At 44.9% G+C, this 144,179-nt stretch overlaps 1 protein-coding gene across 2 annotated transcripts; it reads left to right on the forward strand.

Moving 5' to 3' along the window:
• Nucleotides 1-4,698: 4,698 nt before the first annotated feature.
• Nucleotides 4,699-119,748, forward strand: LOC141086501 (ultra-long-chain fatty acid omega-hydroxylase-like). Of its 2 annotated transcripts, none has more exons than XM_073572618.1 (13): nt 4,699-4,828; nt 26,925-27,147; nt 31,588-31,732; nt 42,111-42,164; nt 79,810-79,937; nt 95,893-96,014; nt 96,709-96,976; nt 97,793-97,859; nt 98,708-98,834; nt 112,116-112,249; nt 115,896-115,960; nt 116,175-116,257; nt 119,078-119,748. In XM_073572618.1, exons 2-13 carry the CDS (start codon nt 26,926-26,928, stop codon nt 119,247-119,249), a joined length of 1,587 nt encoding a protein of 528 aa, XP_073428719.1. In that variant the 5' UTR covers nt 4,699-4,828; nt 26,925; the 3' UTR covers nt 119,250-119,748. The 2 variants fall into 2 exon arrangements, with proteins under 2 accessions (XP_073428719.1, XP_073428728.1); XM_073572627.1 differs by lacking the exon at nt 31,588-31,732 and adding an exon at nt 39,196-39,340.
• The last annotated feature ends 24,431 nt before the right edge of the window (nt 119,749-144,179 follow it).

Consider the following 144,179-nt stretch of genomic DNA (forward strand, 5'->3'; position numbering starts at 1 on the left):
GCTGGAACAGTACAGCATCCAGGGCTTGCAATAGAGTGTAAATAGAGCTAAAAGGAACGCACTGGGCTCTAATAAAATGGTGCCTGGCCACACCTACAGCTGTGAATTGAGCTGCCCACAGAGGTGTGCCCAGTTCACAGCTGATGCTGCTGCAATGATACAGATAGGGTCGGCAGCCGACTCTTGTGTCTTATGTCCAGGGACTGCCGTAAATGAGCATGGAAAGTGTCGTTCAGCAACCAGCAAGGTAAGATGGCAGCCCCCAGTGGCTGCATTAATATAGTAAAAAAAAAAAAACATACACACCACTGAGTCAAGCTTAGGGGACAATATCTTTTTATACTATTTTCTTTTTTACATTAAATTATGAAAAAACACGGCACCTTCCCTTTAAGGACGAGTCACCTGGGTCAGCAACCACTAACCGAGTATTCGGAAGTATCACCGACACTAAATGCAGGTACTGCCAACATTAAATAGCCTTCCCAAAATCAAAGAGAGGCGGATTGAATTAACCCTGACCTGACCAGGATGGAGGCGGAACCATCCTGTCCAGAGTCATGACAATTTGCTTTGGTGGCCACCGGATATAAACTTTTTTATAGGATCTGTTGTGCAGTACCCTACAGCAGATGCTGTTCTGATGGGGAATTTGTAACTGATGTATACCACAGACCACATCAAAGTTGAGCAGAACTTTGATGTGTTACAAATCAGCTGTGAACAAGCCAAGTAAGGGTTTCAAACTCCCTGCTGGAACCAGCTTATTGATGGACTATAAGTTAACTCTGCAGACAGCATTGTGGAGTGAAACCAAGAACTTAATAAAACCCCCAAATTATTTTTATGCCACATGTGTCCATAGACTTTAGGTAGTGCCTCTATTACTCATATTGACCTTGCTGTTACTAATGACCTTAAAATTATGTTGTACTTAAGTATAGTAGCATCAACTTTTTAAGGGTATCTTATAGATGTAGGTACGTGTGCCGACTGGGGGGTGGTCCCTTTCGGCCGCGGAGCAGACTGGAGGCAGAGGCAGAAATCTGTTCAATCAGGTCCAAACTTTATTTGGTGTCCTCTTGACATCCACAGCAGACACGCCAGCTTCTGCTCCCAGGCCTGGGTACCTGTCACCTTCCTTCTGCGTCGATTAGCGAAGACCCTCTGGGTTCTTTCACCGTGGCTGCAGTTAGGCCCACGGCCACAGCGCTTCCACCTGCCTAAGTCTGCCTGCTGTACACATACTCACTCTTCGGTGTCCCAGCCTTCCGGTACCCAGACCTTCCGTCAGTCGCTGCCATCCCTTCCTGCAGCTGCCTCCTCAGGGCCACCCCCCTCTCCGAGTAACCGTCTCTGGCTCTCCTCTGTCCTTCCCGAGCTTCTCCTCTCTCTGCCCTCTCCTGTGCTCTTCTCTCTTCTTTCTTCCCCATGGGTGTCTCTCTGCCCTGCACCTGGGACTCTCTCTCTTATATCTCCTCTTTCTGGAAATCCCCTTCTCAGTCCTGTAGCTCCGCCCACCATGACTATGCAGTTTCCCCAGCTTAAGGCCTGCTGTTAAAGGGGTTGTCCGGGCTTTTCACATAATCTCAGTGCATATCTGGGCTGCAGAAAATGCTGACAATAAGTAATTTACCTTCTGTGGCCAGGTTGCAGAGTTTCCAAGATATCACTTTCTTGCTTCTAAGAAAAACGTCCAGGGGGGGTGTTCTGGCATTGAAATGAGAACTGGTCGTTTCCTTCTCAATAGTTTCACTTTCCATAGATCACTGTTCAGCGTGTGTCTGGGGGAGGAGCAGCTGGGTGGTTCTGCTCTCTGCACTGAGGCTGCTAGAGGGGGAGGATTTGATACTGTTTGAGGAGGGCTTGTTCATGTCGTCGAGGAGGGCCTGTTGCTATGGAGGGTGGAGTTGTTGTTATAGAGGGCATGTTTTTAGTAGAGTAGGAGGAAACGACCAGTTCTCATTTCAATGCCAGAACACCCCCCCTTGGACATTTTTCTTAGAAGCAAGAGATCATATCTTGGAAACCCTGCAAACTGGTGACAGAAGGTAAATTACTTATTGTCAGCATTCTGCAGCCCAGATATGCACTGAGATTATGTGAAAAGCCCGGACAACCCCTTTAAGTCCTTTTCTCACTGCTCTCTGTCTCAATCTTGTGGCCAAAACCCGGTACTATGTCATCCTGCACTAATTCCAGCTGTTAACCATATACATACAATAAAACATAGTGCACAACATCCTTTACATGTTCTTTCTATCTCAGACAGGTCCATAGGTCAGTCCACCCCCTACATAGACATCACAGTACATGCTGGCATAGTTCCCAACCATACCATACGGTATTCAGCAGGACTGTACCACCACTTGATTGATTTGTCCTGGCACCTCACCAACATCTTCATCTCTCCCTTATCTCCTCTGTTGCAAGGCTGCTTCTCTTTGTTGAGTCAATAAATTACATTTATTCACTTCTTCTGCCATGATGTTACTCCCAGGCTCAAACTCCCTTTTCTATGTTCACAGGAAGCCGCTTTATCTATGAGCTACAGCTCATAATGATAAATATGAGAGATTTTGGTAATCTTGAGATGTATCGCAGGCAGTGAACCCAGCAGCAGCTTATACAGTACATGTAAGGGTGAGCCATTTATATGGATACACCTAAATAAAATGTGAATGGTTGGTGATATCAATTTCCTGTTTGTGACACATTAGTATATGGGAGGTAAAAACTTTTCAAGATGGATGGTGACCATGGTGGCCATTTTGAAGTCGGCCATTTTGGAGCCAACCATATTTTTCTAATGGAAAGAGGGTCATGTGACACATCAAACTTATTGAGAATTTCACAAGAAAAACAATGGTGTGCTTGGTTTTAACGTAACTTTATTCTTTCATGAGTTATTTACATGTTTATGACCACTTATAAAATGTGTTCAAAGTGCTGCCCATTGTGTTGGATTGTCAATGCAACCCTCTTCTCCCACTCTTGACAAACTGATAGCAACACCGCAGAAGAAATGCTAGTCTAAGGGGTCAGATTCCTTGTAGGAATGCTCGGACCAGGCATCCATAATGTGGTGGTGCACTCTCTTGCTGGGAAAACTCAGGGAACGTGCCATCTTCAGTGCATAAAGAGGGGAACACATCATCATGTAGCTATTTTAGATATCCAGTGGCACTGAGGTTTCCATTGATGAAGAATGGCCCCACTATCTTTGTACCCCACATACCACACCATACCATCAATTATGGGTGTCGGGTCCGAGCATTCCTACATGAACAGTTTCCTGGAAAGTGGATTGGTCATCGTGGGCCAGTTGAATGGCCACCAAGGTCTCCTGATCTGACCCCCTTAGACTTTTATCTTTGGGGTGATCTGAAGGCAATTGTCTATGCTGTGAAGATACGAAATGTGCAGCATCTGAAACAACGGATACTGGAAGCCTGTGCTAGATTTCTTCTGCAGTGTTGCTATCAGTGTGTCAAGAGTAGGAGAAGAGGGTTGCATAGACAATACAACACAATGGGCAGCACTTTGAACAGAGCACGCGGGACAGAGGTCAGACTGCAGCACTGTGCTCCCAGAGAGTGAGAACCTCCCATTCAGAGACAGAAGGACAAGGTGTACAGAGCGCCGTATGTGGGCATGTGGATCCAGTAGCCTCCGTGACTTCCCCCCTGATAGTGCAGAGACAGTGACCCGAGAGAGCAGTCTTGGAGACTGCAGTGACAATCTTGGGCCCCTGAGCATGGCAGAGAGACTTCCCAGTGTGCGCAGCATCATTTCAATGAAGAGACAGTCGGGGTATCATAGAGAGACTGAGAGCAGGGGAGACTAAGGGTCACAGCATCTCCCTGCTCCTGGCTTTAACCCCTGAGGTCGCAGCTTCATTTAGAAAAGAGACTCTAGAGACTGCAAGTGCCGCTGTTGTCGGTGCCAATGTGGGAGAAGTAGACTCCTTCAATAAAGCTTTCCCTGGTCTGATAAGTTGTATTATTCTGAGGTTAACCGTTTCAATGCCTGCATAACTGTTTTATTGCTTTCTACAGCTCCATTGTGCTGTTCTACTGTTTTATACTGTCACCTTTAACCCCCTACTGCTCCTCCCTGCGTGGAGAGAAAATCATTGTAAATAAACCTTTAACTCTTGGTCTGTCTCGGATCCGTGGCGACATCATCAGTTCCTGCAGTTTATTACAAGTGGCGTAGTTGGCAAGATGTCGCACAACGGCGCGGAGGGGACAGACCAAGCTGGTCCCAGGTCTAGCATCTCCCTGGGAGCCATGTTAAATAATCTACCTAAATTCTCTGGGAGCAATGCTATGTTGTAGAGTTGGACTACAAGGTACATCAGTGTCTTCAGTGCACGGCTGTAGCATTCTGTACTGAACGCTGCGTGAGCATGCTGCATCACAGGAATAATTAAAAGGACAAGGCAGGAAAAACGTGGCAGCCGGCCCAAGCACTGTGGCCCCCGGGAATCTGGCTGGGGGACCCGCAGAAAAGAACACCCATCGACAGAGCAGCCTGGAAATTAGCAACTACTGTACATGCCTGTTAGTTTTTTAGGCACCTGGTAAAAAATATAAAATAGTCATGGATAACGCCTCTTAGATTTTTATTATCAGACATGTAGTTCTAGTATTTCACCACTAGGTGGAGACATTATACAGGGAACAGGTGTCAGACCGTTGCACTACTGCAGCTACTTGCAGGTTTGATATGAGCATGCCCAGAGCGAATTGTGACTCCAGGAAGTGTAAGAAGTTCCTGATGAAGTTTGGACCGCAGAACTGACTGATATTCCGCCCAGTGACAGGTAATGGCTGCATCTCTTCTTAGAAATGTCAGGTCTGCACTATTTGCTGTAATAATGGAGGAGCAGTAGAAGCTGCTGTAGGGTATCTGTGTCTGCTAATGGTGTCTCTGGCTGCAGTGCAACTACAAATCTCAGAATTCCCTCACAGTCCTCAGGTTTCATGTGTTCTAGGGTGTTCTTGTCATAGATTGAGATAAGGAGGAGACTTATTAGTAATGTAGTGAATTTACATGGAAATCAAGTCACGGCTAACAATGCGACGCATTATTGATGGTCGGTGCAGCATCAATGTTGTAACATAATGGACCCTAATCTGTTGGCACAAATCTAAACCTATTCAGACAGACTCATGGGTTGTGGCTGTCGAACAGCCATGAGACATGCAGCCGCGGGGACTGGAACATGTTACCCGAGCACGCCAAAGTCACTCCGAGAGCGCCTGAGCACGCTCCGACAGGGCCCCCAGCGTGCTCCGATAACACCTTACCCCAGCGTGCTCCGATAACACCTTACCCCAGCGTGCTCCGATAACACCTTACCCCAGCGTGCTCCGATAACACCTTACCCCAGCGTGCTCTGATGGCCCCCAGCACACTCCGATAACACCTTACCCCAGCGTGCTCTGATGGCCCCAGCACACTCCGATAACACCTTACCCCAGCGTGCTCTGATGGCCCCCAGCACACTCCGATAACACCTTACCCCAGCGTGCTCTGATGGCCCCAGCACACTCCGATAACACCTTACCCCAGCGTGCTCTGATGGCCCTCAGCACACTCCGATAACACCTTACCCCAGCGTGCTCTGATGGCCCCAGCACACTCCGATAACACCTTACCCCAGCGTGCTCTGATGGCCCCAGCACACTCCGATAACACCTTACCCCAGCGTGCTCTAATGGCCCTCAGCACACTCCGATAACACCTTACCCCAGCGTGCTCTAATGGCCCCAGCACACTCCGATAACACCTTACCCCAGCGTGCTCTGATGGCCCTCAGCACACTCCGATAACACCTTACCCCAGCGTGCTCTGATGGCCCCAGCACACTCCGATAACACCTTACCCCCAGCGTGCTCTGATGGCCCTCAGCACACTCCGATAACACCTTACCCCAGCGTGCTCTGATGGCCCCAGCACACTCCGATAACACCTTACCCCCAGCGTGCTCTGATGGCCCCAGCACACTCCGATAACACCTTACCCCAGCGTGCTCTGATGGCCCTCAGCACACTCCGATAACACCTTACCCCCAGCGTGCTCTGATGGCCCCAGCACACTCCGATAACACCTTACCCCAGCGTGCTCTGATGGCCCCAGCACACTCCGATAACACCTTACCCCAGCGTGCTCTGATGGCCCTCAGCACACTCCGATAACACCTTACCCCAGCGTGCTCTGATGGCCCCAGCACACTCCGATAACACCTTACCCCAGCGTGCTCTGATGGCCCTCAGCACACTCCGATAACACCTTACCCCAGCGTGCTCTGATGGCCCTCAGCACACTCCGATAACACCTTACCCCAGCGTGCTCTGATGGCCCTCAGCACACTCCGATAACACCTTACCCCAGCGTGCTCTGATGGCCCCAGCACACTCCGATAACACCTTACCCCAGCGTGCTCTAATGGCCCCAGCACACTCCGATAACACCTTACCCCAGCGTGCTCTAATGGCCCCAGCACACTCCGATAACACCTTACCCCAGCGTGCTCTGATGGCCCTCAGCACACTCCGATAACACCTTACCCCAGCGTGCTCTGATGGCCCCCAGCACACTCCGATAACACCTTACCCCAGCGTGCTCTGATGGCCCTCAGCACACTCCGATAACACCTTACCCCAGCGTGCTCTGATGGCCCTCAGCACACTCCGATAACACCTTACCCCAGCGTGCTCTGATGGCCCTCAGCACACTCCGATAACACCTTACCCCAGCGTGCTCTGATGGCCCCCAGCACACTCCGATAACACCTTACCCCAGCGTGCTCTGATGGCCCCAGCACACTCCGATAACACCTTACCCCAGCGTGCTCTGATGGCCCTCAGCACACTCCGATAACACCTTACCCCAGCGTGCTCTGATGGCCCCAGCACACTCCGATAACACCTTACCCCAGCGTGCTCTGATGGCCCCCAGCACACTCCGATAACACCTTACCCCAGCGAGCTCTGATGGCCCCAGCACACTCCGATAACACCTTACCCCAGCGTGCTCTGATGGCCCCCAGCACACTCCGATAACACCTTACCCCAGCGTGCTCTGATGGCCCCAGCACACTCCGATAACACCTTACCCCAGCGTGCTCTGATGGCCCCAGCACACTCCGATAACACCTTACCCCAGCGTGCTCTGATGGCCCCCAGCACACTCCGATAACACCTTACCCCAGCGTGCTCTGATGGCCCCAGCACACTCCGATAACACCTTACCCCAGGGTGCTCTGATGGCCCCCAGCACACTCCGATAACACCTTACCCCAGCGTGCTCTGATGGCCCCCAGCACACTCCGATAACACCTTACCCCAGCGTGCTCTGATGGCCCCAGCACACTCCGATAACACCTTACCCCAGCGTGCTCTGATGGCCCCAGCACACTCCGATAACACCTTACCCCAGCGTGCTCTGATGGCCCCAGCACACTCCGATAACACCTTACCCCAGCGTGCTCTCATGGCCCCAGCACACTCCGATAACACCTTACCCCAGCGTGCTCTGATGGCCCCAGCACACTCCGATAACACCTTACCCCAGCGTGCTCTGATGGCCCCAGCACACTCCGATAACACCTTACCCCAGCGTGCTCTGATGGCCCCCAGCACACTCCGATAACACCTTACCCCAGCGTGCTCTGATGGCCCCCAGCACACTCCGATAACACCTTACCCCAGCGTGCTCTGATGGCCCCAGCACACTCCGATAACACCTTACCCCAGCATGCTCTGATGGCCCCAGCACACTCCGATAACACCTTACCCCAGCGTGCTCTGATGGCCCCAGCACACTCCGATAACACCTTACCCCAGCGTGCTCTAATGGCCCCAGCACACTCCGATAACACCTTACCCCAGCGTGCTCTGATGGCCCAAGCACACTCCGATAACACCTTACCCCAGCGTGCTCTGATGGCCCCAGCACACTCCGATAACACCTTACCCCAGCGTACTCTGATGGCCCCCAGCACGCTCCGACAGGGCCCCCAGCGTGCTCCGATAACACCTTACCCCAGCACACTCCGACGGCCCCCAGCACACTCTGACGGCCCCCAGCACACTCCGACGGCCCCCAGCGTGCTCCGATAACACCTTACCCCAGCACACTCCGACGGCCCCCAGCACACTCTGACGGCCCCCGGCCCCCAGCACACTCTGACGGCCCCCAGCACACTCCGACGGCCCCCAGCGTGCTCCGATAACACCTTACCCCAGCACGTTCGCTCATCACTATTGTTTTTACTGTCAAATATAACAAAGTCCAACAGAAAACTGGTACAAGTCCATGAGGTACGAAGATCCCTTTGTATAAGAGAGGGCAATTTGCCAGTCTTCCCGGGGGTTGTGTTGTATGTTTTGTAATATGTAAGGCCGATTCAAGATTCCACGTTGCTGTTTTCTACATTGGGCCCAGTTCATGCCTCATAAATGTTGTGGAAGACCCATGTTGGAAATGCGCTTTTAGTAATATTATGATAAAAGTGTGTTCTCCGTTGTAGCAGATGCCGACCATCACTCGGACACGCAGGGAGGTAATGAGGGAATTCATTCCGGATTTCTTTGTCGTGATGTTGATCAGTACTTATGTAAGGCAGGCCGCCGGTGACACCAGTCCAGAGGAGAGTGATATCAGTCACAGCATTGTGATTACTGCTTGGAGTCAGAGAGAGAATCATAGAATCGTAGCGTGAAGGTGCCTCCTGGGCCATCTGGTCCAACCCCCTGCTCAAAGCAGGATTCGCTAAATCATCCCAGACAGATATCTGTCCAGCCTCTGTTTGAAGACTTCCATTGAAGGAGAACTCACCAGTTCTCGTGGCAGCCTGTTCCACTCATTGATCACTCTAACTGTCAAAAAGTTTTTTCTAATATCTAATCTGTGTCTCCTCCCATTCAGTTTCATCCCATTGCTTCTAGTCTTTCCTTGTGCAAATGAGATGATCTACAATGTGACAGCCCTTGAGATATTTGTAGACAGCTATTTACACCATGTTCCAAATTATTATGCAAATGATATTTTTCTCTAATTTTCCTAAATGTTCGATGCAAATGATAGTCAGTCTAATAAAAGTCATCACCCGTTGGAGTATACATCGAATTTTATTGAAGAAACCCCCAATGATAACAGTATAATCTCCAAAATGAATAAAAACTCAAATTGCACTGTTCCAAATTATTAGGCACAGTAGAATTTCTAAACATTTGATCTGTTTTAAAGAACTGAAAATGCTCATTTGTGGAATTTGCAGCATTAGGTCATATTCACCGAACAAAAAACTATTTAACTCCAAAACAGCCTAAGGCCTCTTTCACACATCCGTCTGTCACCATCAGTCAAAATCCGCCGTTTTTTTTCCCATTGAGTTGCATTACCGGTCAGATCTTGACGGAAGGTCATCCGTTGGATCCGTTTTTATACTGATCTGCCAAAATTTTGGCGTCCGCTGACTTGCCCGGATGGACAATGAAACGTTTTTTTGGCCGGCTGGATCCGCATTTTACAGTGCGCATGCCCGGAGGAATTGACTCAGCTGGAAATTTAACCCTAAACTCAGTTCTCTCTCCCGTCAAAATAACGGTCCGGTGACACCCGTTTGTTTCAAACCGCCAACGGATCCATTTTCCGCCATTTTGGCGGATTTCGACTGAGCTAAAAAACGTATGTGTGAAACAGGCCTAAGGCTACTTTCACACATCAGGTTTTCGCCGTCAGGCGCGATCCGGCGTCGTGCCGGAACGCCGGATCCGGCAAATGTTTAGTAAAACCGGATGTGACGGATCCGGTTTTCTGCCGGATCCGTCTTTTTCTTGACAGACAAAACCGGATCCGTCTCATCCGGTTCATCCGTTTTTCTATCCGTTTTTCGACGGATTACGCCGGATCCGGTTTTTAAAATTGACCCTTGTGGCCTTCCGAACGGGATTGGCTACTGGAAAACTAGATATAGCGTGTTCCTACAGCCCTTCTTTGACAGGTTGTAGAGAAGAAAGTGCAGGTTGGAGAGAAGAGCAAGTTACTGGCGAAGATGGATGTTGTCATTGGAAATATTACCACTAGAAGTTCTGTGACGGTTTCAGGGACAATTTTCCACTATACTTTATGTCACCTCAAGGCAGAGTACACTGGGATGACAGAGTGTGAGAGATTTTTGCCCTAAACTTGTGTACCTTCTGGACCAACAGTATATACCTTTGCCAACCAAAGTTGGCTATCTTGTCATGGTCTTACTATTTTTACCTTTAGGCCACAGGTGTGTACCTGGTTGTGTTTTATGCAAAGTATTTCACCTTTTAACAAAAGTTGTGTACATTGGTAGGAAATCACCAACAATAAACACAACTTTTTAAGTGAAATACTTTGCTTCAAACACAACCAGGAACACAACTGTGGCAAAAAGCTAAAATTTACCCACAGTTATACCTGGTTTTGAATACCTTTTTACCTTTGAAATACCCTGTATTTAACCTTTTTTTAAAACATAGTTCGCCGCAGAAAGAAATGACAGACAACCATTGTGAAACGATAATTTAACTTTTATTTAAATTTTTTTTTTTTTTGTAAAATGTTTTTAAAGTGCAAAAAAACTTTTTTAGAAAGGTTTTAAACCCAATGGGCATTTTTATTACAAAAAACACACATTACAATTCTGTGTACTGTGGGGTGGAAATACTGCTGGAGGGGCTGCGGGACACTTCGACACTGGGTGTGTGGAGAGAGGACTGGGATCTTGGTGGGGAAGGAACAGTTAGAGGTGAAGGTGTGGAAAAAACTACAGAATGGGTGGACATGTGGGAAGCAGAAGAGGTGGTGGGTGGTGGAGTGGAGGGTTGGGCAGGGACTGTAGGAGCAGATGATGTTGATGGAAAGTTGTATGGGGAAGGAGTTTGGTACGGGGAAGGAGTTTGGTACGGGGAAGGAGTTTGGTACGGGGCAGGTTGCTGGAAGTGGGGAGATGACTGGTACTGGGGAGGTTGCTGGTACTGGGGAGGTTGCTGGTACTGGGGAGGTTGCTGGTACTGGGGAGGTTGCTGGTATGTAGTAGGAGGGGGAGGATGAAAAGTGGCTGGAGGGGGTGCAGATGTAATAGGAGGGGGAGGATGGAAAGTGGCTGGAGGGGGTGCAGGTGGAGGAACTACAGTGGTGGGAGGTGGAGGTTGGGAGGTAACCTGCTGTAGAGCACCGTGGCACGAATGCATTACATGCATCTGCTGGGCAGGAGAGAGCGTTTCCATGCGCTCCACAACAACCTGAAAAAGGTGTGGTTTGGCGAAGATCTTGCTTCTGAATGCATGGTTTGCAGAAGTGTCTTCACCTCCAGAATGCTGGAGTTGATCTGCTGAAAGCCTGCGGAGATTTGCTCTGACAAGACTTTGAGACAGTTCTGGAAAGATGCATTCAGATGCAATAACTCTTGCGCATAACTCTTTTCCTGACCCCTCTGCCGCTGTCGCCCAGTACCCGCAGGTGTACTAGAGGCGGCAGGGGCAGAAGGGTGGGGTAAAGGGAAAGCGATCTCCTCACCAGCAGCTTCATGTAATGTAGGCGGCCACGATGCTCCTGTGCTGGTGGATGGGACAGATGGGTCGAATGTGTGGGAAGGCAGGGAAGGTGCAGATGTACCGGGGCGGTCGAAGTGTCCCTCGGTGCCGGTCTCCTCAGGGATCGCCTCAGAAGGGTCCAATCGTGCAGGCTCCCGAGTGCTGCTCACCGTGCTGTGGAATAAAGAGAAAAAAAAACAATTAAAATACTGACATGGTATGGCCCTGGCTGAAAAAAAAAAGTTACATCTAACATTTTTTTCACATGTGGTGTGTAATATTTACCTTCTGGTGAGCATTGTTTCCCGGAGGAACGACAGGGCTTGTGCGTACTTGTACTTGCTCCTGCGTCCTCCAGATCCACTCGGGGCCCGCATCTCTTTATTGAACTCCTTCTTGAAACGATCCCTCACAGACTGCCACCGATTCACAATTCTGTTCCCTGAAACGAGAAAGGAGTGGTTAGTATACAACATCAGTGTTTCACAAACTCCAGTCCTCATGGTCCCCAGGGGTCATGTTTTCAGGATTTCAATAGTAAATAGAAATCCTGAACACATGATCCGTGGGGACCACGAGGACTGGAGTTCGGGAAACACTGGTTTACATCAAGCAACCGTTACTGTATATACTTACGCTCTTTAATCTGGTCCCGAGCTTCGAGGTCCTCCCAGCGGCCCACAAGGAGAGAACAGATTTCCTCCCAGAGTCGTCGGGTAATGATCAGGTCAGCGTGGCGGCGGTCAGCCATATTCCAGAGCGGCTCCCTTTCTCTGACGAGATCGATGAGGCGGTCCACATCAATCCCTCCATCCTCACCGTCAGAGTCGGGAGCACGCTGTGAAGGCTGTTAAAGAAAAAGACAAAAATAACATAATTAGCCTCCACAAAAGAAATGAAATAAAAAGTGGAAAAAAACAAAGCAAAAATATTTATACTTACACGCTGGTGACCGCCGCGTTGCTGTCGCCGACGACCCTGGGAGGCACTGCGAGGACCTCTTGGCCGAGCACCAGATTGGGAAGACTAGAGAAGAAAACAAAAAATGTTATGAGTTTGGATGTAGGCATTTGTTTGCTGTGTGTGGTCTGCAGAACATTGTTTTCTATGTGTTGTGTGTAGTGTGATGTTGTGTTTCTGCGTTTGATGCAAAAAACTTACGAATTGTGAGCCCACTCCAAGCGTCTGTCCACCCCTTCCTTCTTCTTCTGGGAGCTCCTCTTCATCTTGTGATTCCTGTTTTGAAATAAAAGGCAATGAATAGACATATATTACAGAGATGATGGATTTTGGAAATAAAAACTTACCGTCAAACGCTGACGATGCGAGGGAGGGCTCCCAGAAGAAGATGTGCTGTCCTGTTGATGGCCAGACTCCATGGCTGTGGGTATTGCTGCTGCCAGTGATGCCATTTCTGCTGCTGCTGCTGCATCTCTTTGGCGGCTGTTGAATAAAGAGAAACAAAGGGCCAATGAATATCTTGATATTCCATGGCCCTAGTTTGGAGGAATGGGGGATTTGATAATTACCGTCTCTCATCTGCTTCTGGACTCCCCTCCCGTTCAGCATGCTGCTCCATTTGGGGTGGTGCTGATGGTGCTGCTGCTGCATCTCTTTGGCGGCTGTTGAATAAAGAGAAACAAAGGGCCAATGAATATCTTGATATTCCATGGCCCTAGTTTGGAGGAATGGGGGATTTGATAATTACCGTCTCTCATCTGCTGCTGGCCTCCCCTCCTCAGCATGTTCTATTTGCTGCTCCATTTGGGGTGGTGGTGGTGCTGATGGTGCTGCAGTGGTCTCCTGCCTTCTCCTGCTTCGCTTGGTTGCTTTCTTGGGTGGCATGTTGGGTGTGGCTGTGGGTCCCACTGTCTTGCTTTTATATATGTCTTGTGGGCAGAGCTACTGAGCATGCTCAGACCAAAAAACCGGATCCGGCCGCCGGATCCGGCGAAAGCGCATTGCGGCGCTCATAGGCTTTCATTGTGTGAAAAAGCCGGACGCGCCGGATCCGGCGTGTCCGGCTTTTTCGCCGGAGACAAAAAACGTTACAGTAGACGTTTTTTCCAGACGCCGGATCGCGACACATTGCGACACATTGCCGGATCCGGCGAAAACCGGATGAAACGCATGGCCATCCGGCGCGATCCGGCGCAAATGCAAGTCAATGGGGGTGAAACCGGATCCGGCATTGCATTTCGCCGGATCCGGTTTCTGTCAAAAGCGCCGGATCGCGCCTGACGGCGAAAACCTGATGTGTGAAAGAGGCCTAACAGGCCAGGTTACATGTTAACATAGGAACCCTTCTTTGATATCACCTTCACAATTCTTTTGGGTGAGTTCTATAGGCTGAATGCTATTGTCCAGGGGTCAGAGGCAATTTGGGCTATGCCCTATTAACTATGTTCTTGCCAGATTCATTTTTTATCTCCTGCTGTTCAGGTGTGAATGTTATCATGCAATATGTCTAGCAGTGTTTTTCTATATGATATTATGCATGAACTCTGTGTATTAAGAGATTTTGTAGCCAGTGGAGACTTTCTTGAATATTATATTCTTGATTTTGGATCAATAATGTATGTTCTTGTGGACGTTTTTGAATGTTTTTAAACGTGTTTTTTCTGGTCTGAAAATAAAAACTTTGGTATTTTTTTCATATTTTGTGGTGATCCTTAGTCTATGCAAGTACTTTCTCTTTTGTGGTTTCAATGATTTTTCATGCAAATGAGTAATCCTACTCCTATCATGTGTTGATGGTGCCCACTTGATTTTGGCTATTACCTTCACAATTCTTGTATCCATTGAACTTGTGAGTTTTTGGAGAGTTTCTGCTTCTATTTCTTTGCATGAAGTCAGAATAGCCTCCCAGAGTTGCTGTTTTGATGTGAACTGCCTTCCACCATCATAGATCTTTTGCTTGATGATACTCCAAAGGTTCTCTATAGGGTTGAGTTCAGGGGAAGATGGTGGCTGCACCATGAGTTTCTCTCCTTTTATGCCCATAGCAGTCAATGACTCGGAGGGATTCTTTGCAGCATGAGATGGTGCATTGTCATGCATGAAGATGATTTTGGTCCTGAAGGCACGTTTCTGTTTTTTATACCATGGAAGAAAGTTGTCAGTCATAAATTCTATATACTTTGCAGAGGTCATTTTAACACCTTCAGGAACCTTAAAGGGCCTTACCAGCTTTTTCCCCATGATTCCAGCCCCAAACATGACTCCTCGACCTCCAGCATCGCTCGCAGCATTTAGGGAATAAGCTCCATCTCCCATTCCATTGGCGCATCCGCAAAATCATCGCAAGGGCCGATTGTTGCCATGGTGTAAGGGGGGGTGCCTGCATGCCGGGTCCGGAACTAGAGAGGCTGCATCCTCTGTTCCCGTGGGGAAGCTTTAGTGAGGCAGACCTTCCCCTGCTGCCTGGTGGAAGCCCTAGCGAGACGGAGCTTCCTGCTATGAGAAGGGGGCGGAGGGTGAGAGGAGAAAAGTGTGCACAGCAGTGGGGGGATAAGAGCAGAAAGCGCGCACTGGACAGTTTGGCGCCGACGAAGTGCAGAGCGGTGAGTGGCGCTCCCTGGTTCCCCTTCCCTCACCACCGAATATAGGCGCTGTGACAGGCCATGTAGAGGACGCCCCCTTTGCCCGCAGAGGGATCGCAGCAGAGCAGAGCCGTGCTGCTGCAGATCAGAAGGGCAGGGACTGCTGTGCTGAGGAGACTGTGGGTCCAGCAGTGACAGCAGCCAGGGAGAAGAGTGCTTTGTCCAGGGAGTGCCAGCATCGTGCAAGCCAGCGTCCACCATCGCTCGCCGCCAGCAGCGACAACCAGAGAGGGAGAGGCACATGCTGGAGTATCAGACTGGATATAAGACAGCAGACGCCCTATCCTGGTACTGGTGATTCAGTCTGCTTCTCAGGTCTTGGACTTCAGCTCTCTTCCAGTCTTCTCAAGTTAAGTTTGTTTTTTGCTAATGTTCACACTTGCGCTTGTTGGTCAATTCAGTTTCTTGTGTGGTCAGCTTGCCCCTGCTGTGGCCATGCTGAATTTCCACTCCTATTTATCTGTATTTGCCAATTTGCCTTTTTGTCCCTTATTAGATTGGCCTCTTTTTGCTCTGTTTCAGAATATTTCAGAGTGCTGATATAGTGGGAGAAGTCTAGTGACTTCAGGGTTAATTTTGCTATCAGACGTGTTGGACATTATTTTGGTAGGGTTTTTTGGCAGATTGCAGACAGTGGCTTTCCTTTCCTATCCTTTCTAGTTAGTCGGGCCCCATCGTTTGCTCAGCCTAGTTTATTTTCTCTTGAACATTCGTTTGCTCTTGTTTTACCCCTTCCTTTCCTTCCGTTACAACATTGCTCTATGCAGGGCCGGCTCCAGGTTTTTGAGGGCCCCGGGCGAAAGAGTCTCAGTAGGCCCCCCCCTTAACACATACCACGATTCATGCTGTGTGACATCCGTGGTGACGGCCAAAAACGGACTTGTCTCCGTGTAGCTCACACGGACACGCATGGGATCCACACGGACACTCGCTCTGTGGCAAAACAAGTTCATGTGAAGGAGGCTACAGATTAGTAGTGTACGCATGAAAGAAAGAAGAGAGAGAGAAGAGAAAGAGTGTCCGCGGGAAAAGTAAGCTCCCAGCTGGGGCAGTCTCTCTCTCAAAATTGGGACTGTCTCTCTGGATCCGGGACTGTTGGGACTTGGGAGGTATAAATGCTCCCCACCATACACCTCGTACACGCACGGTTCCGCTTTGTATGCCTCGTACACACACGGCTCTGCACCGTACACCCCCGGCTCTGCTCCGCTCCATAAACACACGGCTCAGCTCCGTACACACAGGGCTCTGTACCGTACACCTCACACACACGGCTCCGCTCCGCACACCAAGTACACATGCGGCTCCGTACACCTCGCGTACACACACGGCTCCTCTCCGCACACTTCGCGTACACACACGGCTCCGCTCCGCACACTTCGCGTACACACACGGCTCCGCTCCGCACACTTCGCGTACACACACGGCTCCGCTCCGCACACTTCGCGTACACACACGGCTCCGCTCCGCACACCTCGCGTACACACACGGCTCCGCTCCGCACACCTCGCGTACACACACGGCTCCGCTCCGCACACCTCGCGTACACACACGGCTCCGCTCCGCACACCTCGCGTACACACACGGCTCCGGTCCGCACACCTCGCGTACACACACGGCTCCGCTCCGCACACCTCGCGTACACACACGGCTCCGCTCCGCACACCTCGCGTACACACACGGCTCCGCTCCGCACACCTCGCGTACACACACGGCTCCGCTCCGCACACCTCGCGTACACACACGGCTCCGCTCCGCACACCTCGCGTACACACACGGCTCCGCTCCGTACACCTCGTGTACACACACGGCTCCGCTCCGTACACCTTGTAAACCCCTCCTGACCCGAAACATAAGTACACACACGGCTCTGCTACATCCACCTTGTTAGGCTAGTTTCACACTAGCGCATCTTCCACATGGCGCCGCTAAGCCCCGCCCCATCCGGTCATCTCCTCCTACTATCGCACCCCGCTGCATGCGATCTGCGTACCCTATCTTTAGAATAGGGTGCGCAGACCGTGCGCTAGTAGGATTTTTGCGTGCGCTGCGCACTTTTGAAGGTGTGCCGAACGCACCATGTTGCAATCCTACTAGCACCGTGCGCTGCGTGGAAGATACGCTAGTGTGAAACTAGACAAAACCCCTCCTGACCCCACACATAAGTACACACACGGCTCTACTTCCACCTTGTAAATCCCTCCTGACCCCATACATAAGTACACACACGGCTGTGCTACATCCACCTTGTAAACCCCTCCTGACCCCACACAAGTACACACACGGCTGTGCTACATCCACCTTGTAAACCCCTCCTGACCCCACACAAGTACACACACGGCTGTGCTACATCCACCTTGTAAACCCCTCCTGACCCCACACAATTACACACATGGCTCTGCAACATCCACCTTATAAACCCCTCCTGACCCGACTGTCCCAAACAAACTTTACCTCATCCAGACAGTCCAGACCAGCACCATAATGACGAGCGACCAGCACAGCAGAGTCCTACAGCCACCCTGATCATGTGACCCCTGAATCCTCCCCTCCTGTGACCTCATCACAGGTCCTGTGACCTCATCACAGGTCATGTGCCCTCATCATAGGTCCTGTGCCGGCGCCGCACACAAGATTGCTGCCGAAGGAAGGATGATCATTGCTGTCTGTAAGGGACTGCGTGGGTCACTCGCGGAGGGCGCAGGATGGGGTCAGTACATGGGGGGCGTGGCGGCGGCCAGCGGGTATCCCAGACTGCATGAGTGGGTCCTCCCGTCTCGTCAGGGCCCCAGCAATTGCCCGGGTGCTGATGCCGGCCCTGGCTCCATACCATACCCCCATAACCACTTTCTCCCTGAGAGGAATATAAATCTGTTAATAAATCTGTTAACCCTTGATCTGCCTCCTGCCCGTCACTGCATCCTGCGTTCCTGCGATTTCTACAATAGCAACCTGAGGTCAGCCAGTTACGGCAAGCCTGTTAGACCATGCTCTCAGCATAGTTCAAGAGGCTTCTGTCAGTGCAGGACTGGTAGGTATAATTTTTATACTTATGTAAAAAAAAAGTACACTTATTTTGTATGGCTGCATCCGTAACGACCCTACCCCTTCAGTGAACACCGTAAAAAAAAAACTATGATTTTTCATCATACATTCAAACAAAAAGTGGAATAAAATGCAATAAATAAGTCAAATAGAAATAAAATTGGTATAGCTGAAAATGAAAAAATAAGCCACCATACAGTCGAAAAATAAAAATGCTATAGTTCTCAAAGCTTTTATTGTGTAAAAACTGCAAAACATGAATTATATACATGTGGTATAAATCACTGCAGTCGTACTGATCCGAAAATAAAGATGCCTTATCGCTTTTACCATATGGTGAACATCATAAAACAAAAAACAATTCCTGAATTGCTGTTTTTTTGTTCTGCCTCCCAAAAATTGGAATAGAAAGCGATGACAAAATAAAATAAAAACATCAACTCATCCCGCAAAAGACAAGCCCTCACATTACTGTCTGCAGAAATATACCAAAATTATAGCTCTCAAAATATACCGATACAAAAACTTGATTTTGCAAAAAAAGCAATTTTTTTTGTAGCTTGTGATAGCAGCCAAACATTTAAAAAAAAAAAAAAAACTTTATAAATCTGTTATCGCTGAAATCGCACCGACTCGAAGAATAGCCATCTAATAGCTTATACTACTGCACGAGGAACAACGTAAAAATTAAATAAAACCAATGTTAGGCGTCGAGTTTCCCCCACTGCACAGAGGGAATCTCAAGCCATGTCCTCTGCGGTCTCCCATTCCTCTGCGGCTGCAGAGATTCCTGCTAAGCGTCTTGCCCAGGCTAATGCTAGGCATCTGGTTGCTCCTTCAGGCTCTGCTTTAACACCATGCTTAAGTCAGCAGCAAGCAGACACTCCAGGGACTAAGTCCTGTATTTTGCCTACTGAGCATGCCCGTAGGACGACCTGTCATTGGAGGTCAGAGGTCACATGCGCAGGTCCCGTTCGCAATTATATATATCTTCTCCTTTTGTTGGCACCGCAGCCGCGGCGCCGAGCGCTGATGGTCTAGAGGAGCTCTAGTCCAGTGCCTCTGGGACAGAGCCCTGTGACCTCTAATTAGCGCTCACTCAGCCAAGCTCTGTGAATTCAACAGGCTTCGCCGTTTGTTTTAGCGGCTCTGTGGAGCAACAGAGTTCGTTTCCATTCACACTGGGTGAAGTTATCCCACGTGTGAGCAAGCGTTCACCCACTATCTAGGAACCGCCATTACTCAGCAGCAGGTTCCATCACTGCACGGTGGACCCCGGGCTGCGAGCGCACCTCATATCTCCTTTTTATATTATTTGGTGCGTTCCGCAGGCCCTAACAACCAATTATTCACATGTTGTTGATTTGTTCATGCTGCCTCCCAAAGATCGCAGTAATGCTCGGTGCACATTTATGCTACGCTGAGTGCTTAAACCGGGGTTTTTGTGTAAATCTCTTAAACACATGATTCAGACTCAGTGGAAGGTTCTCTATAAGGCCAGAGTCACACTACCGTAGAATACGGGCGAGTGCTATGAGAGAAAACTTTGCAATACACTCGGCTCAGTTTTAATCTATGGGGCCAGCTCACACCATCGTCTATTTTCTCAGCCATATTCAGTGTGCATGTAAAATCGCAGCATGCTGCAATTGTCACCGAGACTCGGCCGAGATTCGCCAATGCAAGCCTATGGGTGCGAGAAAAAAAAAAAAAAAATCGCACAGCACTCGGACCATGTGAGTTCTGTCCGATTTTTACGCACCTGTGTCCTTTAACCTGAAACATGATGGAAGACCTAAGCAGTTTGCGTTCATCCCTAAAAGCAGATATGAAACAGATGGTGGGGGACCGAAGAAAAGAAGTGAGAAGCCTCGGGGAGCGCACGACCCATTTAGAAGGGAAAATGGCTGAATTTGCAGTATCTCACAATGCATTAATAGATGCCTTTCAAGAACAAAAAGTTGTCAGAACAATTCAGAAGTAAACTGTGGGATCAAGAAGACAGATCCTGCAGAAATAATGTGCGCCTACGTGGAATCGCGGAATCTGTTAAAAATTCTGATCTTGGAAATTTTTTTCCACTAAATGCTCCAAACCATTCTCCTAGATGCGGTGGATTCAAGTTTATTGGTGGACCACATACACAAGGTCCCTAAGCCCAGGTTTAAATCTTAAAATCAATTCTTTTATTCATTGGATTACACCCTGGAGATTTTTTTTTCCTCTTCCATTTTTCATTGTGAGCCACACCTCTGATCAAGGCGGCTCTGTGCGTGCTCAATCAGAGAAACCTGCAGAAGACTGGTGAGCTGACTATTTTCCTTTTCCCCTTTACCCATGCTATTCATTTTCCCTGCAATGTCATTCTTGGGAGTACACCAATTCTCTTAAGTCTGCGGGTACAGATCCTAAATCTACCCACCGGTGGATCCATATGGAAAGTCACTAGTTAAGGGGCAGTCAACTAGGTTGCTAATGGAGGCAGAATATATATGTAGGAGTTCTCGCACATACATCCTTCCAAGCATAAACAACTCATTGAAGGTCTGGAAAGATCTGGTATCACAATGCATTGACTTGATCATTCGGTTCTCTTACTTATCACGTTGGGCTGATCATGGAATTCCCAACTTGCAATCAGTTACTATGGGAAGAGAACTCTGAACCTTTGAAGACCTATCAGAATCATTTAATCTTCCTCAACATTTCTATTTCCAGTATTCAATTACGAAGTCTTCTAGTCTCCTGCCCCAAGATCTTGACGTAAAGCCCGCCTTCTGATATCCTACTTTTCATTTTGAGGAAAAAAGGATGCCAGAAATGTATTACAATTGCCTACAACACATTATGCTCCCTGCCGGACCAGACCAAACTTCATTACATGTCTAGATGGGAGAAAGACTTGGGTTTGTCATTTTCACATGAACAATGGCAATTAGCAAATAACATGGTCTACTAAATCCTCAGCCTGCATAAACCATTTAGAGAAAAATATCCATCTCAGATGGTACTTGGCTCCCAAGCGCATTGCTCACATGTTCCCCACATGTTCTCAACTTTGTTGAAGGGGCTGCGGAGAGGTGGGATCACTCTTACATGTGTGGTGGTCCTGTCCATTAGCATTGCAATATTGAGAAAAAAAATCTTTGATGCCATTTCATGCTGCACTGAAACTCATACTCCCCCCCCCCCCCCCAAAAAAAAACCTCAGCCCTAGCTTTGTTAGACATCGGAGTCACGGACCTCCTCTGCAGCACAAGATGGGTTTGTTCACTAATATTAACGGCAGCCAGACAGCGTTTTAGCCTTAAAATGGAAATCCACGTCCCTGCCATCAATGGAGGAAATGTGGGCAAAGGTAGACTCATATTTCATACGAAGGTTTGCTAGCTCCAGACTGCCAATGTGCTGATTAAAAACCAACAAAGGTTGGGTCCTTGGCAAGCTATCAGACAGACATTATAGCTTAAACCACATCTGTTATGAATGGGTCACCGAGGAGAAAAAAGCAAAACAAGCTAAGTAAAGTCACAGAAAACCAGAGAGGTTGGTAACTATGCAGATTGCAAATCCCTGATCTTACCACACAACTAGCAGTAGCTGTGGAGCATGCCTACGATGTTCCTAGACGCCTCGTCACGGCCGGAGGACTAAATAAGCCTAAAGCAAGAAAAGGGAAAACTAACTGCCCCTGAGCAGACCCCAAAGGAATAGATAGCCCCCACACATGTATTGACGGTAAAACAAGATAAAGGCACAAACACAGGCAGGAAAATAGGTTGAGCAAATGATGGGGCCCAAACTAACTAGACAGGAAAGGAAAGACACTGTCTGCAACCTGCAAAAAACCCTACAAAAATCACGTCCAACACTTCTGATCGCAAAATTAACCTGAAGTCACTAGACTTCTCCCACTATATCAGCACTCTGAAATATTCTGAGACAGAGCAAAAAGAGACCGAACTAGTAAGGGACAAAAAGCCAATTGGCAAAGTACTGATAAATAAGTGGAAATTCAGCACAGCCCCCAGCAGGGGCTGGCTGACCACACCAATAAACTGAATAGACCAACAAAATCAAGTGTGAACATTAGCAGAAAAACTTAGCTTTAGATGACTGGAACAGAGCTGAAAACCAAGAGCTGACAAGCCAGAAGGAATCACCAGCAACTGAATAGGGCGTCGGCTGTCATAAATCCAATCTGAGACTCCTGAGATCCAATCGTCATTCTCAGGTGGCAGATCTCCACCGATCAAATCAGCCTCTCTACCTCCTGTTACCACCAGAGGGAGTCTGGAAGGAGAACTCACAACTGGTGAACCAGAGAATGAACTCACAACACACATCTAATCACTAGCCATCTGACCTAAACACTAATCCAATGCTTAGAGATCATGACTGTTTCATATGCAACCTTAAACACAATACCTCTTACTTATTGTATTACACTGCATTTGAAACTAAATAATTACCGCATGATCAAAATCACTTTAATGTTTCATGGACCAATGTATACCTTTTCCTCCTCCCCCCCCCCCTTAGTTCATATGATCCCTATTTTATGTAATTCAGTTTTCCTTGGTTTTTCCTTTTTTTCTAGGAACCAAGTCATATGTGATTTACCTATTACCGATTCTATTATCTCTGCGCTGACTCTATGACTTGTATCGGTTTAAAACTTAATAAAAATGTATTGGTTAAAAAAAGAAGGCATGTGCCGCGTACAGTAAAATCACACTGACAGGTTAGAATAGAATAAATATATACACGTAGAATACATACATATATAGATGTCAGTGACACACATTTATGTATTTATATTGCATAGATAGAAGAAAAGCTGACAGAAGAGATGGATTACACTGGGTGCAGAATTATTAGGCAAGTTGTATTTGAGAGGATTCTTTTTATTATTGAATAACAACTATGTTCTCAAACAACCTAAAAGACTCATAGATATCAAAGCTTAATATTTTTGGAAGTTGGAGTGAGTTTTTTTTAGATTTGGCTACCTTAGGAGGATATCTGTTTGTGCAGGTAACTATTACAGTGCAGAATTATTAGACAACTTAAAAAAACCAAATATATACCCATCTCACGTGTTTATTTTCATCAGGTAAACCAATAGAGCAACACAAAATTTAGAAATAAACATTTCTGACATTCAAAAGCAAAACAAAAAAAACAATGACAAATATAGCCACCTTTATTTACGATGACACTCAAAAGCCTTCCATCCATAGATTCTGTCAGTTGATTGATCTGTTTACAATCAACATTGCGTGCCGCAGCCACCACAGCCTCCCAGACACTGTTCGGAGAGGTGTACTGTTTTCCCTCCCTGTAGATCTCACATTTTATGAGGGACCACAGGTTCTCTATGTGGTTCAGATCAGGTGAACAAGAGGGCCATGTCATTTTTTTCTTCTTTTAGACCTTTACTGGCCAGCCACGCTGTGGAGTATTTGGATGCATGTGATAGAGCATTGTCCTGCATGAATATCATGTTTTTCTTGAACGATACCGACTTTTTCCTGTACCACTGCTTGAAGAAGGTGTCTTCCATAAACTACTAGTAGTTCTGGGAGTTGAGCTTCACGCCATCTTCAACTCGAAAAGGTCCCACAAGTTCATCTTTGATGATACCAGCCCATACCAGTACCCCACATCCAACTTGCTGGCGTCTGAGTCGGAGTGGAGCTCTCTGCCCTTTACTGATCCAGCCTCGGGCCCATCCATCTGGCCAATCAAGAGTCGCTCTCATTTCATCAGTCGGCCCAGTCTTGACGTTTTATCTTATATTTCTTGTTCAAAGGTGGTCGCTTTTCAGCCTTCCTTACCTTGGCCATGTCCCTGAGTATGGCACACCTTCAGCTTTTTGATACTCCAGTAACGTTGTAGCTCTGAAATATGGCAAAACTGGTGGCAAATGGCATCTTGGCAGCTTCGCGCTTGATTTTCCTCAATTCATGGGCAGTTATTTTGCACCTTTTTTTATCACCACACTTCTTGCGACCCTGTTGGATATTTGCCATGAAACGCTTGATTGTGCGGTGATCACGCTTCAAAAGTTTGGCAATTTCAAGACTGCTGCGTCCCTCTGCAAGACATGTCACAATTTTTGACTTTTCAGAGTCCGTCAAATCTCTCTTCTGACCCATTTTGCCAAAGGAAAGGAAGTTGCCTAATAATTAAGCACATCTTATATAGGGTTTTGATGTCATTAGACCACACCCCTCCTCATTACAGAGATGCAAATCACCTGATTTACAGAATTGGCAGTTGGCTTTCAAGCCTATACAGCTTGGAGTAGGACAACATGTATAAAAAGGATGATGTGATCAAAATACTCATTTGCCTAATAATTCTGCACCCAGTGTACATACAGTAAATACAAATAGAATAGGTAGATATATAGATGTCTATGACAAATACAATTAGTACAGTGTATGTGCAGCTATTTAATTAATAAAAGATTATTTTTCCAAAAATATGGCGTGGGCTCCTGCGCAGTTTTCGTAACCAGTAGAGGGAAAGCGTGGGAAAATTTCCCACGGCGCTCGCACCAACATCACATGGGTGAAGTGAGTTTACTGGCCCTGAACTCGCAGGACCTGTCTGACTGTACCACGATCAGGAGAACTTTCTCATGCACGCGGTGCCCTCAGACAGGGAATAGCAGTTCACAGGCAGACACTGAGCACACGGTGCTCAGTGTCTTCTGGTTGACAGGCTGCATGGTCGCATTATGTAACCATGCAGCCTGCCCTCTAGATGTCGCAGAGCTAGACCCGTCGTGGGACAAATGGATTAAAAGCATCTCTGTAGAATGGTGAGGAATATTGTTGTTTGTTTTTTACCTCTTTTGCAGATGATGAGGGGATCAGGGGAATAGGCGAGGTCGTAAGTATGGTTTAATTAAGATTATTAAAGGAGCTTGTGTTTTTCTTTGAATTAAAGGACATTTTTCTGGGTGTCTGTGTTTTCTTACACTGTGACTATGGGGTTAGTAATAGGGGCGTATTATTGATGCCTCTCCATTACTAACCTCGGGGCTTGATGTCACCTGACAATACAAAGGTGACATCAACCCCCCCAACTATCACTCCACTTGCCACCACTACAGGGCAAGTGTGGAGATTGAGGCTTAATGTTAGCATTAGAGGCGCGCCTTTTATGGGGTGGCTGAGAGCTGATGTTTTTAGCCAGTAGCCATGGCCCTTTCCTAGGCTATTAATATCTCGCAGCTGGTCTGCATTGCCTTTGCTGGTTATTGATTATAGGGGGGACCACACGTCATTTTGTTTGGGGGGTCCTCCATTTTAATAGCCAGTAAAGGCTAATTATACAGCTGTGAGCTGATATTAATAGCCAGGGAAGCTCCATGGGTACTGCCCCCTTTCCAGGCTATAAACATCAGCCGTCGCTTTCCCTCTGCTGGTTACAGGAGCCCACGCCATTTTTTTCCGAAAAATAATCTTTACATCTGTTAAATCCCGCTGTCAGTCTCCGACAGTGGCATTTAAAGTGCATGGGCAGGGGGCCGCGCAATTCTAACCCCTCATCAGCACGCCCGTGATGCGATTGTGTGATGCAGATAGGGGTCAGCTGAAGATCCCTATGTCTGTCATCACAGGCCGCCGTGGCTGGTATTTATAGGAGACTGTAATTTCTGCTATATACAGTAATGCTGAGGCATCACTGTCTATAGCACAAGAGATCAGGGAATCACAGCTTCAAGTCCTGTAAGGGGACTAACAAATACAATGAAAAGGGGAAAAAAAGGATTAAAAACATGGGGAAAAAAATCAAAAGTTAAAATCTCCTTTTTTTTCCCTCAGTTGTGACTTGGTAGGTGCACTGAATATAGGACTGTGTTTTTCAATACGGTGGCTAGCATTTATTTGCAGCAGGCAACTATTGGCACCTTTTTTATGCACTTTTCCTGCATATTTTGCACACAAAATCAATTTTATTGCATTAAGCACTGTATTTTTCTGAGGTATAGGTGACTGGAATTTATATGAAATAAGTGAATGCTCATTCTGAGTGGCACTATACACCATTTTCTCAGTGGATTTTTGTGCATTTAATAAAAGGCTGTGCTTTTTTCAATAGGGTGGCTAGCATTTTATATGCAACAGACAATTATAGGCACCTCCTTGCATGTAGCACTTTTTTCATTGTGAATTTTGCTCTTAATCTGTCTATTACATCAAGCATTTTATTATAATTTTTGCTATCTATCAAACAATAAGTTTTTGATTACATGAGTTTTATGGTGTTTTCCTGCCATATTTTCTGATATGGTTCCTGGTCTGTGTATTATCATGGCATTTTGTGCATATGCCCTTGTTTATTTTATGTATTGAGTAAATAATAAATTTAAGAAATTTTATGATCATGCTTTTTGCCTCATTTTCTGCCATTTACTAATGGTAGTTATGGCTTATGAACAAGCAAAATTTAATTTATTTTACAAATATCTGTTTTTTTTTTTTTTTTTTCAACACTTGCATAAAACACAAACTGCATGTTTGGTATCGCTGTAATCGTACTTCCCTGGAGAATCATATTACCAGGTCATTTTAATGGTAGAATGAACGCTGTAAATAAAAAACAGAACAGAAAGTTCTGCATGCTGCGCTTGTTATTATTTTGTAATAATTTTTTTGTTCTCATTTTCCGCAATCAGGATGCTGCCCATAGTGGATCATCTGCTGGATGTGCTAAATCTAGAGCACACACCCTTCAGGATTTATACCGTCGCTGCTTTACTTCTGTTCTTTGCTGGCCTCATTGCTCGAACTCTCCTAAAAGTGTCTCTTTACATCTGGGCGTATTCAACCAATGCCAAAAAACTCAGCTGTTTTCCAGAGCCTCCAAGGGGCAGCTGGATTTTTGGACACCTCGGAATGGTATGTTAAATAAATCTAAATTGTATCGCACATTTCCAAAGTATGTATGTATGTATCCAAAATATGGTTACCAACTTGTCAGACTGGTTGACCATTCAGCTAAAAGTCATGGACAGGCAAGTGTTTTTCAGTCATAGTTGAAAATGAATAATGAAAGATAAATCCGATACCTGATGTGTCTATAGCTCAAATACTAATAGGGCCACTAAAGGGAACCCATCACCAGGTTTTTCCCATATAAAGTAGAGCCAGAAACTGTTCACCCTTATAGACAGCATTCTAGAATGCTGTCTATATGTCCTCATTCCGCTCTCCATTCCGTCTGGTCCATTGGGTGTCGCTGATCTTGATCCGGTGCTTCCTCTGTTCTTGCAATTGTAGTCCAACTTCTTGCATCATGTGGATGACACAGCCTGTGTTATCCACACAATGTCCTCCATCATGCTCCTGTGTAGACGTACTTCTCTTCGTCCAATTGAGAGCAGAAGAAAGTGCTGTAATGCGCATGCGTGGGAAAAGGCCAAAGAGCTCCGACGCATGCGCACTACAATACTTTGCTCTGCCCTCAGCAGAGCAGAGGGAAGTACGCCTGCACAGAAGCACTATGGGTGACACTAGGTGAGATGACGTAGGACGCATCATCCACACATAGCAAGATGAGAGGAGATGCTAGATCAAGACCAGCGACGCCCATCGGACCAGACCATCCCGTAGGTGAGTATGATAAAAGCTTTTTTTGTGTTATGCAGAACTCATTAGCGACATATATAGTGAATTCTAGAATGCTGTCACATAGGACTTACTGGTGCTGGCCCTACTCTGTATGGGAAAAACTTGGTGACAGGTTCCCTTTGAGCTACTGCATCCTCCCTTGCCCAGGAGATGTGGTATGGTTAGACACGGCCATTACACAGTACACAGCAATAAAGTTTGTTTGTCATATCAATCAACCATATAAAAATGGTTGATGTACTATCTATAATAGAGTATGCCATGGTTGCAGCCAATGGGCTGTGGCCGTCATGTGACATTTATGTCAGGAGACCAGTGACAGAGAAAATAAATGTTAGTGCTGTTATAATGCCCCATGAATCACAAGTCTGTGGGTCTTATTAAATCCACCAGCAACCCCGACCGAGATTTTTTGACGTTTGCCGATGTCACATGTTGGTAACTCTTTTTACGAACCTTCTATGTCTGCTATTAACCTTCCTGCCAGCTGTCATTCTACATTGGAATAACAAGCAAATCTTGTTGATACTGTGTTGTATTGTCTAATAACATGGCTCATTACATTCTCAGTTTAGACAATAGAAACTTTTAACAGATAAAGATAAAATGGCGAATGCAATTTAGAAGCCATATTTGCTACACATTTGTGCATGCATTAATGTGCTAATACTGCATCGCTTCCTAAATAATAACTTGCATGTTCTTAAGATTGTCTATATCCTCTCTCAGCAAAATCAGTTCTCAAGCTCTGTACTGACGAGGGGCAATACCCCGGAACACATGTCTGCAATTAGGACAAAAGCCAAGTCAGAATCTCAAGTCACATTTCAATGCTCATTAAAGGGAATCTGTCACCTCATTTATGGCCTATGAGATGTGGCCACCACCATCAGGGGCTTATCTACAGCATTCTGTAATGCTGTAAATAAGCCCCCAATGTAACCTGAAAGATAAGAAAAAAGAGTTAGATTATACTCACCGGAGGGTTCGGTCCGGTCCGATGGGTGTCGCCGTCCGGTCTGGCGTCTCCTATCTTCTAGCGATGACGTTCTCCTTCTTACTTCTGCCACGGCTCCTGCGCAGGCGTACAGTACTTTATCTGCCCTATTGAGGGCAGAGCAGAGTACTGCAGTGCACAGGCACCGGGAAAGGTCAGTGAGGTCCGGCACCTGCGCACTGCACTACTTTACTCTGCCCTCAACAGGGCAGATAAAGTACGCCTGCGCAGGAGCCGCGGCAGAAGTAAGAAGGAGGATGTCATCGCTAGAAGATGGGAGGTGCCGGACCAGACCGCGACACCCACCACACCCTTCGGTGAGTACGATCTAACTTGTTTTTTTTATCTTTCAGGTTACATCGGGGGCTTATCTACAGCATTACAGAATGCTGTAGATAAGCCCCTGATGGCGGTGGCCGCACCTCATAGGTCAAAAATGAGGTGAGAGATTCCCTTTAAATGGTTAGTAGTGACTTGTAGGATTGCTGCTTCAAGCAGGTGGTGCTATAGAGTTCAAGTTCTTTTGCTCTCTGAAGAGTCAATTTGCATAGTTCTTCAAAGTATTTTATTTGTTAGTCATAACTTGCACTTTAGACCTGCTCTTATTGCAAAGTAGAATAGAAACTTACAGGGATGCTCAGCCATTTTATTGGGTTTTAAGTAGAATGAATGGGAGGTTTACTAATAAAAATGCTCCAAATGTCTTTCTCATGTGCCTCATATATTAAGATTTTTGTTACCCCTAGAAGGCACGATTATAAGGCGTCTAGAATAGGGATAAGGCTAAGAGTGTTTGTAAAACATTCCAAATTTAGTAAAAGTGTGTTCTATTTTTTTTTGTAAAAAAGTAGTCAAAAATTAAAGCATATAAAATATCATGCAAACTTAGACTTGACAAAAGAATAAAAATGAATGATAAAAATGCCGCAGATTTATCATCCAGCTTGAGCCATTGTGATAAATTTGGAGCATTTTCAGACTAATTTCCATTTACACTGACTAGCTATTACACTATTGTAATTTTGCTCCTGTTTGTATAGGATAGACAGACTTGCATGTACACTTGAAGCCATACACATTAGATCACAGTTTAGCTTTTCAGCTGACTGTCATCTCTAACTGCCTCATACACAAGAAGATTCAGCTCAGCCTGTACTCTCTATGGGGAGTACAAAATGAGTTGAACGATGATCCTGGCATCGCCTTATCTGCCCTCAGAACATTCGAGACTGATTTCTAAGTTCCCAATTATTATGAATCTGCTGGTGGACAATCAGTAGGAGCCCATCTACACTAGGTGGTCGGCTGATCTATCCAAAATCAACGAGGTTGGACAACTTTCATGTATAGTGACATTAACAGCTCATCTGTTCCCTTTGCTACACAAGGATCTCAATACAGATCATATGTAATGTACTTTGAAGTTAGTGGCCCCAAATGTCAAAGACTGGCCTTTTGTATAACAGCCCTGATGGGGAAGGAAAGGTGCAGGAATAAGCTGCACCAAATTCACTACGAGGCGCATGCCACTTAATGAATTTGGTTTATCTTATTAGTGGCGTGCAACTTGTGAGAAATGATACTCCAGTCGGGGACTGGAGTAATATTTCTGTTGAAAATAATGCTGTCGCTTTGGGTGAATTTCAAGGCCAGGCATTAACTATGCCCCGGCTCCTACAGAGCATCACCCATTTTGGCGGAGTTGCCGAAACCTATGTTAAAAATCAAAGTGTTTTACGCCTTTTTATTTACGTAAACACTTTGATGAATCACGGCCATTACGTCAGATCCTGATTATTTCTCTCTGTCATCCATGTGGCCACAGTATAGCATATCTCAGTGAGGTGTCGGCCCCATAATCATGTATTATTACAAAGAGAATGCAAAATCAAAATATGAATACAGATTAGAAAAAAATAGAGAATATATCTGGCTAAATGATTCTTAAAAGTAAAATATATGTAATACATTCCACTTAAATACACATGTGGCACCCAGGCTTGGACTGGCCAACAGGCAAAAAGGGCAATTACCAATTGACCCCCCCACCACCCTATATCAGCAGAAGTTAGCACAATACACTTGATTCTTTATGTACAGGCAGAAGTGTTCATCCAGTGTACTGTGTAGAAGTAGAGATAAATTTGGGAAAGAGGATATTGTAATATTTCCATGAAGCTGAACATTGGGCCCCAGAGTTAGTGTTATTGGTGGGCCCTTGGCACCGCCATCCAACGCTGATGGAACCTCCTAGATACGATGGTACAATAAGCAAAATAAATGTAAATCCATTTAGATGGGGAAGTAATCAGTCAGGAATGGAAGTCCTACGAATGCTCATTCACTATTGGCCCATCTGAACAGGCCGGCAATAACAAGGAAAAATGCTCATTCATTGGGTTTGATCATTTTTAAGCCTGCTTAAAAATCATTATTAGCAGCAACACCTAATCCTGTGTAAACAGGTGATATTGCTGATATTCTATTCTCACAGATTATAAAATGAAGCTTGCGTCGGCTCGTCTGAATAGGCCATAACGTGGAATTTGCTTTACTGCAGCATCCAATGGGCTGTTCTTGCTTTGGAGCTATAAAAGATTTGCACTTTGTCGTTGCTCCTTTTTAATGCTTTTATTGTGCTTCAGTCCTCCTAACCACTTTCTGCCTCTTGCTGCAGCTTAACTTTGCATTGTGCCTATCATTACTTGTAGTTTTTACCTAATGAAGAGGGACTGCAGGAAGTCAGCAAGCAAGTCAGCAAATGTACCCACTATATCAAGACTTGGATGGGACCAGCCATCCCTGTAGTATCATTGATTCATCCGGAAACCCTCAAACCTGTTGTTGCTGCATCAGGTATAGTACTTGGGATCTTCATTGAAACATTCAGTCTTTTCTAGTGGTGAGACAAAAACTTTGATCAATTTAGTTCTCCTATTTGGGTTGAAAATAATTTGCAAATTCTCTAAAATTACCTATCTGAACTACGTTATGTAATGTTAAAGTGATTCTGGTGTGGCGATCTAATCTAGATAATACCAATAGATTTGTAAGGCACAGGAACAGCCATTGAGCGTTTCAGGAACTCTGGGATAGGAGTGCAGACCAAGGATGACCATGGAGTCAGGAAGTTCAACTCAAGGGCAACCTTACTGGACAGACAGAAGAAGAATAACACTGTTATCTGTAATCTGTGGTTGCAGGACCGGAGCCCTGAGAACTGAAGCCTACCTCCTGAAACCTTCAGCTCCTCTTTTGATTAGCCAGCCTGACACATCATTGTTGTAGTATCACACACAAGAAGAGGCCAAAGAAGAGCTGCAGATGCCAGGTGGTAGGAGGCGGTTCTCAGGGCTTTTGTCCGTCAACCGGATATTACTAATATGGCCGCAGGACTGTGCCGCTGGACCAATACTACTGTCAAACAGGGCTGTGGAGTCGGTAAGCCACAGTTGCGACTCCGACTCCTGGATTTTATCAGGCTCCGACTCCGACTCCGGCTCCGACTCCGACTCCTTCATAAATGGCCAATTCATAACAACAAATTTACTGTTGTAAAATATTAAACATCGTGCTTATTCAGTTTCTCACCATCATATAAGTAATCAGACCACTTAGAGCAAAAACTACATTTATTAGAATACAATTAGAATATAGCAAATAACTTTTATAAACTTTTCTAAACTGTAAGTAAATATGCAATAAACACTTTTATGCAGTTAATAAGAAGAAATCTATAAATTTGTCCTCAGAAAAAGTATTGTCTGTCAGATCCTCCTTCATGGATGCCCTCAAATCTGATCTAATTATTTTGAGAGCAGATAACAACCTCTCTACACTAACTTGTGTTGGTGGCAAAGCAGGAACCACACGGGCAACATCTCTGACATTGTCAGGATACAGAGGAATCGCTTGTTGCACTGTTATTTTTGATGAACGGTCAAATTTCTCAATTTCTTTTAGTGCACATGAAAAATTCTGCTGAAATGTACTGGCTGTGTTCCTTGATGGGGATGACTCTTCTATGCGGGAACGCTTTGCACGGTCCTTGTGATCCAAATATTTTTCGAAATTAAATTCTTCATCAGTTGATGATGAGGGTGAAGATGTGGCAGGACGACCAAATTCTTCTTGTTCCTCCTGATTGTTCTGCAACCCTTTCATCCTTACTGCTATTTCAAACAGAGCTTCTTTTCCTTTACTTAGCTGTTGATCATCTAGAAGAATCCGATGCATTGGGTCTACATAAACAGCTGCCAAAAGAATGTTATTTTGTAATAGTAGCTCCTCTCTCCGTTTCATTGATGTAGCAATGCCACTTGCAATTAACCCTCCTCTTTGGGACAGGCGAAACATCAGGTTCTTCCACTCCTTTAAGAAAATACCTGGAGTTAAGTCCTCTGCTTGTAATTTTTTAGTCACTGTAAATGGGTGCTCTAGCAATTTTTCCAGCTCAGTCACCTGATTCCACTGAGTTTCATTTAGCGTCAGTTGAGGGTTAGCCATGTCTACAAGAAAGGTTTTCCGTTCAACCAAGCGCTGAATCATTAAGTAAGTACTGCCCCATCGTGTGGCTTGATCAATAATTGCCCCTTTTCCAGCACGTCTCTTCAAAATTGAGTCAACTTTAGGGGTTTTGGCAACAGTAGCCAATTTTCTCACCTTGCTGACACAGTTTCAACAAGATCATCTAAACTATCATGTTGCTGTTCATCTGAAGCAACTTCAGTTTGCTCCTCAGTTACAATACTGTGTTCCTCTATTTCAAACATTTCTGTGTCTGTGGACCCAGAATGTTCTTCTAGCTGCTGGTCACCATCATTACTCTCATTCATTAGCTTAATAGTACTTATTATATTTGAAGCATTGTCAGTTACGACAGAAAGAACTTGCTCTTTTTTAAGTTCATAGTCTTGCAGAACCTTTTCCACCAAGACCTGGAGAAACTCACTGGTGTGATGAGCTTTGGTGTCTTTTACTGCCAATGTCTTGGTAACTATTTCATTTTTGTCACAAACAAATCGGACATTGATGGCAAAATAGTTCACTCTGTGACGTGTGCAGGCATCCGTTTTAAGAAACAGAAAGCGTCCCTTGAGAGTTTTTTTAAGTTCTTCCTTTTGTTTAAAAGCTTCTTCGATTACTAATTTTCTAATACTCTCTCTCTCCAGAGAAACACCAAGCTTGCGGGCCATTTCCCCATTCAGACACATAAAAGCTGGTCGTGAAAATAATGAAATAGGCACACTATCCTTTACAACAAGCTCTATGATCTGTTTTTTAAATGTATCTACTGTCATTGTCACAGTAACTTTGTCACTGACAAAATATCTTGCAACTGATGGCTGCAAAGTTCTCTGCTCCTTTGTTTGGCTGGAAGAGCTGGGCACTGGTTCATTGGTTTGGATGCAGTCTTTCTCATCCACTGCTTTCAGTACTTCTGGATGAAAGCGCTGTAAATGTCTCTTTAGATTAGAAGCTCTGGTAGGAGCATTTTTATCTTTGCCTGAATATGCACTCATCTTGGCTTCACAGCATTTGTTTTCGTCTGGATCATTTGTCATACACTGACAGACATAATGTTTTCTATCTTGAGTGATGGTGAAATGTTCAAATACAGCTGATTTAATGTGACGCTTCTTTGACATTCTCAGGTTTTTAATTCTGCATTCACAATCCAAATGACAATTGTTTTTCCTAAAAACAATTGTACAAAATTATTGCCAGGTCGTACAACTGATATAGTGGTCAGTAATACTGTTATTATTCCTCATGTACTCACAGTTAACTGATGCAAAGTTTGTTGAAAGGATAATACTTCTTACAGTCTTCCTCTTCTGAGTAGCAGGCAGCTGTGAGATGCTTGGAAGACGCACACCTAGTATGATCTAGTCTAGAGGAGGAGCTTTACTACTAAGAATTTGCAACACATTTTCAGTTTCATACATTGTAAGTAGGGGGGTTGGGGCAGCATGAGGTTAACCAAGTATAAGATTAGATAAGGGCAGTGGAGAACAGTGACACACAAGAAGTAAGAAATGTCTCTATCTCCAGCAGAACTGCTTATCACTGTTGTTCATAGTTTGATAGAACATATATATTTGAGTAACATTTATAAAATTCATATGAAAGTTCAATTATGAAATATTAACATTTTTTTTTAAAGCTGGAGTCGGAGTCGGTGTTGGTACATTTCTACCGACTCCGACCAAAACTAACTCCGACTCCACGACTCCGACTCCACAGCCCTGCTGTCAAAGCCTCTTCCAATTACTAGTTACTCAAAACCACAGCTCGTGTACATACCTGAAGATCACCCCTGTTTTATACAGAAGGAATGTAGAGGCTGTGGAGAGACAATGTAAAAAAAAAAAAAGCACATCATGGTATGCAATACTTTTGTAGCATGGTGGTACTAATCAGTTTCATGCACAGCACCATTTACAAAATGTAGCATACTTAGTCCCCAAACTATATTATCCGTAACCAGTTACTTATTACAACCCTATAACTGAAATATAACCCATAAATCACATAACTGGGTAGCAAACCCCTCAAACTGAAAGGATGGAAGCTGCTCCTGCAGTAAAGTAGTAAAAGCAGGGTTTTCGTTCTTTTCAAAACTTTGTAGCTGGGAGAGTCTGACTTAGTTTCTAAGTATGGGGGATATGCAAGAGAAATCTTGAAGACAGTTGTGTAAGAATCAGACAAGTGAAGAGCAAATAAAGAGGTCCTAAGAACTGAAAACTATGGGCCTGATTCATCAAGAATGACGTTCATCACCGGTCTTGATAAGATCATCATGAGTAAGTCTGTTTAGTTGAAACGCGTAGATCGTTCCTACTGGTGTGCTCGGAGTTTGCTATGCACATATTTTTTTAAAGCACATATATATTTTCAAGTTGTCCAATAAAATTTTGTAAAGCTGCAGCTGCCTTTGTCCTGAGCTGGATCAGTTTTTTTTTTTCCCTTTTCCTATTTGATGTGGATGCTCACCACAATCCGTGCTGGGCGTTGGCAGGCTGGGGGATTTAACTACAGACCGGTAAGCTGACTACCCTTTTTTTTGGTCTTGATAAGATGGTGTACGCCTCTTCCTGAATATGGAGTACCGAACGAGTGACGTACACCTCATCAAAAATCCTACTCCAGTCACTGCTGAAGTAGGATTTGTGGTGTAGTTACCGCCATCATTTGTCATGAACTTGACGTGCGTTTATTGCCATGTCCCTGTCCCGCCCCAGCTCGGCCCTCTATATCGGAGCTGGGCAAAAATGGTTAAATTGCACCCAAATTATCAGACTTTTCACCGTTTATGCCAGAATACTGGACTAAAAGCTTTGATGAATTGGGTTATGCGTGCAACTATGTATCAAAAGATTAAGTCAACCAAAAGACAGATTTAATCAACCAAGGTATCATTGTAATCAGTATAACGATACAGATCTGACACTGTCTGTAGGTTACTGTACACAATCCTGCTGACAGGTTCCCTTTAATTTTGATTTATATTGATCATTTTTGTGCTTTATTGTTCTCAACGCATTCCACGGTCATGAAAAAAAGATTTGCAGCTGGAATATTTCATTCACTGATATTTTATTTTTTTGAGCAGTGTATTTGAGTGGAATTGAATTCTATTCAAAGTTTTTAAAAATCTGCACTCTGCCAAATGCAGATTTTTGTAATTTGCTTCCTCATGGATTCAGAAAAATGGAGGCTGTTGGCCATGTCCTGTTCTCGGCACATCTTCTTATTGCCGCCTCAGAGTCCCTTATGCTAGGGCGGAACTTCTGGATCTGACAAGCCCGAGGCCATTTCTGCACATGTGCACACGCCATGATGTAAACCGGAGAGGTGAGTACAAGGATTTTTTTTTTTTTTTTTTTTTTTACAGCTTATGTTTATTATGCTCTGACATCTAGAGGTCTTGATGCTTCAGCAGATGGCAGATTTTCAGCAGTTTATTATGATGTGGTTTGTAGTCTGCCAAAAAATGAGTTGAGTAAGGTCGAAGGGAAGTTCAATATACATATATTTCGTGAGATTATTCAATATCTGAACAATGAGGATGAGTCAAGGTAAGGTGTTAAGGATTAGTGCATTGGTTGGATATTTAAAAGAAGGGAAGATGCCAGTGGTTTGTTGGAGGGATGGGTCAAGGCTGGATTAATACATGTGTAATTTAGGGTATGAGTTAAAGTGAAGGACACAAGTGGTATAGGGCAATTTGGATAGCAGGGTGGAGATCTTTTAATGGGGCAGAAATTTTAGTAGAGGGGCAGAGTGGACTATGTTTTTCTCTGATGTTGTCACTCTTGTGTTTGATATACTCCACATGGCAAAGTTCTACACTGGGATGAGAGATGTGGTAGGGGGCACAGGGAGATGGAGAAAGAGGTGTTAAGGGGTAACTATTATTTAGAGTTGTGGGACAGGGAGGTATGACAGCAGTAAAGTAGAATGGACTGTCATGGTCGAGACCCTCATCTATTCTACAAAGTATGGAGCAGCTACAAAGAGTGCCTGTCACTCAGCGTATTCATGCAATACACTTGCAACACAGTGTTGTACCGTAATTCTTCATCTGCTTTGTGCTAGTGATGCCGGAAATTAGTCACTTTCAGAGTTCCTCAATAGATTACAACATGCACTTTTTCCCTGATTCATCAAGACCAGCGTTTTCTACACTGGTAATGGAGCGTGAGGTTCTTATTTCATTAAGAGGCACATGCCTATTAAAAGTCATGCATAACACAGGGGTGTGCGCCTCTCTATGTACCTCATCACTAATCTTACTCCAGTCAGGGACAGGAGTAAGATATATGATGTAAAGTACACCTTCATTCATCATGAATTTGACAAGCCGAATTCGACACGCTCCTGTCAGGTCCAAGCTCTGCCCACTTTGTCAGAACTGAGCAAAAATGGCGTAAAAATGCTAAAAGTTGCATATTGTTTGCACAGCCTCATGCTGTGCAAAAATTTTGCAACTTTTTAACCTCTTAGTGACGGGACCAATTTTTTAAATTCTGACCAATATCACTTTATGGTGATAACTCTGGAACGCTTCAACAAATCCCATTGATTTTGAGATTGTTTTTTCGTGGCACATTATAATTTACGATATCGGTAAATTTAGGTTGATATGTTTTTGTGTTTATTTATAGAAAATATCAGAAACTTGACAAAAATGTAAACAAAATTGCAATTTTCAAACTTTGAGTGATTATCTTTTTAATCCAGACAGTCATACCACACAAAAACATTAATAAATAACATTTTCCACACGTCTACCTTACAGCAGCACCATTTGTAAAATGTTATTTTAGTTTGTTAGCTTTTTAAGAGGTTTAAAAATGTAGCAGCAATTTTTCATTTTTTCAAGGAAATTTACAAAATGTATCTTTTTGAGGGACCTATCCAGGTTAGAAGTGACTTTGGGGGTGCTATATATTGGAAAACCCCCAAAAGTGATACCATTTTAAAAAGAGCACCCCCTGACATATTGAAAACTTCTGTCAAATACTTTATTAACCCTTCAGGTGATTTTTAGGAACTAATGCAAAGTGGTATAGCAGGAATGAAGAAGTGTTTGTTTACCACCTAAATGTCGCTAACCTCTTAACTGACCGCTATATCCGAGAGACTCTGAAGCCTCTATTTGGCCATGAACTGCTATGGCAAACATCAGGACCACACAATCATGGTCTCGGTGTGCCAATTAGATTAAAGAGGAAGCCCCCACTATATATTAACCATTTATTTGATGTAGTCACTTTTGACAGCAGAATCTAAGGGGTTAAACAGATATGGACGGTGACAACACTGATCGTTTGTGATACAGCAAGTTGTCAGCTATAATGTACAGCCGACAGCTGCTGGATTGTCACCTGTGAGGGGGTGATATTCTCTTATATCTCAGGTCACTAAAAAGATGTATTGGCTGTCATGAAGGGGTTAAAGCCTTTTACCCCAGTTTTCTACTTTAACAGCTATGATGACTCAAACTTTAATAGCCACATAAACATATTAAGCTGTTGAGTTTGGCTCAGGGGACCTTGCACGTCAGACGTTTGGAACTGGGCTATATTTTTTTTATCTTGGTAATCTGAACTATAAAATGTGATTAGCTTTGCCACCCTGCCTCTGGAGTTCTATCCAGGGACTATGTGAACTGGAGTCTCAACAGTTAGTACAATTTTTTTTTTTTTTTAGTTTTCTTTCTTTGTGAACTTAGGGCCATATAAGAAATCCCATATCTGTACATCTTAATTCCTTGCTGCCAACTATCTGACTGTCACTTCCCATCACTCCAGATTAGGAATACAGAAGAAGGACTGCTGGTGGTGAACGAGTTGGTCAAGCAATACATCTATGGCTGCTCCTGGTGGTTTAGCCTTTATTATCCCATCGTAAGGCTTTTCCATCCTAATTATACTAAGCCTGTGTTTCAGGTTCCAGGTAGTCTATCCTCTCTGACGTTACTGTCCTCAGCTTCAAAAATGTGCATGCTTTGCTTTCTGCCTGCTGATAAAAAAAAAAAAAAAAGAGAAGCAACATTTCCACAATTAAAATGGGTAATGAAACGCCATGTTACAAAGGTTTTTGCCAGTATTCAAAAGGTGGGGTACATTTAAGAAATAGTCCATGTGACACATGACATATAGCATTGCTAAAAACTTAAAACTGTTCACACCAGAATTTTTATGCATATGCACATGCTGAATTTGTCTATAGACTCAATGAAAAAAGAGTGGGGTGTTTATCATCCTTTGTACACCTGCAAAAGGCCATGACTCTTTTTGCTTAAAAGTACGTGGAACTTAATGTAGAAAACATGACCTAGCATTTTCCAACAGATTCAGTATAACTTACACCAGGAAGTGGCATAGCTCATAAGAAATGTATTCTAGTCGATGACTGGAGTCCATTTCCTGACTCTGGTGCTGGAGGATCTGGCAGACTTTTAATTTAAGGGGTTGGCCAGTCTGGTGGTAAACGTCTTCGGTCATTCTATGTGACGGCAGAATTCTGAATCCCTTCATCTTGCTCGACTGTTCAACAGTAATTTTGACCAGGGGTGCCCAAACTTTCATTGCCACTGTACATAAGTTTCCTATGTTAAAGAACTGCTATTTAGTCTTTACCATTTTTAATAACTGCTGCGGTATGAAAACAGATGGCACACGGATCACAAATGATAAAGAAAAAATCATCTGAAATTTCTGGTTGAAACTCAGACATTTTTTTTTTTACGCTTGTGTGAATTTAGCCAGACATTGGGCAACCACAAAATGACTTTTATTTTGCAATAATTGAGTAGATGTTACCCAAAGGCAGCATGCAACCCACAAAGTCTTGTGTTAGGAGCAGTCGCACTGCCAAGTCTGCAGGTCCGCTCCAGTTTGTACAGTAGGAGGCAGGTCCGTTGTATGGTATCACAATTCTGTTAGAGCTCTGTGAATTTTATAAAACCGCAGGGCGATGAACCATGGCTATACTGACCCGTGGCATCGGAGGGCAGGTGAATGTGCTTTGGCTATGTTCGTTTGCAGTGTTGTGCTGTGATTCAGGAGAATAAACTGTCAGTGACAAACGACCAGTTCAGTTGTCATTGTTTTATGGTGTTGTGCATTTTGTTATATTTGTGTTTTTGCTGCTACGTCTCTGACCGCCACCACATGTATTAAATATGTTCTATTAAAGAGGTTGTCCACTACTACAAAAACTCCTTCTCATTCCTCACGTTTGGCCCCGTTAAAATGAAACTATCTATACTCGCATCCGGTGCCGACGCCGTTCCAGCAATGTCGGCATTCCAGTTCCCAGGGCACACGATAGGTTATGTCACATGAACCCTGCCTCAATCGGCGCCGGCTACGCTGTCCCTGCCTTCAAACGTATTGAACATCAACAAGAAGTAAAGGCTGCGGCTGCTCTCTTGACTTCCTCTTGATGTTTGATTTGTCGGAAGGCAGGGACAGTGACGCCAGCGGTGATTGGGCGCAGGGTTCATGTGACATAACAACCTCTCGTGTGTCCCGGGAACTGGAATGCCGACATTGCTGGAACAGCGTCGGGCCAGGAGGAGAGTATAGATGGTTTCATTGTAACGGGGCCAAACGTGAGGAATGAGAAGGGGTTGTCCAAATAGTGGATAACCCCTTTAATGCCTATACCTTGTATTGCTCTTTGTGCACAGTGAAATACAAAATAACAAAGCCTCATTTACATTTTTCATGTATCAACTGGTCCTCCCTATACAAAGCAGTGAATTGGTCCTCATATAATACTCTCTTATAATTGTCTTGTCTTATCTACACACACAAGGTGGTCATTCTTTTTGAGAATGCTTAAACTATAGCAGGGGTGCACAAACTGCTGCCCACAATGCCATTTTGTATGGCTCACAGACATCTCTGACTGGTTTGGGGTTCAGTAACTGTCATAAACTAATGGGATAGCTATTTTCTGAAATAAATAGTGCAAGGGAGGACTGCTATCTGTCTACAATAGTGGACATTGTACAAATGGAACCCCCACTTATTAGATTATAGCATACAGTTAGGTCCATATATATTTGGACAGAGACAAAATTTTTCTAATTTTGATTCTAGACATTAACACAATGAATTTTAAACAAAACAATTCAGATGCAGTTGAAGTTCAGACTTTCAGCTTTCATTTGAGGGTATCCACATTCAAATTGGATGAAGGGGGGCGTTTCAGCTCCTTAACATGTGCCACCCTGTTTTTAAAGGGATCAAAAGTAATTGGCCAATTGACTCCAAGGCTATTTCATGGACAGGTGTGGGCAATCCCTTCGTTATGTCAAAAAAAAAAATGTTGTCTCTGTCCAAATATATATGGACCTAACTGTATATAGTACTATTGATATACACTTTGGATCAAAATACCCCTTCAAATTTTATACGGTGTCGTACAATCACACAATTTGTCACTCGGACAAAAAAGGTTGCGCAGCTCTGATCTATCGGGAATCTGACATGTATTGCAGTCTACACACATAAAAGAAGTAAAAATGTACATTTATACATGGTTACTGACCTAAATAAAGGCATTACTTCTTCATGACACTAATTAAATAGGAACGTCAAACATGATACTACACTAACTATTCACATTTCTTGACCTTGGCATCCTTTACATAAACTGCAACACTTTTTTTTTCTATTTTTCTAACGATCACTATTATTTTTTTTGTTCACAGCTGCCATTGCACCAAAAGATGAATTATTTTATGGCTTTCTAAAACCTTGGTTGGGTAAGTTATGTTCCTTTTTTTTTTTCATATGTATTGACGTGTTAGGATAGGATATGATTTGTGTGTACATGACTAATATCGCTATTTCTACATCTGACATCTTTAAGTGGCTTGTGTCTTTTTTTTTTTTATAGGCACAATTTCTGATTGTAAATTCTCCATGACCTTAGCATCAAAGTGATAAGATTAGCTGCCATGATGTCTACACTGCTTACATAGAAAATAAGAGATCAAGCTCCTCTATTTCTCTGTAGAAGCATGCACATTATAAAGCAATACCGAGCAGTGTAACTGTGATCCCATCTCTAGTGTGAAGTACAATACTCGCCTCAAGCAGTAGTCCTATTTCTGTGTTTCCACCTCCTGAAGCATGTCCCTCTTTAGAAATACATGCAGCCGCACACTTCGGTCCTGAGTGGCGGTGGCATTGCCGGGTATTGAAACGCGAGACTCATGCTGGCCTAATTCAGAGAGTGCGATCAGTGCAGGAAAAATAAGTCATTGAAAAGAGGACAAAAAAGCCATTTGTCTCTTAAAGAATATATCTTTTCATTGCTTGCATTGCACTATTGATTCATTTTTGAAAATAGAAATGTCTTTTAAGGTTAATTACTCTCATTCATAAAATGTGTGTGATGACTTGATTATAAAGATGCAGATTGTCTCTTCAGAGCGGAAGAGGACTAGAACTCTAGTGCCACCTATAGGAAGTAGCAATCCTAAAAGTCAATATCTACTCTGTAATAATCCTTGTTACACGACTTGGGATAAATGCCAAAAGCTAAGTAACAATTTGCAGACACTGTTTCGGTGTACTGCCCCTCGTCAGTGGAAAGTGTGAAATCTGGTTTGGCTGGGTGAGAGGTGTCTGACCGGGATCCAAGGAGTAACGTTTCTCCTTGTTGAGAGTGACATGTCAAGCCTGACATGCCAAGATGAGGAGACTTTAAGTCCAACAAAGATCGAACAGTGTCAACTATAAACTTTTATTCTTCTGGGATTTTTAATAGGTCATAACAATATTCTCTTGAAAAGATACAGAAAAATAATGTGTTATAAATAAATTCCTATATACATTTCATTTGAAAATCACACTAGTTTTGTCAAAGGAGGTAGTCACTTTAGTACATTATTGTTCACCGTCTTGTTACACTAAAGGTAAGTTCACACAAGCGTATAAAAAAAATAATGAGTTTTATCCAGAAAACTCGGACTTTTTTTACCCTCACTTTTCATCCATGTGCAGTCCGTATGCAATCCGTTTTTTTTTTTTTTTAAAGCAGCAATTATTAATCATTTACGAGACCATTTACAGTTTCCTATGTTAAAAAAATTGCAGTGACTGCAGATTCGCACATCTTTACTGCCCCATGGAATAACATTGGTCCTAGTACTGTCTGTGTCCAGTCTGGTTTTTTTTTACAGACAGCACTTGGGCCGAAAATACAGTTGTGTGAAAGAGCCATAACAGAAACCTGGACCTATAATGTTAATAGGGCAGGTGCCTGTGAGCATGCGCAGGAGAGGTCTTTGTAGGCTGGTTTTACACTTGCCGTGTTTTTTGCGGGTCGTATGGCCGTGATTTTTGCGATATCCCGCAAAACGGGCTGTAAAAAACCTTCATAGATTGCTGTTTTTCCCTGTTATAACAAATAGCAAGGAAAAAAATGGCAATCCGCAAATACGGTGTACCGCAAAAACAAGCAAACGTTTTTGCAGTACCATTGAAACGCACTGTGGCTGTGTCCGTAAACCGTGAAAAATATCGAGCAAGCTCGATATTTTTTCACAGACGCAAATACGGCCCTCATGGCCACATGGAGCACGGCACTCCTACTAATTTTTGCGGGCCGATTTTGCAGCCCCATAGAAGTCTATTGGGATTGCAACAAAAGGCCAGCAAAAATACGGCAAGTGTAAAACTATCCTAAGTGGAGCAAGACGGCAGCCAATTTAATGCACTACAGTGACAACATAAGTGTGATTTGCTAATCAGTTATTTAGCAATTTATTTCTAATGACGTTTTCTTAGTTTTCTTGTTTTTTGCATTCCCTTTAAGTTTAGCAGGCTAAGCAGTGGCCACATGTAAGAGAAAACCTGCTAGAGACGTGGTCATGCTAGTGCTTGACTTTATCCATCAATGTCTCTATCAGGTTTATAGATACTTGGATACAAAAATATGATTGAATAGTGTAGACCACCTAATATGAAAAAAAATGCGAAGATTCACATTAAAAAGATAAAATCTTGTAGCACTCATCAGTAGTGTGCACTTTGTCAGGCATGTATATGTCATGGCATCGATGCATGTGTCTTATAGGGAATCTGTCAGCAGGTTTTTACTACCTCATCTGAGATCTTAGTAGCCAAGTCTGAGTCACAGAGGCTTCTCGATTGGAGAGAGACAAAGTGGCCAGAAAAAGCGCACACAAGGAATTATTATTAAGAAATAATGAATGCAATTTTTATTAATATACGCAAAATTGCAAAAAGTGACAGAATAATATAAAACAAATGCCTCTAATGTGAGGGACGCTGATGGATAGGGATCCCGTTAGACATTCATTAAAGGCAAGTGTTGCATGTTGGCTGCTAAGGAATAAATTCCTTGTTGCTAAATATAAATGATGAGCCTAGATATAAATGTCATATACTGTTTTCCCAAAGATAGAGCAACTTAAAAAGAGTATACAACTTTGTGTATAAAGTGTTACTGTATAAGAGGGAAATATCTAATAAAAAAATTCCCCATGAAGAAGTGTGGACGAAATGCACATCGGTGTGGAGGGACGTGGCACGGACCCCTCATTCGTAGGAAGTCTCATTGCATGGGCTTTTTGCCTGCATATAATATAATATATGGAGGTGTTTGGCTGTTGTATATATTGGGAAAGATGGCAGTCTCCATCTATTGTTGGAACGGAGTTCAATTGTATCATTCTATTTTATTCAGGAAGTCCATACACTGAATCTAGGATGCTGACTGCCACACAGCCCCAATCTTTTTTTATTAGCTACTAGCTGAAGAGCCCGGTGCTGCCCGGGCATAGTAGCTAACTACGGTTAGTTATAACAAATTATAATGATTTTATCAATATATATAAAGCTGAGTATAGCCCCGCCCATTCTGCATAGCCACATTCACTATAATAACCCACATCATCCCGTCAGCCAGAGCCACTGGACTACTACCACTAATATTCCACATCATCCCGTCAGCCAGAGCCACTGGACTACTACCACTAATATTCCACATCATCCCATCAGCCAGAGCCACCAGACTACTACCCCTAATATCCCACATCATCCCGTCAGCCAGAGCCACTGGACTACTACCACTAATATCCCACATCATCCCGTCAGCCAGAGCCACCAGCCTACTACCCCTAATATCCCACATCATCCCATCAGCCAGAGCCACCAGACTACTACCCCTAATATCCCACATCATCCCGTCAGCCAGAACCACTGGACTACTACCACTAATATCCCACATCATCCCGTCAGCCAGAGCCACCAGACTACTACCCCTAATATCCCACATCATCCCGTCAGCCAGAGCCACTGGACTACTACCACTAATATCCCACATCATCACGTCAGCCAGAGCCACCAGACTACTCCCCCTAATATCCCACATCATCCCGTCAGCCAGAGCCACCGGACTAATATCCCACATCATCCCGTCAGTCAGAGCCACCGGACTACTACCCCTAATATCCCACATCATCCCGTCAGCCAGAACCACTGGACTACTACCACTAATATCCCACATCATCCCGTCAGCCAGAGCCACCAGACTACTACCCCTAATATCCCACATCATCCCGTCAGCCAGAGCCACTGGACTACTACCACTAATATCCCACATCATCACGTCAGCCAGAGCCACCAGACTACTCCCCCTAATATCCCACATCATCCCGTCAGCCAGAGCCACCGGACTAATATCCCACATCATCCCGTCAGTCAGAGCCACCGGACTACTACCCCTAATATCCCACATCATCACGTCAGCCAGAGCTACCGGACTACTACTCATAATATCCCACATCATCCCATCAGCCAGAGCCACTGGACTACTACCCCTAATATCCCACATCATCCCATCAGCCAGAGCCACTGGACTACTCCCCCTAATATCCCACATCTTCCTGTCAGCCAGAGCCACTGAACTACTACTCCTAAGGCCTCTTTCACACTTCCGTTTTTGACCATCAGTCAAAATCCGCCAGGTTTTGAAAAAAACGGATCTGCCATTTTTTTTTTTGCGGATCCGTTTTTTTCCCCATTGACTTGCATTACTGGCGGATCTTGACGGATGGCCATCCGTTGGATCCGTTTTTGTGAGGATCCGCCAAAATTGTTGCGTCCGCCGGCATGCCTGGACGGACCTTGCAACGTTTTTTTTGTTGTTGGATCCGCATTTACCATTGCGCATGCCCGGAGAAAGGAAGTCAGGGAGAAAATTAACCCTGAAATCCTGTCTGGCGGACGAAAAAAATTCTCTCTCTCTCTTTTTCATTCTGCGGATCCGCACAAGATGGATCCTGTGGCATCCATTCACATCAGTTAGAAACGGATCCACTTTTCCGCCTTTTTGGCGGATTTTAACTGACACAAAAAACTGAAGTGTGAAAGAGGCCTAATATCCCACATCATCCCATCAGCCAGAGCCACCGGACAACTACCACTAATATCCCACATCATCCCCTCAGCCTGGAGTCAGAACCACAGCGCTGAGTGGAACGGTCCTAACTTCCATAGTGGGGATCCCTTTAAGGTAGGCCTGGCGTCAGAACCAGAGTGCAGAGTGGATTTGCCCTGCCTTCCATACCAATTATCCCTTTAATAGAAGCCTGGGATGAGAATCAGAGCGCCGAGGGATTTGCCCTAACTTCCATGCAGGAGATCCCTTTTAGGCTAGTTTCACATTAGCGCTTTTGAGCGCAGCGACGGCCCGTGCACGGCCGCCGCTAAGCCCCGCCCCCTGCCGTGCCTCTGCCGGTAGCTCCGCCTACCGGAGCATGACGCTGCATGCGTCCCCTATCTTTATCACTGGGGGCGCAGGCCGTGCGCAGTATGCGTTTGGCGGCGCATGCGTCCATTTCACGGTGCGCCGACCAGCGCCAAACGCAACCTGCTGCAGTTTGGTTGCATTCGGCACACCGTGAAAAGGACACATGCGCCGCCAAACGCATACTGCGCATGGCCTGCACCCCCAGTGATAAAGATAGGGGACGCATGCAGCGTCATGCGCCGGTAGGCGGAGCTACCGGCGGAGGCGCGGCAGGGGGCAGAGCTTAGCGGCGGCCGTGCGCGGGCCGTCGCTGCGCTCAAAAGCACTAATGTGAAACTAGCCTTAGAGAGCCTGAGGTCAGTACCAGAGCATTTGAAGGCAATTGCCCTGACTTCCATACTGGGGATTCCTTTAAGAGAGGCCTGGGGTCAGAACCAAAGCGCTGGATGGATTTGCCCTGACTTCCATACTGGAGATCCCTTTAAGAAGGGCCTGTGGTCAGTACCAAAGAGCAGAGTGGATTTGCCCTAAATTCCATACCAATGATCCCTTTAAGGGACCCTGGGGTCAGAACCACAGAGCTGAGTGGAACGGTCCTAACTTCCATACCGGGGATTCCTTTAAGGCTGGGGTCACACTAACCGACGCAAAATACGGTCAGTATTTTACATGCGTAATACGGATGAATGACCCCTAAACAGTGCTCCGTATGTCATCCGTAAGCAAGGTGTGGTCGCGTATTTTGCGCATGTAGCATCCGTATGTAATCCGTATGGCATCCGTATGGTGAGATTTTCTCGCAGGCTTGCAAAATGGACATATAATGGAGCCCTATGACAGGGTTTCTAACAGAAGCCAAAAGAATAGATATAGACACATAGAATGCATAATATATATATATATATATATATACACACACACACACACACACACACACACACACACACATATATGTATATATCTATTCTTTCGTTTCTTTATTAAACCTGTCAGTGTGAGTTTACTGTATAGCGCACTGAATTGCCGGCTTTGCTGAAAGACACCTGGTGCGTATTTCTCGCAAGTCACATGTGTGGTCCGTGTGTAATCCGTATTTTTTGAGCACCCATAGACTTGCATTGGCGTATTACGGCCGTAGTACGCTGACAATCGCAGCATGCTGTGATTGGCATGGACCGTAGAATACAGATGAGAAATATACGGCTGGTGCGAGGGACCCCATAGAGAATCATTGGTCCGTGTGTAATGCGTGCTTTTAGCGCCTCTCACTCATCCGTATTCCTCGCCAGTGTGACCCCGGCCTAAGAGGGAAGATGTGCCTATAGGATAAAGGATGTGTGATGGGGATATGGGCACAGGAGGGGGGGATTCATTTCTGTCATGTGCTCTCTGCTCCTTTCAGGGGCCAGACAATGGCTGGGAGCTTATGTTCCCCGGGGATGCTAGATTTCTCCCACCATGTCAGTGTCTGCTGAGGTGTTGTCAAGTGGGAAAACTGTTGCTCATAGCAACCAATCACAGCTCATCTTCTTTTGAACAGCTCTGGTGAAATGAAAGATGCTTCGTGATTGGTTAGTGATAAACACACACATATATATATATATATATACAGTGGGGAAAAAAAGTATTTAGTCAGTCAGCAATAGTGCAAGTTCCACCACTTAAAAAGATGAGAGGCGTCTGTAATTTACATCATAGGTAGACCTCAACTATGGGAGACAAACTGAGAAAAAAAAAATCCAGAAAATCACATTGTCTGGTTTTTTTTCATTTTATTTGCATATTATGGTGGAAAATAAGTATTTGGTCAGAAACAAAATTTCATCTCAATACTTTGTGATATATCCTTTGTTGGCAATGACAGAGGTCAAACGTTTTCTGTAAGTCTTCACAAGGTTGCCACACACTGTTGTTGGTATGTTGGCCCATTCCTCCATGCAGATCTCCTCTAGAGCAGTGATGTTTTTGGCTTTTCGCTTGGCAACACGGACTTTCAACTCCCTCCAAAGGTTTTCTATAGGGTTGAGATCTGGAGACTGGCTAGGCCACTCCAGGACCTTGAAATGCTTCTTACGAAGCCACTTCTTCGTTGCCCTGGCGGTGTGCTTTGGATCATTGTCATGTTGAAAGACCCAGCCACGTTTCATCTTCAATGCCCTTGCTGATGGAAGGAGGTTTGCACTCAAAATCTCACGATACATGGCCCCATTCATTCTTTCATGTACCCGGATCAGTCGTCCTGGCCCCTTTGCAGAGAAACAGCCCCAAAGCATGATGTTTCCACCACCATGCTTTACAGTAGGTATGGTGTTTGATGGATGCAACTCAGTATTCTTTTTCCTCCAAACACGACAAGTTGTGTTTCTACCAAACAGTTCCAGTTTGGTTTCATCAGACCATAGGACATTCTCCCAAAACTCCTCTGGATCATCCAAATGCTCTCTAGCAAACTTCAGACGGGCCCGGACATGTACAGGCTTAAGCAGTGGGACACGTCTGGCACTGCAGGATCTGAGTCCATGGTGGCGTAGTGTGTTACTTATGGTAGGCCTTGTTACATTGGTCCCAGCTCTCTGCAGTTCATTCACTAGGTCCCCCCGCGTGGTTCTGGGATTTTTGCTCACCGTTCTTGTGATCATTCTGACCCCACGGGGTGGGATTTTGCGTGGAGCACCAGATCGAGGGAGATTATCAGTGGTCTTGTATGTCTTCCATTTTCTAATTATTGCTCCCACAGTTGATTTCTTCACTCCAAGCTGGTTGGCTATTGCAGATTCAGTCTTCCCAGCCTGGTGCAGGGCTACAATTTTGTTTCTGGTGTCCTTTGACAGCTCTTTGGTCTTCACCATAGTGGAGTTTGGAGTCAGACTGTTTGAGGGTGTGCACAGGTGTCTTTTTATACTGATAACAAGTTTAAACAGGTGCCATTACTACAGGTAATGAGTGGAGGAAAGAGGAGACTCTTAAAGAAGAAGTTACAGGTCTGTGAGAGCCAGAAATCTTGATTGCTTGTTTCTGACCAAATACTTATTTTCCACCATAATATGCAAATAAAATGAAAAAAAAAACAGACAATGTGATTTTCAGGATTTTTTTTTCTCAGTTTGTCTCCCATATTTGAGGTCTACCTATGATGTAAATTACAGACGCCTCTCATCTTTTTAAGTGGTGGAACTTGCACTATTGCTGACTGACTAAATACTTTTTTTCCCCACTGTGTGTGTGTATATATATATATATATATAGAGAGAGAGAGAGATATTTCCCTCTTACAGTGATTGCGGATGCCGTGACGCGTATGGAGAGTCACCAAGGTTCCAAAACAGCACCCACAAGTGTAGAAAAGACACCTATCGAAAAATTCCTCTAGGGGTATACCGCAGTGCGCAGGTGCCGGGAAAGGTCAGAGAGGCCCAGCGCCTGCGCATTGCCGAACTTGGCTCTGCCCTCAACAGGGCAGATCAGTACACCTGCGCAGGAGCCACGACACAAAGCAGCGAAGATGACGACATCGCATGAAGGTGGGAGGCGCCGGACCTGCGACACCCATTGGACCGAATCGCCCCCGGGTGAAGTATAATAAAACATGTTTTTCTTATCTTTCAGGTTAGATCGGGGACTTGTAGATAAGCCCCGAAAGGCAGTGGCCGCAGCTTATAGCTAAAAGGCGAGGTGACAGGTTCCCTTTAACCCCTTAACGACCAGGGGTATTTTTGGTTTTACATTTTCATTTTTCCCTCCCCTTCTTTCCAGAGCCATAACTTTTTTATTTTTCCGTTTATATGGCCATGTGAGGGCTTATTTTTTGCGGGACGAGTTGTACTTTTAAATGACATCATTGGTTTTACCATATCGTGTACTCGAAAACGGGAAAAAAATTCCAAGTGCGGTGAAATTGCAAAAAAAGTGTAATCCCACACTTGTTTTTTGCTTGGCTTTTTTGTTAGGTTCACTAGATGCTAAATCTGACCTGCCATTATGATTCTCCAGGTCATTATGAGTTCATAGACACCAAACATGTCTATGTCCTCTTTTATCTAAGTGGTGAAAAAAAATTCCAAAGTTTGCTAAAAAAAAAAAAAAAAAAAAAAAAATTTGCGCAATTTTCCGAGACCCGTAGCGTCTCCATTTTTCATGATCTGGGGTCGGGTGAGGGCTTATTTTTTCCGTGCCGGACTGACGTTTTTAATGATACCACTTTTTAGCAGATACGTTCTTTTGATCGCCAGTTATTGCATTTTAATGCAATGTCTTGGTGACCAAAAAAACGTAATTCTGGCGTTTTGAATTTTTTTCTCACTACGCCGTTTAGCGATCGGGTTAATGCTTTTTTTTTTTATTGATCGGGCGATTCTGAACGCGGCAATACCTAATATGTGTATGTGGGATTTTTTTTTACTGTTTTATTTTGATTGGGGCGAAAGGGGGGTGATTTGAACTTAGGTTTTTTTAATTTTTTTTTATTTTTAAACATTTTTTTTCTTTACTTTTGGCATGCTTCAATAGCCTCCATAGGAGGCTAGAAGCTTGCGCAACCCGATCGGCTCTGCTACATATGGGCGATGAGCAGATCGCCTATATGTAGCAGATTTACTGCTGTACTTTCAGCGCCGACCACCGGGTGGCGCTGAAAGCCATATGCCTGGAACAACCATAGAGGTCTCATAGAGACCTCTGGTTGTCCAGGCAACTTGACGCCGACCCCCGATCACGTGACGGGGGTCAGCGATGAGGTCATTTCCGGCCCGGCGACCGGAAATGCTATTTAAATGCCCGCTGTCAGCTTTGACAGCGGCATTTAACTAGTTAATAGGCGCGGGCGGACGGCGATTCTGCTCGCGCCTATTGCGGGCACATGTCAGCTGTTCATAACAGCTGACATGTCCCGGCTTTGATGCGGGCTCAGCGCCGGAGCCCTCATCAAAGCAGGGGAAATGTCTGATGATGGACTGTGTCCGTCATTGGACATTAAGGCGTTAAAACCCATGGGTATTTCACAGAATTGTATAACATTGGGCTGTGAAAATGAAAAGTTATATTTTTTCCTCTAAAATGTTGTTTTAGCTTTAATTTTTTAATTTTCAAAAGGGCATATGTGGTCAAAACCTACTTTTTAGGCACACTGCAAAGCTGAGAAGAGAAGGAGTGCCATATCGGAGTGCAGATTTGCCTGCAATGATTTGCGCATCCATGTCTATTTTTACATCAGCGGGAAGCCAGCTGTCAATCAGGTGCTGCTGTAGCAATGTGACCTCAGCGGACGCCGCTCAATCGCTGGCAGGAATGGTCTTTGACCGTTCTGTGTCGGCAGAGATCGGCGTCGGACACAACAGACTGTTTTTAGACCCCTAGTAAAATAAAAAAATAGTCCCGGATAATGTTTTTAATAATTGATCAGTGAAAAACAGATGGAACACTGACGTTAAAGGATGACTTTAATTTTTCATCCACGTTTAGCAGATCACTATTGACTTTAATGGACAAGTTTTTGACACATGGAATCTGATTTAAAATTGGTCTGTGTATGAATCAGAGAAGCTATGGGGCTGTGTGATGTCCTTTTTGAAAATAGACAGCACACGGATGTGTGAACGTAGCCATAATGTTGAATGTCAAGAATTAAGAGCCATGATGCCCTTCTTTTGAAAGGGAGAGGAATTAGAAAGTAGAATGTTAAAGTTCGCTCACAAGAGTGTATAAATCAGACAAGTGCACTAGATTGATAAGAAAAAGGGGATTGCACTTGGCCCAATGTTATTCAATGAGGCAGTGCAGAGCCGCGTTTTTTTTAACTCTGCTCTATTTGGTGTGAAGAAAGAATTGCAGCATGCAGGGGCATGGTTCTGAAATCAGAACAGTGCAAGAAAAAAACCGGATGCCATGCAGACCATCAGTAAATCATCTGATTTTTATGGATACATTACTACAAGTATTCTGTAACATGGGAAACTGTAAATGGTCCTGTGAAAGATTAATAACTGCTGAGTAAAAAAAGCAAATTATACAGTATATGGACAGCACTCGGATGACAAGTGAGAAAAAAAAAATTGTCCTACTTTTCCAGATGAGAATGTGACCCCATCCTTAGGCTACTGTCATGGGAAGCCTAGGTAACTTTAGGCTGAAACCCCGGGGCCCCTGCGGTGTCCCTCAGACTAGGGGAAACCCTGTCTGTCCCTCAACCCAGGGTTTACACTGAAGGTGTGCCTGCCTGGGCCTCCACCCTGTCCTTGTCTCCTGTCCAGCCCTAAGCTGAACCCACCACCCTCCACCCAGTGAGGAGACCAAACACCAGACCCCACAAATAAGTATGGACAGGGATAAAGGAAACGCACCACACCATGTACACACAAGAGAAAACAATAATGTGCAAGGGCAACCAAAAAATACAACACAGGGAGGCAAAATGGCAACAACGGAATATACTACACCAGAAACAGTATGCTCCTTAGACCACCACTCCAGACCGGTATCGCTAGCACAAGGCAAGAGCTATAGTCGGCAACGCCCATAGTCACGCAGGACAATTTAAAGACAGAGGGCGTGGCTAAGCCCTCAGCCAGAATGACAACCTGGTTAACCCAATCCAAGCCGGATCAGAAGACCAACCAGTGCCGCTGAGAACCAAGTGGTAGGATGGGGTATTACCGTTGTCTGCCGGACACCGTGGTGCGAACAGTGTCCGACATGACAGCTACTTTCACACATCCATCTTTTTGAATCCGGCACGATGCAGCGAAAAGTGTGAAAACCGGATACGGAATTGGATCCGGTTTTGTCACATAGAAAGTAATGATCGCCGGCATCGTGCCGGATGTACATGCGGCGTCCCCAGTTCTTTCCGGATACAGCAAAAATGCGCTGTCCGGCAAGCGCAGAGTCTCTCTCTCTGTCTCTCTCCATACCTTTCTTTGTCTGACTCGCTCGTCCCCCCGCTCTCTCCAGATGGCTCTCATCGCTGCGGCTCCCGTCTCTACAGCTGGCTCTAGTCGCCCGGTGCTGCGGCTCCTTTAAATTTTATCTAGGCCGCATCCGGCGACGCATCTGGTGTCACTGCTACAGGCCAGTTCCGGCGGCACGGCTTTTCCCCTCACGCCGCCGGAACCCTGAAACCGGATGTGTGAAAGAGGCCTTAGAGTGAGGCTATCCTTGAAAGACATTAGATTGCGAGTCTCGCTAATATCCTCATCTAGCATTGACCAAGAGACCGGCTATATTGAGATTAGTACTAACCCTCAAAAAAATGGAAAACCATTCTATTTCTCACTTCTGTATAGCCCAATCAATTCCATAGGTGAGGAGGAGAGTTTAAGTTTTTATATTTAATGTAGAGGACTGCAGCCATTGATGTTTTTCAAGTAGAGGAGCTGTGAGAAAAAACCCTGATTACAGATTCCTTTTCGATGTAATCTGACAGCAGCATAATGTAATAACTAAGATCCTGATTCCAGCAATGTGTCACTTAGTTTACTGAGTGCAGCAGTTGTGACAGAATCCGTTATCTCTAATGCAGATCTAGCAGAGCTCAGTCTGCTGAGCCCTGTTTAACACCCCCACCCCCCCCCCACCGAGTTTCAGCTTTCTCTGTACATTGAATATTAACAGACAGCTGCTAATCATTGGTAGTGGGAGTGTGTGGTTGGACCAGCAAGCACGAGGCAGCTAGTCAGACAGTGATAACCTTCTGCTAATTAAAAGCTCAATTTATTGAAACGGAAACCCACAGCCTAGTGAGCCAAACATCACAGTAATCAGGGTCTCCGCTCCTACATCATGCTGCTCTCAGCATATATAGCAAAAACCTGCTGATAGATTTGAGCTCGCTCTTTTCAAATTGATGTGTGCCTGATGAAACACACACACATGCGATTTGGCCATTGCCTTGCCTACTCTAATCTCTCATGAAAGCACCATGCTTTGGATGAAATAAAGATTAATTTGCACTACTGATCAGTGCCACAAACTTTTACCTCTCAGTAAGAGATGTCTATGACGGCAAGACTTGTCACGTGCATTTCTTGCGAGAAACGGGTTTGTTCGTTTTTAGGATCCCTCATACAGTTACCACTGTGGTTCTCTCAGTCTATGACTACCTGATCCAAACACGTCTATATTTTTTTTCTTGAAGTATTTCCTAGTTTTGCTGTCCTGATGTTGGTTAGTCATGCTTTTTTGATAAAAGATTGCTCCCATTTTTGCCACAACCATTTGCTCGAATGTCACCCAGTGAAGGGTTCTCCTGGGTTCCCAACTCTGTATTCCTGCAGGTGATCGTGTGCCTAGGTTGCTGATAATGGTACCTGTTTTGGCTGTGTAACTACAGTAAGTTGGCTCAGTGTGTACAGTAGGTGTTTGAGCAGCATTTTTTCGTTGAAGTGTATACAGCACTTGTCTTGCGGTGCCATAATTATCTACTGTAATCAGTGGTAAATGCTGAGTCATTGTGTTTAAAAGGTATGACTTTCCATTTGTTGACTCCCTCGCTGGACTCTGCTCTTAGTATGTGATATGTTTGCCTATTGTCATGATACCAGTGCTGGGTGACCGGCACTTCTGGGGCTAATGTTCTGATCGCAGTGCAGACTCTCACCTGCACACCTGGGACCTATTATGGTGGCCTCTCATTGGTTCTGGGGAGGCTTCTTATAGCCTCAGGACGCTCCCATCCCCCGTCAGTTATACTTTCGCCCTTGGCATTGTGTGGTGACCCTTGAGTGTGTTAGTGCTGTGTTCTGGTTGCTTGATTCTCTGTGTATGACTCGGTCTGTTCTCTGGATATTGCTTTGGATTCTGCTTGGTACCTTCTATGTCCGTTTCGTTTTTGATCTCTGCTTGGCCCTGACTGTCCGTTCTGTCTCATCCCTGGTACTGTACTGATATCTTGTGTATGACCTTTGGCTTTGTCTGACCTCCCGTCTGTTTATCCCTCCTGTACCTCGCTTGACTGTATTGTGCGTGACCTCTGCTTTGCCTGACTCTGAGTGTTCTTCCTCCTCTGAAAGCAGGATGCTAAGCCCCGCCCCCTTGCAGTCACATGACCGTTCACATGACTGTAGGTCCTGTGCCTGCTTTCTAAACTTCTACATTCAGGTCCCGTGCATCTTTATTGTCCGGCTGCTCTTGTCCCCAGGGGTCCCTACGGTGCGGGTGAGTCCCTGCTTAGCGGAGGTTGTACGCCGGCGATGTCAGGACCCTGACATTATAACTGACCATTAAGTTTTTTGGGGTTTTTTTTATGCAGAGAGTTATGGATCCCATACAGTCTCTGGCTGACCGGATGAAAAGTCTGAGTCAGATGTTTCAGGGTTTATCTCTGGAGCAGCAAGCTCTGGCTCGTTCTCAGCAGCAGGTTTCTGAGACAGTGCGGGGGGCTTTAGCTGCTGGGTCTCTGGGGGCTGGGTCGAGTGATGTTGTTTTGGTGTCCCCAGAACCACCTGTTATACTGCCTGACTTTTTTTTCTGGAAATAAAAAGGAGTTCAGGGTCTTCATGGAGGGGTGCAAACTTTTTTTGAGTTTGAGACCACGTTCCTCTGGGGACGAAAGTCAGAAGGTTGGGGTCATTATGTCTCTATTAAGAGGGTCCCCACAAGCTTGGGCTTTCTCCCTTTCTCCCACTGCCCCTGAGAGAGTGTCTGTGAATGCATTTTTTGAGGCCCTCGGGCACATTTATGATGAGCCTGACCGAGTGCGATTGGCAGAGGACATGGTGATGAGTGTCTGTCAGGGGAAACACTCAGCTGAGTGGTTTTGTACTGAATTCCGCCATTGGGCCACAGAGGTCTCTTGGAACGACACCGCACTCCGAGGACTCTTTTGCAGAGGCTTGTCCGAGCGGCTGCAGGATGCCTTGGCGTTACATCCCCCACCTAACTCTCTCGAGGACGCCATGACCCAGGCCGTCCGGATGGACCGCAGGCTGCGGGCCAGAGGGGTGATGCAGGTGGAAACTCCATTGTTCCCCAGTGGAAAAGAGACTGCCCCTGAGCTCATGGATGTAGGCGCCCTCTCCCTGAAGGATACGGAGAGGAAACGCCGGAAGGACAAGCAGTTATGCTTTTACTGCGGTAAAACGGGACATTGGAAAAGGGAGTGTCCTGATTGCGCGTCTTCAAACCCGGTCGGCGGGAAACGACTAGGTCTGGGTAGTCAACGGGGAGACTACTCAGACCCTCAGGTACCCTTTTCCTCGTTTTCTAAAGTGTTACTGCCTGTGGAACTGTTTGTGGACGGTAGTTCTTTTTCCTCTACAGCCTTCGTGGACTGCGGGTCATCGATTAATCTCATTGACTCTCATATGGTCACACACTGCAAGATAGGGACAGTTAGGCTCAAGGTTCCGATCAAGGTGATGGCCATTGACTCCTCTCCCCTCACTAAGGAGGGAATTCGCTTTATGTCTGACTTGTTTTCGCTCAGAGTGGGCGCTGCTCATGTGGAAAACCTAAGTTGTTTTGTGCTGGACAATCTACCTGCAAGGTTGGTGTTGAGCATGCACTGGTTACAACGCCATAACCCAGTTATTAACTGGAAAACGGGGGAGATTGTTCAATGGGGATTGAATGATTTTGAGTTATGTGATAAATCCGCACTGCTGGTTGAACCTGTTTAAATCTGTGTCTGTATCATCTGTCGAGCTGGAAGGTATTCCGGAATGCCTGAAGGACTTCAAAGATGTATTCTCCGAAAGCGAGGCTGAGACGTTACCGCCACATAGACCCTTTGACTGCGCTATTGAGCTGGTCCCAGGGGCTAAATTACCTAAAGCCCGGTCCTGAGCGCTTGGCTATAAAGGAGTACATTGCTAAAAGTCTGCGCAAAGGACACACACGTCCTTCAGTCTCACCTCTGGCGGCAGGTTTCTTTTTTGTAAAGAAAAAAGATGGCGGGTTACTTCCCTGTCTCGACTTCCGGGAGCTTTATCAGATTACTGTACGGAATACGTACCCCCTTCCGTTGATTCCCGATTTATGTAACCAACTATCAGGGGCAAAGTGGTTTTATAAACTGGATCTTCGGGGGGCATATAATTTGATAATGGTCCGAGAGGGGGATGAATGGAAAACTACTTTCCTCACGACCGAGGGACTATTTGAAAATTTAGTCATGCCGTTTGGTCTTACCAACGCCCCCGCCATATTTCAGAATTTCATCAACGTGGTGTTCTCGGATCTCATTGGTCGTTTTGTCGTTATCTATTTAGATGATATTTTGATATACTCCCCCGACAAGCATTCTCATTTGGAACATGTACGAACTGTTCTCCAAAGACTGAGAGAAAATCATCTGTATGCCAAATTGGAGAAATGTGTATTCTGTGTGCATTGTCTTTTTTGGGATTAATTGTATCCGGTGAGGGTTTTCGCATGGACCCCAAGAAGGTGCAGTCCATTGCGGATTGGGTGCAACCCCGAGATCTTAAGGGTCTTCAGTGCTTCTTGGGGTTCGCCAATTATTACCGCAAATTTATCCGGGGGTTTTCGCAAGTGGTCAAACCTCTCACGGATCTAACATGCAAAGGTGCGGATGTGAGAAATTGGTCCTCACTCGCAAAAGAGGCCTTTGCGACGCTGAAAAAATGTTTTATGTCTGCTCCGGTCTTGATACAGCCAGATCCTTCCAAGCCATTCGTGGTGGAGGTGGACACCTCCGAGGTGGGGGAGGTGTTGTCCCAAGGGCCTGCCACTCTAACCAAACTCAGGCCTTGTGCCTTCTTTTCCAGGAAGTTCTCTGCTGCTGAAAGAAATTATGATGTAGGCAATAGAGAGCTTCTTGCGGTTAAGTTGGCGTTTGAGGAATGGAGACACTTTTTGGAGGGGGCCAGTCACCCGGTTACTGTGATCACTGATCACAAAAATTTGTCTTACATCGAGTCTGCTAAAAGATTAACGCCCAGACAGGCCCGTTGGTCACTTTTTTTTTCTCGTTTCCAGTTTACTATTACATTCCTTCCAGGGTCAAAGAATGTCAAGGCTGACGCCTTATCTCGTAGTTTTCACCCTGTGTCTGTCCCTGAGCCACCGTCCTCCATTCTGCACCCTGGGGTGGTGTTAGCAGGGATCTCATCTGAATTGGAACGGGAAATTGAGGGGGCCCAGTCGCTGGCTCCTGCGGCCAAGCCAGGGGGCAAGTTGTTTGTCCCAGAGCAACTTCACCTTAAACTCTTGCAAGAGTTCCACGAATCCAAGTTGTGTGCTCACCCTGGTATATCAGCCACGCGACTGGCAGTGGCTAGGATCTTCTGGTGGCCTACTCTGGGTTCTGATATAAAGAAATTCATTTCTGGTTTTGGGGTCTGCGCTCGTTCTAAAAGCTCCCATAGCCGGCCAGCGGGGGAGCTGATGCCCTTGGAAGTTCCCGAAAGACCGTGGACCCATCTGTCCATGGATTTTATTACCAATCTTCCCTCTTCCAGGGGTAATACGGTGGTATGGGTAGTGTTGGACAGATTTTCTAAGCAGGCTCATTTTGTACCCCTGTCCGCATTACCTTCTCCTGAGATCTTATACAGATTGTTTGTGCAGCATGTGGTCCGCTTGCATGGGGTACCCCTGAATGTGGTGTCTGATCATGGTGTGCAGTTTGTGGCTAAATTTTGGCGTGCTTTCTGCAAAAAATTAGGGATATCTCTGTTCTTTTCGTCTGCATACCATCCTGAGAGTAATAGTCAGACAGAACGCACTAATCAGTCTCTGGAACAGATCCTCAGATGTCTGACTTCTGCTAGACAGAATGACTGGTGTGATATACTGCCGTTGGCTGAATTTGCCTTCAATAGTCGGGTGAGTCAATCCACTGGTATGTCCCCTTTCTTGATCAACTATGGGTTCAGTCATTTTGGTGAGTTTTCTCGTCTGGATTCGGGGTGCCCCGGGGCTGAGGACTCTGTTCAGCGGTTAAAAGATACATGGGCAGAAGTCCAGCGGCGTATATCTAGGTCTCAAGGCAGGTATAAGTTTTTCGCGGACAGGAAACGAACACCTGGTCCCATGTTTCAGGTGGGAGAGAAAGTTTGGCTCTCCACGCGAAACATTAAGTTAAAGATTCCGTCAGCCAAGTTGGGCCCCAAATTCATTGGCCCGTACAAGATTGTGGAAAAAGTCAACCCAGTAGCGTACAGGCTGTGCCTTCCACCCTCTTTCAAGATCCCTAACGTCTTCCATAGATCTCTACTGAAGCCGTTTGAAGCAGTCCGGGGAGAATCCGAGTCCGCTGCTCCCCCGGTTTCGGTTGAGGGACATGTGGAATATGAGATTGGTCACATTGTAGATTCTAGGTTGGTACGGCGTCAGTACAGTACCTAGTTCATTGGAAGGGGTATGGGCCGGAGGACAGGTCCTAGGTGCCGGCCCGGTTGATGCATGCGGATCGTCTGGTTCGGGCTCTCTATGCTAGGTACCCGGGCAAGCCTGGGGGTCCAGAGGCCCCCCGTTGAGAGGGGGATACTGTCATGATACCAGTGCTGGGTGACCGGCACTTCTGGGGTTAATGTTCTGATCGCAGTGTAGACTCTCACCTGCACACCTGGGACCTATTATGGTGGCCTCTCATTGGTTCTGGGGAGGCTTCTTATAGCCTCAGGACGCTCCCATCCCCATCAGTTATACTTTCGCCCTTGGCATTGTGTGGTGACCCCTGAGTGTGTTTGTGCTGTGTTCTGGTTGCTTGATTCTCTGTGTATGACTCGGTCTGTTCACTGGATATTGTTTTGGATTCTGCTTGGTACCTTCTATGTCCGTTTGGTTTTTGATCTCTGCTTGGCCCTGACTGTCCGTTCTGTCTCATCCCTGGTACTATATTGATATCTTGTGTATGACCTTTGGCTTTGTCTGACCTCCCGTCTGTTTATCCCTCCTGTACCTCGCTTGCCTGTATTGTGCTTGACCTCTGCTTTGCCCGACTCTGAGTTTTCTTCTTCCTCTGAAAGCAGGATGCTAATCCCCGCCCCCTTGCAGTCACATGACCATTCACATGACCGTAGGTCCTGTGCCTGCTTTCTAAACTTCTACATTCAGGTCCCGTGCATCTTTATTGTCCGGCTGTTCTTGTCCCCAGGGGTCCCTACGGTGCCGGTGAGTCCCTGCTTAGCGGAGGCTGTACGCCGGCGATGTCAGGACCCTGACACCTATGTTATCTATCTAGTGTTTAGAAATAAAATTGCTTTAAAGAAGCATGCCTCCCATCAAAGTTTTTATCCTCTTAATATATTGCAATCATCATGTTATATACAGTCCTGCTCACTGTTATTGGCACCTCTGCTAATAAATCAGTGATTTTAGTTTATGGTGAGAGAGGGGGGGGGCAGGGCATTAAATCACTTTCTCCAAATTTTAATTGTAGCTAGCGTATGAATATTTTTGCAGTCAGACGGTATTGGGTCGCTAGCGTGGCCCAGTAAGACAGATCTTAGAGGGGATGAAGACGTTGATTCTTCTATTCTAAGCCATTGCTTGTCCATTGATCCCCTGATCCAATCTACTGTTCTAGCTAGGTGTGCAGCCTGATAGTATTTTACAGTGTCCAGCGCCCCCATCCCGCCCATATCCTTCGGAATAGTGAGCGTTTTAGTATTTATACGGGGTTTGCATTGTTGCCATAAATTTTTGAAAAATAGGGAGTGTATTTTCGTCAGAAATGACATGGGAATTTGAATTGGAAGCATATTAAAAATGTAAATAAATTTTGGCAGAATTAGGCTTTTTAAGATATTTTTCCTTCCTATCCAAAATAAAAATGTATCTTTCCATGAGCGAATGCAAGCGTTAAGTCTAATGGGATTTGGATGTTTCGCCCCCAGCAAGTTCGCCCCCGGGTACATTTCGCCCCCGCATATTTCGTCCCCAGCATTTGGCCTCCAGGATGTTTCGCCCCCGCACATTTCACCCCTGCACATATCGCACCCAGCAATTCCTTAGCAGTTCGCCCCCAGATGTTTCGTGTTTCGCCCCCATCAGTTCACCCCCGGATGTTTTTCCCCGGCAGTTTGCCCCCCAGCAGTTCGCCCCCGGATGTTTCGCGCCTGGCTGTTTCGCCCCCAGCAGTTTGGCTCCGGATGTTTCACCTACAGCATTTTGTCCCTGGATGTGTCACCATCTGATGTTTTGCCCCTAGCATTTTGACCCCAGATGTTTCACCCTCAGCTTTTGGGGTCAACATGCAGGGGACTAAACATCTAGGGCTGAACATACCTGGGGATAAAATATACAGGACCCCAATTGCTGGGGATTCTTGTGGCTGCCTTTTCAGCAGCTCTACTGGCTGGCCTTAAAGGAGTATTATCACCCTAGAACACAAAAAAACTGACATACTTACCTGTCCCGGAGTGCAGTCTAGCGGTTCCCCGTGACGTCTTCGCCTGCTTCGGGCTGTCTTTTCATCTTGCCTGGATCACTGATCCATGAAGCATGATGAATGCCGCGGCAGTGAGGCCGAATGTCTCCTGGCCGCTCACTGACATGACGTCACTCCTGCCCCATTCATCAGTCAATCCAGGGGGCAGGATGCCTCTCCTGTCACCAAAACACTGCTGCGCATGTGCAGTGCCGCGATGAGATCAGGCAGAAGAAGAGGATGCTGGGAAGGAGAGGACTCGTGGTGGCCTCTGGATCCAGCATGGCGATCGCCAGCCCACACAGTCAGGAGAAGATCAGGCAAAGATGAGCAGAAGACCTCTAGGTAAGTACCAGGAGGGGAAGATCGGCAGCATGCTTACCGCAACATGATTGCTGAAAGCATGCTGCCTTATTTTGCTGTTTGGCATGAGAATACCCCTTTAAGGCTAGTTTCACACTTGCTTTTTTTTGCAGCGCGTTTTTCCCGCAAAAAAACGCATGAAAAAAACGCAGCGTTTTTATGCGTTTGTATGCGTTTTTAGTGCGTTTTTACCGCGTTTGCGTTTTTTTCCAACATTAGGTGGCCCCTCACACTAACCCAAACCATGACTTTACTAACCCTGACCCTAACCCTTAACCAAACCATACCCTGATCCTAACCCTGACCCTAACCCTTAACCAAACCATACCCTGATCCTAACCCTGACCCTAACCCTAACCCCCTTAACTAACCCTAAACCCCTAAATTCCATTGTCTAAACTAATGGTAAAAAAAAAAACGCATGTGCAAAAAAACGCATACATAAGCATGCCAATGCGCACATATGCTCACCATAGACTTATAATGGGTGTCTTGCTGTAAAAAAACGCATTGCGCGCGCATGCGTTTTTTTGAGGCAAGTCGGACGCCCAAAAAATGCAACAGGATGCATTTTGTGCGCCCGAGCGCATACCGCAAAAAAACGCATGCGCGGAAAAACACGTACAAACGCATGTGTATGCGCACATAAGCGCATCCCATGCAAAGTATAGGAAAAAAAACGCATGCGCTATTTAGCGCTAAAATACCGCGAAAAAAAACGCAAATGTGAAACCAGCCTAATGCAGGCTATGTATGGAAGCAGGGGAACTGTTGACTGACAACAGGATTAATCCCACCAACCATCTCTGCAGAACTGAGATATTGGCTTTGCTGAACTAAGGTGGTGGTTATCCAGCTTCTACAGAACCTCTTTATCAGGTCTTCAGAAGGGGGGTTTTGGGATTAGCCCTCACAGAACACTCTGCCAGTATACCAAAGAATGGAGCAGCAGATAAAAGTGGTATTCTCACTTCAGGATCCCTTTTTCCATTGATGCCCATTCTTCAGATTAGGCCAAGAATAGGGTCCAGTTGTATTCTGCATTAAACCAGCTGTTTATCAGCAGCTTTCAGCACCAACAACAAGGACAAGTGACTGGAAGCTGCAGCCATAGCTCTCCATGATTTCAGTGAGATCCAGGGAAGATGTGACAGTGCCTGGTAAAGAGCTGATCCACCGTGACATGCCTTATACAGGGGCATGCACTGCTCTGTGCAGAGAAATGCATGTTCTGGACGGGACTCGGTTGTGTGCATCCGGTCTTTCTGTAACAAACGGCCCTTTGGGGACAGCCATTAACTTGGTGTGGCCCTTGGTGAATATGAGTTTGACACCCCTGATCTAAGACAAGTGACCATCATTTTACTGTCATGTACTAGTGGTGTTACACTTAATGGCTTCTTTTTGTCATCCATTATATATCGTACTGTATCTAGTGATGAGCAAACCCGATCTGGACAGTTCAGGGTTCGTATCGAACATTGCCTACTCGGGTTCAACCACACTGACCCCAAACAGGCAATGTTCGGAGTTTGCTCATCAGAAAATAAAAATCGCTCCTCTCCCCTTTGCTGAGGTCCCGACCTATGTGGAGAGTCTTCTTGACCAAGGGAATCCCTAGCTAGGAATTCTGAAAAGTATTCCCTCGGGTACGATGACATATTCACACAATGTGGAAGTGCATGGAAGAGGACTGAAGAGGACCCTCCGCGTCTGCCGGTACCTCAGCAAAGGGGTAATTAACAATATATATATTTTCTTTTTACTATCTGGTCAGTGATGAGGATGTGGTGGACAGATTCTCCACTCCTCTGAGTCTCCATACCATTGAGTTCAATGGAGATGATAGTTTGGAGGTGCTGAACCCTAACCTAGATTTTCTTGTGTGTTTGGGACGGAACTGCCCGAACTGAACTTCGGCAGGTTCACTTCTCACTAATCTTATTTTGGGTCTAAGATGTATAAATGTGATCAAGTTATGATTTTTTTAATTCCAAAACTTTACATAGTTATTAAGGTTGAAGGGAGACTTTAAGTCCATCTAGTTAAACCCATATCCTGTCCTAACCTGCCCTAACATGTTGATCCAGAGGAAGGCAAAAAAAAAACCCATGTGGCAAATAGTAAGCTTCACATTGGGGAAAAAAATTCCTTCCCGACTCCACATACGGCAATGAGACTAGCTCCCTGGATCAACGCAATATTAAGGAAACTAGTGTATATACCCTGTAATATTATACTTTTCAAGAAAGGCATCCAGTCCCTTCTTAAATTTTAGCAGGGAATCACTCATTACAACATCATATGGCAGAGAGTTCCATAGTCTCACTGCTCTTACAGTAAAGAATCCACGTCTGTGAGTATGCTTAAACCTTCTTTTCTCCAGACGTAGAGGATGCCCCCTTGTCCCCATCACGGATCTAAGAGTAAAAAGATCATTAGAAAGGTCTTTGTATTGTCCCCGCATAAATTTATACATTGTAATAAGATCACCCCTAAGCCTTCGATTCTCCAAACTAAATAACCCCAAGTGTAATAACCTGTCTTGGTATTGCAGACCCCCTAATTCCCTAATAACCTTGGTCGCTCTTCTCAGCACCCGCTCCAGTTCAGCTATGTCTTTCTTACACACCGGAGACCAGAACTGTACACAGTATTCTAAGTGTGGTCGCACTAGTGACTTATATAGAGGTAAAATTATGTTCTCCTCATGAGCGTCTATGCCTCTTTTAATGCATCCCATTATTTTATTTGCCTTTACAGCAGCTGCCTGACACTGGCCACTAAATGTGAGTTTGTCGTCCACCCATACATCCAGGTCTTTTTCAGTGACAGTTTTGCCCAGTGTTTTACAATTAAGCACATAATTATACATCTTATTCGTTCTACCCAAGTGCATGACCTTACATTTATCCCCATTAAAGCTCATTTGCCATTTATCAGCCCAAGCTTCTAGTTTACATAAATCCTCCTGTAATATAAAATTGTCCTCCTCTGTATTGATTACCCTGCATAGTTTAGTGTCATCTGCAAATATTGAAATTCTACTCTCTCCCCCTACAAGGTCATTAATAAATATGTTAAAACTTTGACTTTTCTAGATAAGTACCTTTACAAACAGACAGAAAAATATTACAACTGGTCAAACCAACCAACATTGCAGAACAATATCTTTAAAGCGTAACTCTAAAAAAAACAAAAAACTTTTGATATGTTATAGTACCTGTGGCACTGATCTTTTCCAATGGAGACCCCCTTCCAGCAGCTTTAGTTTTTTTTTAAATATAATTTTTTTTGTAAATTTTATTTAGTTTTGTGTGAAAAGTCCCATCCAAGTTACAGCAGCAGGCTCTATGTGCTGCAGGATTTCAGTGGTTACTAAGGAAGTCGGGCCCCCTTGGTAGCAGAAATTGTGGACGGATTCAGGCTTCCTGTGATACATTCAGGGCTGCTCGTTCACAGCCCTCTGGAAAGTTCCCCTTCCCCTCATGTGCTTCATCCTGGACAAGAGCAGGGCTTCCCCCCTGTGTAAAGCCAGTAAAGGACTGAGCACATGGGGAGTTGGGGAGCTTTGCAAAGGGCTGTGAACCAGCAGCCCTGTATACATCATAGGGAGCACGTTGATGCCTCTTTCAGACTTGCTGTTTTCCTGGTGATTACCGCGGCAGTTTAAAACCGCTGCGGTAATCACCAGGAAGATAGAACATGTTTTAAAATGGAAAACTGCTTTCTGCTGCACAGTTTTCCCGCGATTTGAGCTCATTGACTTGCATCGGGCAAATCGAGTGCTATCTAGTGGTTTTACCGGCGATTACCGCCGCGGTTTTAAACTACTGCGATAATCGCCGGCAAAACCGCTAGTCTGAAAGAGGCCTGATAGTTGCACGTTCTGTGCAGCCACGCCCCCTAGGGTCCGTCCACAAGTTCTGCTACTAAGGTGAAACTACCTCCTTAGAAGCCACTGAAATCCTGCATCACATGGAGCCTGCTGTTGGAACTTGGATGGGACTTTTCACACAGTTGCTGGAAGGGGGCTCCATTGGAAAAGAAGATCAGTGCTATAACATAGTAAAACTTGTTTTTTTTTTTTTGTTTTTTTTTTAGAGTTACGCTTTAACTGTAAAAATTAAAACTGTTAAACAAGAAACATAAAGGGTATAGAGGGGGAAGGGTTAGAGAAAAAGAGGAAAGAAAAGAAAAATTGCAGGTGTTGTTAATGTTTGAATTATTTTACAGCTAAATATGTGACCATCAACTAAAATTCAAAGCTGTAGGTGATGCCTCTCAGATAATCTATCAAGCGTCTATTATTGAAATCTTGCACAATACGTTTAACCCTTGCTGAAATTGCAGCGTATTTTTTGTTTCTTGCAGTGGTGGGATTTCCTGCTATTATCTGAATAATTTCTAAACTGTGGAGCTCTTGCTGATGTTTCAGACAGTTAATGAGCCGGTATTTATTTGGGAAAAGAGTACCACATGTTTCTTGAAGGCTACGGTGCCATCCTTTAACATCATTATTTGTTCGCTGTTGATCATTTAATGTTCGTTCATACATATTCCAAAGTTGAACTGGAAACAAAGGTGCCCGACGTCCTCTGCGAGTCATTCGACCAATATAGGTATCTTCAAAATAATTGGCAATGGGTATGGCTTCTTGTGGAAAGTCAGTATTTTCCACTAACTCTTCAAATGAAGGCACAACATTCTGTGTTGGTAGAAAGGCAAGGGCAGGTATCATGTGTATCCAACGAGCAAATTCATGGTCACCTTGATATTGCACCTTGAGTCCTTAATTTTGAACTTGACGCCAAATTGACTGTGATAGGTGGAAGAAGCAACCGGTCTTCTCGATGTTGGGGAATTCACTCTCAAATGCCTGGATTGCAGCTACTTCAAAATCCAACATCAGGTTGTGTGGCTGCAGTCCAGGTTGCATGTTCTTCAGCTCTTGTAGCAATCTCTGGTATGTTGAACGGCTCTTGTCTGTCAGCAAGGCGTACACTTCAGGAACAACAAGGCCCTGTGAACTACATGGATTGTATAAAGTTGCTTGAACAGGGATGGTGTAGTGGAAAACATGCCATCAGCAAATCACTCTTTTCTTTGGGCCAGTAGATGGAGATTGTCTCTTGTTCCAAATATCAAGATACGGCTGTGTCCACTTCCTAATTACAAGTGAAAGTATTAGTACAGGAAATAATGAGAGACAAAATAAAAAAAGAGTAGCAGACAGAGAATTTCGGGATGAATTCACAATAAATTTTCCTAATCAGAAGCATCCGTTGTTCATATTTCACATTAAAAGCTCATTTTGCTTCAGATTTTCTGATTTTGTAACATAAACGTAAAACTGAAGCAAAATCTGGTGTGATGGGGCTAAACAATAGCTTTTTCAACGACATGTATTGTACCAGTGGAAAATGATATATTCCTGTTTAAAAATGCTTCCAAGCTTCAAAAATGTCACATTTTCAAACTCGTGAAAGGATTAACGGCAGCAAAAACTAGCAAAATGCTGAATTCCATGATAATAAAAGGTTTGCATCAGGAAAAACGAGCAAACATGTAAGAAGTATTTGTGAAAAAAAGCATACTAACTCAATGGTTCATTAGGTCGGGGTCATATGCAGTGTAAATGTCTAAATCCCATCCACATGCTCATGAAAAAATGCACAGTTAAAAAAATGACATGCAGTGCAGCAGTTGCGTACCTACCATGTAGGCAGGGGACGCCACTGCCCCCAGGCCGTCAGGGGGCCTGCCGCCAAGGGGTGTAATGCGCCCATGAACAGCGGGCACCCTGGATCTACCATGCTCTGGTAGGTGCCTGTCACCTACTGGAGTATGGCAAGGATAAAATAATACTCACCGCCTGCTGCTGCGCTGCTTTCCTCACTCTGCTTTGATGCAGATCCTGTGACGTGAGCAATCTAATGATTGCATACATCATTGCAGGTCTTGTATCAAAGCAGAGGAACGCAGCGTGTGGCAGCAGGTGCTGAATATTAATTCACCCCCTGCCAAGCTCTGGTAGGTGACAGGCACCTACTGGAGCATGGTGTACCCTCTTCCCAGCACTAATTCAGCATTGGAACTTCATTTCAGGCTGTTGGCAGGGGGTATGGCTAAAGGGGCAGGCCATCGCGGAGGAAGGGGGGCCCAGGCCCCTTCAAAACTTTGCTATGGGGACAGGGCCAAGCTACTTATGTCCCTGCATGTGAATGTATGCTGCCATTATGCAAAAAAGATTCCAGCCATTCAGACAAGGGGCATCCTGCACTAAAACCTGCACCTAAATCCATAGAGCTAAATAGAGATTTTGGTGTAGAATTATCTACACCAGAATAGCTGTAGATCTACAGTTGTGGACTAAGTTAGGAGACATGTTAATGAATCCTTAAGGTCCATTCACATGCACTAAGTAGTTGCAGCAGACGATCTGCAGCTAATTTATAGCATAAAATTCTACACTAAAATTGACATCTAGTGATGCGGGTTTGATGCGACAACTTTGTCCTCTAGCTCTGATTGACAATGGCTGGATACCTGCAAATCATGGTTGGTGGACAAGGTTACCACTCTGCTTACGAACATGGCAGACCACTGTATCTTAAAGGCAGGACTTCTACTGAGCAGAGAATCAGACTGCAACTAAACAAGTGAGGCATAGCTGGAATCAGTATGCCTCACCCTACATTATACTATCATCAAAGTTTCCCTTTAAGGTAAAATAATCACATAGTATTCTATATCAGCACTTTGTAATATATAATTTTTCACATTTGTGCAACATAAACTTTGCAATAATTCTGTATAATATAATGGAAATGTTAAATGCTCACCAGAGTCATGCAGAAGGAACTGCTGCTGGATACCATCAATATTGATCCCCTGGAACTCCTGGGGAATAACAAGTTGATCAAGGGTTTGGGGCAACCTTGGAATATTGCCAAGTTGCCTTGATAATCGTATTGTTCTCTTCAGTGATGCTTTCTTTGGGAGAAGTGCTACAACATTAGAATGGGCTCCTGAAATGACTTCTGTGAGAATCTGTTGTGGTGTCTCCTGTGTTGTCCTTGCCCTGGTGACCGCCTCATTGACAAGTCGGATTGCTTCAGGTCTTGCTGCTTGTGCTGCGTGGTTGTGGGGATTGGTTACTTTCACCTCTTCCCCAGATGCTTCATTGGTCCAAACACGTCCCTTGCAAGTCGATCATTTTTCACACACCCAGATGGAATGGACATCGTCAGCCGTTCGTTTGGAAAATACGTAAATGTGATTCTTGTAGACCAACTTCTTCCCACGTTTGGATAGAACTGAATTCATAGTTGTAGAAAGTGAATTGCTGTGGAAGCTGACTGATTTTTTTGTGCTAGTACACCTCTCTCTTTGTAGGCCTCTTTCACACATCAGTTTTTTGCCTTCAGGCGCGATCCGGCTTTTTTTTGTAAAACCGGATCCGGCAAAATGCAATGCCGGATCCAGTTTTTCCCCATTGACTTGCATTAGCGCCGGATCGTGCCGGATGGCATTGCGTTTCATCCGTTTTTTGCCGGATCCGGCAACTTGTCTCATTCCGGCGTCTGGAAAAAACGGCTACTGTAACGTTTTTTGTCTCCGGCGAAAAAGCCGGAAGCGCCGGATCCGGCGCTTCCAGCTTTTTGCTACAATGAAAGTCTATGGGCGCCGGAATGCGCCGGATCCAGAAAAAGACGGATCCAGCCACCGGATCCGGGTTTTTTTAAGTCTGCGCATGCTCAGATCCAATTGGCCAGCCCCCAGGAACAGATATAACCTGCTAGACGGATCCAGCAGAAAAACGGATCCGTTTCTACAGTTCTCCAAAATTTATGCCGGATCCGTTTTTTCAAAAAATAGCCGGATCCTGCCTGACTGCAAAAAACTGATGTGTGAAAGTAGCCGTAGAGATTTTAGACACTGCTATATTCTGATGTAAAGATGGAATAAAAGCTAGTCTAATGTAACTTGCAGGACACCTGACATGAAAATTGTTACATCTGCAACAAAACTTGCAAAAAAGCAGGTCAGTGCTGGGTCAGGTAAAAGTTCACAAAATGTTTTGAGTTTAGAGTGGTTTATATTCCCCACCTAATCAGGTCTTATTCACACTACATCTTTTGAATCCATTTATTTTTTTCGTGTTATGTTTTTGTAACACAAAAACGTTTTAGAAATGTTTTGGAAAATGTCTTGTTAAAATTGCAGGCAAAATGCTCTGACACTATAATGCAATCAGTTGTGAGGTTTTCAGATGGAAACAGTTGATTTAAAATGTCACAAAAGTGCAGCACTCTGTACAGTACTTTTGTGACATGTGTATTGATGACGGATGGGAATTCATGAACCACAAGGACAAACTGGCAAAACATCCAAACACAAAATTCTGGGGGCAAAACAGGGTACAAACATCCAGGGGAAAACTACTGGGGGCGAAAAATCCGGGGGCGAACTGCCAGGGGCAAAAAGTCCGGGGGCAAAACATCTGGGGGCGAACTACCGAGGGCAAAAAATCTGGGGGCGAACTGCTGGGGGCGAAACATCCGGGGGTGAAACATCCGGGGGCAAACTGCTGGAGGCGAAACATCCGGGGGCAAACTGCTGGGGGTGAAGCATCAGGGGGCGAACTGCTGGGGGCGAACTGTGTGGGGGCGAATCCTCCTGGGGGCGAAATTATAGGGGTGAAATGTACCTGGGGGCGAACTGCTGGGGGCCAAAATGTGCGGGGGCGAATCCTCCTGGGGGCGAAATTATAGGGGTGAAATGTGAAATGAAATGTGAAATTTGGAACGAGTCTGTGAGGGAGCCGTTGAGCCTGATCCTTGCCGTGGGCATTGTATACATCCCCATAATTGCGGTTATTATTGAGGGAGGAAAGCAAAATTTTATTAAAGTCTCTTTTAGGAACAACCAGTCTACCCTGTCGAATGCTTTCTCTGCATCTATACTCATTAGCACTAATGGGATTTTGCGCAGTTTTGCATATTGTATTAGGTGCAAAATTTTGTAAGTATTATCCTTTCCCTCCCCCTCAAAAACTAGATTGATTTAAAGAGATTATTAGAGGCAGCACAACCGCAACCCTGTTAGCCAGCATTCTCGAATACAATTTTAGATCCGTATTGAGCAATGAAATTGGCCTTTAACTGCCACACTGCTCCGGGTCTTTCCCTTCTTTATAAATCAGTGAGATCCTGGCCTCCAGAAGTTGGCGTGGAGCCTCTTCGCCCTTTTGAAGAGTTGCACATATTAAGGAGGTGGGGGAGTAGAGCTTCAGGAAAGGATTTGTATTTTGTAGTAGTATACAGTAAATCCTTTTGGGCAATTCGACAGGGCAGACTGGAGCTCTCCGAGAGTGAATGGCTTAGTTAGTTGTTGTTGTTGGGAATCAGTTAAATTTGGGAGGTTTAGGTTTTTTAGGAAGGTTCTAATATCTTGACTCCTTTGAGTTTTCTCTTGTTCCATTTCATTCGGGCGCAAGTGGTAAAGGGTTTTGTAGTAATGTAGAAACTCTTCTTCTATCTGGGAGTAGTTCTGGGTTCTGGAGCCAGTTTTGGTTTTAATGACGTGTATAAAGGTATGTGCTTGCCTCTTCTTAATTAGTGACATGGTTAATTTTGTAGCCTTATCACCGTGGACGAATATACGATTCCTCCACGATGCATAAAACTTAACAGCTTGTTCTCTGAGGAGGTCTTTCAGTTTTTGCCTTTTGGCCGTAAGTTCTAGTAGAGTTTGTGGTAATAGTGATTTTTTTATGTTGGGACTCTAAGTATATTATTTCTTCAAGCAAAGTATCTATTTCCTGTTTTTTTTTGTTCTATTTAAGTGGGACGCGATAGAGATGAGTTCCCCCCCTAATCACAGATTTGTGTGCCTTCCATATTATTGAAGGTGAGATTTCCTCAGCATTGTTAAGTTCAAAGTAAGATAAGATGGCCTTGCTGACCTGAGATTTAATTGTGGGGCTATCTAGCAAAGATTAATTTAAGGGCCTTTTACACATAGCGAGATCGCTAGCGATATCGCTAAAGCGTCACCGATTTTGTGACGCAACAGCGACATCGCTAGCAATCTCGCTACATGTGACAGTTACCTGTGACCGCCCCCCCCCCCCCTGGATATCGCTGATTGCGCTGGAACGTCCCGGGCCATTTCTTTCTCGTTGGAGTCCCACCTGCGCTGACTAGCAACGCATGGATGCAGGCAGAAGACTTCATCATTGCTGCCGTCTGACAGGGAGGAGCGACCGCAGAGGATCGCTGCTGCGTCGCTGGTGAGGTCTGCCTGTTTGGCAGCTCACTAGCGCATTTAGTGATGCACCAGCGATCCTGATCGTTGTCAGGATCGCTGGTGCATCGCTAAATGTAACGGGACCCTTAGTTGCCATGATCTGCAGGGGAAAAATTGTTTAGAAAGGATTGTCAGCTGACACATAAGAGTGGTCAGAGAAGAGGGAAGGGATGATATGTTTATTGTATATTAGGACATCAATGATCTGGGGGGCAAGCAGGTAATCGATTCGATGGTACCAACCGTGTGGGTACGAGAAGTATGTATAATTCCGCTTGGCTGGGTGCAGGTAACGCCACAGGTCTACTTGGTTCAGGGAGTGGAGTGCTGCTTTTATCCTTGCCAAATCTTTTAATGAGATCGCCCTTTTTTTTGTTGTGTCTATGGTTGGTTCGAGAGCTAAATTGAAGTCCCCTCCTATGATCAGTGTGCCTTCTCTGAAGTCTCTGATTTTCTTAAACACAGCAAGTAGCCATTGTAAATGTTTTTTGTTTGGCGCATAAAGACTACAGATGGTAACCACGACACCTACCATTAGCCCTTTGACCAGCATGAATCGTCCATCTGGGTCCGCCAGCAGGTCAGGTAAAAGGAATGGGATACCCTTAGCTATGGCTGTCGAGACTCCCCTTGACTTCACTTGGGGGGGGGTGGCGTGAAACCACCTGTCATAGTATGCTTTACCAAAAGAAGGAATCTTTTCCGCGTTGAAATGTTTCTTGTAGAAGTAACAGGTCTATACCTTTTTTCTTAATGTATGAGAGCGTTTGGCCTCTGGAGGATGGAGAGTTGAATCCATTAGTGTTTTAATGTGATTAGTTTAATTACCTTTTGGTCGTTAGCCATTTGGGAGTGTAGGTCCTGTCAACTTTGTCCATTGGTGGGATTTATCCCAAGGTGCCTCCTCAGGATTTTTTAATTAGTGGTGCAAAATAATACAACAATAAAACATTGTTTTACAACTTACATGTTGCAATTTCAAAGAAGAAACAGAATGAACAGCATGTTCAGCAATAACGGCACCACTAATTAATACTTGGTTGCACACCCTTTGGCATTGATGACTGCCTCCAAACATTTCTTGTAGCCATCTATAGGCTTCTTGCACTTCTTAGCTGGCATTTTCTCCCACTCTTCCTCTGCAGTTTGTTCAAGCTCTTGAATGTTTGCAGGGTTCTTTTTTCCAATGGCAGATTTCAGCTCACCCCAAAGATTTTCAATAGGATTGAGGTTAGAACTAATTGATGGCCATTTTAAAACAGTCCATGATTTGTTTTTCAACCATTCCTGTGTACTTTTGGATGTGTGCTTTGGGTCATTGCCTTGCTAGAGGACCTTTTTTTTTTTCTCAAACCAAGTTTTCTTACACTGAGTAGGACATATTGCACTTAAATATCTTGATATTTCTCTTATTTCAATATTCCTATGATACAGTCAAGGCCTCCAGTACCAGACACAGAAAAGCAATGCCACAGCATTATGGATCCTCCACCATGCTAAACTGTTGGTAGTGTTCTTTTCCTTATAAGCTTCATTGCGCCATCTGTAAACAAACTAGCTTTGCATTGCCATAAAGCTCTATTTTTGTTTCATCTGTCCACAGAATATATTCCCAGAAGGATTGTGGTTTGTCAAGGTACTCTTTGGCAAAGATCAGTCGTTCCTTTTTATCTCTTTTCAGCAATAGCTTCTTCGTTAGCCTTTGCCCATAAAGTTCTGCTTAGTTTAGAGTGCGGCGTGTGGTATTTGTTGAAACCATAACCCCAGACTATTCCAGGTTGGCCTTCAGGTCTTTGTTTGACATGGTGTTTTTTCCACCATTCGCATCAACCATCGAAGACATTTCTTGTCAATTTTCCTCTTCCCCCCACATCCAGGGAGGTTATTGACTGCTTAATGAATGGCAAACATTGTGAAAAAGAAACATGGCCTACCATGTGGCTTTTTATAACACTGAAATCATCATTCATTGGTTAATTCATGTCACTTGGGCACCAACAATTAATCACGGGGGATTCTCATTTGTGAATTACCCCAGTCGAGTCAAAACGTGTTTCCATACTAACTTAATGTAAAGGGTGCCAATACTATGGCAAGCTTTAGGTTTTTCTATTTTTCACTCCCATTGTTTTTTGTTTTAAATTATTGGTTATCATTTGCGTTTTGGTATTTAACATGAATGCTCTATAAAAAAAAAAAAAAACGTTTCACTTGATTCATTTTTTTTCAGTTGATAGTTATGAATGTTATACACATTCACTCACGGGTAATGGAAAAAAAGGGAAGACCTACTAAATCGAGACACAACACTCACGCTAAACTGGTCCCTGTACATTCTACAAAGACCTTTGCCGCACAACTCTAAAACACCACCTCGGACTTGACTTCCTAATAGGCCATCAAGGGGCTTCTCATACCTCCTGAGGAATCAGAAGATAGGCCACAACACACTGCCAACAAGAGGAGAGTAAAATGTTCAGGAATGTTCACGTTTTTATAAGAAAAAGCGAGAAAGCTAAGAATATACAAAAGTAAATGTGACACCCCAGAGTCTGGTTGTCACAGTGACATTGCCTCCCTCTAAGGCCGGTTTCACATTAGCGCATTTTATGCGCGCGCACGGCCGGGGGTAGCTCCGCCCCCGATCCGGCTCTCTGCCCGGCGTGCCCGCCCCTTCCTTGTAGCGCCGCCTCCTAGCGGACAGCGGCGCCTGCGATCGGCGCACCCTATCTTTAGCATAGGGTGCGCCGATCGTGCGCAGGTCGTGCGCTAGTTGCGCTTTGACCTGCGCTGCGCACTTTTGACGGTGCGCCGTGCGCGCCAAAATCGAACTTTTCGGATTTTGGCGCGCACGGCGCACCGTCATAAGTGCGCAGCGCAGGTCAAAGCGCAACTAGCGCACGGCCTGCGCACGATCGGCGCACCCTATGCTAAAGATAGGGTGCGCCGATCGCAGGCGCCGCTGTCCGCTAGGAGGCGGCGCTACAAGGAAGGGGCGGGCACGCCGGGCAGAGAGCCGGATCGGGGGCGGAGCTACCCCCGGCCGTGCGCGCGCTGTAAAAGCGCTAATGTGAAACCGGCCTAAGAGGTAAAGTCATGCTTGGAGGCAGAAAAGGGACCCCCATGCCAGGCAGCATAGATTTAATCAATTTTCTACTGCAGGTCAGAAAAAGGAGATGCCTTATAAATTCTGGCCAGAAGAGGGGGTTGGTGAGTCAGCTAGAAATCAGCTGAGGGGGTTGTCATGGAAACGAAGCAGCTGTGAGGAGAAAGGATGACAGTTAAACGTGAGGACGTGAAAGATCTTTCTGGAAGATCCTGTCAGATGAAGACAGGGAGCTGATCTGTGAAGAGGGAAAGGACAAGGGCAGAGACTGAGAGACTCTAGGGAAGCTAAAATACTGCATATAGCAGACCCCGGAGTGAAGCGCTAATAAAGAGAAAAGGGACATCAGAGTCCTAGGCTGACAGGAGCTGTAAGCTCTGATAGTCGAATCTGAAAGTACAGGGGATTGTAAATTCCTGTGCACATTGAACACCTGAGGGCACGTCAGCGGATAAGGAGCCCGGGGCCGACGGTGAAGAGAACGGTACCCGTGGAATAGGCTCGCGCTGACAGCCGTACAGATTAGTGAAACCATCACGAATAGAGGGTCGCAGCATAGTTATATACAGCGGAGACCCACACACAAAGCGCAGAAAGGAAGGTCCTTAAACCCCACCTGGCAAGGTGGATCCCCTGAATGCCTCCAGGCGAACCGGACTCATTCCATCACCTGTATGTGGTACTCCGGACTGCAACCTATTACCAGTAAAAGGTAAAGAAACTGCACCTCTCTGTGTCTTTCTCTCATTTATCTGCACCCCAACGTTTACAGCCATTTTTACTATTTATTTAACATCTTTGCCCTGGGACTACAGCCCTACCTGTGGAGGGCTACAACATCATAGCTGCGCCCAACATCCATCCCAGAGGAACAACACCGCAGCGCTGGTCACCTCTGACCAGAATACCACAGGTGGTGTCACGTATTTCACCATCTATAAACATTATCTTTATTTTTACCACATAAATACCACACAACTTTCCCCTATTTTATTACTGGACACCTCTGGGCCACTGACCGGTTCGCCGCCGCCGTGACACCATCCCCCATTGAAGTCGACGGTACCGAGTACCCCCAGGCCCCGCGGGGCGCTCCATAAACAGAACAAACATAACCCCCAGAAACTTAAAGTGTAAGTAAAGTAAGAGGAACTGGGAAAACAAACAGCCTCACTGCAGGAATTCAACTGGTGTTTACCATGCAAGATATACTTCTTAGCCGAAGGGCTGGAACTCCTAAATCTAAGTCCATCTAGAGGTACAGCCAGCAAGCAAGTGCAATGAAGTGTGAACATATAAAACCCAACCGAGAATGTGATTGGGCAGACCAAAATGGGAAAACGTAAAACATCTGAAGAGGATCAAACCAAGAAGGGGTGACCAAAGACAGTTTGACCCATCAGCATTTGGACAGGCAAGAAAAGACTATAGTTCAGGAGACAGGGGAATGTTATGATTGAGTCGCCGTAGGAGGCAAAAATAGAAATGCTAGCTAAGTCCAGAAAACCAGAGAAGTTGGCAGCTATCTGATTGCAGACCCCTGAACCTATCAACATAACTAGCAGTAGCCGTGGGGGGCTCCTACGATGCCCTAGGCCCCTCGATCACAGCCGGAGGACTACATAGCCTAAAGACAGAAAGGGAAATCTAAACTGCCCCAGAGCAGACCCCAAAGCAAAAGGCAGCCCCCCACATATAATGACGGTGAAGCAAGAAGAAAGAACAAAACACAGACAGAAAGATAGACTGAGCAAAGATGGGGCCCACGCTAGCTTAGATAGGAAAGGACAGGAAGGCTGCTGTCTGCAATCCGTGAAAAACCCTATGAAAATAAGAGCCAACAAACTGACAGTAAAAAAGGCCCTGAAGACGCTAGGCTTCAAAAAAGCTATGTCAGTACTCAGGAATATTCTGAAGACAGAGCAACAGGCAAAAGGAGATTCAGCTCACCCCAGCAGGGAGTGGCAGAATCCAGAAAAGCAAGGAAAACAAATCACTAATGCAAAAAGGCAAAGCAGAAATCTTAGCTTTAGATGAGCAGGAATCAGACTGGTTTCCTAGAAGTCCACAGAGAAATCACCCGCAGGCCAGAAGGGCGTCGGCAGCCTTATATCCAGTCATTAACTCCACTCAGCCAGTCATCATCATCAGCCCCAGGTGTTTGACAATCAGGCTCACTACCTTTCTTCACCAGAAGAGGAAGTTCCTCGGGCCTCAGTAGTGAAGGGGAAAATGAACTCACAACAGGGGAACCAGTCACAGTGCAACAGGTCAGCTGATCAAATCCCCAAACCGAGCCATGATGATATAAATACGATAAAAACTTTGATGGGAGTGTGTCTTAAAGTAGAACATTTCACAATTTTATAATTGCACATTAAAAGTTCATCTGGAGCCTCCAGCCATGCCCCTTCATAAAGACTGGCATGTACAGTCTAAGCGTTTTGCTTTCATGCAGCACCACTAGGGAAGACCTGAGACATTATTTAAATGATTGACATCTCATCTATACTAAGTGACCACTACAGCCAATAACTGGCCTCCATTTTCTCATGCCTCTACCATGGCATCACAGCTGAGACCAGTGAATGGCTGCAGCGGTCAAAATCATTGTTTGAGCTCTGTAAACAAAGACCGTCAGGGAACAGAGGAGTTTCAATGGCATGAACAGGAATGTAATGACTATTTTGTTATTTTATTATACTACTAGCTGAAGAGCCCGGCGCTGCCCGGGCATAGTAACTAGCTGTGGTTAGTTATAACAAATTATAATTATCCTCCATCCCATAGTCCCGTGCCCATATACCCATCATACATATCCTCCATCCCATAGTCCCGTGCCCATATACCCGTCATACATATCCTCCATCCCATAATGCAGTGCCCATATACCCATCACACATCCTCCATCCCATAGTCCCGTGCCCATATACCCGTCATACATATCCTCCATCCCATAGTCCAGTGCCCATATACCCATCACACATCCTCCATCCCATAGTCCCGTGCCCATATACCCATCACACATCCTCCATCCCATAGTCAACCATTATGACATCATAATGAGCGGCGGAGCTTGCAACCTACGATGACATCAGCGTCGCCATGGCAACCATTATGACATCATAATGAGGGGCGGGGCTTGATACACACACACACTTTTTCCCCATTGTGTAGATAGGGGAAAAATTGCTTGGTGAATTGGAACGCGCGGGGTTAAAATTTCGCCTCACAACATAGCTTAGGACACTCTCAGGGTCCAGGCGTGTGACTGTGCCAAATTTTGTGGCTGTAGCTGCGACGGTGCGGATGCCTATCCTGGACATACATACACTTGAGCTTTATATATTAGATTTGCCTTTGCCACAATTATGCCCGATCCTGAACAACACTTTTTATTTGTTGACCAAAAGTATAAAATCTAATATTCGTTTTGCATCTTCACTTATGAAATAATAATCAATATAAGTCCTGATGTGTTAACTTTTTATTTAAATAATTTTTATCTTTTAGGAGATGGCCTTTTGCTCAACCGTGGAGAGAAATGGGCCCGCCACCGACGTCTATTGACACCTGCATTTCACTTTGATATTTTAAAGCATTATGTGAAGATCTTTAACGAGAGCACAGATATCTTGCATGTGAGTTTAATCAGTAGACATCAATTACTTCTACATGTTATATAGTCATAGTAGAAGGAAGATGACTCCTAATTGGGGATTAAATGCTAGCTTCATAGTTTTTGATTCTTACAATGATAAAAATCTGTCTTTGTTACAAAATGCACCCTGAGGTGCACAGGTCGTAACAATTCAAATATCAGAGCTCTTAATAAACCAAGCATCGTAGTATCCATCACATGATCTGGACAGATTTTGATCCAGTAGATGTCTTCCGTGAAGGTTCCCTTTAAATGAAAAACAGGGAACTTTAACATGAAGAATCGAAATAGTTTATATTGTAAAATTATATAATACATTTTTATTTGCTGAAACTAGAATGCTCCAAAAGTTCACACTCTGAAATGACACATTTTAAGGACTTGTTTATTTTCAGGCAACCTTATACATTGGATGTGTGCCATTTATTTTTAATTGGATAGCACACGAGCAGCACACTGACCCTAGTGCTGTTTAGATCTATTTTGCTCGGGGGGCGTGTCCAGATGAGGAGCTGAGTGGGTGCAGGGAACGCTAGCTCCATGCCCCAGCAGAACACAGCAGCAGGCAGCAGCGAGAAAAACCCGCAATTTAACTCACCACGACGTCAGGTGGGGTCCTGGCACCGATGGGGCACATCACGAGGAGCAGGGAGTAGTGCTGGGCAGGATACCGGTCTTTGTGCCGGTGCCCAGGAAAATCCAAGATGGCCGCCGCAGCACTCGCCATGCGGCCAGCGGTGATGTGGAGCGCTCTGGAGGGGTTTGATCTCCTGACACCGGGTCAGACCTCACCGGAGAGGGGCACAAGTGCAGTGGAGCAGGCACAGGAGAGATCAGGCAGATCTTCACTCAGGAGCCCGGAGAAGCAGAGCAACAAACCGCAAGTACATGCACCTGACACAGGGCACCCCTCCACCCTCAAAACAGAGGCCACACTGAAGTCCCTGCTAGGAGATCTAAACCAGGCTATACATAGTTACATTACCTCAGCCTTCACTGCACTACAGAAAGACATTGGGCACATAAGGGACAGAACAGCACATATTGAGGAGAAGTTTGAGGAATTCACCACAGCCCACAACCAGTTAGTGGATGCTCATAATGAGGCAGATGAGGAGATCACCGCCCTAAAACTGAAGCTGGAGGACCGCTCTGGGCGCAACAATCTGTGCTTCAGGGGGATACCAGAAAGCGTTGCTGCGGACGCGTTGAAGGAGTTCCTAACAGATTTTTTCACCGCACTAGTCTCCGAGGCGGAACAGCAAGATCTCCTAATAGACAGAGCACACAGGATCCCCAAACCTAAAAGAGTCCCCGCCACACAGGTCCTGATTTTTCCCTGAGAGGCCTTGAATCTACTGCAGTAGTGGTCTCTGGCAACGGTGAACGAGGATACCAGCTCCCCGCTGAAGAAGAAAATGCCGCCCAGCACCAATGGAGTGAACATGAACAAGAGAAGAGATTACAAGACTATTTTTTCACCATGGTCTGCGGAGGCACGAGAGGAGAATTTTTTGTTTCTCGTCACCCCCCACTATATACTGGATAGCAAAGCATATCCAGGAGGTTCACTTAGAACCAAACTCTATTTTTGAAACTTAGTTTTTTTTCACAAAATTAAATGTTGTCTTTTGTTATACCCCCATTTTTACCTAATTGTCTAGTGGTGACACACAGATTTTATCTGTAATCTGTACATGGTTCTTCACATTTCCAGCATTAATGTAAAAGGTCTGAATAGTCCATTCAAAAGATCCCTTTTATGGAAAGAGGCCCAATCCCTAAAAGCAGATGTATTGTGCATTCAGGAAACCCACCTAAGTAGCATTGACACCCATAGATTGCAGAATAGATATTTTCCAAATGTTTCTCATTTCCATGCAATTGACATAAAAAGAGGAGTAGTAATCGCGATAAAGAACACCGTCACCTTCCAGCTAATCACCAGCGTAGTGGACGATGAGGGCAGATACGTCATCCTAGTCTGCACCATAAATAACAAGACCTACACAATTGTCTCTATTTATGCCCCTAACTCCAAGCAGATCTCATATCTTAAAGACACCATGGCAGTAGTAGCAAAGGTGAAAAAAGGCGCCTTGTTAGTCTGTGGGGACTTTAAATACCTACAAATAAGACATTTCTTACAAGGAAAAAAGGATATAGTGTTTTCACAACCCTCCAAATTATATTCAATGCTCCTCGCCCCAACGCGGCAAATACTAGCGCTGCCTGTAAGGTACAACCATATGTTAGAGGAGACGTTTCCTTCTCTGGACTCGTATCTCCATAAAAGGGAGACTGATCTACAATGCTGGATCACCCCGGGTCAGTGGCGGACGTCCTTCTCAATGATAGGGACACACTCTAAGGCTATGTGCACACGTATGCAGAAAATGTCTGCATGAAAACCGGACTCCTTCCCAGAAAACGCGCATTTTTGCCGCAATTTTTGCGCGTTTTTGCCGTGATTTTTTCCGGAGCATCCCCAGACACAGAAAATAGCCAGAAATGCGGAATTTACTGCGAAATTAATGAGCATGCTGCGTTTTTTACCGCAAAGCGTTTTTTTCGTGGTAAAAAACGCATCAATATGCACAAAGTGCAAAATGCATTAAAATGCAGGCTTCTTTTAGGAGTTTTTTGAGCGGATTTTGGTAAATCCACGGGAAAAACGCGAAAAAAAGCAACGTGTGAACACAGCCTAAATGTACCAATCGCCTGGAGAACGCCAGAAAGCTGCTGTACAGGTGGTACTTCACATGGGCCTCTGTACCCAGCCTAAGTGTGAATGGGGAGATTCAGGAAAATATCTAAAAGAGTAGCTGCCTCTTTTACCCATGACATCAATCACACGGCAGCCTTCATTTTGTATGCTACAATTGGAAACGTAAAGCTGGTCCGTAATTGGCTGCTGTGGGCAATAAAGACAGTTTTTCTTTTAAAAAGTTTCAAAAATCTCCCTCAATATATATTTTTCTTGGTCTATCTGTTTTTTCGGAGACACATATGGCTTCTTTGTACTTAAAATTAAAACCTATTTTGACAAAAAATTGCATGTTAAACAAGAATTTTTCTTTGTATTTTTATTCCCTATTTTCTCTAGTATTTTTCATGTATCATTTAAAAAATAACTGCCGGAGGACAGAAATCAAATAACCCTTTCAGAATGATGTCAAAGATGGGTATGTTTGCAAAAACAGGCAACTTAATCTGTTTACTGCTTGTTTCCAAGGAGTACAAAAAGAGGAAAAAAATCCTCCAGTGTTCAAGAAAAACCAAAACCAGGCAAAGCTGCTTACCTGTCTGATTAGGCCTTAATAGAGGGTGCAGCGGACCCAAGTACAATGACAACTGCACAGGTGCAATAATACCAAATGAGACAGCCAGCCTACTATCAGGGATTGGCCGTGTGGCACACCAGTGCAAGAAAATATATTGTCTGTATGTGGCAGTGTTCACACATGGAATGCAGAGCATCTGGTTCACAGCCTATTAATGACGCCCTATGACGGGCTGCCCAGTGCTAACTAAAATGCATCCGGTGTGAATAGAGGCCACAGTTTACAGAACCATTTGGGCCCAACTGCACCTCGAAAAAAATTATATAAAGCGCACAATAAAAAAGCAAAAATGAACAAATAATAAACCATGACCAGCAACATAAAGTTCATATTAACAGCATAGCGTCCATGACAGAGCTTCCCTCTGTTAGGCCGGTTTCACATTTGTGTTTCAGGGCGCAGCGACGGCCTGCGCATGGCTGCCGCTAAGCTCCGCCCCCTGCTGCGCCTCCGCCGGTAGCTCCGCCTACCGGCGCATGACGCTACATGCGTCCTGCGTCCCCTATCTTTACCACTGGGGACGCAGGCCGTGCGCAGTATGCGTTTGGCGGCGCATGCGTTCTTTTGACGGTGCGCCGACCAGCGCCAAACGCAACCTGTTGCAATTTGGTTGCGCTCGGCGCACCGTCAAAAAGAACGCATACTGCGCACGGCCTGCGCCCTGAAACACAAATGTGAAACCGGCCTTATCCGTGTGGTCACACAGGTTATGCAGTGTTCCATACGCAGGCTCTTCAGCCTCACGGATATCTTACCCCGTCAGGGTTTACCTCATGGCCGCTTCACCACGCTGCAGACGTCCATTCCCTCCAGGGAACTATCAGGCACATGCAGCCATTAAACACAGCGTTCACTTGCTGTCAGGAAGACAGCCCCATCTCTCTCAGACGGGACCTTCCAAAACGGACCAACCGGGTTCCTGCATTCACTCTCATGTGACCTACCCTGGCCACCTTATATGGTCCGTAGCCATGCCCACCGGGTCACATGGCTATGACCTCATCACAGGTCCTTCAACCACTCATACACACTCATACAGAACAAGGGGGCATTCTCTTCGTTTGGAGGAAAGACAATTTCTGCACCAGCATAGAAGAGGGTTCTTCACGGTAAGAGCAGTGAGGCTCTGGAATTCTCTTCCTGAGGAAGTGGTGATGGCCAACTCACTGAATGAATTTAAGAAAGGAATGGATGCTTTTCTTGTGAGTAACAGTATAGAAGGTTACGAATAACAGAATATTATAGGTAGATGGTTGACCCAGCTTAGGGGAAGGAATTTTTTTCCCTATGGAGAAAATTGGCTTCTACTCTGTGGGTTTTTTGCCTTCTCCAGGATCAAAAATGCAGAACAGCTGCACTAAAAATAGGCTGAACTAGATGGACATAAGGTCTTCCTTCAGCCTTCAAAACTATGTTGCTATGTTACTTTACAATAGCGTTCTTAAACACACCCCCTGGGTGGGTTTGTAGGTAACGGCTTTGTAGGTAATTGGTTCCGCCTGTCTCACCAGTTACCTGGAGACTTCCCAAACACACTGAAAGAGCACCTCAGCAGTATCAATGCTGATCAACACACACAAGTCTCCATCCCAAGGCCACCCACCTTGAGATACATAACAATCCTTTACTATTCTGCCACTCATCCTCTCTCCTGGGACATCCACACAGCGCCCCCTAGCGGACACAGTGGTCACTACACCACATACCTCCTCCTCTGTTCAAACTTGTGGGGTTGAACACAACATTACACCAGGATCTCGAGACCGGGCACTCATTACACCTTGCCCCACAGGTCGAGAGAACCGTCTCCATCTGTCATATGGCCTCATCCCTACGTTAGGCCTCCCCCCGCCCCCAGCGATCAGAATATCGGTCATTGTCTTTGACCCTCCAGTTACGGTCTGTCTGCGTCATCAGACACTTTTAGTCACCATCCTTACTCTATCTAAGCGTCTTGTAACAAATGGTACCCCACCACGTCTAAGTTTGCTTTTCAGTGCATTAACCTCACAGTTCATTGCACCTGCTGTCTCTGTAACATTGTCCAGTTCACACTGTAATCTACGGTGCAACGTATTGGCACGTTGAGCCTCTTTGCTTCTTCCACCTGGCGTTTCAGCTGTTTCAGACGCACATCATTTCCCTCCACCAGGTCTTTGTACTGCTCAGAACTACGCCTTTCATCATCCATTTGCCTTAGTACAACCTTCAGTTTTTTCTCCATACAACGTACTTGTTTGCTTGCAGATTGTCGCACTTTAATTTCCGCATCAAGCTGTTCCTCCAGTAGTGCAACCTTTGCTTCTAACTCCTTATTCTGGCAAACTAATTGCTGACGGGCACTCTCATTCTTCTGAGCATTACAACGTTCTGTCTTCAAATCAGCATTCATCTGGTCAACCTGAAGTGTAGCCTTTCTCAGCCTGTCATTGGCTAATTCAGTGTTGCCTTGTTCTTCCAACACTACTTCATCAAGCTGAACAATGCGAGACTCTAACCGCCTCTTTTCTCCCAAAGACAGAGCATCTTTACCACTGTTGTTGGCAATCACATCAGCCAGTTCATATCTTTCCTGCTGTGCTTGCCTTGTAGCATGCTCTGCAGCAGCAAGGCAAGCTTCTCTTGCATATGTATCATTTCTGCTTCCATACTCTCCTGTTTTTTCTTGTCTTCACTCTGTTCATCACTCAGGCCTGGCCGCTGTAAGTCTTCGTTCCACTTCTCCCGCAGAAGACCTCTTACAGTTTCTGTGAATACTCCTACCTTTTCTCTGAGGGACTTATTCAGACCTTGCCGCGATGCCAGGTGACCTTTGTGCTCGAAGACTTCTTTCTCTAGCTCATCTAGTCAGTGCTCCCTCACTCTCTCAGAGCCACAGTCACCCCTAGAGTTTGAGTCACGCCGACCATCCAAGAGAACTCTCCAGTTACCCTCTGACAGTGTGTCCACTGCAGTCGTCTCATCTCCCAGCCCACCATCCGTCATGTCACGAGACGTCAGGTCCGCAAGTTGGGCAGATGTACCCCTTCTTCCGGTCACTTCTACTACTGACCTGTCCAGCTTAGCAGGCGTCACCGTCACAATGTCTGCTAACCCAACAGTAGGAACGTCTCCATCCTCCTGCCATATATCATCAAACAAGACAAAGTCCCGGCCCCTCTCAAAGGTATGCACTAAGTTTGGTGGTATACTACCACCTTGGCAGTTAACCCCCTTTGTCATCTCAATCAGGACTCTGTCCACCATATAATTCACAATGACCCCGTGGTCGCAGCGAACCCTGACGTTTTTCTCGGTCAGAGATAAAACGAGCGGAGTTCCTGTCAGTCACCTGACTCTTTGAGTCCAGCCTACCAGAGACTTCTTCCCGATGCAGCATCACGGTACACACCTGTGGCCCGTTGTTATCTGGAAAATACATGCCACACTCCTCAAAAGACATACACACACACACTGCGGTTCCCTAGACATATCCACTGAGGTACCCAGTGCTGCCCCTTTTGCAAACTAGGCCCCTTTCTGGACCACCATCCCAATTTTGGCCACTGCCTCCCTCTGGGACTCCACCCCTTTTTGGGTTACCAACCCTTTTATTCGGACTCCCATGACAGCACCACGAGAGAGGGGATCCGCCCTTCAGGAACAGGAAACCTACAGATTCAAAAGGGCGGCACCTCTCCCACGCATCAGTTGGTTTCCTGTTCCTGAGGGGACGGGATCCTACAGACTGAACCTGGATGGATCCCAGGCCGACCGGTCGGTACAGGTAGCGGGGGGTCTCCTACCTCGGCCAGGTGCGGAGCTCCTGGAAGACGCCACGGTGGTCCTGGATGGGCTGCACGGCGGTGGCTTGTACAGCAGGGAGGGGTGTGCGAAGGATATCCGCCTCCAGGGAAGAGATCAGCCGCCCCCAGTGAGTATGCCCCCCGGGGTCTCCCTGCTTCGGCGGCGCGGTTGCTGTGGTCGGAGGGGCAGGCGCGGCTGCATGGTGCTAGGGAGCGCTGTGTAAGGAACGCCCGAGCGCCCCGCGTGACTTCCAGTTACACAGGAAGCGTGTGCGGGGTCGCGGTGATGTCGGGTCAGCGGTGCCACTGCGCAGGCGCGAAGACTCCAAGATGGCGGCACCCATTGGAATAGGCGCCGGTAAGCGCCGGGTCACCGGCCGATAGCGGCGCCAGCTGGGGAGGGGGACCCAATCAAGGGGGGGCGTGGCATGTCTGCTGTCCGGAGGAGGGGTATATAAGCAGGGCCCAAAATGGGTTTCATGCTTTTGGCCACATTATTGCACGCAGTAATGGAGAGTGAACGAGAGCAGCAGCAGCAAAGGCAGCAGCAACGACAATCATCACTGTCGCCCCTAGAGGACCTTCGGCAGGTCAAACAAAAGAAAAAGGAGTCCCGTGACAGTAAGGAGCGTGCGGGATGAAGTGACCAATCCAGTTATAAAAGCCCCTCTAGACAGACAGGAGCATCGACTGAGAAAGATCCCCCTCATTCTCCGGTACTTAATTGCTGCACTGGTAAGTGATCTACGTGAATGTTCACTCAATGACGGGGCCTCCCTCTATGTTTTATTTTCAGGGGAAGAAATCCACGAGTAAAACAAAACACAGAGAATGCGCACTTTGTGCATGCCCATTACCGGACTCATGCCCCAAAAGGTTGTGTCCCCCCTGTATCCAGCAGACAGTGGCGGAAGAATCGCCCGTAATAGCTGCAAACTTAAAGGACATAGTCAGGGCAGAGATGAGGGAAACCCTGAAATCCCTGTCCCAACCGGAGAGCTTAAGGGGTGGGGACCCTGTGGAGTCAGATTCCTCGGTAGAATGGAGGAGAAATATGGACTCCCATGTCTCATCCTCCTCGGAGGAAGAGGATTCTGGCCGGTTTTGTCTGCCGCTTGACCGGGTGGACAAGCTGGTAAAGGCGGTGAGATGAACAATGGAAGTGGAGGAGCCTAAACCTCAATTACCCATGCAGGATGTCATGTTCGGGGGGCTGGAGCAGAGAAAGCGAAGGGTCTTCCCCTTGAACGAAAAGATTCAAGATCTAATCCGTAGAGAATGGAAGAAACCAGATAAGAGAGGTTCGCTACCACCAGCACTCAAAAGTAGATACCCCTTCGATGATACCTCTGCTGATGCGGTGAGAATGGCCACCAGGGCAGCAGGACTCTCTAATGCGGCTCGTAGAGCCCTGTGGCTAAAGTGCTGGCAGGGAGACATTCAATCCAGGTCAAAGCTCTGCACTATCCCGTGTGAAAGGGAATATTTGTTCGGAGCAGTCCTGGATGAGTTGCTTGAGAAAGCCGGGGACGATAAGAAAAAGTTCCCTAATCTGTGGTCCGCATCCTACCGACCTCCGTTCAATAGAAGGAGATTCGGTCAGGGGAGAAGGTGCAATCCTTCACCTAATAGAGACTGCCCCAGATGGGAGAATAGAAGGAGAAGAGGTTTGGGCTTCATGTTCAGACGTTCGTCAAGAGAGCGAAAGAAACCAGGCCAATGACTAGCAATTCCCGTGGGGGGTAGACTGTCAGCCTTCCTCCCAGCATGGTTGCAGATCACCAATAGTGACTGGGTGCAGAACGTAATATCCACCGGACTCAACCTGGAGTTTAGTTATGTTCCACGGGATACCTTTAAACCAACTCCCTTAAGATCTTCGCCTCTTGAACAAGCTGCTTTAGAAGCAGAAATCTTGAGCCTGTGCCTGAAAAAGGTCCTGGTAGAGGTTCCGGAATCGGAGAGAGGTAGAGGCTTCTACTCTCCCTTGTTCCTGATCCAAAAACCAGATAAATCATTTAGAACCATTATTAATTTACGTTCCCTCAATGAGTTTTTGGTTAATCGCACCTTTAAGATGGAATCCATCAGTTCAGCAATAAAGATGTTGTTTGAAGGGTGTTTTATGGCAGTCGTGGATTTGAAAGACGCGTACTATCATGTGCCTATTACGAAGACAGTGGCCGAAGTCATGGCTCATTTGCAGGAGGCTGATATCTTGCTTGTCCCGTACTTAGACGATTTTTTGATTGTGGGGAATTCGGTAGACCATTGTCTATCCCAGATAGAGAAGGCTAAATCCAGACTAGAGAGCCTCGGATGGATAATAAATTACGAGAAATCCGGATTTCACCCCTAAGAGTCCAAAAGTTCCTAGGCTTACTGTTAAATTCAGAAACTCAGCAGTGTCTTCTGCCATCAGATAAGTTAGAACATGTACAACAGCAGGTACTTCGGGCAATAAATAAATCCTCCATGACCCTCAGGCAAGCCATGTCTCTGTTAGGCTCTCTAACCTCATGTAGCCCAGCAGTCAGGTGGACAGAATTTCACACTAGATCCCTTCAGAGAGACGTCCTAGTTAGTAGCAGGGCCTTAGAGGGATCTCTACAGGGTCAGGTATCTTTATGCCCTTTGACTCTTACATCTCTTAAATGGTGGCTTGATGACAATAACTTATCCTCAGGGGTGCCCTGGGTGACGCAGATAACCCGCATAATAACCACAGATGCTAGCCCCTTGGGTTGGGGGGCCCATATGGGGAACATAGTGGTACAGGGACATTGAGACTCCGAAACTGAAACCTCATCTAACCAGAGGAACTGTTGGCGATTGAGTTGGCAGTTAAACTCATTATGTACCTACAGGGTCATCATGTGAGGATCCTCTCGGACAACCAGGTAGCAGTAGCCTATATCAGCCACCAAGGGGGAACACGCTCCGAGGCCCTGATTCGGATAACGGAACGTCTTTTTCAGATAGCTGAGGAAAATTTTCGATCTTTAACTGCGCTCCACATCAGAGGTTAAGACAACATGAAGGCAGACTTTCTAAGCCGCAGGGCCCTAAAGCAAGGAGAATGGGCTTTAAACACGGACATTTACAACCTGATTGTCCACAAATGGGGTCAGCCGGAGTTAGACCTGTTTGCCAGCAAAGAAAACAAAGGAAAAAACATTCTGCTCTCTGAACCCCAGGGAAAATCCACTGGCAGTGGACGCCTTCCTAATAAAATGGGACTTCTCTCTGGCATATGCCTTTCCACCATTAAGCCTCTTACCTCTGGTAGTAAGAAAGATTAGGGAAGATCGAGCAAGGGTCATATTAATTGCCCCATTCTTGCCCAGAAGGACCTGGTTCGCATGGTTGAGGACCATGTCAGTATGCGATCCCTTGGTACTGCCAAACATTCCGGATCTCCTCTACCAGGGGTCAGTCAACCATCCACAAGTAGCGGGACTCCATTTGATGGCGTGGTGTTTGAGAGGGCACTGTTGAAGAATAGAGGTTTCTCCAAAAATTTAATTGATACCCTCATGAAAAGCAGGAAGCAAGCTACCATAAATATCTATGCTAGAGCCTGGAGGCAACTCCTGTCCACCTCTGAGTTTAATATCAGGGATGGAATACCCACAAAACAGATTATAGAATTCCTCCAGAGGGGTCTCGAATTGGGTCTTTCCACAAGTACCTTAAAAGTACAGGTTTCAGCCTTGGGGGCCTTATTTACCTGTGATATTGCCAGCAACTATTGGGTTGCCAGATTCATCAAAGCGGCTACTAGATCTAGACCCATACACAGGGATAAATGTATACCATGGGACTTAAATTTAGTCCTTACAGCTATGACAGAGAAGCCATTCGAACCTCTAGATTCGGCCTCGCTAAAGGTTATATCCCTTAAGACAGCTTTTTTGGTAGCAATAACATCCACACTTAGAATAAGTGATATACAGGCACTTTCCAGGTTGCCCCCTTATACAGAGTTCTTACAGGATAGAGTAATCCTAAAACCGGACCCGGCATACTTGCCCAATGTAGCGTCACACTTTCACATGACACAAGAGATAGTTCTCCCTTCCTTCCTCCCTAATCCTACCAACCCTAAAGAGCAGAAGCTTCATGCGTTAGATGTTAAAAGATGCCTACTAAAATATATATCAGCCACTGATCCTTGGAGGAAAGAGAACGCATTGTTTTTATCCTTCCAAGGTCCTAAGAAATGGTTTAGGGTATCAAGACGCACGTTAGCAAAGTGGATTAGGGAGGCTCTCTCTCTTGCCTACACAGCAGGTGGCGGTCCGGCTCCAAAGAATCTGAGGGCACATTCCACTCGTGCCATGGCGTCATCTTGGGCAGAGAAATCTGGAGTGTCAATTGACCAGATATGTAAGGTGGCCACCTGGTCATCTCCTTCCACCTTTTTTAACCACTATCGGTTATATATGGGTGCCTCCTCGGATCTCACCTTTTGGGCTAAGGGTGCTGCAGGCTGTAGTCCCTCCCTAAGTTAGTATACATCTCTGTAATTCTCTCGTGGTGCTGTCATGGGAGTCTGAATAAAGTATTAAGTTACGTACCGGCAACGGTATTTTTCGGAAGCCCATGACAGCACCCTTAGTTCCCTCCCTTGTTCACGTATAGGGGTGCACTCCTTTTAGAAGATTGTTTCACGGTTTTACCTTATGTTAGAGATGGTATATAATTTGTAAATAGGATATATAGATTGTATATATGCTGTGCCACTAACCATGGTAGCCTCTCAAGCTCTGTAAACCGACTGATGCGTGGGAGAGGTGCTGCCCTTTTGTATCTGTAGGTTTCCTGTTCCTAAAGGGCGGATCCCCTCTCTCGTGGTGCTGTCATGGGCTTCCGAAAAATACCGTTACCGGTACGTAACTTAATACTTTTGGGTCAGTCCGGCCCCTTTCTGGACCACCCCGATTTCGGTCACCGCCCCCTTTCGGGATTTCCCCATGTCCGTTTTACCGGTCTCCTTAGACCGCAGTTCACACAACACAGTTTATGTCTCTTACGATACCACACAAGTCCTTGTTGGCACCACCACAGCTCCTGCTGTCACCGATCTCCGACACCACCGGCTGCTGTTCACACACCGCTGCTGGTGTCACCTTTGTAACCCCACCGAGTTACAGGAAGCCGCTTGTCCCCTTCGTAACCCCGCCGAGTTACAGCAAACCGCTTGTCACCTTCGTAACCCCGCCGAGTTACAGCAAGCCGCTTGTCACCTTCTTGACTCCCACTGAGCCACCGCAGGCTGAGTTGAGAAAAGAGAAAAAAAACACACCACACAAAACTCACGTGTCCTGTCTGTGTGCTATTCAGGACGTTCCGTCTCTGCCTGAGACCGTCCAACACACAGGGCACACCGGGTGCTATTCAGGGAGCCGACCCTCCCAGGGTTTCCCAACACACCGGCCCAACACTCGCACCTAACCAGGTCCAAGGTCATACCACGTGCTCCAGGGATCCGATTCTTTCTCCTAGAATCTCCCAACACTGACCCTCCAGGACCTTGCTCACTGAACCCTCCAGGTACACAGTCTCTCACTGATCCAGGTCAGTACAACACGAACACCTGTCCATTACCTGTGTCGGCCACACAGGTCCTCGGGTACCTCATATCCACAGAGGCACCCTATCATAATCACCAGTCTCTTTCCCTGACCACGGTCAGTACAACACGGCTTTCACAACCGTCACCTGCTGGCCGCACAGGTTCTCGGACCCCTCTACCGCAGAGGTGTCCTATAAGTCTCTTCCACTGAATCTGCTGTCAGTATATCACACGGCTTTCCAGACTGTCAGCCCTCCTGGCTCAGCGTTGCCAGCACTGCACCATGTGCTTTTTGGAAACCGTTGCCCTTAGCAATCGAACTTTGCAGTCCTCTTCCGTTGCTCCTAGCAACAAGGCTACAACACTGCCCATAGCATTCTCCACCAATTGTAAGGTAACGCTGTCATTCTGGTAGGGGATACTCACTTGGCAGCCAATAAGTCACATCCGGCACAGGTTTTCCATAAAACAATCACAGTCCATGCGGTTTATTTAGGCATCATAAACCATGACCAGCAACATAAAGTTCATATTAACAGCATAGCGTCCATGATAGAGCTTCCCTCTGTTATCCCTGTGGTCACACAGGTTAGCCAATGTTCCATACGCAGGCTCTTCAGCCTCACAGATATCTCACCCCATCAGGGTTTACCTCATGGCCGCTTCACGTTGCAGACGTCCATTCCCTCCAGGGAACTATCAGGCACGTGCAGCCATTAAACACAGCGTTCACTTGCTGTCAGGAAGACAGCCCCATCTCTCTCAGACGGGACCTTCCAAAATGGACCAACCGGGTTCCTGCATTCACTCTCATGTGACCAACCCTGGCCGCCTTATATGCTCCGTAGCCATGCCCACCGGGTCACATGGCTATGACCTCATCACAGGTCCTTCAACCACTCATACACACGTTACAATAGCGTTCTTAAACACACCCCCTGGGTGGATTTGTAGGTAACTGGTTCCGCCTGTCTCACCAGTTACCTGGAGACTTCCTAAACACATTGAAACAGCACCTCAGCAGTATCACTGCTGATCAACACACACACAAGTCTCCATCCCAAGGCCACCCACCTTGAGATACATAACAATCCTTTACTATTCTGCCACTGATCCTCTCTCCTGGGACATCCACAGTCACTACACCACTATATATATATATATATACACATGTCATTGAGATTATGAGATATATATATATATTTCATAGAGTTCTACATAGCAGAATAGCCGCTAAATCAATTGCCAGCTTCTGTAAAATCATTCTAAAACCCGACATGAAATGTCACATGGTTTACATACAGTAAACCATTACATTTCATTTATTTATTTGTCTTTGAATAATAATTAGACTAGGTTTTTTTTTGTAAAATTTAGGACATGTAGGTGTTAAATAAAGGGGTTAATTTGTTGTAAAAAATTGCGCGAGCTCCTGCGGTAAATGCGCAACCAGAGAGGGGAAGCCAGTCAGCGAGGGCAGATATGAATAGCCTTGAGAGGGATCATTGTTTTTGCGCCCCCCCCCCCCGGGCTACAAAAATCTGCCCCAGACACCCCTATAAGATGCGCTTTTTCTGGCACTTAGCCTCTCTATTCCCATTGCCCTGTAGCGATGGCTAATGGGTTAATAAGAGTGGGTTAATTTCACCTTGCTATTGGAAGGTTACATTAAGCCAGATTAATAATGGAGAGGCGTCAATAAGACACCAATCCATTATTAACCCTAGGCTATTAAAGGGTTAAAAAAACACACAGATATTAATTAAAAATGCTTTTAATTAAATAAAGACACCAAGTTTTTGACCAGATTTATTCCTCTGCTAATCCATAAATAAACCATGGACCTGTAAAAAAATAAAAATAAAACAAAAAAGCAACAATATCCTTACCTCTCCGCTGGTCAGTCACATCCCCCACTGCAATCCATCAGAATGGGTTAAGTGGTTTAGAACAGGATCGGTGCTAATGCGACCAGCCGCTCTAAACCACTGCCAGAATGAATTAGTTCATCTCTGCGCAGACTCCCCGGCTGACCGGAGATGAACTAATGAGCATGGGAACGTTTCTGATTTTTTTTCCCACGCTCATCAGTTCACCTCAGGTCAGCCAGGGACGTCAGTGAGGCTGGCCTGAGTCAGACATATAAGACAGTATATGTGTATATATCTATTCTTTCTTTTCTATTTTAACCTGTCATTGGGATCCATTATATATCCATTTTGTAAGCTGCCGACAAAATCTCGTCATACGGATGTCACACGGACGCTCAGATGTGAGAAAATCGCATTCCAATCGGATGACAGATGGATCACTGTTCAGGAAACAATCGTGCGATTCTGGTCCGCCAACCGATTTTTTTTTTTTTTTTCTTCCGTTGTGTGTGACTCCAGCCTTAAACGTATCGACTTAGGGCTCATGCAGAGTTACGTGCAAATCATTCCGATCTAGGACCGTCATGCACGAACTGACTGCGGCTTTCCCGACCTGAACCAGTCAGATCGGGAGAGCCGCAGTCTGATTTGCACGGTCGTCTTCATAAGCCCTTAGGCGCAGCATCTGTACATTGATGATAGCTATTCAGATACAGAATTTATTTTTAGTAAAGGCACAAAAGCAGATAGGGCAGGGTAGAACTGATTTAAATTGGCTACCTATGGGGTAATGTATATTTTGCATATGAGAAATGTATATTTGCGCACTAGATGCCCATGCACTTTTATTAATATTTGTTTTCTTTTACATTTAGGCTATGTGCACACGCTGCGGATTCACCTGCGGATTTTTCTGTGCGGATCCGCAGGTAAAACCGCAGGTAAAGTGACCTGCGGTTTTCCTGCGGATTGGCCAGCGTTTTGACACCTGGACAATGGAATAGTTGTCAACCCGCAACGGAATCCGCAGAAAGAATTGACATACTGCGGATTTCAAACCGCAGCTTTTCCGCACGGAAAAATCCGCAGCATGTGCACTGCGGATTTGAAAACCCATAGGATAACATTATACTGTACACTGCCTGCGGAACTGCTGCGGATCCGCAGCAGAATCCACAGCGTGTGCACATAACCTTACTATATTTTATTTACTCATTCATTCATGTTTTATTATCCCTGTAGGCCTTACAGATCATTAATAAAAGTGATCTAATAGTAACATCCCATTATAAACCATTGCTACCAATTTAAGGGTGGACAGCCACTTTACTTCTTGTGTTTCTGTATCTTTTTACAGGCTAAGTGGCGCAGACTGAGTGTGGAAGGCCCGATGTCCCTGGATATGTTTGAACACATCAGCCTCATGACATTGGACAGCTTACTGAAATGTACTTTTAGCTATGACAGTGGCTGCCAAGAGTATGTAACCCCTTCATATCTATTCCTTCAGAATGACTAATGGTACTGTTCTTCAAGAGATGCATAATGATTGAATGGCGATTAGCTGCAATGCCATATACAGACAATGGGATGGAGTGGCCCAGGTTCTGGGAAAAGCTAACCCTTTTTTTCTTGTCTCTGACCAAATTTGTCACCAGGTTTTTGCTACCCCATCTGCTAGCAGCAGGATGTAGTGGCATAGACCCTGATTTCAGCGATATATCACTTACTAGGTTGATTGCTGCAGTTTTGATAAAATCACTTTTATTTACCAATTCTCTGTATAAGCTGCCCACACTATTGATAGCTTTCTGTGCATAGGCAGAAAGCTGGCAATCGGTGATGGCAGCGGGATTATTCAGAGCACATGAATATGGAGGGCTCATGTCAGCAGCTTTACTGGCCCAATAGTGATAATCTCCAGCTGATTAAACAGTGATTTTATGAAAACTACAGCGAGCAGCACAGTAAGTGATACATCGTTGGAATCAGGGTTTCTATCGCTACTTTATTCTGCTCTCAGGTTAGGTGGCAAACATCTATTGACAATTCCCCTTTCATTTGTAACATACCAAATCAGGCAACTGTTACATTATTTTTTAAGCCCCACAAACAATACAACATTTCGGGATATTTGATTTCTTACAGTTTCTGGTAAATGTTGTCATTACAGGAAGCCAAGCGAATACATTGCTGCAATCTATGAACTGAGCAGCTTGGTTGTGAAACGTGAGCATTTCCTTCCTCATCACTTTGATTTCATCTACTACCTTTCCTCAAGTGGAAGAAAGTTTCGACGTGCGTGCAAAATTGTGCACGATTTTACTGCAAATGTAGTACAGCTGAGAAAGAAGGCTTTGCAGGAGAAGGGCGCGGAGAACTGGATCAAGTCCAAACAAGGAAAGACTAAGGATTTCATTGACATTCTGTTACTGTCCAAGGTCAGATCAAGTGTCTTCAATAAATGGGATCTTATTAATGGGGATTTACATCCCGGATAGAGCCATGCATATACATTTTATAGCCATCTTTCAGTGACTGGAGGGTGCACTGCACCTTGTAGCTTGGGATAAGGTTCCATATGGATGGATTCTTTTACCATTTTAATTAAAGCACTTAAAGGGGTTGCTTACTATGTGGACAACTCGGTTTTACGTGAAGTAGTCCCCCTTGTAAATAAATAAAATAGCAGATACTCACTTCCTGCACCACCGCGATGCTGGGGCCAGCATGACATTGTAATACCACGGGAGTCCTGCAGTGGCCGCTGTTGGACTCCCTTCCTTCGGACAAGCGGAAGTAGTGAGAGCACAGAAGCCCAATATCGGCCGCTGATTGTTACTCAAGGATACCCTGCGCTATTTCAGTGTCGGAGGTGAGTATTTGTTATTTTGCAAGGGGATTAACTAAATTAAAACTGGTTTGTTCAGGTAGTGGACAGCCCCTTCAATGCTATCATCTCTTAACGATAGCCTCTGTACATCTTCCCAATTGGGGCATATGAACTTCATAGAGGCAGTCATCTGCTGAGAATAGAGGGCACCTCTGTATGAATGGCATGAGATTAGAAGGAAACAAGCCATCCTTCTATTACACGGACTGCCATTCATCTGAATGGTCGCTGTGCAGAAATCTGGCTGGCTGCAGGTTTCATTAAAGTCACTTATTTGTCAAGGGTGCTGGGAGTGAGACCAGGACAAACTTCATCAAATCAACCATATCCTCCTAAAAAATGTTTAATTTTTTTTTTGGCCCAGGATGAAGATGGCAACCAGTTATCAGATGAAGAGCTGAAAGATGAAGTGGACACATTCATGTTTGAAGGTATGTTAATGAATTATGCACAGCTCTGAAAGATTAAATCAGTTGAAAGATGCTGTGGGAAACAAAGTGATACTTTATATGTACGCTCATGGCTGTATAATGTCTCTGTTTAGAGCTCTGTTATACTGTAAAAGGGCGCTCATAGACTTCTATGGGGCCATTTCATACCTCCATACACTTCATACGCAGGCATACAGAGTGTTCATAGGAGTCCAACAGAAAAAAATAACTTTCATGCGATTTCATGTTCCATTGATGACAGTATGAATGGGCCTTTTCAGGAAAAAATAGCAATTTGTCTTTCGAATGCTAGGCAACCTATACTTTAATCTGTATGGCAGTTTTTGCCAAAGTCCTGCTGTATTTTCTAAGCAGTCTGACCGAAATATGGACTGATGCAACGAACAAGCATGTGTTCCAAGCACGCCACTCCGCACCTACCCCCAAAACTGTCTTTTGTTCATGTTACATTGGTTCCAAGCTACCACAGTGAGTATTATGGCTGACTAATCTTGACTTATCTGAAATTAACCTCACTTTCTAAACTACTATACTCCAACCAACCCAAGACTGAAAACTGGGTATGTAGACGTGGTTATTTAGGATAAGTGAGTGGTTATGTGATGTTACCCTACATGGATGCATGACATCTCGTGTACTTGTGATGTTTGGCATCAGGAACTTCACCATTCTGTGTTTCCTACAAACTCATCACAGAGGTCACATGTAGTGGGTCCACTGGGGCGGCTAACATGGCTCACATATCTCATGAGCGGTCAGCACAACACAGTGTACCACTATTGAGCCCTGAATAAGCAGTAAACCCACATGTTGTTCTCTCCACTAAGGACATGACACCACAGCAAGTGGACTCTCCTGGATCTTATATAACTTGGCCTCTTACCCTGAATACCAAGAAAAATGCAGAGAAGAAATAAGAGAATTGTTAAAGGGAAGTACAACACACTTGGAATGGTGAGTACCTTGCCCAATATCAATACACAATGGTGGTTGCACTTCACGCTCAGTAAGTATACCACAGAGCATTCAGACTTTCCTCAGCAGGTACGGTAACAGAATTCCTGTAAGAATATTGTTTTATGAGAAGGAAGATTTGATCATCTGTATTGTGGAGGCAGCTTAGAAGCTTATAAAACAATATATATTTAGCTTATTAACCCCTTTCTGCCATCTGACGTACTATCCCGTCCACGGTACCCGGGCCCATATGACCGGACACGGGATAGTACGTCCTAGCGATCAGCGGCTCTCCCTGGGGGCGCCGCTGATTGTGGCCGGGTGTCAGCTGATTATCACAGCTGACACCCGGCACTATGTGTCAGGGGCGCCCCTGGCACATTAACCACTGGCACACTGCGATCAAATATGGCTGCGGGGGCCTGCCGGGAGGGGGCTTTCTCAGTGCCTGCTGAGAGCAGGTGCTGAGAAAGCCCGCAGCAGTGCCTGTCAGACCGCTGATCTGACACTGCACTGCAAAGTGGAAGATCAGTGATCTGACACTTTATTATGTTGTCCCACATTGGGACAATATAATAAAGTGAAAAAAAAAAACAAGTGTAAAAATAATTTATAAAAAAAATCCCTAATAAATTCTTTTTTTTGGAAATAAAACAATAAAAATACACATTTAGTATCGCCACGTCCATAACGACCCGCCCTATAAAACTGTCCCACCAGTTAACCCCTTTAGTGAACCCCTTAAAAAAAAAAAAACTAGGCAAAAAACAATGCTTTATCATACCGCCGAACAAAAAGTGCAATAACACGCGATCAAAAAGATGCATATGAATAAACATGATACCGCTGAAAACGTCATCTTGTCCTGCAAAAAGCGAGCCCCGATACAGCATCATCAGCAAAAAAATAAAAAAGTTATAGCTCGCAGAATAAAGCGATGCAAAATAATTATTTTTTATATAAAATTGTTTTTATGACATAAAAGCGCCAAAACAGAAAAAAAACCATAAATGAGATATCGCTGTAACCGTACTGACCCGAAGAATAAAACCGCTTTATCAATTTTACCACATGCGGATCGGTGTAAACGCACCCACCAAAAGAAATTCATGAAATGCTGGTTTTTGTTCATTCTGCGTCCCAAAAATCGGAATAAAAAGCGATCAAAAAATGTCACGTGCCAGACATTGGTACCAATAAAAACGTCAACTCGTCCCGCAAAAAATAAGACCTCACATGACTCTGTGGGTCAAAATATAGAAAAATTATAGCTCTCAAAATGTGGTGATACAAAAACTATTTTTACAATAAAAAGCGTCTTTTAGCGTGACAGCTGCCAAACATAAAAACCCGCTAAAATTAGTAAATCAAACCCCCCTTTATCACCCCCTTAGTTAGGGAAAGATAATAAAATTTAAAAAAAATGTATTTATTTCCATTTTCCCATTAAGCCCCCGTTACACACTGCGATATCGCTAGCAATATCGCTGTAAAGTCACCGATTTTGTGATGTTGCAGCGATATTGCTAGTGATATCGCTGCATGTGATACTTACCTCCGACCCGCTCCCCCACTGGTTATCGCTGATCGCGTGAGAAGCTCCTGGATCATTCCTCGTCGGTCACTTCCTGCGGCGCTTCCTGTGGCGCCGACGAGCGACGCGTTGAGCCGGGTGGGAGGACGCAGGATCGCCTCGTCTGACAGGTAAGTAGCGACCCCCGTCCCCAGCGATGTCGCTGGTGAGATCTGCCTGTGTGGCAGCTCACTAGCGACCACTAGCGATGCACCAGCGAACCTGACTGCGTCATATCGCTTGTCGGGATCGCTGGTGCATCGCTAGGTGTAACGGTACCCTTAAGGTTAGGGCTAGGGCTGAGATTAGGATTAGGGGTGTGTTGGGGTTAGGGTTGGAGTTAGAATTGAGGGGTTTCCACTGTTTAGGCACATCAGGGGCTCTCCAAACGCAACATGGAGTCTGATCTCAATTTCAGACAATTCTGCGATGAAAAAGTTAAACAGTGCTCCTTCCCTTCCAAGCTCTGCCATGCGCTCAAACAGTGGTTTACCCCCACATATGGGGTATCAGCCTACTCAGGACAAACTGCACAACAACTTTGGGGGTTCAATATCTCCTGTTACCCTTGGGAAAATAAAAAATTGGGGTCAAAAATATCATTTTTGTGGAAAAAAATGATTTTTTTTTTATCTTTTGGCTCTACGTTATAAACTTCTGTGAAAGTGATCACCACACATCTAGATAAGTTCCTTGGGGGGTTTCCAAAATGGGGGTCACTTGTGGGGCCTTTCCACAGTGTTGGCGCATCAGGGGCTCTCCAAAAGCAACATGACACCCGCAGACCATTCCATCAAAGTCTGCATTCCAAAACGTCACTACTTCCCTTCCGAGCCCCGACGTGTGCCCATACAGTAGTTTTCTCCCACATATGGGATATCAGCGTACTCAGGACAAATTGGAAAACAACTTTTCGGGTCCAATTTCTCCTATTACTCTTGGGAAAATGGAAAAAAATTGGGGACTAAAAGATCATGTTTGTGGAAAAAATATGATTTTTTAATTTTACGGCTGTACGTTATAAACTTCTATGAAGCCCTTGGGGGTTCAAAGTTCTCACCACATATCTAGATAAATTCCGTGGGGGGATCTAGTTTCCAAAATGGTGTCATTTGTGGGGGATTTCCACTGTTTAGGCACATCAGGGGCTTTCCAAACGCAACATGGCGTCCGATCTCAATTCAAGCCAAAAAAGTCAAATGGTGCTGCTTCCCTTCCGAGCTCTGCGATGCACCCAAATAGTTTGTTTACCCCCACATATGGGGTATCAGTGTACTTAGGACAAATTGTGCAATAACTTTTGGGGTCCTGTTACACTTGGGAAAATAAAAATTGGGGGTGAAAAGATCATTTTTGTGGAAAAAATGATTTTTTATTTGTCCGGCTGTATGTTATAATCTTCTGTGAAGCCCTTGGGGGTTCAAAGTTCTCACCACACATCTAGATAAGCTCCTTGGGGTGGTCTAGTTTCCAAAATGGGGTCACTTGTGTGGGGCTTTCCACTGTTTAGGCACATCAGGGGCTCTCCAAACGTGACATGGCGTCCGATATGAATTCCAGCCAATTTTGCATTGAAAAAGTCAAACGGCGCTCCTTCCCTTCTGAGCTCTGCCATGCGCCGAAACAGCGGTTCCCCCCACATATCGGGTATCGGCGTACTCAGGACAAATTGCACAATAACTTTTGCAGTCCAATTTCTCCTGTTACCCTTGGTAAAATAAAAAAAATTGTACCTGAAGTAATTTTTTTGTGAAAAAAAGTTAAATGTTCATTTTTTTTTTTTTAAACATTCAAAATATTCCTGTGAAGCACCTGAAGGGTTAATAAACTTCTTGAAAGTGGTTTTGAGCACCTTGAGGGGTGCAGTTTTTAGAATGGTGTTACTTTTGGGTATTTTCTATCATATAGACCCCTCAAAGTGTCTTCAAATGTGATATGGTCCCTAAAAAAAATGGTGTTGTAAAAATGAGAAATCGCTGGTCAACTTTTAACCCTTATAACTTCCTAAAAAAAAAAAAAATTGGTTCCAAAATTGTGCTGATGTAAAGTAAAGATGTGGAAAATGTTACTTATTAAGTTTTTTGGGTGCCATATCTCTGTGATTTAAGGGCATAAAAATTCAAAGTTGGAAAATTGTGACATTTTCAAAATTTTTGCCAAATTTCCCTTTTTTTCACAAATATACGCAAGCTATATGAATTAAATTTTACCACTAACATGAAGTACAATATGTCATGAGAAAAAATTCTCAGAATCCCCTGGATCCATGGAAGCGTTCCAGTTATTACCTCATAAAGGACAGTGGTCAGAAATGTAAAAATTGGCCTGGTCATGAACATGCAAACCACCCTTGGGGGTAAAGGGGTTAAACTTATGAAATCCCTGTACTATTACTACAATGTTGCAGGATCAGGGTCATCAGCAGGTGTCAAACAGCTGACAAGTTGAGCTGTTAGTGTTTTCAACTATTTAACCCCCTAGATGATGCAGTCAATATCAACTGCAGTAATTAAGTGGTTGATAAAGAAAGGTGGTTACGTTTGTATCCCTTTGGCATTTCCTCAACGCAATCGAGTACTGATTATTGTTATGGCAACTTAGAGGGCTAACAATGGCCTCTGAGATTACCAATTGTGGGAGCCTAAAGCCATCCATACGCAACGATGCATTGGCCAACAACCAGCTCAGTTAACTCTCTCATACACATGAGCACTCATTTGACCAAGCACTCATGTGTTCCGCATGAGAAAGCCGCTGGCTGATAAGTTCACTGGTGGTTTATCTCAAGAAGAGCAATGCAGTCAGCAGTCCAAAATCAGAGATGTTCAATCGACATCTCCTTTAACGATCAGTTGGCCAGCTCCCTTGTACACTAGATCAAACCTAGGTAAAGTACGACATGTGGGTCAATTATGGCCCTTCGGCCATGGACCGAGACAGCCGATGAGCTGAAACAGCGGCCCACAGGCTGCACCGTGCCCTCTCCCGCTTGTCGTCCATCCACTGCCGCCACTCGTCACCACTTTCCGCGTCCTCTGGATGCAGACTGCAGTGAATACATAGGTGGAGGGCAGCACATCTGGCTCCATCTTCCACCAACCAACGTCTGATCCAGCAGTCGTGATGATATCATTTCATTGCATCAGCTGTGCACTGTGGAGAGCGCAGAGGCAGAGCGCTGTATATTTAATAGGGGGCTGTGTCTGGTTCATACTCTATATATGGGGGGCTTATGCTATATATAAGAACCTATATAGGGCTAATGCTATGCAGAGCTCATACTGTATATAAGAAGCTATGTAGGGCTCATACTGTACATATGGAGCTTTGTGGGATGCATGCTATATATAAGAGGATATGTGGGGGCACATGCTGTACATCAGAGACTATGTGCGGCACATGCTGTACATCAGAGGCTATGTGGGGCACGTGCTATACATCAGAGGCTATGTGGGGCACATGCTGTACATCAGAGGCTATGTGGGGCACGTGCTGTACATCAGAGGCTATGTGGGGCACGTGCTGTACATCAGAGGCTATGTGGGGCACGTGCTGTACATCAGAGGCTATGTGGGGCACGTGCTGTACATCAGAGGCTATGTGGGGCACGTGCTGTACATCAGAGGCTATGTGGGGCACGTGCTGTACATCAGAGGCTATGCGGGGCACGTGCTGTACATCAGAGGCTATGTGGGGCACGTGCTGTACATCAGAGGCTATGTGGGGCACGTGCTGTACATCAGAGGCTATGTGGGGCACGTGCTATACATCAGAGGCTATGTGGGGCACGTGCTGTACATCAGAGGCTATGTGGGGCACGTGCTGTACATCAGAGCCTATGTGGGGCACGTGCTATACATCAGAGGCTACGTAGGGCACATGCTGTACATGGGAGGCTACAAGGGGCTCATACTTTAAGAGGCTATGTGGGGGCTCTTAGAGTATATGGGGTCTGTGTGTGGGCTCTTCTGGTATATAGAGGGCAGTATGGGCTCATACGATATTTAGGGGATCTGTGTGCAGATATTTAGGGGAGCTGTATGAAGAGGGGCTCTGTGTGGGCTCATACGCTATATAGGGGAATGTCAACATACTTAATTCTACTCCATATTAAGTCATACAATTAATATAAGATACTGTAAGTATAATTAATATGGTAATATTAATATTGAGCAGAATAAGTTTTAACCTATTGGTTCGGCACTTCACAACAGTCATTGTCTCTTATGTGGCCCCCTCGGGAAAATTAATTGCCCACCCCTGCATTAGACTATCAGTTGAACCCATCGATGTCTAGTCTAATGTGTGTGGAGGGCTTTATAATAGGGGAAGATTCTTAAGGGAACAAAAAAAACCTGCCAGTGTCCCCGAAACTTAACATTTCTTGGAAACTTCTTAACCCCTTCAGCCCTGAGGCTGTTTTCACCATCCTGACCAGGCCAATTTTTACAATTCTGACCAGTATCACTTTATGGGGTAATAACTCTGGAACGCTTCAAAGTATCCCAGTGATTCTGAGACAGTTTTTTTCGTGACAAATTGTTCAGGTTAGTGGTAAGTTTAGGTAAAAAAATTTTACATTTTTTGTGAAAATATTGGAATTTTGGTGAAATTTTAAAATTTTCAAACTTTTTAAAAAAAATTTTGTCATTAAACCAGATAGTTATGACACACAAAATCTAATATATAAAGCTCAAGTGTGTGTATGTATGTATGTGTGTATGTCCGGGATTGGCATCCGCACCGTTGCAGCTACAGCCACAAAATTTGGCACAGTCACACATCTGGACCCCGAGAGTGTCCTAAGCTATGTTGTGAGGCAAAATTTTAACCCCGCGCGTTCCAATTCACCAAACAATTTTGTCCCTATCTCCGTAATGGGGAAAAAGTGGTGTATCAAGCCCCGCCCCTCATGATGTCATAATGGTTGCCATGGCGACGCTGATGTCATCATAGGTTGCAAGCCCCGCCGCTGATTATGATGTCATAATGGTTGACTATGGGATGGAGGATGTGTGATGGGTATATGGGCACTGGACTATGGGATGGAGGATACGTATGACGGGTATATGGGCATGGGACTATGGGATGGAGGATATGTATGACGGGTATATGGGCATGGGACTATGGGATGGAGGATGTGTGATGGGTATATGGGCACTGGACTATGGGATGGAGGATATGTATGACGGGTATATGGGCATGGGACTATGGGATGGAGGATGTGTGATAGGTATATGGGCACTGGACTATGGGATGGAGGATACGTATGACGGGTATATGGGCATGGGACTATGGGATGGAGGATGTGTGATGGGTATATGGGCACTGGACTATGGGATGGAGGATACGTATGACGGGTATATGGGCACGGGACTATGGGATGGAGGATATGTATGACGGGTATATGGGCATGGGACTATGGGATGGAGGATGTGTGATGGGTATATGGGCATGGGACTATGGGATGGAGGATGTGTGATGGGTATATGGGCATGGGACTATGGGATGGAGGATATGTATGACGGATATATGGGCATGGGACTATGGGATGGAGGATGTGTGATGGGTATATGGGCACTGGACTATGGGATGGAGGATACGTATGACGGGTATATGGGCATGGGACTATGGGATGGAGGATGTGTGATGGGTATATGGGCACTGGACTATGGGATGGAGGATACGTATGACGGGTATATGGGCATGGGACTATGGGATGGAGGATGTGTGATGGGTATATGGGCACTGGACTATGGGATGGAGGATACGTATGACGGGTATATGGGCACGGGACTATGGGATGGAGGATATGTATAACGGGTATATGGGCACAGGACTATGGGATGGAGGATATGTATGATGGGTATATGAGCATGGGACTGAGATGAAGGATGTGTGATGGGTATATGGGCACTGGACTATGGGATGGAGGATACGTATGATGGGTATATGGGCATGGGACTATGGGATGGAGGATGTGTGATGGGTATATGGGCACTGGACTATGGGATGGAGGATACGTATGACGGGTATATGGGCATGGGACTATGGGATGGAGGATGTGTGATGGGTATATGGGCACTGGACTATGGGATGGAGGATACGTATGACGGGTATATGGGCACGGGACTATGGGATGGAGGATATGTATAACGGGTATATGGGCATGGGACTATGGGATGGAGGATATGTATGATGGGTATATGGGCACAGGACTATGGGATGGAGGATATGTATGATGGGTATATGAGCATGGGACTGAGATGAAGGATGTGTGATGGGTATATGGGCACTCGACTATGGGATGGAGGATATGTATGATGGGTATATGGGCACGGGCCTATGGGATGGTGGATATGTATGATGGGTGTATGGGCACGGGACTATGGGATGGAGGATAATTATAATTTGTTATAACTAACCACAGTTAGTTACTATGCCCGGGCAGCGCCAGGCTCTTCAGCTAGTGGTTAATAAAGAACATTTACCATTAGTCTACTTTACATCAGTATCATTTTTGAAACATCATTTGTTTTTGATAGGAAGCTAAAAGGGTTAAAAAAAATTATCAACAATGTCTCATTATTCCAAAAAAATTTGCAAAACCAATTTTTTTAGAGCCCACATGACAATTGAAGTGACTTTGAGGGGCCTATACGACCAAAAATACCCAAAAGGTGACACCATTTTAAAAACTGCACCATGAAATGTGTTCAAAACCACATTCAAGAAGTTTATTAACTCTTCAAGTGCTTCACAGGAATTAAAGCAATGTGGAAGGAAAAAATGAAAATTTTACTTTTTCCCACAAAAATGTTTTGGGTAACAGCAGAAAGTGGACCCCGAACTTTGTTGTGCCATTTCTCCTGCATATGCCAAAAACCAATATGTGGTGAATTACTACTGTTTAGCTCCATGGCAGGACTCTGAAGGGAAGGAGCGCCATTTGACTTTTGGAATGCAAAATTGACTGGAATCAACTGTAGACGCCATGTAGCGTTTGCAGAGCCTCTGATGTGCCTAAACCGTAGAAACCCCCCACAAGTGACCCCATTTTGGAAACTAGACCCCCTCAAGGAATTTATCTAGATGTGTGTTGAGCACCTTGAACTCCCACGTGCTTCACAAAATTGTATTGTGTTGAATGATGAAAATAAAGAATCTAATTTTTCCTACAAAACTGTTGTGTTGGACACTATTTTTTTTATTGTTACAAGAGTAAAAGGAAAAAAATGGTCCCCAAAATGTGTTGTGCAATTTCAGCTGAGCACAACAATATCCCATATGTGGTAGAACACGACTGGATATACTGCCGAGCTCCAAAGGGAAGGAGTGACGTTTTGGAGTGCAGACTTTGATTAGATTATTTGCGGGTGCCATGACGCATTTGCAGAGCCCTTGAGGTGCCAAAATAATAGAAACGCCCCCACAAGTAACCCTATATTGGAACTGATGTAGTGTTTTTTCCTGTTATGTGAATTTTACTGTATAATGTGGTGGCATATGTGAGTTGTGTAGAATACATCAGGTTGGCATAGGTGAGTTGTGTAGAGTACATCAAGTTGACATACGTATGTTGTGTAGAGTGCATCAGGTTGACATATGTAAGTTATGTAGAGCACTTCCAGTCTTGCAATAAATTAGAGTAAGTCAGAAATAAATTTTAGTCCGTGGATGAGTAGAACACTTTGAAATAGTCTTTTATGCACACGCCAGGCTTATCAGAGCATGCGTCACACTGAAAAAATTGTGTCCTTCCTTCTGCAACATACTTAACACATTTTTGGGACCTTCTTTTCTGTCTAGAATGGGGACATCTCACTGGGGAAATGTTGCCCTGCACTGGGCCCTTCCCCTTCCTGACTTCCAAATATTAGGGTTTTGATTACTACCTCCTGAAACTGAAGGAATACGCCAGTCTGGCTTGCACATTATGATAGCACATTACCATTATACATTGGCATCTGTAAAGATGTGCACGGCCAGCTTTTTGTACCGCACATTAGTTTTCCGGATGGCACTGTATGGCTGGTGGACTTGATCAGAGATATCAACTCCCCTCATGTTCTTATTGTTTCCCAGAACACATTCTGGCTTGGGGACCTCGTATAGCAATGGGGGTGCTGCCGTTAACATGTATTGTGTGCAAAAAAAAGACATCCCTCTTGTCCTTATATGTGACCACGAGCATGTTGTCGCTACATTGGGCTCTGCTCTTGCCCTTTCTGAGCAGCTGCCCAATTAGAGTCCTCTCTGTTTTTGTGCACAGTACCGCATGAAGAGGAATTTGAAGACTGGGTTGCTGGAGTAGAAGTTATCTACAGTGCCTTACGAAAGTATTCGGCCCCCTGGAACTTTTCAACCTTTTCCCACATATCATGCTTCAAACATAAAAGATACCAAATGTTAATTTTTGGTGAAGAATCAACAACAAGTGGGACACAATTGTGAAGTTGAACGAAATTTATTGGTTATTTTAAATTTTTGTGGAAATGTTTTTTGATTGCTAATCCTCCACAATGACGAAATGGGGTTACACTTTTTGAGAGGAAAAACAGGATGCCGATCAATGATGTGCGTCACTGATCAGCGCTCAGTGGCTGCAGGACACACACACGGAGGTGGTGCACAGGGGGAAAAAATGACAGGAAAAGAAAAGTCCTAAGCCAAAAGTGAGTACGAATGCAGATTAGTGATGTGTGTCACTGAACAGCGGCTGCAGGACGCAGGCACGGAGATGGTGCAAAAGAAAATATATGACAAAAATATATGAGTAATATCTTAAAGGGTTAATCCTGCTTCACTCACTTTGGAATGGGGAGGCTAGTGGGGCAGGTGACATTTTATCTTCTGATAGTTGCTTCACCCATCATAAACTACACTGCTCAAAAAAATAAAGGGAACACTCCAATAACACATCCTAGATCTGAATGAATGAAATATTCTCATTGAATACTTTGTTCTGTACACAGTTTAATGTGCTGACAACAAAATCACACAAAAATCATCAATGGAAATCAAATTTATTAACCAATGAAGGCCTGGATTTGGAGTCAGACACAAAATTAAAGTGGAATGTAATGTCCTTAAAACAAGTCAAAATGATGCTCAGTATTGTGTGTGGCCTCCACGTGCCTGTATGACCTCCCTACAACGCCTGGGCATGCTCCTGATGAGGCGACTGATGGTCTCCTGAGGGATCTCCTCCCAGACCTGGACTAAAGCATCCGCCAACTCCCGGACAGTCTGGTGCAAGGTGACGTTGGTGGATGGAGCAAGACATGATGTCCCAGATGTGCTCAATCGGATTCAGGTCTGGGGAATGCCTTCATCTAGCAAGAACTGCTGACACACTCCAGCCACATGAGGTCTGGCAGTGTCCTGCATTAGGAGGTTTCCAGGGCCAACCGCACCAGCATATGGTCTCACAAGGGGTCTGAGGATCTCATCTCGGTACCAAATGGCAGTCAGGCTACCTCTGGCGAGCAGATGGAAGGGCTGTGCGGCCCTCCAAAGAAATGCCATCCCACACCATTACTGACCCACTGCCAAACCGGTCATGCTGAAGGATGTTGCAGGCAGCAGATCACTCTCCACGGCATCTCCAGACTCTGTCACGTCTGTCACATGTGCTCAGTGTGAACCTGCTTTCATCTATGAATAGCACAGGGTGAATTTGCCAATCCTGGTGTTCTGTGGCAAATGCCAAGCGTCCTGCACAGTGTTGGGCTTTGAGGACAACCCCCATCTGTGGACGTCGGGCACTCAGACCATCCTCATAGTCGGTTTCTAACCGTTTGTGCAGACACATGCACATTTGTGGCCTGCTGGAGGCAGTGCTCCTCCTGTTCCTCCTTGCACAAAGGCAGAGGTAGTGGTCCTGCTGCTGGGTTGTTACCCTCCTACAGCCCCCTCCACGTCTCCTGGTGTACTGGCCTGTCTTCTGGTAGCGCCTCCAGCCTTTGGAGACTATGCTGACAGACACGGCAGACCTTCTTGTCACAGCTCGCATTGATGTGCCATCCTAGATGAGCTGCACTACCTGAGCCACTTGTGTGGGTTGTAGAGTCCGTCTCATGCTACCACGAGTGTGAAAGCACAACCAACGTTCAAAAGTGACCAAAACATCAGCCAGAAAGCATTGGTACTTAGATGTGGTCTGTGGTCCCCACCTGCAGAACCACTCCTTTATTGAGTGTGTCTTGATAATTGCCAATAATTTCCATCTGTTGTCTGTTCCATTTGCACAGCACCATGTGAAATTGATTGTCAATCAGTGTTGCTTCCCAAGTGGACAGTTTGATTTCACAGAAGTTTGATTTACTTGGAGTTATATTTTGTTGTTTAAGTGTTCTCTTTATTTTTTTGAGCAGTGTAGTTCCTGCCACTATGTTCATGGTACACTGACCGCTCTTAAAAGGGCTCTAATGGCCAGAGAAGCAGGCTGAAAAAACATGATTACAACATCAAAAGGACCAGAAAAAGATGCAGAAATGTCAAGCAAAAGGATAGACCGAATACAGGGAAGGGTTATTAACATAAATAGCACAAGAAAACAAAGCGCTAATATTAGGGATGTGAACAATATCAAGCTGAGTTTACATACTATGAGCCCCACCCAGGGTTCACAGATGGGAGCAAATTAGATAACTAGTTAAGAGTTAACTCCCAAGCTCCCTGCCTCACTGGCACCACTAGTTCTAGAATAACAATAAAACTGAGATACTGTTGCCCAGCTGTATCTCCAACAAAGTCATGATGCTGCCCAGTGAGAAACAGAGGGAAAGAACATAGATGTAAATGTACCAGAGGCAAAATACCTGTCTCTCACGCACCCATCCCGTTACCCATCAGTAGCCATGATATCTTGATATGAAAGTGTGCGGAGCAGAACTAGCCTTCTGAAAGGGTGGGCCACTTTTCTATTAAAAAAAAAAAAATCACAAAAGGCATAACTTCATGCACAATACCATGTGAAATGTTAACATGTTTCCCTTTAAACTTTTATTGAAAATTTAAAATAAGCGATTGCTTTAATATCAAAATATTAGTTTGTATGATAGCTGCATAGATATTATGTACGGTACTTCAAATCTCATCTCTTTACATGGAGCCAGCGAATGTTGGTATATTACAATTCCTTTCCACTGCACTGAGGAACTGTTGGCACCTGGTGCTCTGCGGCTTCTGGGTTTTTTGTTTGCTTATTATCTTTTGCCATCACGAAACAGTGTATTTACTACTAGGGGGAGATCACTGCACAGGGATTTCTAAGCTTTCAGAAATAGTAGCTGTATGAATTGGTGTTTAAGACGCTCCCTCTAGTGGTTGTTGCTGGTAGATAGGATGAAACAATTTATTCATTCTGGAAAGGTGAGACATCGAGATGTGACACACAATACCCAAATATACAAGGGGAACTCCATCTTTCAACTTAAAGCAAATTGCCTACATTATGATGTATGAGGTGGATATTTTTAGGAGGTAAAGTCTCAGGTATTGTCTTTCCCTGATTGCATGGTGTCTCTTCCTAGTATGCTGGTGGGAGTATGTGCAAGTAAAAGATACTGTTGCTGCAAAGCAGCTTCCTCTGCACAAATAGTGTCCCATGCAAATGTAGGAAATATTCGTACACAACAACTTTATCTGAGGTTATCAACGTTGATCTCTTCGTTAAATGTGCCATTTATTTTGTGCCGTAGGGATGACTTGTCTCAGCTGCCATTTACCACCATGTGCATTAAAGAGAGCCTCCGACTACATCCCCCTGTAACAGCAGTGGCTAGGCGCTGTACTGAAGACATTACAATGCCTGACGGCAAAGTTATTCCAAAAGGTATAGTCTAACCTCGCATCACAGCAAGTTTATCAAATAAAAAAATGAAATCTGGAAATCCGCTATACGGTTATGTTTATCTCACACATTCATTTTTAAGAAAAACATTTTTTTTGCAGCATTTTTTTAGCTTTTGTTTACAGTGTGGAGGACATCCAAATGCAGTCCGATTTCCGTGGACTCTCAGAATGGAAATGATTTAGAAATTTTGTCCTCGCAGTGAGCTCCAATTTTCTCATTCAAGAGAATTGGATCACACTCTGATCAGACTGTCATTAGCATAATGTCGGATGAAAGAATCTATGGTCGTGTGACACTAGCCTTAAAGGGAACCTGTCAGTATTTTTTTCCCCATTTAATCTAACAGTAGCATAATGTAGGGGAAGAAACCCCGATTCCAGGGATGTCACTTGCTCAGCAGCTTACTGTGGCTTCAATACAATCAATATTTTATCAGAAGGAGATTATCACTGCAGGATCTGGTATCTTGTGTCAGACAGTCCAGCTAATCTGTGTAACCCTGTCCCACCGCTGTTTTACAGCTTGCTGACAATCAGTGGTGTGGATGAGGTTATTTACAGATTAGCTTTCACAGCACTGCTGCAGATACAGCAGAGAAAACAGGCATTCTATCAAAACTGCACCAAGCAGTCCAGTGAGTGACACATCTCTGGAATTAGGCTCTCCACCTCTACAGTCATGGCCAAAAGTTTTGAGAATGACACAAATATTAATTTTTACAAAGTCTACTGCTTCATTTTTTCTAATGGCAATTTGCATATACTCCAGAATGTTATAAAGAGTGATCAGCTTAACAGCAATTACTTGCAAAGTCAATATTTGCCTAGAAAATGAACTTTATCCCCCAAAACACATTTCAACACCATTGCAGCCCTGCCTTAAAAGGACCAGCTAACATCGTTTCAGTGATTGCTCCATTAACACAGGTGTGGGTGTTGATGAGGACAGGGCTGGAGATCAATCTGTCATGATTAAGTAAGAATGACACCACTGGACACTTTAAAAGGAGGCTGGTGCTTGGCATCATTGTTTTTCTTCTGTTAACCATGGTTATCTCTAAAGAAACACGTGCAGTCATCATTGCACTGCACAAAAATGGCCTAACAGGGAAGAGTATCGCAGCTAGAAAGATTGCACCTCAGTCAACAATCTATCGCATCATCAAGAACTTCAAGGAGAGAGGTTCCCTTGTTGCCAAAAAGGCTCCAGGGCACCCAAGAAAGACCAGCAAGCGCCAGGACCGTCTCTTAAAAGTGTTCCAGCTGCGGGATCGGGCTACCAGCAGTGCAGAGCTTGCTCAGGAATGGCAGCAGGCAGGTGTGAGTGCATCTACACGCACTGTGAGGCAGAGACTCTTGGAGCAAGGCCTGGTCTCAAGGAGGGCAGCAAAGAAGCCACTTCTCTCCAGGAAAATCATCATGGACAGACTGATATTCTGCAAGAGGTACAGGGAGTGGACTGCTGAGGACTGGGGTAAAGTCATTTTCTCTGATGAATCCCCTTTTCAATTGTTTGGGACATCTGGAAAACGGCTTATTCGGAGAAGACCAGGTGAGCGCTACCACCAGTCTTGTCTCATGCCAACTGTCAAGCATCCTGAAACCATTTATGTGTGGGGTTGCTTCTCAGCCAAGGGAATGGGCTCTCTCTCAGTCTTGCCTAAAAACACAGCCATGAATAAAGAATGGTACCAGAATGTCCTCCAAGAGCAACTTCTCCCAACCGTCCAAGAGCAGTTTGGCGATCAACAATGCCTTTTTCAACATGATGGAGCACCTTGCCATAAAGCAATGGTGATAACTAAATGGCTCAGGGAACAAAACAGAGATTTTGGGACCATGGCCTGGAAACTCCCCAGATCTTAATCCCATTGAGAACTTGTGGTCAATCATCAAGAGACGGGTGGACAAACAAAAACCTTCAAATTCAGACAATATAAAAGCATTGATTTTGCAAGAATGGACTGCTATCAGTCAGGATTTGATCCAGAAGTTGATTGAGAGCATGCCAGGGAGAATTGCTGAGGTCCTGAAGAAGAAGGGTCAACACTGCAAATATTGACTTGCTGCATTAACTCATTCTAACTGTCAATATAACCTTTTGCTACTCATAATATGATTGCAATTATATTTCTGTATGTGATAAAAACATCTGACAAACACACATAAAAACCAGAGGCCAGCAGATCATGTGAAAATATAATATTTGTGTCATTCTCAAAACTTTTGGCCATGACTGTACACCATGATGCTCTCAGATTCCATAGCAACAGCCTACTGACAGATTTTTTTCAATCATTTTTCAGAAAAGACAAATACATATTTATTTTTACATAATCTCCCTGCTTCTCAATATACAGTGTTCATCTGTCAACAGGCTTTCGTATTTCCTCACTTTTAGGCTGAGCTGCGAGTCACGAATGCACCTGTGCCTTTAGGGTGTGTGCACACGTTGCAGATTAGTTTTCGCATGTGTTGGCATAAACTGCAGGTTAAAATGCATGCCTGCGGATTCCTAGGATTTCTCTAGCGGATTTGATGCAGAATGTAGGAGAGAGAGAGAATGGGAGAGAATTTTGTATGTTCGTTGTCCCGGAACGAAAACTGCAGCTGCGTTTCATCACACATGTATCATTGTTCTCACCTGTCTCTTATTCACTGGCACTTATCCAACAGAATTAGTACATGCACGCTCATTGCTGTCGTCATACATGAATGGCTGATACTTGTGTGACCTTCCTGGAACTTCTCTATCCATTCAGACACACATCGCAACAAACACTTTCTCCATACTGGGCACAAAGGCTTTGATAAATATCAGCACCAGAAACACCCTCAGACCAGAGAAATGAACCGCTTCGTGCCATCAAACGCTTCATCTGTGGCCTCTTCGCTATCGACCCGGACTTCTGGGCCCATCCAGCCCTCGGAGGTCTCTGTGTGTTGTAAGTCGCTACGATGTGACATCAAGAAGTGTGCCAAAACTTGCTTAACAACCTCTGAGGTGTGGATGTGGCCACAAGTCCTGGCTTAGAGTGGGGAGGTCAAAAATTCAGTGTGCGACCATGGAAAAAAAAAAGAGTATCAGACCTTTGAGTGCCTATAGTGAAGAGGCCGGAGATGTGTCTCAATGGTGGAAAGAAGAGCAACGCACAACAAACAGTGGGGCAGCTGGGGAGGAGAGTATTAGTATGGGTTTTTCTTTAACCAGGTCTCCCACATCACTCATCTCACCAGCCGTCTCGCTGCCCATTGTCCGATCCCCTTCTTTTTGCTGTTGCGTGACACATCTCCGGCCTCTTCACTATAGACCGTGATCTTGACGTGTGGACGCAGCCGGAAGTCCTGGCCTATAGTGAAGAGGCCAAAGATGCAGTGCACAACGACAGATAGAAGAGGACTGGACGGCGAGCAGCAGGACGGCCTGAGATATGAACTGAACAGTCAGGTGAGTATTATTTATTTATATATTTTTAACATTTTTCATTCATAGCTAGGAGCCGTTCATAAGTCGGGGGACTGTATATGTGTGTGAGAGAGAGACAGAGATAATATAATTGCACACATTCATATGCTTAGAGATGTTTTTAACTTACTAACTACTTGATAATACTTGTGTTTTTCAGGAAACACCACCCTGATAAGTATTTATGGAACACACCATAACCCCGCTGTTTGGCCAAATCCCGAGGTACATTATGTTGTTGCTTTTTTTTTTGTACCATATGTTTTTTTATTATTTGAATAATAAAAATTAAAATTTTGCATTACACATATATTTGGTATATATACTGTATATATATTTCTTATGCAATCCCTTTTATGCGTTTGACTTTTTCTTGCTCTACTTTTTTTTTTTATTTCTACTCGAAAAATTAACCAGAAGTGCGTCGTCTTTTACTCAGGTCTATGATCCATATCGGTTTGATCCAAGCTCCACACAGGAGAGGGCTTCACATGCATTTGTTCCTTTCTCTGCTGGGCCGCGGTAAGGATTAAGTCTTTCCGGCTGCGTCAATTTCTATTTTTACTGTTAGGGCTCATACTCACATACGAGAAACTCGGCCGAGTCTCGCATGTCAATACCCGGCACTGCTGCCGGAACTCGGAGCGGAGTGTGCGGCTCCATGTCTTTCTATGCAGCTGAACGCTCCAATTCGAGTGCCAGCGGCAGTGCCGGGTATTGACGTGTGAGACTCGGCCGAGTTTCTCGTATGTGAGCATGAGCCCTTACGTTACTTTCCTCCTTTCTTCCATGACCCTAAGGCTAAGTGCACACGTACTGGAACTCTCACGGAAATTACCGCGAGAATTCCGGAATTCCAGTCCGCGGGAAAATCGCATTTTAAATTCCCACGATTTTCCCGCGGAAAAACTAGCATTTTGCAAGCGTATTTAGCTTGCAAAATGCTAGCGTTTTCCAAGCGATCTGTAGCATCGCTTGGAGAACTGATTGACAGGTTGGTCACACTCGTCATACATAGTGTTTGACAAGTGTGACCAACTTTTTACTACTGAGGCCGCCTATGCAGCATCAGTAGTAAAAGATAGAAAGTAAAAAAAAAATAAAAAATGGTGTTATTCTTACCTTCCGACGTCCCGCGCAGGCGTTCCCAGTAATCCTTTGCGAAAATGCCCATGATGGCGTCCGTTCTCGCGGGATCGCGATGTCTCGCGGTAATTCGCGATGACGTCGCGCGAATGACCGCGAGACTTCGCGATCCCGCGAGAACGGACGCCATCGCGGGCATTTTCGCAAAGGACTACTGGGAACGAGAGCGTGAAGAGAAGCGGGAAGACTGCGCAGGACGTCGGAGGGTGAGAATAACAATATTTTTTATTTTTAAATTCTATTTTTTACAGGGATATGGTGCCCAGAGCCCGGAGGACAGTCTCCTCTCCTCCGCACCATGGGTACCATCCGCAAATGTTCTGCTTACTTTCCGCATGGTGTGCACAGCCACATGTGGGAAGTAAGCGGAACAATGCATTCCTATGGGTGCGGGATCGCCGCAATTCCGCAAATTAATGAGCATGCTGCGGTTTTTACCACAAAGCGATTCCGCCAAGGTAAAAACCGCAGCATTAGCACAGCATTGCGGAATCCCATAGGAATGCATGGGATGCTTATTTTTCGCGGCAAATTCGCGCGGTTAAAACCGCCGCGGAAACGCGAAAAAAACGCCACGTGTGAACTCAGCCTTATGGTGAACCTGCCACCTTGGAAAGCGGTATTTAACTTGGGTTAATCTGTAGGTAATTATCTTTAGAATGCTGCCTGAACACACTAAAAGTGCGGCTATCGTGGAGAAAATGAAAATCTTAGGGTCTTTAATATGGTGACACAAGCAACATATTTTATTTCTTGAATTTCCAATTTTGTAATTTTCACCAAATTAATAAATATACACGTTTGATATTGCTGCAATCTGACTAATCTGGAGAATTATATTGCCAAGTCATTTTTACAGCATAATGAACACTGTAAAAGCAGATCCCAAATAAAAATTTCAGTATTGTGGGGGTTGGTTGCGGAGTTTCACCAAGGTTGGATTTTTTCCCCTTTTTCCAGTACTTTGCTTTATAAAATGAATGAAATACTTCAAAACTGTAACGTGTCCCTCAAAAAAACAAAACCTAATATAGCTATACCAATAAAAAAAAAATTGTACTTACCTGCAGCTACAGGGCTAATCTGCAGCTAAATTGCATTATAATGCTACACGGCCACCTTACTAGAAGTGTAACTACCGGGAGAAAATGAACTTATCCTCTACCGGATGCCGCTGGCTTCAGTCATGGAGGCATGCACTCGGCAGCTACCCACAGCACTTTGATTAAAAGACAACTCTGCAGTGCATTTGTGCATAGCGAGCTGTCAAAGTGCCAGGACGGGCGTGCTTACAGCCGCTGCTTACTCTGTAGCTGCTCTGAGAACGCTCTCATTTTGGAGAAGATAAGAGGTTTTGATCGATTCCTATTGCATTATTTGCAGTGTTGCAGTTACCAAAAATCTGCTTTGTTTTCTTTCTCTCTTCAACTTGCAGCATTTACCAATTAAATTAATTCATGTTCTGTTTGATAGATCAGACTTTTCAGGGATACCACAATTGTTTTTGGTTTCTTTGTTCTTTTTTTAAATTCTGATTCTAATTTTTTTTTTTACGTTTTTAAAAACATTATTTTCCTTTATTTTTGTAGTCCCCTTAGGGAATTTGAACCTGCAATGGTGCTTTCTCTTCCACTCTATACTGCATTATCACAGTATTGTACTATATGGTAAAAATCACAGGATGGGTTTCACCGAAACACAGGCATGGGGGCCTTCAGCAGACAACCCCCCCGGCTGCCAAGGCAGCCCAACATTGCCCCGCAGTAGCGTCTCGCAGGGGATGATGGGTATGTGGAACGGTACACTTTAAATTCCATTGTCAGAGGTTGACTGTGACATTTGGTCTACATGAAGCAGGCAGAAATCACTGTGGTTGTGTTGCACTTTCTCTGGTTAGAGGCAAATGCTGGCTGTGTAAAACAGCCAGTATCTGCCAGGAATGATGGAGGCTCACTTGCATCCAAGATGGGTACTCGACATATGATGCAATTGTATGTTTAATGTTGAGACGGAGTTAAGCAGTAATACAAAAAATGTGGCTATCGAAATCACATTTACAAATATTTGCATTTTTAATCAAGAAATAAATGTATTTACAGTAGGTTAAAATTATGTTTCAATAAAATGTTTAGATTAAACGTTTTAAGAGTTTTTGCAGCTTTTTTTATAATATAACTTATGGTTTTTAACCTCTAGGAATTGTATTGGACAAAACTTTGCCATGGCGGAAATGAAAGTGGTGCTTGCTCTTACACTTCTCAACTTCAAGGTGACTTTGGACCCCAACAAGTCAGTCCGCAGGGTGCCAGAGCTGATCTTAAGGGCAGAGGGCGGGCTGTGGCTTCAAGTGGAAACTCTAAAAGCTTAAACGTACAGCAGGAGCTGGAAAGCCATAGAGTACACTTCTCTACTGTAGCATGATAATTAACTATTATAGTCAAGTTTATTTTCCACAATCATTCGTGATCTTCACAAAATTCTAGCAGATTATTGTAGGCAAAAGTGAAATAAAGGAGATCTAATAGATCAAAGTTTCTTAATGACTATTTTGAATGTCTGTTAATTCTTCATGCCGTCTGTATGTGAAAGCAAAATTTTTGCTATATATTTGTGTTTCATGTCATTATCTGACCTTTCTAATTATTGGAATGCCATGAGACTTCATACCACACCACCCGGTGATGTCAAATTTGACATTTTTTTTTTTTTAAATTCGTTTATTAAACCATAAGCAGTTTTACAATACATACATTCAGTACAAAATGTTAAGCCTAGTACAAAATAGATATGTACAATTAGGATGAAGACATGAGGCATAATATGTGCATCAATTGTATGTAAATAAAGCAGACATAATATCAGTTGAATCACAATGGTGTTATGTTATTGTACCAGTAATAGAACCTGCCTGGCTTCTAAACTCTACCTACATCTACTAAAACATTAACTATTCCGCAGCCTACTTCTATATAGTAAGCAGTTTATTGTGCGACATCTCCGCTCTGCAAGGTAAAGTGAGAGGAGTGCCATCTCTCCCAAGTCTTTTTAAATTTACCTGGGCACCCTCTATTCTGATACAGTGTCCTTTCATATGGGATAATCGAATTTACGAGAGTGATCCAGGACCCAAGAGAAGGAGGTGAATTCCCCATCCATCGTAGTGCTAGTATCTTTCGTCGTAGTGCTAGTATCTTTCGTGCCATGAACAGTGTCTCCCGTAAAAAAATCCCAACATAATGTCCCCATGTCTCCTCATCCCACAATCCAAACAGACATATCAGCAGTTCGAGGGGAACAGGTGTTTGTACCAAGGATGTTAATAATGACGTCACCCCTCTCCAGAATTGCACAACAACAGGACAGCACCAGATCATATGAATAAAGTCTGCATCCATTGAATGACATCTCAAACATTCCGATGACGGATATCGGCCCATCTTAAAGAGTCGAATTGGGGTCAAATATGATTGATTAATAATGTACAATTGTATCATCCTGTTGTTGGCAGACGGAGACACCCAGATTGGCGACTCCAGAATTTCTTCCCATTCCTCATCCCGTGTATCAGGAATGAGCCTCTCCCATTTCTTCTTAACGGAGTCTACGGCGCATTCTGTCCCCACTGACAACATATATGTATATAGAGAGGAGATGAGACCTTGAGGGCCCTGTGACTTGAGGATCCCTATCAAGGGCAGAGACGAAATGGCATCACTCATATCTAGATTTCTCATATGCGATTGAAAAACTGACCTTAGTTGTAGGTAACGGAAAAACTGGGATCTCGGGACACCGCGATTGACTTGTAATTGCTCAAAGGATATTAAAATACCATGATCGTATAGATCACCTATCGTAGAGACACCGTACTGAACCCAGAACTCGGCAGATGGATGTTCACGCAGCACCGGGAGGTTGTCATTATTCCACAGGGGCATTTCAGCTATAACATCGCCAAATCCAACCACCCCCTTAATCTGTCTCCATATCGATCGTGCCAGACGGAGCAGAGGCAGCAGTCTCGGGACATTTATTTTCCTCATTTCTAAAATACCTAGTGGGCAACCAGTCCCTGCAGCATGAAGAAGATGACTCTCCGAATTCGGGAGGTGGCCTCCAGGCATCCATGCACTTAAGGCCTTGGCCTGTCCAGCTAGATAATATAAAAAGAAATTGGGTAATGCTGCCCCCCTCCCCTCTTGGGCCTCTGTAGAGTGGTCAGCTTTAATTTAGGTCTGGCTTTCCCCCAAATAAAGGATGTGGTTTGGGAATTTAAATGAGCAAAAAAGGATTTGGGCACCACCACCGCACTATGTTGAGGAAAGTAGTTAAGCTTGGGGAGTAATATCATTTTAATTAAATTAATACGTCCGGCTACAGACAATGGAAGCTTATCCCAGATCGCAAATTTACCCCTAACCGTCTCCAGCAGTGGTTGTATATTGAGTTGTAGATCAAATTTACTGCCCTTAGAGATATGAACCCCCAAATATTTGAAACTGGTCACGATGGGCAGTAGGGAGAGAGTCTAAGTCGTGGCATTGGAGCATGGGAAAGAGGCATCAAAGCAGATTTATCCCAATTTATGTAAAGGCCAGAATATTTACTAAATTTATTTATGGTAGTAATCACTCGTCAGGGTTTCCTCTGCTTTGTCCATAAATATCATCAGCATATAGGCCTATGGTATCCGTCCGACCCGCTATCTCTATACTAGGGATATCAGGGGATAATCTTATACGAATTGCCAGCGCCTCAATAGCGAGAGCAAAAAGGGCCGGGGAAAGAGGACACCCCTGACGGGTTCCCCTATGCAATGAAAATGATTCAGATATGGAGCTATTTACGATGACCCGGGCCTTGGGCTTCATGTATAAGACATTGACCCAGTTTTGGAATCTTTCGCCAAATCCATATCTCTGCAAAAATGCATGGAGAAAAGGCCATTCAAGTGAGTCAAAGGCCTTGGCCGCATCTAGTGATGCCAATGCCCATTCATTATCAGGTACCAGAGAACTATATTGGGCCACTGACTGGACACGTCTGATATTTGTGGAAGTGCTGTTACCCGGCATAAAACCCGTCTGTTCAGGGTGTACAAGATCCAATATAACTGTATTTACTCTTTTGGCTAAAATTTTTGTAAAAATTTTATAATCCACATTTACTAGTGATATAGGCCTATAAGATCAACAATCCAAAGGGTCCTTCCCCTCCTTTTTTAGAACTATTATATTGGCCTCATAAAAAGACTCCGGCATGCATCCCCCCTCCCAAATCCAATGAAACACTCTCAACAAAAGGGGCGCCAGTATATCCTGATATTTTCTATATAACTCCACAGGAAATCCATCCGGCCCAGGGGCCTTCCCGGAGGCCATGTCTTTTATGGCATCCTCTACCTCCTCCAGAGTAAACTCAGCATCCATATAGGCCTGTTGGGAAGGACTTAGCGTGGGAAACTCTATATCTAACAAATAGTAAAAACACTCTGGGCCATCCACATCTGTCTTAGAATTGTACAATGAGCCATAATAGTCAGAAAAGCACTTTAGTATCTCCTCCGTTGAGGAAACCAATGTACTATCTGAATCACGGATCTGTAGAATTGTGTTGGTTGCATTATGCTGTCGTACCAAGTAGGCCAGAAACTTACTCGCCTGATTCCCCATCTCAAAATAAGACTGCTGGGCAAAAAATAATTTACATTTCGTCTTGGTGCCCGTGTATTGAGCATATAACCTTTGAGCGGTCAGCCATTCTATCCTATTACTGTTAGATTGATCCGATATATAGGCTGCCTCCAAGTCCTTCAGACGCCGCTCCATCTCGCCATCCTCCTCCGATGTCACCCGCTTAATGTGAGAAATCGTAGAGGATAGACAACCCTGTAAATAGGCTTTAAGAGCATCCCAAAATATATTAATATTTCGGGGTTCGGGGTGGGACGAGACGAAGCAACGTAGCTGATCTATCGTTCTATCAGGGGGTGTTATCAACTTCAGCCAAAAAGGGTTCAGCTTCCATGCTATGCTGTTAGTCAATGGCCCATATTTAAGTTTGAGAATGACTGGACTATGATCCGAAACTCCCCTGTTCCCGTGTTTAATGTCCTCCACCCACGCCGCCAGACCGCTGGATCCAAAAATGTTGTCTATGCGAGACAGAGCGTTTAGTGGAGGAATGGCAAGTGTATTCCCTCGTCTCTGGATGGTGCACTCTCCATAGATCTAGCCACCCACTACCCGCCATGAATTGTGACAGTTGGGATGTGCCCGGGGGGGGGGGGACCCCACCCTGTATTCCATCGCCCAGTCTCAATTTATCAAGATGGCTATTCATGACCATATTAAAATCTCCCATACAGATGACATGTGCGTCTGGGTAACTTAAAGCGAAGCTCAATGCCTTCTGGATAATTGATATATTGGCCGGAGGGGGATTGTACATACAAAGGATGACATATTTCCGAGAGTCAATCAGCGCATGAACAAACACAAATCGTCCCTCAGGGTCTTTCCGGGCTTCCCTGATCTCCCACCGAACATCCTTATGAATTAACAGAGAAACTCCCCTTGAGTAGCTGGTGTGAAAAGAATGCATAAACCATTGCACCCACGTTTTTTGCACCCACTGAACTGTATCCCTGGTCAGGTGCGTCTCTACTAGGGCCAATATGTGAGGACGGTAATGTCTGACCTGTGAGAATACCTTAATTTTCTCGCGAGGGGTTTTTATGCCCCTCACATTTCAGGTCATACAAATCAGCTCAGAACCCATTACCATCCATTCAAATATGGTGTATAATGGTGCCTGAGCCAGGTGCAGAGAGTGCACACAGATAGCAGAATTTGACGTCGGCTGCAGCCTCTATCTAAACAGCGACAAACATAAAAAAAACTTTTAAAAAAGAAAAAGCAAAAGCAATGCAGGAACCTAGTAACATAGGCGTACAGTCTTACGCCCCCAACAGAAAATGAACAAGGGGATACCATCACTGAGCACAGTGTCCGGTATAGCTGGTATCTGGGAACTCGCCGGGAGAGCTCCAATTAGACCTTTGGTTGAAAGGATCCGAAATAACAGCCGCCGCATTAGGACTCCCTCGCAGGGGATCCCCCATGGGACCGCAGCCATTCAGTCGCTTCCGCCGGATCCGTAAAAAATACAGAAGGACCCTCATGGACAACTCGGAGCCGGGCTGGATATATCATAGAATATGCAATGTTCCTGTCTCTGAGTTGCTTCTTGACCTCGAAGAACTGCACCCGCTGTTTCTGCAGCTCCACGGAGAAGTCCGGAAAGATGGAAACGACAACATTATTGAATTTAATAGGACTTTTCAGGCGCGCCAGACGTAAGATGGTGTCTCTGTCCTTGCAGTTGAGCAGGCGTGCCAGGAATGGTCGAGGTGGGGCCCCCGGAGGCAGGGGTCTTGTAGGGACCCTGTGAGCTCTTTCAACGGCGAACATTGAGGAAAATTCGTCCCCTAAGGAGGTCTTAAGCCAATCCTCCAGAAACTGCTCAGGATGCTGACCTTCCGAGCGCTCAGGCAGTCCAACAATACATATATTATTCCTGCGCATTCTGTTTTCTAAATCATCCGCCTTTTGCTTCCAGGCATTCATGGAGCCCGCCACCTTCGTTAATTTAGCCTCCATAGGTGTAATGGTATCTTCCACCCTGGACACCCTCGTCTCCACCTCCGTAATGCGTCCCTTCATGGCCTGCATGTCCTGACGAAGTCTCCCCACCTCTGTATAAACATCCTCAATTTTCTCTGTCAGGGATGTCCTGGTCAATGAGATAGCCTGCATCAACTGTGCAGACGCTTGTTTAAGGGTCAATTCTTACGGATCCGTCTCCTCACCCCCAGAAGGGCGATTTTTGCGCTGAATTTGAGAGGATGTGCTCCTATTGTTCTGCGCACTTTCAGCGGAGTCAGGTCTAGCAAACTCCTTTAATTTTTCCGCCGCTCCCGGCCCTTTAAGTCGGCTCATGATTGTCTGCAGTGCGGCTGATAAAACAAATTAAGGTGTGCAATCCAGGTATTGCCCACTACAGATGGGTATCACAGTGGGCTGGTAACAGTTAATTGTGAATCAAACTACGGAGGGACGTTTGAGGAATTACCAGGGCAGCAGCTAGGCACAGTCCAGATGATCTTTATGGTCTGAGGGTGGAGGGGGTCCCGCAGAGGCAGCTGCAGTGAGGGAGGGTGCACAAAGCCTCCCTTAATGATGGCGCCAGCCGGTAGTGAGTAGATAGGCAGAGAGGGATACCGCGCAGGGGCCCGTTTCCCAGGGCACTCACCTCGCGCTCCCCTGGATTGTCAGTCAGATTTCTTCTCTGCCCGGCGTCGGTGCAGCAGTGGGAAGCCGGCGCTGCAGCTCTCAGCAGTTGAGCTGCGCGCCCAAGATGGCCGCTGCCTCGTGGGAGAACCAGCCGCCCGCTCTTATCTCCCCCGAGCCCGCTCTCAGGATCCGTCTCCCGACCTGCCACAAAGCACCCAAGGCGTCCCAGCGTCCGAGGGAGGTCCAGCCAGCAGCAGGTGAGCCGCCAGAAAAAGGTCTAGGGACCAGGATATGGCAGGATTATGAGGAGCTCTCTCCACTAGCGTCCTCTCCCTGTCACGGCATAGCCACGCCCCCAAATTTGACATTTTGCCTTTAGGTCTCACCCCAAAGGTTTTGTGTTTATAAGATTATCAAGGAGAGACTATTTGATCTATAAGTGAAAAGGACTTTTACCAGATCTGTAGAAACTAAGTACATTTTGTCTGCATATGGTATAGTTAATTTCTGTAATTAATACTATACATTCTATAGTTACTACATCTTGTTTCTCATGGCGCACCACCTTATATATGTATGGTAGAGATGAGCGAATAAATTCACAAGAACCTGATCATCGGACGGGAACCCTGTCAACCTCCTACCTGCTGGCATCCACAGTTCTCCTTTTGATTAGTTGGCTTGGCGCGACATTGTGTATTGTCATGCCACATTGCTGATATTGCGCCAGGAGTTGGTGATTCCAGCCGGTAAGGAAGAAGTTTGCAGAGCTCCTATCCAGCAGCCATAGAATACCGACCAGACCGGAGACCTGTGAATCAATTCACTTATTTCTAATATATGGGTGCCATCAGATCAAGTTGGCCTTTTTAAAGAGGATCAGTTTAGTTGTCTTTTTTTTTTTTTTAGGAAAGTCTCTTATTTTCATAAGAGACAAATCCACCTCCCCCTTTATCCCTCAATAAAAATAAAGTATATGTTCAGCCAACCTGAATGTATATCCTAACTTTGAAATATAAATCTACAGTACTTGGCATCATCAAAAAAATATTCTAATTTACAAACATAACTACCTGCTTTCAGACCAGTTATATATAACTAGTGCAGACAGGTTTCCAACCACCTCCAAAGAGAAAAGTATGAATATTATTAATTGGCTAAAATTAGGTATTGTTTTAATCGTGTTAATAGTTTGTTATGCCATGGCTACAACTAGTACATGAAAAGTGACATCAGGCCTAAGGGTCCCGTTTCACATAGCGACGCACCAGTGATCCTGACAACAATACGACCTGGTAGGGATCGCTGGTGCGTCGCTACATGGTCGCTAGTAAGCTGCCAAACAGGCAGATCTCTTCAACGACGCACCAGCGATCCCGACAACGATACGACCTGGTAAGGATCGCTGGTGTGTTGTCACACAGCAGGTATTCTGAACAATTCCAGCCTGCGTCCCTGTGTTCTGCGTTGCCAACGAGGTCGCTCGTCGGCGTCAAACACAGCGATGCATGCTGGCCAGCGGGACGCCAACAATGAAAAAATTGCCCAGGACATTCGAGCACTATCAGTGATATCCAACGGGGGGGGCGGTCGCCGCTATGTGTCACATGTAGCGAGATCGCAGGCGGGATCGCTGTTGCGTCACAATAGGTGATGCATTAGCGCTCTTGCTATGTGAGACGGGGCCTTAAGCTATTTCTGATCTCCCGAATGGACTACAGAGCTCATCCACTCCTAGTGACTCTGACGAAAACTTGATCCTTCTTCAGCACTACCTAAACAGCACTGGAAATCCCCAAATTACTTACAGAGTAAAGAGCCTTTAATTTGCATGCCTACATTAAATGTCCAAAAAATTATTTGGACAGATTTTCCCAGTTAAGAGGGAACGTGTTGACTTCAGTTTTTTTTTTTTTTCATTTATTTTTCATAAACTAAATTTATGCATAGTTTAGAACATTGTACTGTCATATATGTCAAATACAAATTAAAAAATAAATGGTTAATTTTTTATGGAAAATGGAAAAAATAGACATGTGTATTATTATTCTTATTGTTCTTATTAATGAATATCTGTCTTTCTCTGTCTACCAGAGATTTTCAATACAAATTTCTGTGACAATTTGATTGAAATTCAAAATGTTAAATGATTGTTTTATTTATTTATTTTACTCATTTATATAGCGCCATTAATTCCACAGCACTTTACAGACATTATTGGCACTGTCCCCGATGGGGCTCACAATCTAAATTTCCTATCAGTATGTCTTTGGAGTGTGGGAGGAAACCGGAGTACCCGGAGGAAACCCACGCAGACATGGGGAGAACATACAAACTCCTTGCAGATGTTGTCCTTGGTGGGATTTTAACCCAAGACCCCAGCGCTGCAAGGCTGCAGTGCTAACCATTGTTCAGATATTACCACATAAAAAACACAAGTTTGTACAGGTGCACATAAAGTGCAGAAGGAGAAAGGGTTGAAGATTGCATCCGATGATATTCACCAAACTTTGTGAGAGATTTCACTTTTTCAGAAGGTACAATTTAATAATGTACAGTACAGAATGAGAAAAACAAACCTCATTTGTCATGCCCAGCTAAGGTATTAAATCTAGCTGTTGACAGCCCATACCAGCAATGTACAAATACGATAAAGTGGATAAGGAAGGAAAAAGAAGACTTGATGGCATAAGTAGAGGGAAGAACTGGATCATTAGGTTACTGACACTCTGTGTTTTAAATGTCTTGGTTTATATTGAAGATCTTGAGAAATTACCTCAAAGCCCTTGTTTTTTGGTGACCAGGAAGGACTGACCTGTCATGCTAGCCTTGAAGCATTAGAAGTTTGTTCGGCAAAGCTGTAGTTCTAGGTGGTCCAAAGCCTTTTGAGCAATACATGGTGATAGAGACTTTTTCTAGGCTGAAAATAGTGATATAAAGATCAAGTTTATGTGAACAAAAGTAGTGGTGCCAAAAACTGTTGTGGTGGGCATATTGCTGGGTGAGGAGAGAGCCCAGGTGCCATTACCAAAGTTGACCTTTTACCGATGCCCTGTTGAATGTACTGTATGTATTCTTTCCGGAGTCATAGCAGATCAGAGGATGTTTAATACTTGCATGGAGTGTTATTCTCTCCCTATCAAGATTCTTGAATCGTTATATTCCTAGGGTCTCCAGGAGCATTTTCTTTGTGATTCCCCACAATTCTCTCTTATATATGATTTTTATCCTAAGCAGAGGCGTAGCTAGGTTTTCAGCTTAGGGGGGAGTCAAAACATCTGAGTGAGCCCCTGACTATAGCCACGATAGTGCACCCTAATTGTGAGTATAGGGGAACATCAGCAGATGACCGCGCTGTGTCGAATAATATTACCGCCATATGGTGACAAATAGTGGTAAATGGCAGTCTTGCAGACCATATAAGAGATCCCAATACAGTTATAGATGGTGACTTACGACTGACGTTCTTTCTGGAGTTGTTCACTTTTCCCATCATTTCCATCTGGCCCAGACTGACCTGACAACTTCTCCAGCAAGGACTCAGCTGAAGAGATTATAACAAAGACACATCTGACTTCTCACATTTCCAGCACCGTCCAAATCTATCCCCAACCTGCACAAAGTCCTTATCCTGCTGATATCCCAATACTGAGCTGCTGCTGTCGTATGGGTCCCTATTACTGCATCAGCTGTTTGGTACAATAACGGCTCCTCTTACCACCCCACATAATACTACCACCACCGTGCACCTTACTTAGTAATAAGGACTCCTTTGTGCTCTCTAGATCAGTGGTCCCCAACCTTTTTGCACCAGGGACCGGCTTCAAGCAAGACCATTTTTTCAGGAGGTGTGGTAGGGTCGGGGCTTTGGTCATAAGGGGGTGGGGCTATGGACGGGGTAGTAGTTTAGTAGTGCATACTTATCATTTAATTATAACATTTATGATATGAATGTGACTCAACTCACCATAGGTTTTGAATGTGTGGGAGCACCCGGCTTGTTTCCCTGTATCAGTGGGAGCACTGGGCTTGTTTTCCGGCAACAAGACGGTCCCATCTAGGGGTGATGGGAGACGGCAACACCCTTGTATGCAAGGCTCCGCTCCCACCCTTGTATGCACGGCTCCGCTCCCACCCTTGTATGCATGGCTGGGCTCCCTCGTCCTCCCCCATCATACTTACCCTCACACCGTCGCTGAACTTCCCTGCATCTCTATCCTGGCGCGTCAACTTCTTCCTGTGCGGAGCGGTCACGTAGTACCGCTCATTAAGGTCATGAATATGGATGCCACGCCTATGGGAGTGGAGTCGCGTCCATATTCATGACCTTAATGAGCGGTACTACGTGACCGCTCAGCACTGAATGAAGCTGCCGCACCCGACAGGGATGCAGGTACTGAGGGTGAATATCGATGTCTTCTGGAAGCCAGCGATTGCAGCTGTCACTACAGTGCTACAGCCGCCGGCTCCCCTTGTGTCCAGCATTCTGAGCCATGGCTCCACGGACCGCCAACGGAACTGCAACGGCCCGATCCTGGGCCACGGACCGGTGGTTGGGGACCCCCTGCTCTAGATAGTAAAATGCCCCCTAGAAAAGATTAATGCCCTTTGCTAGTGTCCGCCACATTTTTTCCCTACAAATAAATAATACCCCATATGCAACTTTGATGGTCACAATACTCTGAGTGCCCCTATAACAATATGCTTAAGTGCCCACTTAACATTTAACCCCTTCGCGACACAGCCTGTTTTCACCTTTCTGACCCGGACAATTTTTTACAATTCTGACCACTGTCACTTTATGAGGTCATAACTCTGGAACGCTTGAATGGATCCCACTGATTCTGAGGTTTTTTTTTCTAGTGACATATTATACTTTGTTAGGCCTGTTTCACACTTCCGTTTTTGACCATCAGTCAAAATCCGCCGTTTTTGCAAAAAAACGGATCCACCATTTTTTTGGCGGATCCGTTTTTTTCCCCATTGACTTGCATTACCGGCGGATCTTGACGGATGGCCATCCGTTGGATCCGTTTTTTTGCGGATCCGTCAATTTTTTTGCGTCCTCCGAGATGCCTGGGCGGACCATGTAACGTTTTTTTTACTGCAGGATCCGCATTTTTATACAGCGGATTAACCCTGAAATCATTTCTGGCGGACAGAGAAAAAAATGTTCTCTCTTTTTTATTTCCCGGGCAGCGGTTCCTTTAAAATTCTTCATTCGGCGGATTCGTCAAAAAAACGGATCCGGTGGCATCCGTTCACATCAGTTAGGAACGGATCCGCTTTCCGCCATTTTTGCGGATTTTAACTGAAGCAAAAAACTGAAGTGTGAAACAGGCCTTAGCAGTAGAATTTCTTCTATATGACTTGTTTTTATTTGTGGAAAAAAAAGGAAATTTGGCGAAAATTTTGAAAATTTCGCAATTTTCAACTTTTAATTTTTATGCCCTTAAATCAGAGAGTCATATCGCACAAAATAGTTAATAAATAACATTTACCACATGTCTACTTTACATCAACAAAATTTTGGAACCAAATTTTTTTGTTAAGGGTTAAAATTTGACAAGCGATTTCAAATTTTTTCAATAAATTTTACTAAACCATTTTTTTTAGAGACCATATCACATTTGAAGTGACTTTGAGGGGTGTACATGACAGAAAATACCAAAAAGTGACACCATTCTAAAAACTGCACCCCTTCAGGTGCTTCACAGGAATTTTTGGAATGTGGAAGGAAAAAATAAACATTTACTTTTCTTTCAGAAAAATTTTCCTTTAGACCTAATTCTTTTTTACTTTCGCAAGGGTAACAGGAGAAAATGGACCATACATTTTGTTGTGCAATGTTTCCTGAGCATGCCGATACCCCATATGTGGGGGAAATCTACTGTTTGGGCGCACAGAACGGAAGGAGCGCCATTTGACTTTTTGAATGTAAAATTTGATGGAATAATTATAGGATGCCATGTCGCGTTCGAAGAGCCCCTGATGTGCCTAAACATTGGAAACCCTCCACAAATGACACTATTTTGGAAACTAGACCCCTTATGGAACTTGTATAGGTGTGTACTGAGTACCTTGAACCCACGGGTGCTTTACAGAAGTTTATAGCGTAAAGTAGTGGAAATAAAAACATCACATTTTTCCCAAATAAATCTTTTTTAGTTCCATATTTTGCATTTTCATAAGGGTAACAGGAGAATTTGCTTCATACAATTTGTTCTGCGATGTCTCCTGAGTGCGCTGATTCCCAATATGTGGGGGGAAAACCACTGTTTCGGCACATGACAGGGCTTTTTATTGCAAAAAAAATAGTTTTTATATCACCATATTTTGAGAGCTATAATTTTTTCATATTCCGGCTGACAGTCATGTGAGGGCTTGTTTTTCGTGAGATGAGCTGACATTTTTATTGGTACCATTTTCGGCACACGTGACATTTTTTGATTGCTTTTTGTTCCGATTTTTGCGAGACATAATGAACAAAAAACAGCAATTCAGGAAATTTTTATTTATACCATTCCGCATGTGGTAAAATTGGTAAAGCAGCTTTATTGTTCGGGTCAGTACGATTACAGCGATTCCTTATTTGTATAATTTTTTTGTTTTGACGCTTTTACACAATAAACTATTTTTTACAGAAAAAATAATTTTTGCATCGCATTATTCTGAGAGCTATAACTTTTTTATTTTTCTGCTGATGGAGCTGTATGTTTTTTGCAGGAGAAGATGATGTTTTCAGCGGTACCATGTTTATTTATATCCGTCTTTTTGATCGCGTTCTTCCACTTTTTGTTCGGCGGTATGATGATAAAGCATTGTTTTTTGCCTTGTTTGTTTATTTTTTTATGGTTTTCACTGAAGGGGTAATCTAGTGGGACAGTTTTATAGAGCGGGTCGTTACAGATGTGGTGACACCAAATGTGTACTTTTACTGTTTTTTTATTTACATACCGTAAATGTATTTATTGGTAAAATATTTAATTTTTTTTCTTTATTTGGGGATTTTTTTTCATATTTTTACACATTATAATCTTTTTTTTAACTTTATTACATTGTCCCAGTATGGGACATCTAATATATAATTACCTTGTAATGTCTTCACATCCTGTTCCGTCTAGATGTGTCAGGATCCCAGAATTTCAAGCGGCGGAAGTTCACCGACCGCCATATTGGGACACCCAAGTGATGGGTGTCTCAATATGGAAACTGCTGGTGGTACCAGCCTCTTGCATGGTACCTCCACCAGAACACCGTTACACCACACACACACACACACACACACACACACACACACACACACACACACTGTATACACCGTACGCACCACACAAACACACACTGTATATGCTGTACGCACCACACACACTCCCACACTGTATACGCCGTACACAACACACACACTGTATACATCAAACAAAAAGCACAGAATGACAAATGTGCAAAAATACCTTGCAATGACATATAACAGTAGTCAGCAAGTGCTGATAAAAGGTAATAACAAACACAGGGTATTTAGTCTATACGTTTTTTTGCAAAAAAATGTATACCAAGCTGAGGCAGCTTGGTATACATTTTTTTGCAAAAAAACGTATAGACTAAATACCCTGTGTTTGTTATTACCTTTTATCAGCACTTGCTGACTACTGTTATATGTCATTGCAAGGTATTTTTGCACATTTGTCATTCTGTGCTTTTTGTTTGTGTTTGTCAGGGTGGAGTGAACATGGTCCAACAGACTTGTTCACATTGTGCATGTCACATGTGTGTTTTTAACACTGTATACATCGTATGCACCAAACACACACACTGTACAGTCATGGCCAAAAGTATTGACACCCCTGCAATTCTGTCAGATAATATTCAGTTTCTTCCTGAAAATGATTGCAAACACAAATTCTTTGGTATTATTATCTTCATTTAATTTGTCTTAAATGAAAAAACACAAAAGAGAATGAAGCAAAAAGCAAAACATTGATCATTTCACACAAAACTTCAAAAATGGGCCGGACAAAAGTATTGGCACCCTCAGCCTAATACTTGGTTGCACAACCTTTAGCCAAAATAACTGCGACCTACTGCTTCCGGTAACCATCAATGAGTTTCTTACAATGCTCTGCTGGAATTTTAGACCATTCTTCTTTGGCAAACTACTCCAGGTCCCTGATATTTGAAGGGTGCCTTCTCCAAACTGCCATTTTTAGATCTCTCCACAGGTGTTCTATGGGATTCAGGTCTGGACTCATTGCTGGCCACCTTAGAAGTCTCCAGTGCTTTCTCTCAAACCATTTTCTAGTGCTTTTTGAAGTGTGTTTTGGGTTATTGTCCTGCTGGAAGACCCATGACCTCTGAGGTAGACCCAGCTTTCTCACACTGGGCCCTATATTATGCTGCAAAATTTGTTGGTAGTCTTCTGACTTCATAATGCTAAGCACATGGTCAAGCAGTCCAGTGCCAGAGGCAGCAAAGCAACCCCAAAACATCAGGGAAGCTCCGCCATGTTTGACTGTAGGGACCGTGTACTTTTCTTTGAATGCCTCTTTTTTCTCCTGTAAACTCTATGTTGATGCTTTTGCCCTAAAAGCTCTACTTTTGTCTCATCTGACCAGAGAACATTCTTCCAAAATGTTTTAGGCTTTTTCAGGTAAGTTTTGGCAAACTCCAGCCTGGCTTTTTTATGTCTCGGGGTAAGAAGTGGAGTCTTCCTGGGTCTCCTACCATACAGTCCCTTTTCATTCAGATGCCGACGGATAGTACGGGTTGACACCGTTGTACCCTTGGACTGCAGGGCAGCTTGAACTTGTTTGGATGTTAGTGGAGGTTCTTTATCCAACATCCGCACAATCTTGTATTGAAATCTCTTGTCAATTTTTCTTTTCCGGCCACATCTAGAGAGGTTAGCCACAGTGCCATGGGCTTTAAACTTCTTGATGACACTGCGCACGGTAGACACAGGAACATTCAGGTCTTTGGAGATGGACTTGTAGCCTTGAGATTGCTCATGCTTCCTCACAATTTGGTTTCTCAAGTCCTCAGACAGTTCTTTGGTCTTCTTTCTTTTCTCCATGCTCAATGTGGTACACACAAGGACACAGGACAGAGGTTGAGTCAACTTTAATCCATGTCAACTGGCTGCAAGTGTGATTTAGTTATTGCCAACACCTGTTAGGTGCCACAGGTAAGTTACAGGTGCTGTTAATTACACAAATTAGAGAAGCATCACATGATTTTTCGAACAGTGCCAATACTTTTGTCCACCCTCTTTGTTATGTTTGGTGTGGAATTATATCCAATTTGGCTTTAGGACAATTCTTTTTGTGTTTTTTCATTTAAGACAAATTAAATGAAGATAATAATACCAAAGAATTTGTGTTTGCAATCATTTTCAGGAAGAAACTGAGTATTATCTGACAGAATTGCAGGGGTGTCAATACTTTTGGCCATGACTGTATATGCCGTGCGCACCACACACACTGTAATCGCCATACGCAGCCTCTTGCGCAGTACCACCAGCGGTACACCATCGTGAACACGCCGCCGTCGGAATCAGCCGAATGATTCACTGACCGCCGCTAACTTTGTACAGGAGGAGCGCATGTGCAGTTTTAATGTGACCACCGCTATCTGCACAAAGATGGCGGCAGTCTGATTTATTGCGCCTGTTCGAATTCTGCTCAGGCGCAGTGAATCATTCGGCTGATCCCGGCGGCAGATGCGTGACGTGTCTACAGGCAGAGGAATCCGGTCACATTAAAGGGGTTTTCCCACGAACGAAAGTTCATTTTAAAAATTGTCTGTGTCTGACTGTGTACGGCGTATACCACATCTCCTGGGTAGGGGAGGAAGCAAAAGACAATACTGACATTATAGCAGGGGATCAAAGAGGATTCATTTTGTGAGGTAAAATATTTCACTGACTGTTTTTAAACAATATCTTTCCTCACAAAAGGCATCCTCTGCGATCTGCTGTAATGTCAGTATTGTCTTTTGCTTCCTCCCCTGCCTAGGAGCTTCATTTTTTTTCACAAATAAACACAAGTCATATCAAAGAAATTTTACCACTATCATGAAGTACAATATGTCACGAGAAAACTGTCAGAATCACCGGGATCCATGGAAGCATTCCAGAGTTATTACCTTATTAAGGTCAAAATTGTAAAAATTGGCCTGGTCATTAACATGCAAACCACCCTTGAAGGTAAATGGGTTAAAGCACTACTCCAGCGGGCAAGGTTCACCATTGGAGTGGTGCTTTAAGCGCAATTTCTCTGCCCTGGTCATATACTCATCCTCCGGTGTATTTACTGTTTTTTGGCACCGCTTCAGTGCCCCGGCTCCATTTTGTAGCTACGTCACAAGCTCTCAATGCAAGTCTATGATAACCAGAAAGAGGCCAGAATGAGGCTTTCATAGACTTACATTGATTAGTGACCTCCGTGCCACTTCATGAAACACTGGCACTGTGGACAGGTCACAAAGTGCAGGAGATGGAGCGGTGGAGAAAACAGATGAAAACGCTAGAAGGGGAGTATCAGGGAGCAGGGGACTTGGATTTTAGCACCACTCCAGTAGTGAAATAAAAAGAATGCTGGAGTGGTGTTTTGAATGTGATGCAGCTCATGGTTCCTATATGTAGGTTTGTTATACTACTACTTGTAAAAGACCCAGCTGGTAAGTATAACAATCCTCCTACCTCCCCATCTGCAGCCTCCCCAGACTGTAACCATTACATGTGATGGCGTGCATATAATCTCATAACAACGCCGTATAATAAGCAGCCTCACAGTGCCCTGTCCCCCCTCCACTTCAGCCCCCACAATACTCCCATGGTCTCACATTCACCCCCCCAATGCCCTGTCCCCACCTCACCCCCACAATACTCCCAATGTCTCACATTTGCCCCCCAGTGCCTGTCCCCCCTTCCTCACCTCACCCCCACAATACTCCCATCTCACATTCCTCCCCAGTGCCCTGTCCCCCCTTCCCCCATCTCCACTTCACCCCCACAATACTTCCATCGTTTCACATTCACATCCCAGTCCCCTGTCCACCTCACAAGCAGATACAAAACTTTTAATGTCGTTAACCATGGATGGCCACCAAAAAAGTCTACATGTAGCTTTCTGTGTAGCAGTGACCCCGGGGTGACCACTCAAGATATAGTCATGAAACTCTTGCAACAGACGTAATCTGAGACGCACGGGCACAAATAATTTAGATCCAGGAATAGCAGAATGAGCCAAAGACTGGACTTGACAAATCTCAGCTTCAAATTTTGAGGATACCATAGAAATTACTATACCCTGAGGAAGAATGGAGGAGGGCTTTTCTGGAGGAGAAACTGAATCAAGGCTGCGTGACAAGGCGCAGGCCTCACATTCTTAAACCTTGGCCTGAACATGATGAAAAAATTAAATCTAGAAAAATATAAGGACCACCTGGCCTGTCTAGGGGTTAAAAGTTTAGCAGATTCACTGTAAGTTAAAATTTTGTGATCAGTCACAACCGAGATGTGATGAGTAGCTCCCTCCAAAAAATGCCTCCATTCCTCAAACGCTAACTTGACAGCAAGCAGTTCACGATTTCCAACATCATAATTTCTCTCAGCAGCTGAAAACTTCCTAGAAAAAAATGTACATGGCCTTAAGTTCGTCAGGTTTTAGGACCCTGAGACAAACAGCCCCCACCCCAACCTCTGAGGCATCCACCTCTACAGTAAACTGTTTCTGAAGATCAGGTTGAATCAAAACTGGAGCGGCCATGAAGCACTCTTTTAGTCTAGTAAAGGCTTCAATAGCATCTGACGACCAAACCTTTAGATCCGCCCCCTTACATGTGAGATCGGCAAGAGGTATAAGGCTGTGTGCACACGCTGCGGATTCACCTACGGATTTTTCCGCGCGGATTTGCAGGTAAAACCGCAGGTAAAGTGACCTGCCGGATTTGCCAGCGGTTTTCCCCTGCGGATTGACACCTGGACAATGGAACAGGTGTCAAATCGCTGCGGAATCCGCAGAAAGAGTTGACATGCTGCGGATTTAAAACTGCAGCAAATCCACGCGGAAAAATCTGCAGCATGTGCACTGCGGATTTGAAATCCCATTGGCTCACATTGTGCTGTACAATGTCTGCGGAACTGCTGCGGATCCGCAATGCCACATCTGCTGCGGATCCGCAGCGTGTGCACATACCCTAACAATCTGTGAAAAACGCCTAATAAATTTTCTATAATAATTGGTGTATCCTAAAAACCGCTGTAGTGCTTTAAGATTGCGAGGTTGAACCCAATCAATTATAGCTTGCACCTTCCTAGGATCCATCTTAAACCCTTCAGCAGATATGATGAACCCTAAGAATGATATTTCCTGAACAGAGAAAGTACATTTTTCTAATTTTACAAAGAATTTTCCCTGAGTCTCTGTAAAACATAACGAACATGCTCATAGTGCAAATCCAGATTAGATGAAAAGATTAGAATGTCATCAAAAACGTCATTCATAAAGTTCTGAAAGACAACAAGTGCACTGGTTAAACCAAAAGGCATGACTAGGTTCTCAAATAAACCCTCAGATGTAAAAAAAAAAACGCTGTCTTCTTTTCATCACCCTCCCGGATCCGTATCAGATTATATGCCCCTCTAAGGTCAAGCTTAGAAAACCATTTGGCCCTAGTAAGCTGATTATATATTTTGGGGATCAGTGGAAGTGGGTAAGTATTTCTAACCGTAATTTTGTTCAGTTCACGGAAATCGAGGCAAGGGCGGAGCCCACATCTTTCTTTTTCACAAAGAAGAATCCAGCCGCTACAGGTGAGGAGGAGGGACAGATATGACCCTTCAGTAAACTTTCCTTGACATTCTTTCATAGCATATCGTTTCGGTCCTGACAAGTTGTACAGACGAGCTTTAGGAAATTTGGCATTAGGAATAAGATCAATAATGCAATCATAATGCAATCATAAGGATGATGGGGAGGGAGTATCTCTGCCTCTTTTTCCGAGAACACATCTCCAAAGTCCTTCAGGTATACCAGCAGACCCTCCAGACTAGCGGAGCTAATTTGCACAGAATTAAAACACTTTTTATGACAGTTGGGGCCCCACTTAACAATATCCTTTTGCCACCAATCACAGGATTATGAATATGCAGCCAAGGAAACCCCAACACCAACCCAGCAAGTAAATTATCCAAGACATAACAGGAGATGGACTCCGAGTGGAGTGTTCCCACTTTTAGTGTGAATTCCACAGTAACCAGCTGGACAATGTTCTGGAGTAACGGTGTTTTGTCAATAGCAACAATCTGAATAGGTCTTTCCAATCTAACTGTCCCTAATCCTAACTTAAGAACCAGTCCAGTATCAATAAAGTTTGCTGCAGACCCACAGTCAATGAAAGCAAGTGCAGATAACCAGAGGTTTTGAAAACATAGTTCCACATTCAACAGCACTTTATCTGAGGAGTAAAAGGGTACCTGGAAGTCTGGGAGACCTCCTTGAATATCATCCAGACTTAGGCGTTTTCCCAACGGCTTGTTTGCTTAAGGGCGAACCGAGAAATCCTTGAGAAAATGTTCAGCATGACCACAGTAGAAGCAGAGACCCAGATCACACTGGTGTCTCCTCTCCACGGCCCGAGAGCTGGCAATTCCAACCTCCATAGGCACTGTCTCAGGTAAGGAAACCGACTCGGGAAGGATGACCGAAACCTCTTGTCGCTCATCATTCTGAATTCTGCGATCCATACGAATGGCCTGAGTCATGGCCTCCCCCAAAGAACAGGGTCTAGAATGCAAAGCCAGAGCATCCTTAAGGGCATCTGTAAGGCCACGGTGAAACACACCCGAGAGCAGCATCGTTACATAGAACCTCAGATGACAATTGAAGGAACTATAATCTTCAGCGGTGCGGCCTCTCTGCATCAGGTTCATGATCTTAGACTCTGCAACCTGGACCCTATCAGGTTCGTCAACAGTCCAGGGTCAATAACAAGAGACAGCAGAGCAAAAGCCGAAGGACAAGACAAAGGGGTAGTCAGAACACGGTCCAAATGGTCAGGCAGCAGATCAGAACTCAGAGCAACAGAATCAGGCTAACAGCAGTAAGCACAAACTACATCTGGCAGGGATCAGGGGCAGACAGCTCAGTTAAATAGGTATGCGATTACCAGAACACTGAACACCTGCAGAAAGTCCCGTATGCCCCAGTCACAGATTGGACAGCACAGCTGTCAAAGCACCAAAAGCCCAGTAAGCACCTCAGTATTGGACAACCAAACTGTCAAGACAGACAGCTCAACAAGACAGTTTCCATAGAACAGCACAGCAATCATTCACTGAGCCGAGGAGTTGTGACACTACTCCTCTCTTCTTCACACCTGAATGTACTTTCTAGCAAATATATTGCAAACCCTAAGTCTGCAGCATGTATCCTATAAGTGTGTATCATTAGGGATGAGCGAGCATAATCGTGGGTATTCGGTACTTGGCGAGTAATGAAGTACTCGCGGTACTCGAAACATAGGGAGTATTTCACTACTCGCCTCGCACTATTCAGATCTCCCACCCAGCATTTGCCAATCACAGTAATGCTGCAGCCTTCTTGGTTGTGGGTGGCATTAATAATAATAATCTTCATTTTTATATAGCGCTAACATATACCGCAGCGCTTTACAGTTTGCACACATTATTATCACTGTCCCCGATGAGGCTCACAATCTAAATTCCCTATCAGTATGTCTTAGGAATGTGGGAGAAAACCGGAGTACCCAGAGGAAACCCACGGAGAACATACAAACTCCTTGTAGATGTTGTCCTTGGTGGGATTCAAACCCAGGACTCCAGCGCTGCAATGCTATCCACTGAGCCACCGTGCTTGCACAAAGCACTAACAGCTCCTCGTTCCCCAATATCTGCATCTGAACATCTGCAACTATGGCAGAAAAATCCAAAATTCCTAAAAAGGCTGTTGTGAAGGGACAGCGACATGGACGTGGGGTTGTCATTGGTGCCCATCAAGGCACAGAGTCTGGGAGACCGAAGACTAGAGTTGAGCGATACCATCCGATACTTCAAAGTATCGTATCGGATGGTATCGGCCGATCTTTAAAAAAAGTATCGGTATCGCCGATTCCGATACCGGAAGTCCCATTCAAGTCTATGGGACTTCCGGTATCGGAATAAGAAAAACCCTTTCCTGCCCTTGTACAGCCTCTCTGGGGTCTGTACGGGCCTTTCGGGGGGCTGTGCCGGCCTGCCAGGGGGTCTGTGCAGGCTCCGGTGGTCTGTGCCGGCCTGCCGGTGGTCTGTGCAGGCTCCGGGGGGCTGTGCCGGCCTGCCGGGGGGCTGTGCCGGCCTGCCGGGGGGCTGTGCCGGCCTGCCAGGGGGTCTGTGCAGGCTCCGGTGGTCTGTGCCGGCCTGCCGGTGGTCTGTGCAGGCTCCGGGGGGCTGTGCCGGCCTGCCGGGGGGCTGTGCCGGCCTGCCGGGGGGCTGTGCCGGCCTGCCGGGGGGCTGTGCCGGCCTGCCGGTGGTCTGTGCAGGCTCCGGGGGTCTGTGCAGGCATCGTCCGATGGGACTACAAGTCCCATCTGGCGATGCCTGCTACCATGACAGTGATTGACACATTAGCCAATGATGGGACAGTAGTAGTCCCATCATCCGGCTAATGTGTTAAATGTAAAAAAAAAAAAAAAAAAAAATTACATGCTACATTCATACTACATACTACATACATGCTACATTCATACTACATACTACATACATGCTACATTCATACTACATGCAACATACATACTACATATATACTACATGCATGCTACATATATACTACATGCATGCTACATACATACTACATGATACATACTACATATATACTACATGCATGCTACATACATACTACATATATACTACATGCATGCTACATACATACTACATGCTACATGCATGCTACATACATACTACATACATGCTACATATATACTACATACATACTACATATATACTACATGCATGCTACATATATACTACATGCATGCTACATACATACTACATATATACTACATGCATGCTACATACATACTACATGCTACATGCATGCTACATATATACTACATACATGCTACATATATACTACATACATACTACATGCATGCTACATACATACTACATATATACTACATGCATGCTACATACATACTACATGCTACATGCATGCTACATACATACTACATGCTACATGCATGCTACATACATACTACATACATGCTACATATATACTACATACATACTACATATATACTACATACATACCACATACATACTACATGCATGCTACATATATACTACATGCATGCTACATACATACTACATATATACTACATGCATGCTACATACATACTACATGCTACATGCATGCTACATACATACTACATGCTACATACATACCACATATATACTACATACATACAATACATTCATACAATACATACATAGACATACAGTACATATAACATAGAGTAACATACTTACCAATACTTGTCACATTGTTCCCCGAAGCCATTGTCGTCTACGGAATAAATATTAACATAACAAACCACAAAAATACTCACCCACGATCCGAAGCAGTCCACGAGTGTGTCCCACGACGATCTTGGGTAGAGAACTGCAGCATCAGCTGATGCTGCCGTTCTCTACGGGCTGCAGGAATCCAATGACGGAAGGTAGGTATCCTTCCGCACTGTATTCCTCCGCCACTTAAAAAAAAAAAAAGTCCCTAGTCTCACTTTATGCCATTGCTGTGTGGGAATTTCCCACACAGCAATGGCATAAAGTGAGACTAGGGACTTTTTTTTTTTTAAGTGGCGGAGGAATACAGTGCGGAAGGATACCTACCTTCCGTCATTGGATTCCTGCAGCCCGTAGAGAACGGCAGCATCATCTGATGCTGCAGTTCTCTACCCAAGATCGTCGTGGGACACACTCGTGGACTGCTTCGGATCGTGGGTGAGTATTTTTGTGGTTTGTTATGTTAATATTTATTCCGGAAAGACAATGGCTTCGGGGAACAATGTGACAAGTATTGGTAAGTATGTTACTCTATGTTATATGTACTGTATGTCTATGTATGTATTGTATGAATGTATTGTATGTATGTAGTATATATGTGGTATGTATGTAGCATGTAGTATGTATGTAGTATGTATGTAGCATGCATGTAGCATGTAGTATGTATGTAGCATGCATGTAGTATATATGTAGTATGTATGTAGCATGCATGTAGTATATATGTAGTATGTATGTAGTATATATGTAGCATGCATGTAGTATATATGTAGTATGTATGTAGTATATATGTAGCATGTATGTAGTATGTATGTAGCATGCATGTAGCATGTAGTATGTATGTAGCATGCATGTAGTATATATGTAGTATGTATGTAGCATGCATGTAGTATATATGTAGCATGTATGTAGTATGTATGTGGTATGTATGTAGCATGTAGTATATATGTAGCATGCATGTAGTATATATGTAGTATGTATGTAGCATGTATGTAGTATATATGTAGTATGTATGTAGTATATATGTAGCATGTATGTAGTATATATGTAGCATGTATGTAGTATATATGTAGCATGTATGTAGTATATATGTAGCATGCATGTAGTATATATGTAGTATGTATGTAGTATATATGTAGCATGCATGTAGTATATATGTAGTATGTATGTAGTATATATGTAGCATGTATGTAGTATGTATGTAGCATGCATGTAGCATGTAGTATGTATGTAGCATGCATGTAGTATATATGTAGTATGTATGTAGCATGCATGTAGTATATATGTAGCATGCATGTAGTATGTATGTGGTATGTATGTAGCATGTAGTATATATGTAGCATGCATGTAGTATGTATGTAGTATGTATGTAGTATGTATGTAGCATGCAGTATGTATGTAGTATGTATGTAGTATATATGTAGTATGTATGTAGCATGCATGTAGTATGTATGTAGTATGTATGTAGTATGTATGTAGTATATATGTAGTATGTATGTAGCATGTAGTATGTATGTAGTATTTTTTTTTTTTTTTTTTTAACATTTAACACATTAGCCGGATGATGGGACTACTACTGTCCCATCATTGGCTAATGTGTCAATCACTGTCATGGTAGCAGGCATCGCCCGATGGGACTTGTAGTCCCATCGGACGATGCTTGCACAGACCCCCGGACATCAGCACAGCCCCCAGGCAGGCCGGCACAGCCCCCCGGCAGGCCGGTACAGACCCCCACAGGGTGCACAGCCCCCCGGCAGGCCGGCACAGCCCCCCGGCAGGCCGGTACAGACCCCCACAGGGTGCACAGCCCCCCGGCAGGCCGGCACAGCCCCCCGGCAGGCCGGCAGAGACCCCGGGCAGTCCACACAGCCCCCCGGCAGGCCGGCACAGCCCCCCGGCAGGCCGGCAGAGACCCCCGGAAGGCCCGAAATGACGGCGCATCATGATGCGCACACACCGCGCATCATGATGACGTCAGGCCGTCAATCAACTGAACTTCCGATTCCGATGCCGAATTCCGATATTGAAAAAATATCGGAAGTCGGTATCGGAATTCCGATACAGCAAGTATCGGCCGATACCCGATACTTGCGGTATCGGAATGCTCAACACTACCGAAGACGTAAACGGGTCTGGAAGCCAGAAGAACAACAGCAGATAATGTATTGGATGGCTGGTAAGGCCTTAACGAAATGTTGTAGCAGCAAACAATCGTCCATGACAAAACAGTCTACTGTCCATACAGAGAACGCTGGGTCATCCTATTCTCAACCTGTTCCTAGTTCATCACCCCATCAGGAGTCACAGGAAACATTTGACCCCAACCTTGGCCATTCCGAGGATCTGTTTGGTCCATTTCCTATCGTTGCTTCTGGCCTCTCACCGCGCGACTTTGAAGAGGAATATGAGGAGGTATCGTCTGTTGATGATGGCCAAATATTTG

This window comes from Dendrobates tinctorius, unplaced genomic scaffold (genome assembly GCF_039654945.1).
Source record: "Dendrobates tinctorius isolate UK_male_01 unplaced genomic scaffold, ASM3965494v1 ptg000007l, whole genome shotgun sequence".
Taxonomy (NCBI): Eukaryota; Metazoa; Chordata; class Amphibia; order Anura; family Dendrobatidae; genus Dendrobates; species Dendrobates tinctorius.

Excerpts from the sequence above, each read along its gene's own strand:
- LOC141086501 (XM_073572618.1), top strand. The coding sequence starts at position 26,926 with ATGCTGCCCATAGTGGATCATCTGCTGGATGTGCTAAATCTAGAGCAC. Across the intron at positions 96,977-97,792 it reads ACATTCTGTTACTGTCCAAG|GATGAAGATGGCAACCAGTT; the intron begins GTCAGATCAAGT and ends TTTTTGGCCCAG. Across the intron at positions 112,250-115,895 it reads CGGCAAAGTTATTCCAAAAG|GAAACACCACCCTGATAAGT; the intron begins GTATAGTCTAAC and ends TGTGTTTTTCAG.